This window comes from Leuresthes tenuis, unplaced genomic scaffold, assembly GCF_036924035.1.
Source record: "Leuresthes tenuis unplaced genomic scaffold, fLeuTen1.0.hap1 SCAF_14, whole genome shotgun sequence".
Taxonomy (NCBI): Eukaryota; Metazoa; Chordata; class Actinopteri; order Atheriniformes; family Atherinopsidae; genus Leuresthes; species Leuresthes tenuis.
The window spans coordinates 107,724-247,604 of record NW_027325368.1 but is presented as its reverse complement, the minus strand read 5'-3'; the positions used below and the strand labels follow the sequence as shown (position 1 = coordinate 247,604).

At 48.4% G+C, this 139,881-nt stretch overlaps 9 protein-coding genes and 1 pseudogene across 14 annotated transcripts in view; 5 read left to right on the top strand and 5 right to left on the bottom strand.

Moving 5' to 3' along the window:
- The window catches only part of LOC140269079 (protein disulfide-isomerase tmx3a-like), an 11,674-nt gene extending 10,498 nt beyond the window's left edge, over positions 1-1,176 (top strand). Inside the window, exons 12-16 of the mRNA XM_072364099.1 lie at positions 376-429; positions 513-569; positions 654-783; positions 853-921; positions 996-1,176. Coding sequence (XP_072220200.1) covers positions 376-429; positions 513-569; positions 654-783; positions 853-921; positions 996-1,175 — 490 coding nt within the window. The 3' untranslated portion in view covers position 1,176. The remainder of the gene's footprint in view (positions 1-375; positions 430-512; positions 570-653; positions 784-852; positions 922-995) is intronic.
- Positions 1,177-5,341: 4,165 nt separating this feature from the next.
- Positions 5,342-17,341, top strand: cdyl (chromodomain protein, Y-like). The gene is given in 8 exon segments (XM_072363064.1): positions 5,342-5,555; positions 7,247-7,888; positions 7,890-7,950; positions 12,481-12,734; positions 12,929-13,101; positions 13,173-13,383; positions 16,199-16,342; positions 16,436-17,341. Coding segments are annotated over 8 exon segments (1,668 nt in total). The 5' UTR covers positions 5,342-5,531; the 3' UTR covers positions 16,595-17,341.
- Positions 17,342-19,452: 2,111 nt separating this feature from the next.
- Positions 19,453-25,837, bottom strand: rpp40 (ribonuclease P/MRP 40 subunit). Its single transcript, XM_072363607.1, has 8 exons — positions 25,518-25,837; positions 24,906-25,050; positions 20,973-21,041; positions 20,772-20,867; positions 20,408-20,530; positions 20,156-20,321; positions 19,952-20,086; positions 19,453-19,874 (listed from the first exon to the last, which is right to left on the bottom strand). Exons 1-8 carry the CDS (start codon positions 25,632-25,634, stop codon positions 19,676-19,678), a joined length of 1,050 nt encoding a protein of 349 aa, XP_072219708.1. The 5' UTR covers positions 25,635-25,837; the 3' UTR covers positions 19,453-19,675.
- Positions 25,838-25,924: 87 nt separating this feature from the next.
- On the top strand, positions 25,925-33,042 carry riok1 (RIO kinase 1 (yeast)). Its single transcript, XM_072363606.1, has 17 exons — positions 25,925-26,114; positions 27,532-27,718; positions 27,828-27,918; positions 28,106-28,175; positions 29,478-29,520; positions 29,618-29,710; positions 30,399-30,511; positions 30,605-30,685; positions 30,759-30,845; positions 30,917-31,054; positions 31,129-31,232; positions 31,346-31,452; positions 31,538-31,603; positions 31,680-31,784; positions 31,862-31,915; positions 31,985-32,086; positions 32,730-33,042. The coding sequence occupies exons 1-17, from the start codon at positions 26,062-26,064 to the stop codon at positions 32,838-32,840; spliced, it is 1,605 nt and encodes a 534-aa protein (XP_072219707.1). The 5' UTR covers positions 25,925-26,061; the 3' UTR covers positions 32,841-33,042.
- A 2,830-nt stretch (positions 33,043-35,872) lies between these two features.
- Positions 35,873-42,865, top strand: LOC140269294 (inositol monophosphatase 1-like). Its single transcript, XM_072364329.1, has 8 exons — positions 35,873-36,777; positions 37,528-37,661; positions 38,703-38,807; positions 38,897-38,942; positions 39,019-39,127; positions 39,244-39,352; positions 42,430-42,581; positions 42,658-42,865. Exons 1-8 carry the CDS (start codon positions 36,718-36,720, stop codon positions 42,789-42,791), a joined length of 849 nt encoding a protein of 282 aa, XP_072220430.1. The 5' UTR covers positions 35,873-36,717; the 3' UTR covers positions 42,792-42,865.
- A 7,182-nt stretch (positions 42,866-50,047) lies between these two features.
- Positions 50,048-67,528, top strand: impa1 (inositol monophosphatase 1). 2 transcript variants are annotated; one of them, XM_072363305.1, is made up of 9 exons: positions 50,048-50,135; positions 54,313-54,391; positions 56,510-56,643; positions 61,838-61,942; positions 62,019-62,064; positions 62,319-62,427; positions 64,366-64,474; positions 67,113-67,264; positions 67,344-67,528. In XM_072363305.1, the coding sequence occupies exons 2-9, from the start codon at positions 54,329-54,331 to the stop codon at positions 67,469-67,471; spliced, it is 846 nt and encodes a 281-aa protein (XP_072219406.1). In that variant the 5' UTR covers positions 50,048-50,135; positions 54,313-54,328; the 3' UTR covers positions 67,472-67,528. The 2 variants fall into 2 exon arrangements, with proteins under 2 accessions (XP_072219406.1, XP_072219405.1); XM_072363304.1 differs by lacking the exon at positions 50,048-50,135 and having other exon boundaries at positions 54,288-54,391.
- A 306-nt stretch (positions 67,529-67,834) lies between these two features.
- Positions 67,835-100,340, bottom strand: LOC140268329 (E3 ubiquitin-protein ligase RNF31). Of its 4 annotated transcripts, none has more exons than XM_072363134.1 (20): positions 100,169-100,337; positions 96,918-97,008; positions 96,304-96,369; positions 95,528-95,694; positions 95,309-95,439; positions 84,539-84,622; positions 84,154-84,233; positions 81,718-81,816; positions 81,327-81,529; positions 80,768-80,950; positions 80,491-80,673; positions 78,394-78,492; positions 76,919-77,008; positions 76,687-76,789; positions 75,991-76,109; positions 75,583-75,696; positions 75,452-75,518; positions 75,287-75,380; positions 70,868-71,036; positions 67,835-70,140 (listed from the first exon to the last, which is right to left on the bottom strand). In XM_072363134.1, exons 1-20 carry the CDS (start codon positions 100,211-100,213, stop codon positions 70,081-70,083), a joined length of 2,247 nt encoding a protein of 748 aa, XP_072219235.1. In that variant the 5' UTR covers positions 100,214-100,337; the 3' UTR covers positions 67,835-70,080. The 4 variants fall into 4 exon arrangements, with proteins under 4 accessions (XP_072219235.1, XP_072219236.1, XP_072219237.1 ...); XM_072363135.1 differs by having other exon boundaries at positions 75,287-75,377; positions 100,169-100,336; XM_072363136.1 differs by lacking the exon at positions 84,539-84,622 and having other exon boundaries at positions 100,169-100,336.
- A 159-nt stretch (positions 100,341-100,499) lies between these two features.
- Positions 100,500-108,531, bottom strand: cunh7orf25 (chromosome unknown C7orf25 homolog). 2 transcript variants are annotated; one of them, XM_072363139.1, is made up of 2 exons: positions 108,001-108,092; positions 100,500-101,883 (listed from the first exon to the last, which is right to left on the bottom strand). In XM_072363139.1, exon 2 carries the CDS (start codon positions 101,865-101,867, stop codon positions 100,656-100,658), a length of 1,212 nt encoding a protein of 403 aa, XP_072219240.1. In that variant the 5' UTR covers positions 101,868-101,883; positions 108,001-108,092; the 3' UTR covers positions 100,500-100,655. The 2 variants fall into 2 exon arrangements, with proteins under 2 accessions (XP_072219240.1, XP_072219239.1); XM_072363138.1 differs by lacking the exon at positions 108,001-108,092 and adding an exon at positions 108,436-108,531 and having other exon boundaries at positions 100,502-101,883.
- A 2,483-nt stretch (positions 108,532-111,014) lies between these two features.
- Positions 111,015-135,380, bottom strand: dnajc1 (DnaJ (Hsp40) homolog, subfamily C, member 1). Its single transcript, XM_072363826.1, has 12 exons — positions 135,124-135,380; positions 131,524-131,625; positions 119,874-119,920; positions 119,640-119,805; positions 119,458-119,555; positions 119,288-119,381; positions 115,891-115,975; positions 115,608-115,771; positions 113,828-113,947; positions 113,634-113,682; positions 113,111-113,508; positions 111,015-111,381 (listed from the first exon to the last, which is right to left on the bottom strand). Exons 1-12 carry the CDS (start codon positions 135,271-135,273, stop codon positions 111,313-111,315), a joined length of 1,542 nt encoding a protein of 513 aa, XP_072219927.1. The 5' UTR covers positions 135,274-135,380; the 3' UTR covers positions 111,015-111,312.
- Positions 135,381-138,087: 2,707 nt separating this feature from the next.
- Positions 138,088-139,881, bottom strand: part of LOC140269077 (cadherin-7-like) — a 20,668-nt pseudogene continuing 18,874 nt past the window's right edge.

Below are 139,881 nucleotides of genomic sequence, written 5' to 3'. Positions count from 1 at the left end.
TATAACAGCTATATAAAAAGCTAACAATAAGCTAACAATAAGCTAACAAAAAGCTAACAATAAGCTAACAAAAAGCTAACAATAAGCCACATAGAAGGAACCCAGGAGTCCGACTCTGTCAGAGGGGACAGAGTAGAGATAGGGTGCAGGCATAGAAGGAAGAGCAGAAAGATAAAGAGATAGAGGGGGGAGGGAAGTACAAGGTAAGTGCTGGGATAGGAGATGCTCTCTGAAGAGCTGGGTTTTCAGGAGCTTCTTGAAGATAGACAGGGACGCCCCTGTTCTGGTAGCGCTCGGTAGGTCCTTCCACCATGAAGGAGGGGGGAGGTTTTTCTGTTTGTTCCTGACCTTCTTGTGATGTGTTTACTGTCACAGGTATAAGAGTCTGGTGGAGAAAGTTGCCACAGAGCACAAAGAGACCTACAGCAGGTCAGAGACTCATAAATAAAAAACTGAGAGCAACAGGAAGCGTGAAACTGAAAGCTGACATCTTTCCACCTGTTTGTGTTCAGGGACTTCTACTTCGGCTTCATGGAGGGAAGTGGATACATTAATGGCTTTATCATGGGGTGAGTTCATCTCAGGTCTCATAAAACTTTGTTGTCAGTGTTTGATTAGATGCCTGCGAGTACTGTTACTGTTGCTGTCATCAGTGAGGTCATGGTTCCCTCCTTTATCGTGGTTAATCTGTCCAATGATGGCTACTTCCTGCCGCCGGGTCCTGTGGAGACGGAGCGCCACCTGCTGGACTTTCTGGATGGGGTCCTGGGTGGCAGCGTGGAGGTGAGTTGGACCAGTTTTAGCTGAAGACAGGAATCAGGTTTCAGTCTCTGATTGTCTGTCTGATCTCAGGCTCAGGGAGGAAACGGCTTGGCTCAGCGATTCAGACGCTTAGTTTATCAAACCAAAATCACGCTGATGGTAAGTGACCTCATCAGCCCACCTCCTTCTTCCTGTCTGCATCCGGCTCACTGTCCTCTCTGCCTTCTGTCCAGCCGGTGTTCATAGAGGCGCCAGTGCTCGCCTGCTTCCTGGTCGGCTTCCCCATCTGCATCTGCGCCCTCTTCTGCTACCTCTGCTGCAAGGCCCGCCCCACGCTGGATGAAGACGAGGCTGCAGCGTTGGTGCCGCCAGTGCAACGCCACAAAAAACTGTCAGACAAGAAGTCAGATTGATGATGAGGCTTGAGAAAGAGCCACTGGTTGATCCAGAGCCGGTTCCTGTCCACATGCCTCAGAAAAATGCTCCGGTTTGACTCAGATGCTTTAAATCCACTGGGTTAGCTGTGTGGAGTGTGGTCTGTCAGCAGTTCTGTCCTCAAGTCCAGCAATAAAAATCTGTCCTGTCAGGTCTCCTTTTTTGGTTGTTTTATCTCCATGGCGACTCGCGCCCTTACCTCAGGCACGTTTCAGTGGGTGACTGATCCAAAGCAACAACCAGCACTAGAAGTAAATGACATTATTCAGGCTGCTGAACTAGAAGCCTCCTGATCAATATTGTCCTGACAAAAACATTTCTATGATCAAGCACTTTAAATCAAACATTTACTGCAGATGGTTCCAGAACAGAGCAGTTTTAGGGCAGTTTCACCTGAATGGGAGGAGCTTCATTCAACAAAGAGTGACAGTAGCTTCTCTGCAGCTGTTGATGGGAGTTGACAAAGAAAACAAATGATGTAGTATGACTCAAACTAATGTGAGACTTTGTTCAGATAAAGTGTGAACTAAGCAGCTTTCATGGCAGCTGGAAATAATGTGAGCTTACCAGACCAGAAAGCCAGAGCTCACATTTAGAAGAGACATACCAGCTAAAACTCAAACATGCAACATTTAGTCATGATTATGATTCAGCTAACAGTGGAAACTCTGAGATTACAGTTTTATTGCATCGAAAAGGTTATAAACCAGGAAATTCAAAATGAGCGTGTTGATCTGCAGCAGAGGCCCAGTTTGAGTCAAACTGCCAAACTTCCAGCTGTTGGAAGATCTATTCTAACCACTGAGCCACGGCCTAAATCTAATCTAAATGTTCCTCCAACCACAGCAGAGGAGGAGGAGTGGCAGCTATCTTCAGATCAGGGTTACTAATCAGTCCTAGACCCAAGATTAGTTTTAGCTCTTTTGAATCTCTGATTCTCAGTTTTTCCCAAAGTGGAAATCACAGAAACCTCTTGTGTTTGTTGTTGTGTATCGTCCACCTGGCCCTTATTCTGAGTTTCTGTCTGAATTCTCAGAGTTTTTATCCCAGTTAGTGCTGAGTACAGATAAAGTCATTGTAGTGGGTGACTTTAATATTCATGTAGATGTTGAAAATGACAGCCTAAATATTAACTTTAATTCTATATTAGACTCTATTGGATTTTCTCAAAGTGTTCACAGACCTACTCACTGCTTTAATCACACCCTTGACCTTGTGCTGACTTATTGAGAGTGAACAGTTAACAGTGTTCCCTCATAACTCTGTCTTGTCTGAACATTTTTTGCCACATTAAGCCAAATTCCAAAAGCTGACTGGAGAATTTAGAATATGGCCACATAATGTTTTAAAATGTTTTTCCACATTGTTATAAATGTAATTTACTCAACACACATTTAAAAAAATCAACAATTCGAGAAGAGTCTTATAGAGAATTGAATGCTGTGTTTTCGACAGCAACAAAAGAAATTGAATTAAAATAAAACCATATCAAAGCTTAAGCCATAGCTGTTGAAAAGGTCTGAGACACATTTACTGCTCCGTGGAACAAATGTTCACAAAATTCAGGAAATCTGCTTTGCACAGATGACTGCATTATCTATTTTCATTGCAAAGTTTATCATAATATACACTGAAAATGATCCCAGATGCTTAGGGAGTCAGCTCTGATATGCAACGCTAACCCAACTTTTAACTTTATGTGCCAGCTTTGAAAAGCTGTACACATGTAATATCTAATAATAGAGCTTAGAAGAGGGCATTGGAGTGTTTTTTTCTCCTGTGGACGCCACTGCTAGACTTAATTCTGTCATCCTTTTCTTCACTGCCATGTGCAACAACAGAGGACAGCTACCTAAACTTTACTCTTTACTACAACTTGACTCTCCTGTTGACAGCACTATAGTTTCAATGTATACAACACTAATTTAGAAGAGTCTCAATTAGTCTGGAAAGATAGTTTAATAATGTATAAGAAAGCACTTCGTAAAGCTAGAACTGCTTATTATTCATTATTGATGGAAGAGAATAAGAATAATCCCAGGTTTCTCTTCAGCACTGCTGCCAGGCTGACAAAGAGTCCGAGCTCTGTTGAGCCATGTATTCCTTTAACTCTCAGCAGTGATGATTTCATGAGATTCTTCATCAATAAAACTGTTTCTATCAGAGAGAAGATTGATGGAATCCTTCCCATTATTATCACTGATGTATCATCAAGTAGAGCAGCTTTAGAAGTATCTTTGAACCTGATTTGTATTTAGACAGCTTCTGCCCAGTTGATCTCTCTGAGCTAACAACAGCAATAGTCTCTTCTAAACCATCAACTTGTATTTCAGACCCAATCCCAACCAGACTGTTCAAGGAGGTTTTCCCCTTAATCAATACTTCCATATTGGATTTGATGTCTCAGGGTGATGCAGAGAAACTGCTCCATGCATCTGTTCCTTCAGGACTGAACTACTGTAATTCCTTATTATTGTTCTGTCCCACAGATTCTCTGAAAAGCCTCCAGCTGATCCAAAACCCTGCAGCCAGAGTTCTGATGAGATCTAACAGCAGAGATCATGTTTCTCCAGTTTTAGCTTCTCTTCATTGGCTCCCTGTTAGATTCAGAATAGAATTTAAGCTTCTTCTCCTCACATATAAAGCTCTTAATGACCGAGCTCCATCACATCTTAAAGATCTCACAGTTGGATATTTCCCCAACAGAGCACTTTGCTCTCAGGCTGCAGGTTTACTTGTTGTTCCCAGAGTTTCTAAAAGTAGAATGGGAGGCAGAGCCTTCAGTTATCAGGCCCCTAAAAGCAGAATGGGAGGCAGAGCCTTCAGTTATCAGGCCCCTAAAAGCAGAATGGGAGGCAGAGCCTTCAGTTATCAGGCCCCTAAAAGCAGAATGGGAGGCAGAGCCTTCAGTTATCAGGCCCCTAAAAGCAGAATGGGAGGCAGAGCCTTCAGTTATCAGGCCCCTAAAAGCAGAATGGGAGGCAGAGCCTTCAGTTATCAGGCCCCTAAAAGCAGAATGGGAGGCAGAGCCTTCAGTTATCAGGCCCCTAAAAGCAGAATGGGAGGCAGAGCCTTCAGTTATCAGGCCCCTAAAAGCAGAATGGGAGGCAGAGCCTTCAGTTATCAGGCCCCTAAAAGCAGAATGGGAGGCAGAGCCTTCAGTTATCAGGCCCCTAAAAGCAGAATGGGAGGCAGAGCCTTCAGTTATCAGGCCCCTAAAAGCAGAATGGGGGGCAGAGCCTTCAGTTATCAGGCCCCTAAAAGCAGAATGGGAGGCAGAGCCTTCAGTTATCAGGCCCCTAAAAGCAGAATGGGAGGCAGAGCCTTCAGTTATCAGGCCCCTAAAAGCAGAACGGGAGGCAGAGCCTTCAGTTATCAGGCCCCTAAAAGCAGAATGGGAGGCAGAGCCTTCAGTTATCAGGCCCCTAAAAGCAGAATGGGAGGCAGAGCCTTCAGTTATCAGGCCCCTCTCTGTGGAACCAGCTGCCAGTTTGGCTTCAGGAAGCAGACACCCTCTCTACCTTTAAGATCAGGCTGAAACTTTCCTTTCTGATAAAGCTTATAGTTAGGGATGGCTCAGGTGAGCCTGAAACATCCCATAGTTCTGCTGCTATAGGCCCAGCCTGCTGGGGGACCTTATCTGTCACACCTTTCCTCACTTTGCTCTCTTTTTCCCCCTGTTTAATTTCTCAAATGATTTTATGTACATGTGACATTATTGTGGTTATTTCCACAGTCCCTCAGGCTCAGGACGGGAGATTGGACTGAAGACAAGTTTCGGTGCAATCTGTTGGTTTCCTTAGATAGGATACTGTTTTTGAATTGGCTCCATATGAATGAATTGGATTATTTTGAAATTAATTAATTAATTGGATTTCATTGGATTATGATTACAATTAATTGAACTCAAATTGGATTGAATTGGACTATATTATTTAAGTTCCTTGAGATGACATTTGTTGTAATTTGGTGCTATATAAATAAAACTGAATTTAATTGAAAGGCAGGAAAGTGACTGCTTCTGTTCACTGAACACAACCCCAAAGAAATCCGATTACTGTGAATCGGTTTAGACTGGGTTGGTCAGGGCGGTCAGTCAGCTGCGGGCTCGGAGGCTTTTATTTTGGAGGTCATTAGTTAGTGCGGAAGTCGCCGTGAAGTCGCGGTGCTAACAGGTAACGGCTAACTGCTAACGCAGGGAAAACGGAGCTTCCTGTCTTTTAACGGACACACCGACTGCCTGCAAGTCACCGAGGACGGACTCACAAACTTTATCTCATGTTGCCGCTCAACTGAAGAAGTCTGTAGAAGCTGCACGTGCACGCGCACTGTTCATGGCTACAGAGGAGCTGTACGAGGTGATGCGAGTTAAAGCTAACGTGCTAACGGTGAAGTTGTGAGTCGGTGAAGTTTCAGAAGTTTGGTGAAGTGACGTAGAGCGGTTAGTTAGCAGCTGGTTGACTAGTTACTGTGAGTCAGAGCCAGTCAGCTGCAGGATTTTAACCAGGTAAAACTAAACTCAGTTAGCCTCCTTTTAGCTTCCTGTTAGCCTCAGGCTAACGGATCATAAAGTTTGATCAGGTTTAATCGATCAGACAGCTGATCAGCAGGAGCCAGACTCAGGTGTTTGTGCTGATGCTGATCAATAAAGAGGTGATGATCAGATCTCGGCCTTCTTCTCTCCAGCGCTGCTTCAGCTCATTGAGGTTTGCAGCATTGGTTTCTGCACAGCTCTCTTAAGGTCCCACCACAGCATCTCAGTCAGGCTGAGGTCTGGACTCTGACTGGACCATTGCAACACCTTGATTCTTCTCTTTTTCCCACATTCTGCTGTAGATCTGCTGCTGTGTTTGGGATCTTTGTCCTGTTGATGAGCCAGTTTCAGCCCAGCTTTAGCTGTGGGACAGATGGCCTCACATCTGACTCTAGAATACTTTGGTATCCAGAGGAGTTCATGGTGGACTCAATGACTGCAAGGTGCCCAGGTCCTGTGGCTGCAGAACCAGCCCAGATCATCAGCCCTCCACCACCGTGCTTGACAGCTGGTATGAGGTGTTTGTGCTGATATGCTGTGTTTGGTTTCCTCCAAACGTGCTGCTGTGCATTAGGACCAAACATCTCCACTTTGCTCTGGTCTGTCCAAAGGACATTGTTCCAGAAGTCTTGAGCTTTGTTCAGATGCAGCTTTGCAAACATAAGCTGTGCTGCCATGTTCTTTTTAGAGAGAAGAGGCTTTCTCCTGCAGCCCTTCCAAACAAGCCATCCTTGTTCAGCCTTTTTCTAACTGTGCTGTCATGACCTTTGACCTTTAACATGCTAACTGAGGCCTGTAGAGTCTGAGATGTATGACCTTTAACCTTTAACATGCTAACTGAGGCCTGTAGAGTCTGAGATGTAGCTCTGGGCTTCTTCACCTTGGGGTGAACTTGCTGCTTTTATAGAGCTGCTCACACTGACTGAGGATCAGTTAATCAGAGCATTGATCAGTGAATCAGAGCATTGATCAGTTAATCAGAGCATTGATCAGTTAATCAGAGCATTGATCAGTTAATCAGAGCATTGATCAGTTAATCAGAGCATTGATCAGTTAATCAGAGCATTGATCAGTGAATCAGAGCATTGATCAGTTAATCAGAGCATTGATCAGCTCTTTTATACTTTCGAATGTCAACGAGCTTCTCGGCCGTGTTCAGCCACTAAGACCAGAAAAGGAAACTGCCGGAAATGACGCTCTGAGCGGACCAATCACAGCCCTTACGGCCCGCGCCACGTGTCGTTAGTTTTTTGGAGGCGAGGCAAGGTGGTGCAAGTCACTGCTGCTGTGTTTTGTCTCAGTTTTTGTTCAGTAAATAATGGCGCAGTGTAATATGAGTTGATCTCAGGTGGGCTTTACTCAGCTTTAACACCTGGCTGCAGGAGGGCTTTGCAGCGTGATGTCATCAGATTTTATCACTGCATCAGAAAACGAGGTGTTGGCGGCCTGATATGAAGCGATGACACGTTGATGAGTGTGATGAAGGTGAAGAAGGTGTGACCTTGTGTCCCGCAGGTGGAGAGGATTGTGGACAGGAGGAAGAACAAGAAGGGGAAGGTGGAGTACCTGGTTAGGTGGAGAGGTTACAGCTCTGAGGGAGACACCTGGGAGCCTGAGAGTCACTTGTCCACCTGCATGACCTACGTGCACGACTTCAACCGCCAGCACGCTGAGCGGCAGAGAGACGGCACCTTACTGCGCTCCACCCGCAGTCTCCAGCACAGCCCCGCCCACAGGCCGCCCTGCAGGCTGTCGCCCAGCACCGCCACCCGCAGTGACATCAGCAGAGATTGTCTCCAGATGAGAGCTACGCTCAGCCCGGCTCACCTGCCCCGCCCGGCCCCTGCCAGCTCCCAGCAGCCCCAGCCCACCGACAGCTTCGGCGGTGGGCTGATGTCGGTGGCCCCGGCCAGCTCGGCCCGCCGTAGCGTGGACCTATCCAAGACCGGCATCAAGATCCTGGTTCCGAAGAGTCCGATGAACAGCCGGCCGGACTCGGAGGAGTCTGCAAGCGAGGCTGCTCACAGCCTGGAGGCTGGTGCTCAGGAAGCTCACCTGGTGCCGCCCGAAGTAGCCCTGCTACAGAAGCCGGCAGGAGTTCAGCTGGGTCCCGGAGAGGAGAGGGCCCGCATGGGGACCAGGCCACGGAGCCAGAACCCCCCACCCCCCGCCGAGGGCCCCCATCACACCTGTTGCCATGCGCTCCCTCAGCGGCTCAGGTGAGTCCTGCTCGTTTTGTCCAGTTCCAACCGGTTCAAAGTGACCGGCAGCCTGGTTGGTTCTGACAAAGGTTTTATTTTGGATTTTTATTTAATTCCTTTGTTAAGGCTGGAAGATTTTTTAAAAGCCTCTGCATTGAAATATGTGGTTGAATTGTGTTAAAGGAGAAGAAAAACTGATGACTAAAAGCTGAACATGACACCCGCTCCACTCCTCTCTTTGGCCTGTAAGCAAACTGCAGTTTATCTGATTCACATTCTGTGTTTTCCAGCATCTGCAGATGGACCAGTTTTTCAAAGATGTTCATAACTATAGAGATTAAAGTGACTGGTCTAAAATCATTCATTGTTTCTGGCCAGTTGGATTTAGGGACCAGGACAGCATCAGATACTGGGGACATCTGATGAGACTGGTATGAAGGACTGGACTCAGTTCTTTTACACAGGTCTTAAGTAGGACGGGTCCCTGTTGGGTAGAAACTGGCGTACGGAACGTTTCGGACGGGTCCCTGTTGGGTAGAAACTGGCGTACGGAACGTTTCGGACGGGTCCCTGTTGGGTAGAAACTGGCGTACGGAACGTTTCGGACGTGTCCCTGTTGGGTAGAAACTGGCGTACGGAACGTTTCGGACGGGTCCCTGTTGGGTAGAAACTGGCGTACGGAACGTTTCGGACGTGTCCCTGTTGGGTAGAAACTGGCGTACGGAACGTTTCGGACGGGTCCCTGTTGGGTAGAAACTGGCGTACGGAACGTTTCGGACGGGTCCCTGTTGGGTAGAAACTGGCGTACGGAACGTTTCGGACGTGTCCCTGTTGGGTAGAAACTGGCGTACGGAACGTTTCGGACGGGTCCCTGTTGGGTAGAAACTGGCGTACGGAACGTTTCGGACGGGTCCCTGTTGGGTAGAAACTGGCGTACGGAACGTTTCGGACGGGTCCCTGTTGGGTAGAAACTGGCGTACGGAACGTTTCGGACGTGTCCCTGTTGGGTAGAAACTGGCGTACGGAACGTTTCGGACGGGTCCCTGTTGGGTAGAAACTGGCGTACGGAACGTTTCGGACGGGTCCCTGTTGGGTAGAAACTGGCGTACGGAACGTTTCGGACGGGTCCCTGTTGGGTAGAATCTGGCGTACGGAACGTTTCGGACGGGTCCCTGTTGGGTAGAAACTGGCGTACGGAACGTTTCGGACAGGTCCCTGTTCGGTAGAAACTGGCGTACGGAACGTTTCGGACGTGTCCCTGTTGGGTAGAATCTGGCGTACGGAACGTTTCGGACGGGTCCCTGTTGGGTAGAAACTGGCGTACGGAACGTTTCGGACGGGTCCCTGTTGGGTAGAAACTGGCGTACGGAACGTTTCGGACGTGTCCCTGTTGGGTAGAAACTGGCGTACGGAACGTTTCGGACGGGTCCCTGTTGGGTAGAAACTGGCGTACGGAACGTTTCGGACGTGTCCCTGTTGGGTAGAAACTGGCGTACGGAACGTTTCGGACGGGTCCCTGTTGGGTAGAAACTGGCGTACGGAACGTTTCGGACGTGTCCCTGTTGGGTAGAAACTGGCGTACGGAACGTTTCGGACGGGTCCCTGTTGGGTAGAAACTGGCGTACGGAACGTTTCGGACGGGTCCCTGTTGGGTAGAAACTGGCGTACGGAACGTTTCGGACGTGTCCCTGTTGGGTAGAAACTGGCGTACGGAACGTTTCGGACGTGTCCCTGTTGGGTAGAAACTGGCGTACGGAACGTTTCGGACGTGTCCCTGTTGGGTAGAAACTGGCGTACGGAACGTTTCGGACGGGTCCCTGTTGGGTAGAAACTGGCGTACGGAACGTTTCGGACGTGTCCCTGTTGGGTAGAAACTGGCGTACGGAACGTTTCGGACGTGTCCCTGTTGGGTAGAAACTGGCGTACGGAACGTTTCGGACGGGTCCCTGTTGGGTAGAAACTGGCGTACGGAACGTTTCGGACGGGTCCCTGTTGGGTAGAAACTGGCGTACGGAACGTTTCGGACGTGTCCCTGTTGGGTTGAAACTGGCGTACGGAACGTTTCGGACGGGTCCCTGTTGGGTAGAAACTGGCGTACGGAACTCTTCGGACGGGTCCCTGTTGGGTAGAAACTGGCGTACGGAACGTTTCGGACGGGTCCCTGTTGGGTAGAAACTGGCGTACGGAACGTTTCGGACGGGTCCCTGTTGGGTAGAAACTGGCGTACGGAACGTTTCGGACGGGTCCCTGTTGGGTAGAAACTGGCGTACGGAACGTTTCGGACGGGTCCCTGTTGGGTAGAATCTGGCGTACGGAACGTTTCGGACGGGTCCCTGTTGGGTAGAAACTGGCGTACGGAACGTTTCGGACGGGTCCCTGTTGGGTTGAAACTGGCGTACGGAACGTTTCGGACGGGTCCCTGTTGGGTAGAAACTGGCGTACGGAACGTTTCGGACGGGTCCCTGTTGGGTAGAAACTGGCGTACGGAACGTTTCGGAAGGGTCCCTGTTGGGTAGAAACTGGCGTACGGAACGTTTCGGACGGGTCCCTGTTCGGTAGAAACTGGCGTACGGAACGTTTCGGACGGGTCCCTGTTGGGTAGAAACTGGCGTACGGAACGTTTCGGACGGGTCCCTGTTGGGTAGAAACTGGCGTACGGAACGTTTCGGACGGGTCCCTGTTGGGTAGAAACTGGCGTACGGAACGTTTCGGACGTGTCCCTGTTGGGTAGAAACTGGCGTACGGAACGTTTCGGACGTGTCCCTGTTGGGTAGAAACTGGCGTACGGAACGTTTCGGACGTGTCCCTGTTGGGTAGAAACTGGCGTACGGAACGTTTCGGACGTGTCCCTGTTGGGTTGAAACTGGCGTACGGAACGTTTCGGACGGGTCCCTGTTGGGTAGAAACTGGCGTACGGAACGTTTCGGACGGGTCCCTGTTGGGTAGAAACTGGCGTACGGAACGTTTCGGACGGGTCCCTGTTGGGTAGAATCTGGCGTACGGAACGTTTCGGACGGGTCCCTGTTGGGTAGAAACTGGCGTACGGAACGTTTCGGACGGGTCCCTGTTGGGTAGAAACTGGCGTACGGAACGTTTCGGACGTGTCCCTGTTGGGTAGAAACTGGCGTACGGAACGTTTCGGACGGGTCCCTGTTGGGTAGAAACTGGCGTACGGAACGTTTCGGACGTGTCCCTGTTGGGTAGAAACTGGCGTACGGAACGTTTCGGACGGGTCCCTGTTGGGTAGAAACTGGCGTACGGAACGTTTCGGACGTGTCCCTGTTGGGTAGAAACTGGCGTACGGAACGTTTCGGACGTGTCCCTGTTGGGTAGAAACTGGCGTACGGAACGTTTCGGACGGGTCCCTGTTCGGTAGAAACTGGCGTACGGAACGTTTCGGACGGGTCCCTGTTGGGTAGAAACTGGCGTACGGAACGTTTCGGACGGGTCCCTGTTGGGTAGAAACTGGCGTACGGAACGTTTCGGACGGGTCCCTGTTGGGTAGAAACTGGCGTACGGAACGTTTCGGACGTGTCCCTGTTGGGTAGAAACTGGCGTACGGAACGTTTCGGACGGGTCCCTGTTCGGTAGAAACTGGCGTACGGAACGTTTCGGACGGGTCCCTGTTGGGTAGAAACTGGCGTACGGAACGTTTCGGACGTGTCCCTGTTGGGTAGAAACTGGCGTACGGAACGTTTCGGACGGGTCCCTGTTGGGTAGAAACTGGCGTACGGAACGTTTCGGACGGGTCCCTGTTGGGTAGAAACTGGCGTACGGAACGTTTTGGACGGGTCCCTGTTGGGTAGAAACTGGCGTACGGAACGTTTCGGACGGGTCCCTGTTGGGTAGAAACTGGCGTACGGAACGTTTCGGACGTGTCCCTGTTGGGTAGAAACTGGCGTACGGAACGTTTCGGACGGGTCCCTGTTCGGTAGAAACTGGCGTACGGAACGTTTCGGACGGGTCCCTGTTGGGTAGAAACTGGCGTACGGAACGTTTCGGACGGGTCCCTGTTGGGTAGAAACTGGCGTACGGAACGTTTCGGACGGGTCCCTGTTGGGTAGAAACTGGCGTACGGAACGTTTCGGACGTGTCCCTGTTGGGTAGAATCTGGCGTACGGAACGTTTCGGACGGGTCCCTGTTGGGTAGAAACTGGCGTACGGAACGTTTCGGACGGGTCCCTGTTGGGTAGAAACTGGCGTACGGAACGTTTCGGACGTGTCCCTGTTGGGTAGAAACTGGCGTACGGAACGTTTCGGACGGGTCCCTGTTGGGTAGAAACTGGCGTACGGAACGTTTCGGACGGGTCCCTGTTGGGTAGAACTGGCGTACGGAACGTTTCGGACGGGTCCCTGTTGGGTAGAAACTGGCGTACGGAACGTTTCGGACGGGTCCCTGTTGGGTAGAAACTGGCGTACGGAACGTTTCGGACGGGTCCCTGTTGGGTAGAAACTGGCGTACGGAACGTTTCGGACGGGTCCCTGTTGGGTAGAAACTGGTGTACATTTCCGATGTGGTTGAGGTGGTTGTGGTCTGTGTCCCCTCAGGAAACTTGCTGCTGATGGAGGCCGTCGCAGCCAGTGGGATGTCAGGTGTGCAGAGCGCCGCTGCAGGAGCTGCGAGCGTTATGGGTAAGCGGCGTTTGGAGGAACGCTCTGCGTTTGATAAACGCCTCAGGTTCAGTGTCCGTCAGACGGAGAGCGCCTACCGTTACCGTGACATTGTGGTGAAGAAACAAGATGGCTTCACTCACATCCTGCTGTCCACCAAGAGTTCGGAGAACAACACGCTCAACCCCGAGGTGAGGCCACGCCCCAACATTAGACCACACCCACACAACTTGTTGTTGTTTTAGAGCGACAGTGCATCATTCTCCCCTTTGCATTATAACACTCTTACCTTTAGGTTCCTTACCCTCCTCTCACACAGCCAAGCTCCACCCCCTTTTACTATGACACACCTGAATACCCAGATGACTCTCCTCCTCTTTGTTAGGTGATGAAGGAGATCCAGAGCGCCATGGCAACAGCGGCATCAGATGACAGTAAGCTGGTGTTAATCGGTGCTGTCGGCAGCGTCTTCAGCTGCGGCCTCGACTTCCTGTATTTCATCAGGCGGCTGACGGACGACAGGAAGAAGGAGAGCATCAAAATGGCCGAAACCATCAGGTAACTGTGGCACTGTGGGATGTCCTTATTAGGTTGTTGACACTCTCTGACCTCTGTGTCCTCTTCCTCAGGACCTTTGTCAACACTTTCATCCAGTTCAGGAAGCCAATTGTGGCGGCGGTGAACGGGCCGGCGCTCGGCCTCGGTGCCGCCCTGCTGCCGCTCTGCGATGTGGTGTGGGCCAATGAGAAGGCCTGGTTCCAGACGCCGTACACTTCCTGCGGCCAGACGCCGGACGCCTGCTCGTCCTTCACCTTCCCCCGAATCATGGGCCTCGCCTCGGTCAGTGCATCCCCCCTTCACTCACCCCTCCCCCCTTCACTCACCCCTCCCCCCTTCACTCACCCCTCCCCCCTTCACTCACCCCCTCCCCCCTTCACTCACCTCCTCCCCCCTTCACTCACCCCCTCCCCCCCTTCACTCACCTCCTCCCCCCTTCACTCCCCCCTTCACTCACCTCCTCCCCCTTCACTCACCCCCTCCCCCCTTCACTCCCCCCTTCACTCACCTCCTCCCCCCTTCACTCACCCCCTCCCCCCTTCACTCCCCCCTTCACTCACCCCCTCCCCCCTTCACTCACCCCTCCCCCCTTCACTCACCCCTCCCCCCTTCACTCACCCCCTCCCCCCTTCACTCACCTCCTCCCCCCTTCACTCACCCCCTCCCCCCTTCACTCACCTCCTCCCCCCTTCACTCCCCCCTTCACTCACCTCCTCCCCCTTCACTCACCCCCTCCCCCCTTCACTCCCCCCTTCACTCACCTCCTCCCCCCTTCACTCACCCCCTCCCCCCTTCACTCCCCCCTTCACTCACCCCCTCCCCCCTTCACTCACCCCCTCCCCCCTTCACTCACCTCCTCCCCCCTTCACTCACCCCCTCCCCCCTTCACTCACCTCCTCCCCCCTTCACTCACCTCCTCCCCCCTTCACTCCCCCCTCCTCCCCTCTCCCCCCCTTCACTCCCCCCTCTCCCCCCCTTCACTCCCCCCTCTCCCCCCCTTCACTCCCCCCTCCTCCCCCCTTCACTCCCCCTCCTCCCCTCTCCTCCCCTTCACCTCCTCCCCCTTCACTCCCCCCTCCTCCCCTCTCCCCCCCTCACCTCCTCCCCCCTCCTCTCCTCCCCTTCACCTCCTCCCCCCTTCACTCACCCCTCCTCTCCTCCCCCTCCTCCCCTCCCCCTTCACTCCTCCCCTCTCCTCCCCCCTTCACTTCCCCCTTCACCTCCTCCCCCTTCACTCCCCCCTCCTCCCCTCTCCCCCTTCACTCCCCCCTCCTCCCCTCTCCCCCCCTTCACTCCCCCTCCTCCCCTCTCCTCCCCTTCACTCCCCTCTCCCCCCTTCACTCCCCTCTCCCCCCCTTCACCTCCTCCCCCTTCACTCCCCCCTCCTCCCCTCTCCCCCCCTTCACCTCCTCCCCCTTCACTCCCCCCTCCTCCCCTCTCCCCCCCTTCACTCCCCCTCCTCCCCTCTCCCCCCTCCTCTCCTCCCCCTCCTCCCCTCCCCCTTCACTCCCCCCTCCTCCCCTCTCCTCCCCTTCACCTCCTCCCCCCTTCACTTCCCCCCTCCTCCCCTCCCCCCCTTCACTCCCCTCTCCTCCCCCTTCACTCCCCCCCTTCACCTCCTCCCCCCTTCACTCCCCCCTCCTCCCCTCCCCCTTCACTCCCCCCTCCTCCCCCCTCCCCCCTTCACTCCTCCCCCCTTCACCTCCTCCCCCCTTCACTCCACCCTCCTCCCCTCCCCCCCTCCTCCCCTCCCCCTTCACTCCTCCCCTCCCCTCCCCTTCACCTCCTCCCCCCTCCTCCCCTCTCCCCCCTTCACTCCCCTCTCCTCCCCCTTCACTCCCCCCCTTCACCTCCTCCCCCCTTCACTCCCCTCTCCCCCCTCCTCCCCTCTCCCCCCTTCACTCCCCTCTCCTCCCCCTTCACTCCCCCCCTTCACCTCCTCCCCCCTTCACTCCCCTCTCCCCCCCTTCACCTCCTCCCCCCTTCACTCACCTCCTCCCCCTTCACTCCCCCCTCCTCCCCTCTCCCCCCCTTCACCTCCTCCCCCCTTCACTCCCCCTCCTCCCCTCTCCCCCCTTCACCTCCTCCCCCCTTCACTCCCCCTCCTCCCCTCTCCCCCCCTTCACCTCCTCCCCTCTCCCCCCCTTCCCCTCCTCCCCCCTTCACTCCCCCTCCTCCTCTCCTCCCCCCTTCACCTCCTCCCCCTTCACTCCCCCCTCCTCCCCTCTCCCCCCCTTCACCTCCTCCCCCCTTCACTCCCCCTCCTCCCCTCTCCCCCCCTTCACCTCCTCCCCCCTTCACTCCCCCTCCTCCCCTCTCCCCCCCTTCACCTCCTCCCCTCTCCCCCCCTTCACCTCCTCCCCCCTTCACTCCCCCTCCTCCCCTCTCCCCCCCTTCACCTCCTCCCCCTTCACTCCCCCTCCTCCCCTCTCCCCCCCTTCACCTCCTCCCCTCTCCCCCCCTTCCCCTCCCCTCCCCCTTCACTCACCCCTCCTCCCCTCCCCTCCCCTTCACCTCCTCCCCCCTTCACTCCCCTCCCCTTCACCTCCTCCCCCCTCCTCCCCTCCCCTTCACCTCCTCCCCCCTTCACTCCCCCCTCCTCCCCTCTCCCCCCCTTCACCTCCTCCCCCCTTCACTCACCCCTCCTCCCCTCCCCCTTCACTCCCCCCTCCTCCCCTCTCCCCCCCCCTTCACTCACCCCTCCTCCCCTCTCCCCCTCCCCCTCCTCCCCTCTCCCCCCTCCTCCCCTCTCCCCCCCTTCACTCCCCCCTCCTCCCCTCCCCTTCACCTCCTCCCCCCTTCACTCCCCCCTCCTCCCCTCCCCCTTCACTCCCCCTCCTCCCCTCTCCCCCCCTTCACCTCCTCCCCCTCCTCCCCTCTCCCCCCCTTCACCTCCTCCCCCCTTCACTCACCCCTCCTCCCCTCTCCCCCTCCCCCCTCCTCCCCTCTCCCCCCCTTCACTCCCCCCTCCTCCCCTCCCCTTCACCTCCTCCCCCCTTCACTCCCCCCTCCTCCCCTCCCCCTTCACTCCCCCCTCCTCCCCTCCCCCCCCCTTCACCTCCTCCCCCCTTCACTCACCCCTCCTCTCCTCCCATAGGCTAACGAGCTGCTGCTCAGCGGCAGGAAGTTGACGGCTCAGGAGGCATGTTCTAAAGGTTTGGTGTCTCAGGTTCTGTGGCCCGGAACCTTCTCACAGGAAGTGATGATGCGGATCAAAGAGCTGGTGTCGGTTGACCCGCTGGTCAGTGACACACACACACACACACACACTCATGCTGGCCAACACGCCATCTGGTTAAACATGGTTCTGTTTCGGGTTCTTCGTGTTCTGCAGGTTCTGCGGGAGTCCAAAGCCCTGATGAGAAACACCAGTCGTGGCGCTCTGGAACAGGCCAACGAGCGTGAGTGTGAAGCCCTGAAAAGAGTGTGGGGCTCGTCGCAGGGGACGGACTCCATCCTGCGGTACCTGCAGAGGAGAACCGAGCTCTACTAGAACCAGGACCAGGAGATAGAATGGTTTGCACTCAGTTTCCATCTTCATGTTCTCAGCAGAACACTGATTGTCCAGGAAGTAGACACATCCAGACTCAGTGAACTCGTTGGTTGTCATCTCTTCTTCTGTAGGAACGGGTCAGCTGACTCCTGAACAGACTCGTAGGTAACAGAGCTGGACAGGTAATGTCAGCTGAGGGGTTCCACAGGGTTCCATCCTGGGCCCTCAGCTGTACAGGCGGTACACTCGGAGAACAGGTGTGTGTCTCCTCACCTCAGACAGTGATGAGGTCACCTGCACAGAACTCCAATCCTGTCCTACCACAATGCGATGAGATAACACCTCGGGTTCTGTACTGAACCACAGAGACGGAACCATGAGCTCTGACAGAGAACAGCAGGAACACAGCATGCTGAGCAGGCGATGGCCCGGTATCAGTATCTTCGGGGACAGCTTGTTCTGGACTCTTCGGCTCCGGACTCTCCTGGGCTGATCCAAGAGAGTCCGGATCTGGACTCTACAGCGCGACACTAGGTTCATGCTGTGAATGATGTGCTTCCTGCAGCACCCCCCCCCCACAGGATGACCTGTAAGGATCATGAAGTGATGAATCTGGACTCTGGTTCTGCTTTCTGTGTGATAACGAGGGTCAGGTTCTACCTGGAAGCAGTGTGACTCACCTGCACTTTGTCTCCATCATGTTATTATTAAAAATCAATTAAAGTATTAATAAAACATTTAATTTGATTGAACCTCCTCTGTACTGGCTCTTTTAGGAGCTCCTCACTTTTTTTTCTCTGCTGCAATTTATCTGTTGTTAACCAGCTCTGTGATCCTCCTCCTTTACTGTTAGCGCTCTGTCTGCAGTCTCTGTCTGCCCGGATAGTCTTAAAGCTGAGCAGAGAGCTGTTAGAGTTGTTCCTGCAGCCAGGTCCAGGATTCCACCATCTGTTGTTAACCAGCTCTGTGATCCTCCTCCTTTACTGTTAGCGCTCTGTCTGCAGTCTCTGTCTGCCCGGATAGTCTTAAAGCTGAGCAGAGAGCTGTTAGAGCTGTTCCTGCAGCCAGGTCCAGGATTCCACCATCTGTTGTTAACCAGCTCTGTGATCCTCCTCCTTTACTGTTAGCGCTCTGTCTGCAGTCTCTGTCTGCCCGGATAGTCTTAAAGCTGAGCAGAGAGCTGTTAGAGTTGTTCCTGCAGCCAGGTCCAGGATTCCACCATCTGTTGTTAACCAGCTCTGTGATCCTCCTCCTTTACTGTTAGCGCTCTGTCTGCAGTCTCTGTCTGCCCGGATAGTCTTAAAGCTGAGCACAGAGCTGTTAGAGCTGTTCCTGCAGCCAGGTCCAGGATTCCACCATCTGTTGTTAACCAGCTCTGTGATCCTCCTCCTTTACTGTTAGCGCTCTGTCTGCAGTCTCTGTCTGCCCGGATAGTCTTAAAGCTGAGCAGAGAGCTGTTAGAGTTGTTCCTGCAGCCAGGTCCAGGATTCCACCATCTGTTGTTAACCAGCTCTGTGATCCTCCTCCTTTACTGTTAGCGCTCTGTCTGCAGTCTCTGTCTGCCCGGATAGTCTTAAAGCTGAGCAGAGAGCTGTTAGAGCTGTTCCTGCAGCCTTATATTCCTGCTGTCCTCATCAGGGCTCCGAGCTCGTCCGTTTTATCCACCAGAGATCGTATATCATGATCAAGGGAAGAAATGGTTTAAACTTCCTCCTTTTCCTGCTCTGTGTCCCTGACGTCTCCTCTTCAGCTCATCTTGATTTGGGGTCTTACTCCAGGCATTACTTGGGCTTTGGAAAGCTCAGTGATCTGCTCCACCAGGTTAACAAGTGACCGCAGCTCTGATGGATGGATCCTGCAGAGATGGGAGGATGAAGCCTCATGAAGTTTTGAGGCTTTCTTTCTTTTTTAACCAAAAATGACTTGATTCACCTGAGGAGGAACAGTCTGGTGGCAGAGTGGAATTACAGCAGCTGTTTCTTATTTTGATTGAACCACCAACACAAAATATCACTGTTTCAATGCTAAATGTGTGCAGTAAAACTCATTTGAAGCTACATGTTCATAAACAGCTTTTAAGTTAACCTTTAGCGAGTAGTTGGACTGACCTTGGGAGCCTCTGATTAATTAATGAATAGGAACAGCATAGAAACATTACATGAAACATACACAGAATTCCCACAGACAGCAGATTGTGGTATTCTCTGATAACCTTCTGTGTATGTGGTCAAATCCCGATCTTATTCCGCTGTGTCTGAGGTGTCCACAGACACCTCCCACCTCACAAAGACAGGACATTCTGTATGACATAGTTTTAAGCATTTCATACAAACATACATATGAATTCTGTGTTTTTGTGTGGCCCAATGAAACGAAGCATTGATGACATCACTGGTGACGTGGCAGTGCGTGATTGACAACTGCTCCGAGACGATGGTTGGAACCGCTGTGCTGCAGGAAGACTGACAGCTGTGAAGGGTCTTCTGCCCATCTCCAGTATCACGTGACCAAAGGCGTCCCTCGCAGCCGCTGTCAGATGGTGAATGTTTATCAATAAATCAGATAGTAGATGCTGTGATGACCTTTGACCCTCCATCTTGCGTGTTGTTGTTATGTCAGCTGTGTAAGCATTCATAATGCCGTCTATCCAGGTGAGTGTTCACACCTGTCCTGCTGCAGACTCCGGTCCAATGTTCCTTCTTACAAAATGCAGATGTTGGGTTTGAAGCATAAACTTGTTTTTAACTGAGCCAGGATCAGACTGGGGCCCAATGTTTTCTGTTACAGGTCAATGTGTCACATGACTGACTTCAGACCGTCTTTAGGAAGCGTGCATGTGACAGCTGGGATCAATAATGACTGATTAACACCTGGTGACAGGTGGACACAGAGACCATCAGACTGAAGAGAAAGAGCAGTAACTTTATTCAAACATTAACAAAAACTAATGATCTCTTTGTGGTTCTGAGGTTCCCTGAGCTCTGCTCGGTTCTGCCGGGTTTCTGGATCAGTCCCCATTTCAAATAAACCTGCAATAGTAACTGGAACTCAAAATGTTTTTAGCCAAACGAAGAACAGGTGTCAGGGAGGACAGGTGTCGTACGCTCCTGTGGCCAGGTGGAGGCGGTAGGTGTGGTCGTGGAACATCAGCAGACTGTAGAAGTTCTCCCCTCCTCTCAGGAAGCCGTGCTCGCCATCCCCCCAGGAAACAGGACTGTCGGTAAAACCGTGGACCGTCAGGGACACCCAGGATTCCAGGTGAGGCTGCTCCAGGTAACACCTGCAGTACAGGTGAGTCACATACTGCTCATCACCTTGAAATGATCAGTCATGTGACCTGTGAGTGGGGAAGCTGACCTGAGCGTCTGGATGAGGCGGTGGATGTCCTGTGGCAGCACCAGACCGCAGACGGACACGCTCAGAGCGTGACTGAGCGTCGTTTTGGGTTCAGGACAGACCAGCGAGGACAGGAAGCTGCTGGACGAGTTCTCACTGCAAACACGGGAGAAGGTGTGCAGTCACGCCATATCGCAACACATGATGTCAGTCAGGACTTCTCACCTGCTGATATCGGCATCCACGGCTCCGAGCCACTCCAAGAGGCTGTGAGGGTCACATGATTGAGGAGCAGGGCAGGATAGGTCGGTCAGACTGTGGCAGGTGATGTCAGGTCTGTGCTCTGCCCAATCATAACGAGACAGGAGGGTCTGCAGAGAAGCCCCGCCCCCTGCAGGACAGAAGATGACGCTTTAACACACTGATGAGGCTCATTTAGGTGATGACGTAACAAACTTGGATGACGATGTAACTCACCTGGATGGTGCGACAGCAGGAAGTCTGCTTGCAGCTTCAGGCGTGACCTCAGACCCGTTAGGAGCCGCAGGTAGCCTGGCTCACCAGGAGCCATTCTGCTGTCTGTCAGGTCCACGGATACCACTGCAGTACACACAGGTACGCACAGGTCACCTGAGCGCTCTGCTCTAAAGTACTAAGAGTCAGACTGCACACTTAGCAGGTATGTTGAGCCAGAGTTTTCTAACCCAGATCCAGATCTATCTGGACAGGACCAGCAAGGCTGATCCAGAAACTTCCGGACTAGACCGGCAGGTCAGATCCGAATCTACCTGGATTGGACAAATCCGTTACTTTAGAGAAAAAAACAGAAATAAAATCAGACCGAATCTGCTTTGGCTTCTGTGGTTGAATTTGGACGTTTTTCCTTCAAATCCCAACAACTCAAATGAGTCCTTGTCCAGAGACAGAGTCAGGTGACCTGCAGGTAGACACACAGAAAGGTTGTTTCTCTTGGACTCTGTAAACAAACACAGGGATCTTGACACATAAACAGGAAGTGATGTCACGTGTCGTGAACTTTTACCGTCTGGCATCAGAGCGACGCAGTTATCTTCATCGATACGAGTTCTGTATGAGAGACCGTAGACACTGCCTGGAACAAAGGATGGGACAGGTGTGTCAGGCGTGTGTACGGCGTGTGACAGGCGCGTGTCAGGCGCGTGTCAGGCGCGTGACAGGCGCGTGTCAGGCGCGTGTCAGGCGTGTGTCAGGCGTGTGACAGGCGTGTGTCAGGCGTGTGACAGGCGTGTGACAGGCGTGTGTCAGGCGTGTGACAGGCGTGTGTCAGGCGTGTGTACGGCGTGTGTCAGGCGTGTGTCAGGCGTGTGTCAGGCGTGTGACAGGCGTGTGTACAGGCGTGTGTCAGGCGTGTGTACAGGCGAGTGACAGGCGTGTGTCAGGCGTGTGTACAGGCGTGTGTACGGCGTGTGTCAGGCGTGTGTCAGGCGTGTGTACGGCGTGTGTACAGGCGTGTGTCAGGCGTGTGTACGGCGTGTGTACGGCGTGTGTCAGGCGTGTGTACAGGCGTGTGTACAGGCGTGTGACAGGCGTGTGACAGGCGTGTGACAGGCGTGTGTACAGGCGTGTGTACAGGCGTGTGTACGGCGTGTGTACAGGCGTGTGTACAGGCGTGTGTCAGGCGTGTGTACAGGCGTGTGTACAGGCGTGTGTCAGGCGTGTGTACAGGCGTGTGTCAGGCGTGTGACAGGCGTGTGTCAGGCGAGTGACAGGCGCGTACAGGCGTGTGACAGGCGTGTGTCAGGCGTGTGTACGGCGTGTGTACAGGCGTGTGTACAGGCGTGTGTACAGGCGTGTGTACAGGCGTGTGTACAGGCGTGTGTCAGGCGTGTGTCAGGCGTGTGTACAGGCGTGTGTACAGGCGTGTGTCCAGGCGTGTGTCAGGCGTGTGTACAGGCGTGTGTCAGGCGTGTGTACAGGCGTGTGACAGGCGTGTGTCAGGCGAGTGACAGGCGCGTACAGGCGTGTGTACAGGCGTGTGTACTGGCGTGTGTACAGGCGTGTGTACAGGCGTGTGTACAGGCGTGTGTACAGGCGTGTGACAGGCGTGTGTACAGGCGTGTGTACAGGCGTGTGTACAGGCGTGTGTACTGGCGTGTGTACAGGCGTGTGTACAGGCGTGTGTACTGGCGTGTGTACAGGCGTGTGTACAGGCGTGTGTACAGGCGTGTGTCAGGCGTGTGTACAGGCGTGTGTACAGGCGTGTGTCAGGCGTGTGTCAGGCGTGTGTACAGGCGTGTGTCAGGCGTGTGTACAGGCGTGTGACAGGCGTGTGTCAGGCGAGTGACAGGCGCGTACAGGCGTGTGTACAGGCGTGTGTACAGGCGTGTGTACTGGCGTGTGTACAGGCGTGTGTACAGGCGTGTGTACAGGCGTGTGTACGGCGTGTGTACAGGCGTGTGTCAGGCGTGTGTACGGCGTGTGTACGGCGTGTGTCAGGCGTGTGTACAGGCGTGTGTACAGGCGTGTGACAGGCGTGTGACAGGCGTGTGACAGGCGTGTGTACAGGCGTGTGTACAGGCGTGTGTACGGCGTGTGTACAGGCGTGTGTACAGGCGTGTGTCAGGCGTGTGTACAGGCGTGTGTACAGGCGTGTGTCAGGCGTGTGTACAGGCGTGTGTCAGGCGTGTGACAGGCGTGTGTCAGGCGAGTGACAGGCGCGTACAGGCGTGTGACAGGCGTGTGTCAGGCGTGTGTACGGCGTGTGTACAGGCGTGTGTACAGGCGTGTGTACAGGCGTGTGTACAGGCGTGTGTACAGGCGTGTGTCAGGCGTGTGTCAGGCGTGTGTACAGGCGTGTGTACAGGCGTGTGTCCAGGCGTGTGTCAGGCGTGTGTACAGGCGTGTGTCAGGCGTGTGTACAGGCGTGTGACAGGCGTGTGTCAGGCGAGTGACAGGCGCGTACAGGCGTGTGTACAGGCGTGTGTACTGGCGTGTGTACAGGCGTGTGTACAGGCGTGTGTACAGGCGTGTGTACAGGCGTGTGACAGGCGTGTGTACAGGCGTGTGTACAGGCGTGTGTACAGGCGTGTGTACTGGCGTGTGTACAGGCGTGTGTACAGGCGTGTGTACTGGCGTGTGTACAGGCGTGTGTACAGGCGTGTGTACAGGCGTGTGTCAGGCGTGTGTACAGGCGTGTGTACAGGCGTGTGTCAGGCGTGTGTCAGGCGTGTGTACAGGCGTGTGTCAGGCGTGTGTACAGGCGTGTGACAGGCGTGTGTCAGGCGAGTGACAGGCGCGTACAGGCGTGTGTACAGGCGTGTGTACAGGCGTGTGTACTGGCGTGTGTACAGGCGTGTGTACAGGCGTGTGTACAGGCGAGTGACAGGCGCGTACAGGCGTGTGTACAGGCGAGTGACAGGCGCGTACAGGCGTGTGTACAGGCGTGTGTACAGGCGTGTGTACTGGCGTGTGTACAGGCGTGTGTACAGGCGTGTGTACTGGCGTGTGTACAGGCGTGTGTACAGGCGTGTGTACAGGCGTGTGTCAGGCGTGTGTACAGGCGTGTGTACAGGCGTGTGTCAGGCGTGTGTCAGGCGTGTGTACAGGCGTGTGTCAGGCGTGTGTACAGGCGTGTGACAGGCGTGTGTCAGGCGAGTGACAGGCGCGTACAGGCGTGTGTACAGGCGTGTGTACTGGCGTGTGTACAGGCGTGTGTCAGGCGTGTGTACAGGCGTGTGTACAGGCGTGTGTACAGGCGTGTGTACAGGCGTGTGTACAGGCGTGTGTCAGGCGTGTGTCAGGCGTGTGTACAGGCGTGTGTCAGGCGTGTGTACGGCGTGTGTACAGGCGTGTGTACAGGCGTGTGTACAGGCGTGTGACAGGCGTGTGTACAGGCGTGTGTACAGGCGTGTGTACAGGCGTGTGTACAGGCGTGTGACAGGCGTGTGTACAGGCGTGTGTACAGGCGTGTGTCAGGCGTGTGTACGGCGTGTGTACAGGCGTGTGTACAGGCGTGTGTCAGGCGTGTGACAGGCGTGTGTACAGGCGTGTGTACAGGCGTGTGTACAGGCGTGTGACAGGCGTGTGTACAGGCGTGTGTACAGGCGTGTGTCAGGCGTGTGTACAGGCGTGTGACAGGCGTGTGTACAGGCGTGTGTACAGGCGTGTGACAGGCGTGTGTACAGGCGTGTGTACAGGCGTGTGTACAGGCGTGTGTACAGGCGTGTGTACAGGCGTGTGTACTGGCGTGTGTACAGGCGTGTGTACTGGCGTGTGTACAGGCGTGTGTACAGGCGTGTGTACAGGCGTGTGTACAGGCGTGTGACAGGCGTGTGTACAGGCGTGTGTACAGGCGTGTGTACAGGCGTGTGTCAGGCGTGTGTACAGGCGTGTGTACAGGCGTGTGTCAGGCGTGTGTACAGGCGTGTGTACAGGCGTGTGTACAGGCGTGTGACAGGCGTGTGTACAGGCGTGTGTACAGGCGTGTGTACAGGCGTGTGTCAGGCGTGTGTACGGCGTGTGTACAGGCGTGTGTACAGGCGTGTGTACAGGCGTGTGTCAGGCGTGTGACAGGCGTGTGTACAGGCGTGTGTACAGGCGTGTGTACAGGCGTGTGTACAGGCGTGTGTACAGGCGTGTGTACAGGCGTGTGTACAGGCGTGTGTACAGGCGTGTGTACAGGCGTGTGTACTGGCGTGTGTACAGGCGTGTGTACAGGCGTGTGTACTGGCGTGTGTACAGGCGTGTGTACAGGCGTGTGTACAGGCGTGTGTACAGGCGTGTGACAGGCGTGTGTACAGGCGTGTGTACAGGCGTGTGTACAGGCGTGTGTACAGGCGTGTGTACAGGCGTGTGTACAGGCGTGTGTACTGGCGTGTGTACAGGCGTGTGTACTGGCGTGTGTACAGGCGTGTGTACAGGCGTGTGACAGGCGTGTGACAGGCGTGTGTACAGGCGTGTGTACAGGCGTGTGACAGGCGTGTACAGGTGTGGTTACCCTGAAACACGGCACTCTGCAAGAAGTTTCTGTCCAGCAGCTCATAGATGGGCAGCTTCCTGATCAGGTAAAAACTGCTGAAACTGTTGAACACTGAGTCCAGATGGGAAGGGGCGGAGCTACATCCTGGCAGCAGCACAGATACCTGCACAGGTCAGAAGAGTCCACTCAGGTCAGACTGCAAGCTCTGCTTTCGGACTGGCTCTCCGACACCGACCCGGTTCACCTTCTGACTACAGGTTAATCTGACTGCTTCCTTCGTTCTTCAGAATGAACCGGTCCGAAACTGGACCCGCGAACACGTCACAGAAAATATAGAAACAGGTCTACCCCCCCAAACAGGAAGCAGATGGGTTTGGAAAATGACCGAAAGGAGCCTCCTCTGTTATAGCAGCAACACAGATGCCCTAAATGTTTCTGAGACTCGGACCGAGCAGAACCGGTACTGGGTTTAGATGACCAATCAGGTCCTCAAGGTCAACCAGGCTAGAGAGTTCCGTTCAAGTACAGAACCGAGTTTATTGATCAGCTGGTCGGACTCTACACGTGTTAGTTCGGAACTGAGGTCTGCTGCAGCTTCCAGTCACCGTCACACGTGCGCGCGCCCCTCACCTTGTAGTTGAAGCGCAGCTGCTCCACCTGAGCGCTGACCCGGTTGTTCTGGTGCTGGAAACTGGACTGCTCACAGACAAGCAGAGTCCTCGGGGTCTGGTTCAGGTCCACGGACATCCTCTCAGACTTGTACCAATCCGTCCGAGTCAGTGCGGCTGACAGGAAGCGCGCGGTGTAAACTTCCTGTGAGGGCTTTTCAGCTTTAAAGTTCGGGGAACAGACACCAAATAAGAACCAGAACAAGAGGAGTTAAAGACCGAACTTTAAATGGCCTCGTTCAGATTCTGGGGGTAACTTCAGCTCTTCCCTCAGAGCTCAGCTTGAACGATATCCGAGAATGAGCGCGCTCCCGCGGCAGGGGGCAGCTCTGAGCCGTGATGCGCTCAGAGCTCGTGGCGCTCCCTCACGCGCTGCCGTAGTGACGGGCTCAGAGCCGGAAGTGAGCCCAACACGCTGCTGTGTGCATAGGAGCAGCGAGGTCCTGGTTCCGGTGCCGCTCGAACCTGTTTGCTGGGCTTAACCCGCGCGTGCGGACTGTGACATCATGGCGGCAGTCGCTTGCGTCCCTGGGCAGTTTGATGACGCGGAGGAGCACAGGTGAGAACTGTTGTCCTTGTAACTTCGGACGAATACACCGAGAAGCGTGTCGATAACAAACACACCTGCCGTCAGGTAAATTCCTCTCAGATGGGCTGACGGCAAGACCTCAGGGACATTTTTGTTACCTGTTACGTCATTACGGTTACCTGGCGTCCCAGTGGTTGCTGAGAGTTGCGGTGTTCTGTCGTTTTCTGCTACTTGTTGAAAACTGCTACTTTGTGGTTTTGCGCATGCGCCGATTCTATTTCCAAGCGTGATTGTCACGCCCATAATTTTTTGCTGGTCAGTCCACGCTGTTAACGGTGAGTGAAATCCTCAGAAACCCGATGATTTCCTCTTTTGGCTTAGTTAAAAGGGACATACAGCACGTAGAAGCCTTTTGAGGGTAAGTCTGAAGTCAAGTCTTTGTGCGACTCGATCCCCATCTCTGCTCCAACCTGTGAAGAAGTGACTCCCCGTTGCCCGCAGCAACCACCGACCTTTGATCTGAAGGACCCACGGTAACGCTGAACTCTGGAAGGTGGTACCTGAGAGCACCTCCTCTGTTCAGATGTTTCTCCAGTTTGGATCCTCTCCTGAACCACAATGTGGACTTTTCTGTCCTCTCTGAGTCTGGACCTGAGGTTCTGGTTCTGCTGAGGAGCTGCTGCTCCTGTAAAAGGTCCATCATATCTGACACCACCCAGTCTGTCTTTGGTCCTTTGGGTGAAGCAGCCTCTGGCTGAGGGGCCACGGATGGACCCGTGTTGTTTGGATTTCCAAAGGTTTAAATGGCTTTCTTCATGGGTTTGTGAGTTCTGATGATCATCAGTCTCTGTTCTAGTTGCTGGTTTTAGTCGATGTGCAGGTTCTGGTCCGTTTGTGGAGGGTTCCGGTAAACCTCAGACATTGGTCCTCCTCAGTGTGCTCAGCTCAGTCCAAACAGGAAGCCAGTTTTCCTTCACCTGATGCCAGCGGCCGTGGAGACCGGCACGGGTTAGTTATGGGTAGGAAAGGTTCTGAATGGTGACGTGGACAGACTGGTTGGGTCCACTGACCCGTGAATGGATGCAGAAGTGTAGAGCCAGTGAGATTCTGACTGTTGGTTCAGCAGTGGGACAGAATGGACTGGGTCAGACCCAGAACAATGAGTCTGAAACAGCAGATTCAGAGTTGGTTCTGAAGTGGGAAGAGCAGGTGTTCTGGTCTCAACACCATCGCCATCTGTCACCAGAACCGAGCAGCGGGTCAGTGTAAACTCCTGCAGCACCGCACCAGCAGGAGGTTCTGTCAGGTTCTGTCAGAACCAAGTGGAATCTGTCTGGATCCTGCTGGGTCTTCCCTCAGTCGGTGCTGTAATTGGCTGTCACTCTGGGCCGAGTTCTGCAGCGCTCCTCCTGATTGGTTGCTTCTGGCTCTGTGTTTTGATTTGCAGCGACCAATCGGAGGTGTCAGTTCTGCAGAGTCACATGACTGCCGTCACCCTGCAGCCGACAGCAGAGCGGCAGACTGACAGCGAGGAGGAGGAGGAGGAGGAGGAGGAGGAGGAGGACGAGGAGTGGGCCTGGAGCTCAGCTGCAGAGCTCACCAAGAGATACAACCGGGCCGGTCTGAGTTGTCAGGTCAGAACCACTCCATCACCTGATCAAAACATTGATCAGCATGTTGTCTGTCAGTCTGATTTATTTTTTTGAATGATTCTGATTGGCTGTTGTTTGTTTGTGTTTTCAGGCCAACAGACAGAATCCTTCCTCTAAGACGCTGTCTTCTTCGATTCCGTCTGATAAAGTTCTGAGGAAATACGAACGCAAGATCAACCTGGGTAACACACACAGGCCCCGCCTCCATCAGCTGCACCTGGTACTGCAGGTGCAGCTGTAAGAGGTGTCCTCACTGCTGAGGAAGAAGTTGTTTCAGATGATGGATATTTATCCTGTACTGAGTCTGTTAGTGTGACAGTCTGATCAGTAACCGATCAGGCTGATCAATCAGCTTCTCTGTTGTTGCAGATAAACTGGACTACGCTGACTCTGTGATCAATAAGGTGACGGTGATGCAGAAGCAGAGAGACGCCGACACGTAAGCTGAAATCACCTGATGCTCTTGACATCACAGGTCATGTGACTCGCGCTGACTCACGCTGTGACTCACGCTGTGACTCGCGCTGTGACTCGCGCTCTGACTCGCGCTGTGACTCACGCTGTGACTCGCGCTGTGACTCACGCTGTGACGCACGCTCTGACGCACGCTGTGACGCACGCTGTGACGCACGCTGTGACGCACGCTGTGACGCACGCTGTGACGCGCGCTGTGACGCGCGCTGTGACGCGCGCTGTGACTCGCGCTGTGACTCGCGCTGTGACTCGCGCTCTGACTCACGCTGTGACGCACGCTGTGACTCGCGCTGACTCACGCTGTGACGCACGCTGTGACTCGCGCTGTGACTCGCGCTCTGACTCGCGCTGTGACGCACGCTGTGACTCGCGCTCTGACTCACGCTGTGACGCGCGCTGTGACTCGCGCTGTGACTCACGCTGTGACTCACGCTGTGACTCACGCTGACTCGCGCTGTGACTCACGCTGTGACTCACGCTGTGACTCACGCTCTGACTCGCGCTGTGACTCACGCTCTGACTCGCGCTGTGACTCGCGCTCTGACTCACGCTGTGACTCACGCTGACTCGCGCTGTGACTCGCGCTGTGACTCGCGCTGTGACTCGCGCTGTGACTCGCGCTGTGACTCGCGCTGTGACTCGCGCTGTGACTCGCGCTGTGACTCACGCTGTGACGCACGCTCTGACGCACGCTGTGACGCACGCTGTGACGCACGCTGTGACGCACGCTGTGACGCGCGCTGTGACGCGCGCTGTGACGCGCGCTGTGACTCGCGCTCTGACTCGCGCTCTGACTCACGCTGTGACGCACGCTCTGACGCACGCTGTGACGCACGCTCTGACGCACGCTGTGACGCACGCTGTGACGCACGCTGTGACGCACGCTCTGACGCACGCTCTGACGCACGCTGTGACGCACGCTGTGACGCACGCTGTGACGCACGCTGTGACGCACGCTGTGACGCACGCTGTGACGCACGCTGTGACTCACGCTCTGACTCGCGCTGTGACGCGCGCTGTGACTCACGCTCTGACTCACGCTGTGACGCGCGCTGTGACTCACGCTCTGACTCGCGCTGCGACTCGCGCTGCGACTCGCGCTGCGACTCGCGCTGCGACTCGCGCTCTGACTCACGCTCTGACTCGCGCTCTGACTCACGCGCTGACTCACGCTGTGACTCACGCTGTGACTCACGCTGTGACGCGCGCTTTGACTCACGCTGTGACTCACGCTGTGACTCACGCTGTGATTGGCTGTTCTCCACAGGTACAGGGTGAAGGACAAATCAGACCGAGCCACAGTTGAACAGGTGAGTTTGACATGAAGAGGCTTTTATGTTGAAAGGGCCTGAAAGGAAGTGAGGAAACAAAAGATCAATAAGTAGCTAATGGTTTGTTCTGGTGCAGGTTCTGGATCCACGGACCCGAATGATTCTGTTCAAGATGCTGAGCCGAGGAGTCATCTGTGAGATCAATGGCTGCATCAGCACCGGAAAGGAGGTCCGAACATCAGTATTTATCCACACTGACATATGACATCATCGTCAGCTGATCAATAACTGCTTACTGGCAGGGCTGAGCTGTGAATGATCAATACCCGATCAATCAGAGCTGTAAATGAATCTGGGAGAAGCAAACAGGATCGGTAAGACATGGATCAGAACCACATGACACTGGAAATAACCTGAAGTGAGAAAATGTGCTTCAGAGCGTCCAGAACCAGATGTGACCCAATGGATCAGAAACCGGTCCTTACAGCGTCCTTCGGGTGTTCATGAAGGCGAGGCAGCTGCGTCTCAGAACCAGGTTTTAATCAGCCACAGGCCCCTGTGGGTCAGAACCACCTCTAACCGCTGGTTCAGCACACAGCAGCCGGGTCGAGTTTGAACAAACTTGCAGATATTAGTGAGGGTCAGCAGGATAGACGCACGCCGTTTGGCCCGTTGTTGTTGGTAAGCACACAGAATGATGCGAGGATTGTGAACAGAACCAAACTGGACCTGTTTTTTGGTCCTGGTGGTGAAGATATTCGGGCTCCTGTGTAAAGGAACCAGCAGGAGGATTTTTACTGCTGTTCGATAGCCAACCACAGTCATGACTTCTGTTTAGAGAGGAAAAGAATCTATGCTCAGCAGAACCAGAACTGGACCTAAAGCTCAGTAACAAACATGGCATCCTCCTCTTCCAGGCTAACGTTTATCACGCCAGCACAGCAGCAGGAGACAGCAGAGCCATCAAGATCTACAAGACGTCCATCCTGCTGTTCAAAGACCGAGACAAGTACGTCAGCGGAGAGTTCAGGTGAGTGACCACAGAAGAAGAGCTCACTTCCTGCTGGCTTCAGAGGAACCCGAGCTCAGAGGCTCTAACCTTCAGAGTTCTGATGTGCTGCAGGTTCCGTCACGGTTACTGTAAAGGAAACCCCCGGAAGATGGTGAGAACGTGGGCTGAGAAAGAGATGAGGAACCTAATCAGGTCAGAACCTTACAACGCAGAACCTGCTCTGACGGGTAGAACCCAGTAGAACCCGGAGCTTTGTGTGTTTCAGGCTGCAGACAGCCGGAATCCCGAGTCCAGAACCACTGCTGCTCAGGAGTCACGTTCTGCTGATGAGCTTCATTGGAAAAGACAACATGTAAGAAACGTTGGGTTGTGGAACAGAGTGGCTGGTTACTGACAGACTAATGACCGCGTTCTGTGGGCCAGGCCGGCGCCTCTGCTGAAGAACGCCTCCCTGTCGGACTCGAAGGCCCGGGAGCTGTACCTGCAGGTGGTGCAGAACATGAGGAAGATGTTCCACGAGGCCCGGCTGGTGCACGCCGACCTCAGCGAGTTCAACATGCTGTAAGAACCTTTAGAAATGACCCGTCCTGTCAGGTGTTGATCTGTGGACCTCTGAGGTTCTGACCACTCTGCAGGTACCACGATGGAGACGCTTACATCATCGACGTGTCCCAGTCGGTGGAACACGATCACCCCCACGCTCTGGAGTTCCTCAGGAAGGACTGCAGCAACATCAACGGTGAGACGGCGCCGAGCCGCTGAGCTCGGGTCTGATCTGAGCCTGCGGGTCAAACTCATTCAATTACAGTTCTGAGGGGAGACTTCTGATCTGGTCTGGTTCTGGTTTCCCAGCGTTCTTCGTGAAGCACGGGGTCGCCATCATGACGGTCCGAGAGCTGTTTGACTTCATCACGGACCCGTCCATCACCGGCCAGAACATGGACCAGTACCTGCAGAAGGTGGGGGTGCAGCCTCAGAACCAGAGCTTTATTCACCATGCAAACAGGAAGTCAGCAGTGTGCCTGTCTCTCATTGGTCGAGCAGGCGATGGTGATTGCGGCCGAGCGCACGTCGGAGCAGCGATCGGATCAGGACCGGGTGGATGAGGAGGTGATGCTCCGGCAGCGATGACCTCATCTGTGAGTGAGCGCCTTTGACCTCTGACCTGTGGCTCCTCCCCCTGCAGGTGTTTAAGAAGGCGTACATCCCGCGCACGCTGACCGAGGTCAGCCACTACGAGCGAGACGTGGACCTCATGAGGACCGAGGAGGCGGCCGGGCAGCGGGACACCGTAAGAACCGCAGAACCCGATCAGAACGGAACTCAGTGATGATGGTGATGGTGACGAAGCTGCTTTGTGTCGTTCAGATTCTGTACCAGACGCTGACCGGGCTGAAGATGGACCTCTCCGGAGTCCAGACGGTACCGTCTCACTCTCTGTGTCTCTGAGGCGTTCGGCCCGACTGTGACGGCTCGCTCCTGTCTCCGCAGGTTCCGGCGCTTCTGGAGGAAGATGGTGGCTCTTCCTCGGAGGAGGAGGACGAGGAGGAGGAAGAGGAGCAGCAGGATGAAGAAACCTCCATGGACAAAAAGGTCAGCTGCGGGGTCACATGATCCTTTTAGATCCACCTAGGAGAAAATCTGGGAAATCCAGAAGGAACGTTTTCAGGTGAATTTTACCAACAGGAAAGAGAACATTTTCCAGGCCAGCTGTCGTCCATCTTCACTTACTCTGGTTCTGACGCTTTGATCCAAAGCCACTTCCAAGCAGGACTCAGCTGATCCACACAGAAGGAAACAGCTGAGACAGGGCGGCCCGGTTCTGGTCGCTCATTCCACCATCGTGGGTCCACGAAGAGTCCAGGTGGCCTTCAGCGTGGCGTCGGCACCATCCTTTAACAAAGGAAAACTGCTTCCTTCTGAACAAAATAAAAGTGTCGGATCTTCCTGAGAAATTTTAAAACATTTGATGTTTTTTGCCAAAAGTGCCTCCATGAGCAGATCATGTGACTTTTTAGGTGACATCATCACTGCAGGCTGGAATCTTCCTTTAGTGCTGTGCAGTCAGGTCTTCTCTCCACATTTCTTCAGTCAGACGAGTCTTTGTCACATTTCTTTTTACTCCTTCCATCATCAGTGAATAATTCTGTTGTCAAATGACTGATATACAAGTTTGTCCTGAAACATAAGCAGCTGTTCGGGTCCAGAACCAGACGGATTGTTTTTGTTGTTTCAGGAGAAGAAGAGGATAGTCAAAGAAGCTCAGAGAGAGAGGAGGAAGACGAAGGTACCGAAACACTTGAAGAAGAGGAAGGAGAAGGTGGCCAAGATGAAGAAGGGCAGATAACCTCCTCATGAAAACCAACCCGCTTTTAAACCAGCAGCCGACCAGCTGCACCAATCACAGCTCGCTGAAAACTTCATCAATATGCGACTAATTATCATCCAGAGCTCACATAGAAAGAAAAATCGGTGAATCTTTGTTTGTATTGTCACACTTTTCCTTTAATAAAGTACTCACCTGCAGGTAAAACATCCAAAACTGAAATGTTTCTACTATAAACAGGTGTTCAGTTCAGTTTTATTTATGAAGCGCCAAATCACAACAGATGACCTCTCAGGGCACTTCAATAATACACTCCAATTCATTGTAATCATAATCCAGTCAATTAGATTCAAAATGAATCCAATTCATACAAAAAAAACTATTTCTGAGCTGACGAAACCAGCAGGTTGCACCGAAACGTCTCTCTGATCCAATCCCCCGTCCTGAGCAACTGTGGGGAGAAAAAACTCCTTTTAACAGGAAGAAACCTCCATCAGAACCAGAACCAGGAAGAAACCTCCATCAGAACCAGAACCAGGAAGAAACCTCCATCAGAACCAGAACCAGGAAGAAACCTCCATCAGAACCAGAACCAGGAAGAAACCTCCATCAGAACCAGAACCAGGAAGGGTCCATCTGCTTTTAGGGGCCTGATAACTGAAGGCTCTGCCTCCCATTCTGCTTTTAGGGGCCTGATAACTGAAGGCTCTGCCTCCCATTCTGCTTTTAGGGGCCAGATAACTGAAGGCTCTGCCTCCCATTCTGCTTTTAGGGGCCTGATAACTGAAGGCTCTGCCTCCCATTCTGCTTTTAGGGGCCTGATAACTGAAGGCTCTGCCTCCCATTCTGCTTTTAGGGGCCTGATAACTGAAGGCTCTGCCTCCCATTCTGCTTTTAGGGGCCAGATAACTGAAGGCTCTGCCTCCCATTCTGCTTTTAGGGGCCTGATAACTGAAGGCTCTGCCTCCCATTCTGCTTTTAGGGGCCTGATAACTGAAGGCTCTGCCTCCCATTCTGCTTTTAGGGGCCTGATAACTGAAGGCTCTGCCTCCCATTCTGCTTTTAGAAACTCTGGGAACCACAAGGAAACCTGCAGCCTGAGAGCAAAGTGCTCTGTTGGGGAAATATCCAACTGTGAGATCTTTAAGATATGATGGAGCTCGGTCATTAAGAGCTTTATATGTGAGGAGAAGAAGCTTAAATTCTATTCTGAATTTAACAGGGAGCCAATGAAGAGAAGCTAAAACTGGAGAAACATGATCTCTGCTGTTAGATCTCATCAGAACTCTGGCTGCAGGGTTTTGGATCAGCTGGAGGCTTTTCAGAGAATCTGTGGGACAGAACAATAATAAGGAATTACAGTAGTTCAGTCCTGAAGGAACAGATGCATGGAGCAGTTTCTCTGCATCACCCTGAGACAGGATGTTCCTGATTTTAATGATATTACGAAGGTGAAAGAAGGCAGAAACCAGTTTTATATGAGAGTCAGAGGACAGATCCTGGTCAGAAATAACTCCAAGGTTCCTCACTGTAGGACTAGAAGACAAGGAAATACCATCTAGAGTAACTATATAACAGGACAGTTTCTCCCTGAAGCGCTCAGGTCCAAAGAGAACAACTTCAGTTTGTCTGAATTTAAAAGCAGAAAGTTCTGAGTCATCCAGGTCTTTATGTCTTTAAGACAGGCTTGTAGTCTGACCAACCTGTTGGTTTCATCTGGTTTCATTTTTTGAAGGCTTCATAGCTTCATTTACTGGCCTGTTGCCACATATTATGAAAAGCAGGTTTGGTGCATGACAAAACCTTATTTTAAGTAGGAATCCTTATATTGTCTCTTCCAAATGCAGCAATTCCATTAATCTTCTCTGATAGGAACAATTTTATTGATGAAGAATCTGATGAAATCATCCCTGCTGAGAGTTAAAGGAATACATGGCTCAACAGAGCTCGGACTCTTTGTCAGCCTGGCAACAGCGCTGAAAAGAAACCTGGGATTATTCTTATTCTCTTCTATCAATGATGAATAATAAGCAGTTCTAGGTGTGTGTTATCAGTGTGTGTGTGTGTGTGTGTGTTAGTGTGTGTGTTAGTGTGTGTTATCGGTGTGGTATTTGTGATGATGTCACTGTACGTGTCACCACTGTGTCCCTGTGATAGCTGTGATTGGGCAGGAATGTTCAGGGACCTGCAGCGGGACGTTTCCTGCCGTCGGCCCCTGAGCAGCGGATTAGGATCCACCTGCCGCTGCAGAACGGTTCTGGTTCCATAGTTCTTTGAACAGGTCTTAGGGAAGCAGTTCAGAACCGGAGCAGGAGGTGGGTTCAGTGTGCTCTGTTGAGCTTCCTCTGTTATCAGACCTGCTCAGAACTACACTACCCATGATCCTCAGCGCCTCGGATCGAAGGATCAGGTATGCCTGACCAGAAGTGATGCATGAAGCGGTCTTGAAGCTGCTGACGTTTAGAACTTCATTCATAACCATTTACCTCATCTGGATCCAAACCAGCAAAGATTTGGTGCTCAGGACTGGTTTAGGAGGAGCTGCTTCTGGCCCAGAACTGGAACCTTCCCAGTGGAAACCGTCATAGTGGGTGAAGGGAGTTGGGATGTGACCTTTAATCGTGTTCCGGTTCTGATCAAGTACCAGGTCAGCAGGGGTTCTGCTGTGAACAGAACCTGGAGGACCACCTGGTGTTTCCTCTCAGCAGATCCACAGCGTGCAGCTCGGACTGTTTCCTGCTGCTCAGACACTCGTGTGCATTGACTGGATCTATCACACTGATCAGAGGTCTGATTAACCATCATGCATCAGTACATCCACACACATGACCGCAGTTTGTGTTCAATGATGTTTACCTGATGTCGGTTTTAATTTGGCCTTTTTGCCTCGGTCTGAAGTGAGATCAGGAGACATTTCAGTGTGTTCTCCCGGAGTCTGAATCTGATGAATCACCTCTGCTGTGTGTGATGAAGGCCAGCAGGTCCATTTGTTTTGGTTCAGTTCTGATGTGGAACAATCTGTGCTCATGTTGTCCTGCTGATACACGCTGACGCACACAGTGTCCCTGAGGCTCTGCAGGATTATCTGAGGAACACTCACCTCTGACTCCGCCCACAGCCTTCTGACACCACTCTGTGGAGCCTTTATGTTAAACATTTAGCAGCTTTTTTTTCTTTCAGGCAGGGCTGGGGTCCTGCCTGCTGCCCCCTACCTGAGGCAGTACCTTTGAAGCAGGGGAGCTGAGCCCAGGTCACACGCTACACTATCCAGTTTCTGGAACCCAAAAACGTTTGTAAAAGTGGACGATGATGATGATAATGTGAGGGGGCGGAGCCTTCTGGTCCCAGCAGTGTTGTCATTGGTTGGTTATGTTATTAGCAAGAGCTGAGCTCTGATTGGCTGTTTGCTGCATAAAAGAGAGAAAAGTTCAGAAAGATTTTCAACCTCAGAGGCTCATTTCACAGGTATTAACTCTGCTGCTGGTTCTGCTGCTGGTTCTGCTGCTGGTTCTTCTGCTGGTTCTGCTGCTGGTTCTGCTGCTGGTTCTTCTGCTGGTTCTGCCCTGGGTTCTGCTCCAGGTTCTCTTGCTGGTTCTGCCCTGGGTTCTGCTCCAGGTTCTCTTGCTGGTTCTGCTGCTGGTTCTGCCCTGGGTTCTGCTCCAGGTTCTCTTGCTGGTTCTGCCATACCTTTTGTCTTCTGTCTTTTTTAAATTTTTCTTCTTTTTCTCATGTTTTTTTGTTCGTCTCTTTCTGGTTTTTCTTTTTCACTTTTTTCATTACTTTTTGTCTTTTTCTGAAGGGTTTCTCTCTTCTTCTTTTCCTTCGATTGTCTTCTCACTTTCTTCTTCTTGTGTTTCTGCCTTCTGACAGGAGCTGTCACTGTTGGATTCTTGTCAACATGGCCGACTGGACCGACTGTCTGAACTTTGGGATCCGTGTTGCTAAAGAGGCCAGTGAGGTAAGACGTGACCCGTTCCTCAGATTTTCAGATGCGTTATCTTCTATGATCATCAAAAATGTAGAAAAAGAGCTGAGGAAATGAAAATCAAACAGTTTAAAGAACGGTTCAGAACAGTTACTTTTCTTTCATTGGAAGCTGAGGAATGATTTCCTTCCTTCAGCCTCCTGTAGGCTTCTATTTGGAAAAGTACTTCCTGTCGGCCGTTTCAGTGAGTTTGGACAGTTCCACAGAACCTCTCCCTTAATGCTGCTGTTTGGTAAGATCTGAGATCTACGGGCCTCTGGGGGCCGCCATGAGGGAAGTTTTCTAAGAAAGCAGAACCTGAAACACTCGTTAAGTTGTGTTGAAAAGGTTCTGTAACTGAGCAGCAGAACACACAGATTGTTCTGAACACACAGATGTTTTTATAGCAGGTACCCACCTCAGACTGTGAATTGTGAACAGAACTCATTGAACAACACTTCTGATCAAGCAGTGTGAGTTTTCTCAGAAATGTAGAGTCTTACTTAGAGTAAAAGGTATACTTTGTGCTTTTTTCACGGCACCGTTCATACAGAGAAAGTGCTGATCGAGCCAATCAGCTGCAGGTAAAACTGGTGATGTCATTCAGGTTCAGTGGGCGGTCAGCTCTGATTAAAACGTTCAGGAATGTCACGAACCAAAGAAGGTGTACACACAAAAGCTGTTCAGGTGAGTTGTTGTGAAAGTGCTCAGCAGGATTAGCTGAAGCTTCTCACCTGTTCTCAGGTCGTCCTGTCTGCGCTGCAGCAGAAGAAAGAAGTAAATCTGAAAAGTTCTCCGGCTGACTTGGTGACAGAAACCGATCAGAGAGTCGAGAAGATCCTGATCTCTGCCATCAGGAAGCAGTTTCCTCAACACAGGTCCTCCTCCACTCACCTGCTCACACCTGCTCACACCTGACCTCACCTGCCCTCACCTGCCCTCACCTGACCTCACCTGACCTCACCTGACCTGACCTCACCTGTCCTCACCTCACCTGCCCTCACCTGACCTCACCTGACCTCACCTGTCCTCACCTGACCTCACCTGTCCTCACCTCACCTGCCCTCACCTGACCTGACCTCACCTGACCTCACCTGACCTCACCTGACCTGACCTCACCTGACCTCACCTGTCCTCACCTGACCTCACCTGACCTCACCTGACCTCACCTGACCTCACCTGACCTGTCCTCACCTGACCTCACCCTCTCCTTCAGGTAAAGGTGTGTTTGAAGATGAGGGACTTGGTATACAGTCAGGTGTCAGATGAGGAAGACATGAATTGGACCGGGGTTTTTATTCTGTAAACATGACTTTACAGCAGCGTACGCAGCCACCTGCTTACAGACTGAACAACGAGTAGCTCAGACATTAGAATCCGCTTTCATCCACTTCCTTCTTCCTGCCTATCAGTAAATCACTGAACACATATCGTCAGGTATCCTTTTCACTGTGGCCTCAAGCCCAAATATAGTGTTAAAGGAGTCGTTACCTGTCCCATTAAAAGACCCCCAGAACACCTGACCAAACCTTGCCCAGATCCTCTCACTCTTCGCTTTCATGTGGTGTCTCCATTGTGCAAATCTAAGAAATCATGATTTGTTAAACCATGTTGTTTTAATTCCTCAAAACTTTTTAAAGTCACCCCTTTATAAAAGTCAGAATATTTTACCAACCCTGAATCTTTCCATTTCTTAAAGTTACTGTCTGATTTATTTGGAACAAAGTCTAAGTCATAAGCAGCCCTCGATCAAGTTGAACTACATTTTTAAAGGGGTCTCAATCCGTGGATTAGCTTCCTTCAGCTGTTTGGCCAGAGTATTACATCCTATCACAGCCTGTGGAGGAATCTCACTTGATATTTGGCATTCTATCTCCTTCTATTGTGTCTGTCGTCTAACATGTGACCTCTGACCTCAGGTTCATTGGGGAGGAGTCTGTCGCCGCAGGTGAGCGTGTGCAGCTGACTGACTGTCCCACCTGGATAATCGACCCCATTGATGGGACCGTTAACTTTGTCCACAGGTGAGATGCTCCGCCCACACACTGATGTCACAGACAGCTGGTCTCACCTGCACAGCATGAATCACAGCTTGATGCCACTCTCCTTACAGGTTTCCGTTTGTGGCCATCTCTATCGCGTTCACTGTCAACAAACAGGTAAGCTCACCTGTCAGGTAACCTGTTACAGCGAGCTCAGGCAGGCAGTGGGCTGACATGTTGGTCTTATCGTCAGACGGAGTTTGGGATTGTTTACAGCTGTGTGGAGGACAAACTGTTCCACGCTCAGAGAGGAAGAGGAGCGTTCCTGAACAGAGAACCGCTGCACACCTCCGGACAGGAAGGTGACATCACACACATGACATCAGTCCTGTCCAGCTGCACATGTTTTATGGAGAGAAAGCTTTCATGTTGCCTGGGTGCTGAGGATTAGTCTGACTATTCTGTCTCTTCCAATCAGACATCAGCAGGTGTGTGGTGGTGACAGAGATCGGGGCGGAGCGTGATGACCTTGCTTTGTCCACTATGACCTCCAACATCTTCAGACTGCTAAAACTTCCTGTACATGGGTGAGAAAAGAGGACAGCATGATGTTTCCGGCTGCCAGTTCACTGTGATTGACCAGTTCACTGTGAACAAACAGTGAAGAAACAACAAATGAACGGTTCACTGTGAACAAACAGTGAAGAAACAACAAATGAACGGTTCACTGTGAACAAACAGTGAAGAAACAACAAATGAACAGTTCACTGTGAACAAACAGTGAAGAAACAACAAATGAACGGTTCACTGTGAACAAACAGTGAAGAAACAACAAATGAACGGTTCACTGTGAACAAACAGTGAAGAAACAACAAATGAACGGTTCACTGTGAACAAACAGTGAAGAAACAACAAATGAACGGTTCACTGTGAACAAACAGTGAAGAAACAACAAATGAACGGTTCACTGTGAACAAACAGTGAAGAAACAACAAATGAACGGTTCACTGTGAACAAACAGTGAAGAAACAACAAATGAACAGTTCACTGTGAACAAACAGTGAAGAAACAACAAATGAACAGTTCACTGTGAACAAACAGTGAAGAAACAACAAAGAAACAACAAATGAACGGTTCACTGTGAACAAACAGTGAAGAAACAACAAATGAACGGTTCACTGTGAACAAACAGTGAAGAAACAACAAATGAACGGTTCACTGTGAACAAACAGTGAAGAAACAACAAATGAACAGTTCACTGTGAACAAACAGTGAAGAAACAACAAAGAAACAACAAATGAACGGTTCACTGTGAACAAACAGTGAAGAAACAACAAATGAACGGTTCACTGTGAACAAACAGTGAAGAAACAACAAATGAACGGTTCACTGTGAACAAACAGTGAAGAAACAACAAATGAACGGTTCACTGTGAACAAACAGTGAAGAAACAACAAACGAACAGTTCACTGTGAACAAACAGTGAAGAAACAACAAATGAACAGTTCACTGTGAACAAACGGTGAAGAAACAACAAATGAACGGTTCACTGTGAACAAACGGTGAAGAAACAACAAATGAACGGTTCACTGTGAACAAACGGTGAAGAAACAACAAATGAACGGTTCACTGTGAACAAACAGTGAAGAAACAACAAATGAACAGTTCACTGTGAACAAACAGTGAAGAAACAACAAATGAACAGTTCACTGTGAACAAACAGTGAAGAAACAACAAATGAACAGTTCACTGTGAACAAACAGTGAAGAAACAACAAATGAACAGTTCACTGTGAACAAACGGTGAAGAAACAACAAATGAACGGTTCACTGTGAACAAACAGTGAAGAAACAACAAATGAACAGTTCACTGTGAACAAACGGTGAAGAAACAACAAATGAACGGTTCACTGTGAACAAACAGTGAAGAAACAACAAACGAACGGTTCACTGTGAACAAACAGTGAAGAAACAACAAATGAACAGTTCACTGTGAACAAACAGTGAAGAAACAACAAACGAACAGTTCACTGTGAACAAACGGTGAAGAAACAACAAATGAACAGTTCACTGTGAACAAACGGTGAAGAAACAACAAATGAACGGTTCACTGTGAACAAACAGTGAAGAAACAACAAATGAACAGTTCACTGTGAACAAACAGTGAAGAAACAACAAATGAACAGTTCACTGTGAACAAACAGTGAAGAAACAACAAATGAACAGTTCACTGTGAACAAACAGTGAAGAAACAACAAATGAACGGTTCACTGTGAACAAACAGTGAAGAAACAACAAATGAACAGTTCACTGTGAACAAACGGTGAAGAAACAACAAATGAACAGTTCACTGTGAACAAACAGTGAAGAAACAACAAACGAACAGTTCACTGTGAACAAACAGTGAAGAAACAACAAAGGAACGGTTCACTGTGAACAAACAGTGAAGAAACAACAAATGAACAGTTCACTGTGAACAAACAGTGAAGAAACAACAAATGAACAGTTCACTGTGAACAAACAGTGAAGAAACAACAAACGAACGGTTCACTGTGAACAAACAGTGGACAAACGGTGGACAAACGGTTCACTATCATTTACGCTTACAGCCTGGGTTCACAGCAGATGTCATCTCAGATCAAGTCAAGTCGAACAGACTAAATGCAGCACAGTCCAATCCAAAGTAACTTAATTCATCACAGTTGTTTTCATATAGTGACTAAAATACAGGTTCTAAAGATACTTCTAAAGCTGCTGAACTTGATGATACATCAGTGATAATAATGGGAAGGATTCCATTAATCTTCTCTCTAATAGAAACAATTTTATTGATAAAGAATCTCATGAAATCATCACTGCTGAGAGTTAAAGGAATACATGGCTCAACAGAGCTCGGACTCTTTGTCAGCCTGGCAACAGCGCTGAAAAGAAACCTGGGATTATTCTTATTCTCTTCTTTGTTTATGTTTATGCATTTAGCAGACGCTTTTATCCAAAGCGACTTTCAGGATAAGGGGGTCTTGCCTAAGGACCCCTACTGGAGACAGTACCTTTCATGCAGGGGATTTGAACCCAGATCTCCCACATGGAAGGTGGCAATCACACCATCGGACTATCCAGCAATACTTCTGTCCAACTATCCAACTCCACTTCTATCAATAACGAATAATAAGCAGTTCTAGCTTTACGAAGTGCTTTCTTATACGTTATTAAACTATCTTTCCAGACTAATTGAGACTCTTCTAAATTAGAGGAACGCCACTGTCTCTCCAGCTTTCTTCAGTCTGCTTTAAAGCAGCTGTGAATTATACCAAGGAGCCAACCTCTTCTGACTGATTACCTTCCTTTTCAGAGGGGCAACATTGTCCAGTGTTGTACGCATTGAAGCTATAGTGCTGTCAACAAGAGAGTCAAGTTCTACTGGAGTAAAGTTTAGGCAGCCGTCCTCTGTCATATCAGCTGTCATCAAGTGACCTTCAAACTTGTTGCACAGCTTCTCAGTTGTAAATATTTCCAAAAGTCTGCTTTATCCACAAAGTTACATTTTTGTTTGAGTTCTTCAAATGAGCCAAACAGGCTGTCTGCACACAGTTTGCATTAATCCAGGTGGTCCATACAGAAGCTCGAACCTGAGCGGCCTCACCTTTGCTGTGGTTGTGTTCCAGGGTGCGTGCTTTGGGCACGGCGGCAGTTGACATGTGTCAGGTGGCTACAGGTGGAGCCGACGCCTACTATCACATTGGAATGCACTGCTGGGACATCGCTGCCTCTGCCATCATTGTGCAGGAAGCTGGAGGGGTCGTCATGGATACGGACGGTCTGTTTATGATTTGTTAGCTCACATGTATTCCTCTGGGGGTGTGGCTTTCTCTCATTGGTCCATATGTCCACAGGCTCAGAGTTTGACATGATGTCCAGGAGAGTCATCGCTGCCAGCTCCTCTGCTGTGGCCAACCGCATCGCTCAGGTGATTCAGGCGTTTCCTTGTTGCCGTGATGACGAGGATCCCCACGAGCTGCGGCTGTGAACGGACAGATGACAGGAAGTTGGATGTTTGTGATGATTTGAAAGTACCAATAAAACCTTGAAGATGACATCATAAAGTTTGTGTTCCTCATTATTTTGTTGATAACCATCAAATATTTGGCCACAAACTTTTACCTCAGTTATTGATTACTGAGGGGATGAGTGTGGAGTCACAATGAGAACGATCCTGATCTGAAGCTCATTAAAGGCTGCGTTCACGCTGCAGGTCTTAATGCAAAATTCCAATTTACTGCTCAAATCCGATTTTTTGTTTGGCTTCACATTAGCTCTTTAAATGTGGCCTTTGGATTGCAGTGTGAACAGATCACGCTCCTGAAGTGACCCGCATGCGCAGTTGATCATTGATGACATCACGCTCATAGACAATGGTGTTTACAGAAGCGACCATAGCAACGGCAACCGGTGCTGCAGGACTGTACGGCTTAATGCTAAAAATCAAGTCTCACGCAATGAGAGTGAGACACGCGCATTTCAACAAGTTCTCACGCCACGCATGGTATTTCTCAATCTGAAAAAAAGTAAAATATGGGTGACATCACGAAGGAGGAAGAGGAGGACGAAGATCCAGATGTTACTGATGGCTTTATGCGGAGTAAAAACCGCAACATCCGCCCAGAGAAGTATTTGGATGCGCGTCGGAGCCCGGAGAGGTGGGACCAGGGTGTGGCTGGTTACACGGAGCAGGAACTCTTCCAGAACTTTAGGATGTGGAGGGATACCTTTCATCACATGTCAGCGCCTCTCCCCGAGACTTTCAGGAAGAGACGTGTTGTTCAGGAGAACCATCTGCTTGAGAAAGCGAGTGGGAGTGGGGCTGTCCTGGGCAGCAACGGGGCGGGTTACCGCACCTTGGCCAACCTGTTTGGCATCGCAAAGTCCTCCGTTTGCGATATTGTGCTTGAAAAGCTGTGCACCAGGTCCTCATGCCTGACTATATTAAACAACCCCAGGGAGACGATCTCCAGGAGGTCCACGTTTCTAATAGATTTTCCACTCAGCGACACACCCGCTGAGGACAAAACCCTGGTAATTGGCAGCTCTATAGTCAGAAACGTGGCATTAGAGACACCAGCGACCATAGTCAAATGCATTCCAGGGGCCAGAGCGGGCGACATAGAATCCTGTTTAAAACTGCTGGCTAAGGATAAACGTAAATACGGTAAAATAGTTATTCACGTCGGCGGTAATGACACCCAGTTACGTCAATCGGAGGTCACTAAAATTAATGTTGCATCGGTGTGTAATTTTGTGTAGTTTTCTCTGGACCCCTGCCAAATCTGACCAGTGATGACATGTTTAGCCGCATGTCCTCATTCAATCGCTGGTTGTCTAGATGGTGTCCAGCAAACAACGTGGGCTACAGAGATAATTGGCAATCTTTCTGGAGAAAACCTGGTCTGATGAGGAGAGACGGCATCCATCCCACTTTGGAAGGAGCGGCTCTCATTTCTAGAAATATGGACGAATTTATTAGTCATCCAAAAACATGACAACCCAGGGTTGAGACCAGGATGCAGAGTTGTAGTCTTACACACTTCTCTGCGGCTTCCCACCTGATGCTGCCCCCCCCTCAATCAAAAAACACAAAAGGAGCAAATCCTCTTGTGCAAAAAAAATTTAAAACTTTAACTGAACAAAAACATCAAACTATTAAATGTGGTTTGCTGAATATTAGATCTCTCCTTTGAAGTCTCTGTTAGTGAATGATTTGATTTGTGATCATCATATTGATATATTTAGTCTTACAGAAACCTGGCTGCAGCAGGAGGATCATGTTAATTCAATTCAATTCAATTCAGTTTTATTTATAAAGCGCCAGATTACAACAAAAGTCATCTCAAGGCACTTAAATAATAAAGTCCAATTCAAGCCAATTGGAATTCAATTCATTGTAATCATAATCCAATTCATTCATATGGAGCCAATTCAAAAATAATATCCGAGCTAAGGAAACCAACAGATTGCACCGGAACTTGTCTTCGATGCGGTTGGCCACAGCAGAGCAGCTGTGTGCAGACAGCCTGTTTGGCTCATTTGAAGAACTCAAACAAAAATGTAACTTTGTGGATAAAGCAGACTTTTGGAAATATTTACAACTGAGAAGCTGTGCAACAAGTTTGAAGGTCACTTGATGACAGCAGATATGACAGAGGACGGCTGCCTAAACTTTACTCCAGTAGAACTTGACTCTCTTGTTGACAGCACTATAGCTTCAATGCGTACAACACTGGACAATGTTGCCCCTCTGAAAAGGAAGGTAATCAGTCAGAAGAGGTTGGCTCCTTGGTATAATTCACAGCTGCTTTAAAGCAGACTGAAGAAAGCTGGAGAGACAGTGGCGTTCCTCTAATTTAGAAGAGTCTCAATTAGTCTGGAAAGATAGTTTAATAACGTATAAGAAAGCCCTTTGTAAAGCTAGAACTGCTCATTATTCATCATTGATAGAAGAGAATAAGAATAATCCCAGGTTTCTCTTTAATTGAACAGGAATAGTCAGAACTGATTAATCTGTACAACAAACATGGTGGATGTGGTTAGAGGCTGAACTCCACAGATGGTTTGGACTTTAGCTGTAAGAGGCGCCCTCACTGCTGAACTTCTCCTCTTATCGATGAAAGAAGAAGAATCTGTAGCTGTTCCATCAGAGACTTTTAGTTTAAGATAATGGAGGATATTTGTCCTGAAATAAAAGACTATAGGACATAATGATGTCATATTCTGAATAATATGGATGATAAGAAACAGAAATGACACATGATGGACTTATTATTATCACATCATTTATTTACAGATTAACGGATGTCAGAAACATGTTTATCTTCTTTCTGGATGAGTTTCAGACAGTTTGAACAAGCAGATAAAAGTCAAAGAACAACCCTGAAGGTCTTCTTATCTGCACTCAGCTGTTTTTTAGATTGTTGTTTTATCCTTTTAAACCAGGATAAATTATAATATCAAGCCTTCTGGAGAAGTGGTTTGGAATCACTCTGAATGAACTGTGACTGTTTTAAACTCAGTTCAGTTTATTTCTGGTCAGAACAAAAGAAATCTCAGGAAACAGGGTTAGGGTTAACAAGTCCAGTTAGAACCCCATCAACACCCAGTTCAGAACCAGGAAGAAACCTCCATCAGAACCAGAACCAGGAAGAAACCTCCATCAGAACCAGAACCAGGAAGAAACCTCCATCAGAACCAGGAAGAAACCTCCATCAGAACCAGGAAGAAACCTCCATCAGAACCAGAACCAGGAAGAAACCTCCATCAGAACCAGGAAGAAACCTCCACCAGAACCAGGAAGAAACCTCCATCAGAACCAGGAAGAAACCTCCATCAGAACCAGAACCAGGAAGAAACCTCCATCAGAACCAGAACCAGGAAGAAACCTCCATCAGAACCAGGAAGAAACCTCCATCAGAACCAGGAAGAAACCTCCATCAGAACCAGAACCAGGAAGAAACCTCCATCAGAACCAGGAAGAAACCTCCATCAGAACCAGAACCAGGAAGAAACCTCCATCAGAACCAGGAAGAAACCTCCATCAGAACCAGAACCAGGAAGAAACCTCCATCAGAACCAGGAAGAAACCTCCATCAGAACCAGAACCAGGAAGAAACCTCCATCAGAACCAGAACCAGGAAGAAACCTCCATCAGAACCAGAACCAGGAAGAAACCTCCACCAGAACCAGGAAGAAACCTCCATCAGAACCAGGAAGAAACCTCCATCAGAACCAGGAAGAAACCCCCATCAGAACCAGAACCAGGAAGAAACCTCCATCAGAACCAGGAAGAAACATCCATCAGAACCAGAACCAGGAAGAAACCTCCCTTCCCCTGAATTAATTTCATGGGTTCAGGGTGGATGTCACAGGACCTACAACTAGATAAAAAACATTCTTAAAATCTTCTTTTATGACTTGTCTGTGGGTTGAGACTGAACTGAAACTGAACTTTCGATAGTTTTTCTGGAGCAGGTGTAGTTTCACCCACACCTTCTTTCCTGAACCTCAGAGGACTAAAAATACTATCAGCAGCTGGAGGCGGAAACTGTGCTGCAGTAGCAAGAGTAGAAGAAGAAACCCGGAAGTGAGCGGAGCCGCCGCTGCGAATTATCTTAAGACTGCCGCAGGTGAGCTGTTTGTTGTAAAAATGTGTTGTGTTTAAAGCTTAGTGTTGGACCTCGGTGCTTAGGGTTCGGTTAAACTCTGTGTCGAAGCTTCCCTGCCGCCGAACCACCCGAGATCCGGGTCGAATCACCAGACTCCGTTCAGAAATCTGCTGATTTAAGACCGCACAGTGAATGACGGCACACGACCGGACATATTACTGCTCTGCCTAAAGCCTGATTTATAAATGACGCGTCGCTCACGGCGCGGATGGCGCGTGACGTCAAAATGACGTTTTCTGCCTGGCGCGCGCCATGAACAGGCGGCGCGGCGCGGAGGCGTGCACCAGTCAAAATTTGTAAGTTGATGGACGAATCAAATCGCGCGGATGGACGAATTCAAAAACCGGCTCAGCGAGGATGTGCGCGTGCACTGAAAAGGCATAAGCAAGTAAACCAGCAAACGGATCCTTTATTCTTATTATTGCATCCTGAAAGGAAACAATAAGTTTGTCCACTGAAGCTCACTATTTTCTACCAAACAAACAAAGAAAGGGCAACGCAACACACCGAGCTCTGCAGGGGCCTGATGAGGAGCCATTCATTTGAATCGGGTGTGTTGGAGGAGGGAAACATCACAAACATGCAGGGCAGTGGGTCCGGAGCTGAAAAACACTTAAAACATGTTTGAATTACTTCATCCAGCTTGGTCTCAGTAAGGGTCTGAGAAAGAAAAGAAGATTAAAGTTTGGACTAAAGTGAAGACATAATTAGAAAGGCCTGGACCTATGGAGTAAAGTCAGTATGAAAATTCAATTCAATTCAATTCAATTCAACTCAGTTTTATTTATAAAGCGCCAGATTACAACAAAAGTCATCTCAAGGCACTTAAATAATATAGTCCAATTCAAGCCAATTGGAATTCAATTCATTGTAATCATAATCCAATTCATTCATATGGAGCCAATTCAAAAATAATATCCGAGCTAAGGAAACCAACAGATTGGACCGGAACTTGTCTTCGATGCGGTTGGCCACAGCAGAGCAGCTGTGTGCAGACAGCCTGTTTGGCTCATTTGAAGAACTCAAACAAAAATGTAACTTTGTGGATAAAGCAGACTTTTGGAAATATTTACAACTGAGAAGCTGTGCAACAAGTTTGAAGGTCACTTGATGACAGCAGATATGACAGAGGACGGCTGCCTAAATTTTACTCCAGTAGAACTTGACTCTCTTGTTGACAGCACTATAGCTTCAATGCGTACAACACTGGACAATGTTGCCCCTCTGAAAAGGAAGGTAATCAGTCAGAAGAGGTTGGCTCCTTGGTATAATTCACAGCTGCTTTAAAGCAGACTGAAGAAAGCTGGAGAGACAGTGGCGTTCCTCTAATTTAGAAGAGTCTCAATTAGTCTGGAAAGATAGTTTAATAACGTATAAGAAAGCCCTTTGTAAAGCTAGAACTGCTTATTATTCATTATTGATAGAAGAGAATAAGAATAATCCCAGGTTTCTCTTTAATTGAACAGGAATAGTCAGAACTGATTAATCTGTACAACAAACATGGTGGATGTGGTTAGAGGCTGAACTCCACAGATGGTTTGGACTTTAGCTGTAAGAGGCGCCCTCACTGCTGAACTTCTCCTCTTATCGATGAAAGAAGAAGAATCTGTAGCTGTTCCATCAGAGACTTTTAGTTTAAGATAATGGAGGATATTTGTCCTGAAATAAAAGACTATAGGACATAATGATGTCATATTCTGAATAATATGGATGATAAGAAACAGAAATGACACATGATGGACTTATTATTATCACATCATTTATTTACAGATTAACGGATGTCAGAAACATGTTTATCTTCTTTCTGGATGAGTTTCAGACAGTTTGAACAAGCAGATAAAAGTCAAAGAACAACCCTGAAGGTCTTCTTATCTGCACTCAGCTGTTTTTTAGATTGTTGTTTTATCCTTTTAAACCAGGATAAATTATAATATCAAGCCTTCTGGAGAAGTGGTTTGGAATCACTCTGAATGAACTGTGACTGTTTTAAACTCAGTTCAGTTTATTTCTGGTCAGAACAAAAGAAATCTCAGGAAACAGGGTTAGGGTTAACAAGTCCAGTTAGAACCCCATCAACACCCAGTTCAGAACCAGGAAGAAACCTCCATCAGAACCAGAACCAGGAAGAAACCTCCATCAGAACCAGAACCAGGAAGAAACCTCCATCAGAACCAGGAAGAAACCTCCATCAGAACCAGGAAGAAACCTCCATCAGAACCAGAACCAGGAAGAAACCTCCATCAGAACCAGGAAGAAACCTCCATCAGAACCAGGAAGAAACCTCCATCAGAACCAGAACCAGGAAGAAACCTCCATCAGAACCAGGAAGAAACCTCCACCAGAACCAGGAAGAAACCTCCATCAGAACCAGGAAGAAACCTCCATCAGAACCAGAACCAGGAAGAAACCTCCATCAGAACCAGAACCAGGAAGAAACCTCCATCAGAACCAGGAAGAAACCTCCATCAGAACCAGGAAGAAACCTCCATCAGAACCAGAACCAGGAAGAAACCTCCATCAGAACCAGGAAGAAACCTCCATCAGAACCAGAACCAGGAAGAAACCTCCATCAGAACCAGAACCAGGAAGAAACCTCCATCAGAACCAGGAAGAAACCTCCATCAGAACCAGAACCAGGAAGAAACCTCCATCAGAACCAGAACCAGGAAGAAACCTCCATCAGAACCAGAACCAGGAAGAAACCTCCACCAGAACCAGGAAGAAACCTCCATCAGAACCAGGAAGAAACCTCCATCAGAACCAGGAAGAAACCCCCATCAGAACCAGAACCAGGAAGAAACCTCCATCAGAACCAGGAAGAAACATCCATCAGAACCAGAACCAGGAAGAAACCTCCCTTCCCCTGAATTAATTTCATGGGTTCAGGGTGGATGTCACAGGACCTACAACTAGATAAAAAACATTCTTAAAATCTTCTTTTATGACTTGTCTGTGGGTTGAGACTGAACTGAAACTGAACTTTCGATAGTTTTTCTGGAGCAGGTGTAGTTTCACCCACACCTTCTTTCCTGAACCTCAGAGGACTAAAAATACTATCAGCAGCTGGAGGCGGAAACTGTGCTGCAGTAGCAAGAGTAGAAGAAGAAACCCGGAAGTGAGCGGAGCCGCCGCTGCGAATTATCTTAAGACTGCCGCAGGTGAGCTGTTTGTTGTAAAAATGTGTTGTGTTTAAAGCTTAGTGTTGGACCTCGGTGCTTAGGGTTCGGTTAAACTCTGTGTCGAAGCTTCCCTGCCGCCGAACCACCCGAGATCCGGGTCGAATCACCAGACTCCGTTCAGAAATCTGCTGATTTAAGACCGCACAGTGAATGACGGCACACGACCGGACATATTACTGCTCTGCCTAAAGCCTGATTTATAAATGACGCGTCGCTCACGGCGCGGATGGCGCGTGACGTCAAAATGACGTTTTCTGCCTGGCGCGCGCCATGAACAGGCGGCGCGGCGCGGAGGCGTGCACCAGTCAAAATTTGTAAGTTGATGGACGAATCAAATCGCGCGGATGGACGAATTCAAAAACCGGCTCAGCGAGGATGTGCGCGTGCACTGAAAAGGCATAAGCAAGTAAACCAGCAAACGGATCCTTTATTCTTATTATTGCATCCTGAAAGGAAACAATAAGTTTGTCCACTGAAGCTCACTATTTTCTACCAAACAAACAAAGAAAGGGCAACACAACACACCGAGCTCTGCAGGGGCCTGATGAGGAGCCATTCATTTGAATCGGGTGTGTTGGAGGAGGGAAACATCACAAACATGCAGGGCAGTGGGTCCGGAGCTGAAAAACACTTAAAACATGTTTGAATTACTTCATCCAGCTTGGTCTCAGTAAGGGTCTGAGAAAGAAAAGAAGATTAAAGTTTGGACTAAAGTGAAGACATAATTAGAAAGGCCTGGACCTATGGAGTAAAGTCAGTATGAAAATTCAATTCAATTCAATTCAATTCAACTCAGTTTTATTTATAAAGCGCCAGATTACAACAAAAGTCATCTCAAGGCACTTAAATAATATAGTCCAATTCAAGCCAATTGGAATTCAATTCATTGTAATCATAATCCAATTAATTCATATAGAGCCAATTCAAAAAATTAATATCCGAGCTAAGGAAACCAACAGATTGGACCGAAACTTGTCTTCAGTCCAATCTCCCGTCCTGAGCCTGAGGGACTGTGGAAAGGAACGACTCCCTTTAACAGGAAGAAACCTCTGGCAGAACCAGAACCAGGAAGAAACCTCTGGCAGAACCAGAACCAGGAAGAAACCTCTGGCAGAACCAGAACCAGGAAGAAACCTCTGGCAGAACCAGACTCAGGAAGAAACCTCTGGCAGAACCAGGAAGAAACCTCTGGCAGAACCAGAACCAGGAAGAAACCTCTGGAAGAACCAGAACCAGGAAGGGTCCATCCGCCTCGACCAGCTGGGGTTTGAGAAGACAGAAAAGAGGGAAAAGAGGAGGAAAAACACCATAACACCGAATCTGTGGGACAGAACAATAATAAGGAATTACAGTAGTTCAGTCCTGAAGGAGCAGATGCATGGAGCAGTTTCTCTGCATCAGAACCAGATGTTCCTGATTTATTACGAAGGTGAAAGAAGGCAGAAACCTGTTTTATATGAGAGTCAGATTGTGGGCAGCTGCTGCTCCTCAGAGGTGACCTTTGAACCTTGAACGCTTACAGAGCAGTTGTAAACGGTTTTGGAAAGCTGTGAATGAAAACATGAAAATATGCTAATTCAGACATGATTCCTGCCTCTGCTTAACGGAAAGGGCTGAAACGAATTTCTCACTGCAGGCATTGTGCCGGCGCTGGTGTAAAACACGGAAACCAGTAACTTCTCGTACGTTCACATACGAACCCTTCCATGAGAATATGTTGCACAGATACACAGACGCTCACTAGAGGGGCGTGGCCTACAGGGCGGCCATCTTGGTCCTACAGTCCATCTGTGGAGGATCAGAAATCTCTCAGTTGTCAAGCTGTTTTCACGAGGTTTGTTTGTCAAACGAAAAGAACCCAGAAAATGTTCAGATCTTTATTGAAAGAACCTATATAGAATGTTCAAATTCGTATGTCCATTTTACCCGAGTAGCATTCAAGCCCGTCTTTCTGAGCTTTTTCTCCCTCAGATCCTGGAGCAGACGTGCACAGTTTCCTTCACCCTTCGCTCTCCTGGATCAGGCTTTTCCTCCAGCCAGAGCTTCAGTGAGTCTGGCCTCAGCACAGGGAGATGCAGGCTCAGAATGACTGAGGTCCCGGTGGAAAGATCTGGTGATGTTTAAAACTCACAGGTGCAGCTGGTCTTATTTCAGCCCTCCGGCCCACTGTTTGCACCCTGGATATGAGCCGAGCCGAGCCGAGCCGAGCCGAGCCGACACACCTCAGTCTGTTTGAATGTATTTCACTGAGTCTAAAATCAGTGGCAGAGAGCGAATGTGTTACAGGTTTTAATGGGACCGGGCCTTGATGCTCTCATGCAGATTCTCACAGCATTAGAATGAGCTTCAGCTGCAGGGAAATTCTGTCCACTGGAAGAAAACCAGCCTTTTTTAAATATCCAAGCAAGCTTCACGTGTGACGTTCTTAACAAATCAATACGTTTGGAAATTCAGCGAATAAGTCTACTTTAGGACTGAGGAGTTCATGCCTCTGCTGCCCTGTTCCAAGATGGCGGCGCTTTAGGCTGAAGCAGGAGGAGGCCTTGGGAGACCAGGAGGTCTGAGATCTTCGCTCAGACTGATGTTCCCATGACCTGAGTAGGAGAAAGAAGGTGGATCCATTTGGTCAATGCAGAGGTTCCCAAACCTTTTCTCACTCCTGTGTCATAAGAAAACATTTCAAGCCCCACCCACAGTCAGATCACGCCTTTTCTGCAGATTCAGCTCAGCTGCTGCGGCGCTGGCGCCTCAGTGTGTCCTACAGTGTGTCCGGGTTTCCCTGCCTACACCTGGGCTCCGTCTGCACAGGTTCCCACGCAGTCCTCAGATTTAAGACCTGCATCTTTCAAGCACGTGTCAGTGATTGTGAACACTCAGTTGGTCACATGTAGCAGAAAAGCTAATCTTTCAAACCATGAACGAATCTTACAGAGTTTATCAAAGAGTCTGGCTGTTGCTTCTTCTGTGGTGCAACACGCCTGTCATTTAGCAGACCTGCTGTCTTTTGACAGGACATAAATGTGACTGAGAAGCAGTCCTTAGTTCACTGGCTTCGTCTCTAAGTGGTGTTTTAACTTGTTTGGCTTCATACATTCATATCGTGCTGAAGGCCAAATATTCTTCATCATATTTTCTTCTTTGTTGGCACATTTGGTGGCGGGTTCTTGTCATTTGCTTTGCGTTTACCTGGTAGTTGTTTCACAAACTTGTCTATTGTTAGCAAGCAATGAAATAAGTAAATTTTATGGTGGGCGGTAAGACGATATTAAATCGTGAAGGATTGCAACGTGAAGACGATCCGTAACGACCTGTCAGACTGCAGAGATCGTCTCGGCCACATTCTATAAACTGCAGTTCTGTGCTGATGCCCCGGCTGTAGTGCGTCAACCCGACCAATCACAGCGCAGTGCGGGCAGCCTTCTCACCCGCCTCCTTGGTTGAGCTGTGGCTGAAAGCCAAACGGAGGAGTTGGTCGCTAAAAAAAATTCCACCTCCATTATGTGGAATTAGTTTGGATTTTACGTAATTTAGTTTCTGTGCAAACTGTAATCTGCAAAGTTTGCACAGAAACCTACGAACCTGTCCAATCATTTGAAGAGGAAGCGATGCAAACGGCGAGCTAAGACCAAAACAGACACTAACACAAAGACACTCCTATGACAGGTCAAGCAAGCGATAGAAAGCAGCTACCTTTTATCTTGCAAAGTGTCCCGTTAAAGACGGGAGAAAAGGTTCGAAGGCCTGCTTCAAGTCGTTGAGCCGCGGTACGAGTCACATGATATCTGGCCAGATCGCCCCCCGTCACACCGCCACCTCCCACTTTGGGAACCACTGGGTTAATGGATGATGGATGGAACTTCCTTTTGCTGGTTCTGTTACACCTGCTGAGAAATCTTTTGAGTTTTCTCAGGTTTCAGTCTGTGAGTCATGAAGGTTTGTGTGAAATGTTCACTAACGCCGTTCAGACATGAGGAGAAGTTTAACGTGGCTCCGTGGAGATCAAAGCGCTTCTCAGATGGTTCGTAGAACTGCTTCCAGCACCAGAATTGGAAGCACTACATGTATAACCAGCATTGACCACCAGGCGCCGCTCTGCTCACACAGCTCTAGGTCTGTGAGTCCAGGCTGACCTCTGACCTGTGCGTTTGTGTTTCAGAAGCTGCTCCTCCAACATGGCCGACACCTGGCAGAGCGCCATGGATCACGCGGTTGCTGTCGCACGAAGAGCTGGAGAGGTGAGAGCTATCCTTCCTGCTGATCCAATGTGTAAACAGAAAAAACAACGAGACAGTTCAAACCCTGCAGAATGAAGGGTGCTGGTGACGGATCTTATCGGGGATGATTTCACACCTGATCATGAAACAAATGTGCTGTTCGATGGTTGGAAGGAGGGCAATGCAGCGTAACAGAAGCCATGTGAGCCGCTTCACAGGGTTAGACCAGCCTGCATCTTTATTTCACCAATACTTTCAGAAGAATGAATGAACGTGTGCCATAGCTCTGTTAGCTCATAGCTGCTGTTAGCTCATAGCTCTGTTAGCTCATAGCTGCTGTTAGCTCATAGCTCTGTTAGCTCATAGCTCTGTTAGCTCATAGCTCTGTTAGCTCATAGCTGCTGTTAGCTCACAGCTCTGTTAGCTCATAGCTCTGTTAACTCATAGCTCTGTTAGCTCATAGCTCTGTTAACTCATAGCTCTGTTAGCTCATAGCTCTATTAGCTCATAGCTCTGTTAGCTCATAGCTGCTGTTAGCTCATAGCTCTGTTAGCTCATAGCTGCGGTTAGCTCATAGCTCTGTTAGCTCATAGCTGCTGTTAGCTCATAGCTCTGTTAGCTCATAGCTGCTGTTAGCTCATAGCTCTGTTAGCTCATAGCTGCTGTTAGCTCATAGCTCTGTTAGCTCATAGCTGCTGTTAGCTCATAGCTCTGTTAGCTCATAGCTCTGTTAGCTCATAGCTGCTGTTAGCTCACAGCTCTGTTAGCTCATAGCTCTGTTAACTCATAGCTCTGTTAGCTCATAGCTCTGTTAACTCATAGCTCTGTTAGCTCATAGCTCTATTAGCTCATAGCTCTGTTAGCTCATAGCTGCTGTTAGCTCATAGCTCTGTTAGCTCATAGCTGCGGTTAGCTCATAGCTCTGTTAGCTCATAGCTGCTGTTAGCTCATAGCTCTGTTAGCTCATAGCTGCTGTTAGCTCATAGCTCTGTTAGCTCATAGCTGCTGTTAGCTCATAGCTGCTGTTAGCTCATAGCTCTGTTAGCTCATAGCTGCTGTTAGCTCATAGCTCTGTTAGCTCATAGCTGCTGTTAGCTCATAGCTGCTGTTAGCTCATAGCTGCTGTTAGCTCATAGCTCTGTTAGCTCATAGCTGCTGTTAGCTCATAGCTCTGTTAGCTCATAGCTGCTGTTAGCTCATAGCTGCTGTTAGCTCATAGCTCTGTTACCTCATAGCTGCTGTTATGTGGCTACTTGCAGCTATAGGAGAGCTAACGGAGGGATTTCTACACAGGCACTCTACTGGGACCACTTCATCCACACGCACCCCTGCAGCACAGCTTATTCACTCCGTGCTCTGTGACAGTCGGCTAACTTCACACAGAGTTTGCTGCTGATAGTTTTGTGCAACATGGCAGGATATTTATCAGATTTTGACGACTTTGAGTAAGATGGACGTTCTTACCAGAGTGAATAAGCTGTGCTGCAGGGGGGCGTGTGGATGAAGTGGTCCCAGTAGAGTGCCTGTGTAGAAATCCCTCCGTTAGCTCTCCTGTAGCTGCAAGTAGCCACATAACAGCAGCTATGAGGTAACAGAGCTATGAGCTAACAGAGCTATGAGCTAACAGCAGCTCTGAGCTAACAGAGCTATAGCACACGTTCATTCATTCATTCTTCTTAAAGTATTGGTGAAATAAAGACAGATAATGCCTTATTTAGAGCCCCGTTCACTCCGTTATATGGATCTCCAGTTATCTAAATATCTTCTGAAGGACGCCGACTTTCACCAAGCTGTTCTCGGTGAGCAGATGAACGTATTTCATGCAGAAATAAGGTTTAAAAATACCGGAATTCCCCTTTAACTGTGATTGGTCATCTGATGCCAGTAGGGGTGGAGCCAAACCTGAATAACAGTGTTCAGAAAGGCTCTAAAAGTGTGTCTTCGTTCATTAAAATGAGGTTTGGAAAATGGCTGAAGAATAAGAAAATGTATGAAACTTTCTGCGATTGCGAGTTGGTGTGATGGCACAGGAGGGAGCTGATTGGCTGTCACAGCTTGTTTTATTCTGCCCGTTACATTCTGCTGCCACTTGGACACAAACAGCCCAGTTTCTGTGTATTGATGATGTTTATTGATCAGGTGGTGCGTTGGGCATTGAGTGACGACAGGAAGGTTATGACGAAGAGTTCTGCGGTCGATTTGGTAACACAAACTGACCAGAAGGTGGAGCAGCTCATCATCCAATCAGTGAAAGAGAAATTCCCGACACATAGGTATGAAGCGGAGCTTATTAACTTATTTAACCCCGACCGATGTTATTTAACTCCGACCTATGATGATGTTTAACCCCCGACCGATGATGTTTAACTCCAACCGACCGATGTTGTTTAATCCCGACCTATGATGTTATTTAACCCCCGACCGATGATGTTTAACCCCCGACTGATGTTATTTAACCCCCGACCGATGTTGTTTAACCCCCGACTGATGATGTTTAACCCCCGACCGATGTTGTTTAACTCCAACCGATGATGTTATTTAACCCCCGACCGATGTTGTTTAACCCCCGACCGATGTTGTTTAACCCCCGACCGATGATGTTTAACCCCCGACCGATGTTGTTTAACTCCAACCGATGATGTTATTTAACCCCCGACCGATGTTGTTTAACCCCCGACCGATGTTGTTTAACCCCCGACCGATGATGTTTAACCCCCGACCGATGTTGTTTAACTCCGACCGACGATGTTGTTTAACCCCCGACTGATGTTGTTTAACCCCCGACTGATGTTATTTAACTCCGACCTATGATGTTTAACCCCCGACCGACGATGTTGTTTAACCCCCGACTGATGTTATTTAACTCCGACCTATGATGTTTAACCCCCGACCGACGATGTTGTTTAACCCCCGACCGACGATGTTGTTTAATCCCGACCGATGATGTTGTTTAACCCCCGACCGACGATGTTGTTTAACCCCCGACTGATGTTGTTTAATCCCGACCGATGATGTTGTTTAACCCCCGACCGATGTTGTTTAACCCCCGACTGATGTTGTTTAACCCCCGACTGATGTTATTTAACTCCGACCTATGATGTTTAACCCCCGACCGACGATGTTGTTTAACCCCCGACTGATGTTATTTAACTCCGACCTATGATGTTTAACCCCCGACCGACGATGTTGTTTAACCCCCGACTGATGTTGTTTAATCCCGACCGATGATGTTGTTTAACCCCCGACCGACGATGTTGTTTAACCCCCGACCGATGTTATTTAACCCCCGACTGATGTTATTTAACTCCGACCTATGATGATGTTTAACCCCCGACCGATGTTATTTAACCCCCGACCGATGATGTTTAACCCCCGACCGATGATGTTTAACCCCCGACTGATGTTGTTTAACCCCCGACTGATGTTATTTAACCCCCGACCGATGTTGTTTAACCCCCGACCGATGTTATTTAACTCCGACCGATGATGTTTAACCCCCGACCGACGATGTTATTTAACCCCCGACTGATGTTATTTAACTCCGACCGATGATGTTTAACCCCCGACCGACGATGTTGTTTAACCCCCGACCGATGTTATTTAACCCCCGACTGATGTTATTTAACTCCGACCTATGATGATGTTTAACCCCCGACCGATGTTATTTAACCCCCGACCGATGATGTTTAACCCCCGACCGATGATGTTTAACCCCCGACTGATGTTATTTAACCCCCGACCGATGTTGTTTAACCCCCGACCGATGTTGTTTAACCCCCGACTGATGTTATTTAACCCCCGACCGATGTTGTTTAACCCCCGACCGATGTTATTTAACTCCGACTGATGTTGTTTAACCCCCGACTGATGTTATTTAACCCCCGACTGATGTTATTTAACTCCGACCTATGATGTTTAACCCCCGACCGACGATGTTGTTTAACCCCCGACCGACGATGTTATTTAACCCCCGACTGATGTTGTTTAATCCCGACCGATGATGTTGTTTAACCCCCGACCGATGATGTTGTTTAACCCCCGACTGATGTTATTTAACTCCGACTGATGTTATTTAACCCCCGACTGATGTTATTTAACTCCGACTGATGTTGTTTAACCCCCGACTGATGTTATTTAACTCCGACTGATGTTGTTTAACCCCCGACTGATGTTGTTTAACCCCCGACCGACGATGTTGTTTAACCCCCGACTGATGTTATTTAACTCCGACTGATGTTATTTAACCCCCGACTGATGTTATTTAACTCCGACTGATGTTGTTTAACCCCCGACTGATGTTATTTAACCCCCGACCGACGATGTTGTTTAACCCCCGACTGATGTTATTTAACTCCGACTGATGTTGTTTAACCCCCGACTGATGATGTTTAACCCCCGACCGACGATGTTATTTAACCCCCGACCGATGATGTTTAACCCCCGACCGATGATGTTTAACCCCCGACTGATGTTATTTAACCCCCGACCGATGTTGTTTAACCCCCGACCGATGTTGTTTAACCCCCGACTGATGTTATTTAACCCCCGACTGATGTTATTTAACCCCCGACCGATGTTATTTAACTCCGACCGATGATGTTTAACCCCCGACCGACGATGTTGTTTAACCCCCGACTGATGTTATTTAACCCCCGACCGACGATGTTGTTTAACCCCCGACTGATGTTATTTAACTCCGACTGATGTTGTTTAACCCCCGACTGATGTTATTTAACCCCCGACTGATGTTATTTAACCCCCGACCGACGATGTTGTTTAACCCCCGACTGATGTTATTTAACCCCCGACCGACGATGTTGTTTAACCCCCGACTGATGTTATTTAACTCCGACTGATGTTGTTTAACCCCCGACTGATGTTGTTTAACCCCCGACCGATGATGTTTAACCCCCGACCGACGATGTTGTTTAACCCCCGACCGACTGATGATGTTTAACCCCCGACTGATGTTGTTTAACCCCCGACTGATGTTATTTAACCCCCGACCGATGTTGTTTAACCCCCGACCGATGTTATTTAACTCCGACTGATGTTGTTTAACCCCCGACTGATGTTATTTAACCCCCGACCGATGTTGTTTAACCCCCGACCGATGTTGTTTAACCCCCGACCGATGATGTTGTTTAACCCCCGACTGATGTTATTTAACCCCCGACCGACGATGTTGTTTAACCCCCGACTGATGTTATTTAACTCCGACTGATGTTATTTAACTCCGACCGATGTTGTTTAACCCCCGACTGATGTTATTTAACTCCGACTGATGTTGTTTAACCCCCGACTGATGTTGTTTAACCCCCGACCGACGATGTTGTTTAACCCCCGACTGATGTTATTTAACCCCCGACCGATGTTGTTTAACCCCCGACCGATGTTATTTAACTCCGACCTATGATGTTTAACCCCCGACCGATGATGTTTAACCCCCGACCGACGATGTTGTTTAACCCCCGACTGATGTTATTTAACTCCGACTGATGTTATTTAACTCCGACTGATGTTGTTTAACCCCCGACCGACGATGTTATTTAACTCCGACCTATGATGTTTAACCCCCGACCGACGATGTTGTTTAACCCCCGACTGATGTTATTTAACTCCGACCGATGTTGTTTAACCCCCGACTGATGTTATTTAACTCCGACTGATGTTGTTTAACCCCCGACCGATGTTATTTAACTCCGACTGATGTTGTTTAACCCCCGACTGATGTTGTTTAACCCCCGACTGATGTTATTTAACTCCGACCGATGTTGTTTAACCCCCGACCGACGATGTTGTTTAACCCCCGACCGATGTTATTTAACTCCGACTGATGTTATTTAACTCCGACCGATGTTGTTTAACCCCCGACCGACGATGTTGTTTAACTCCGACTGATGTTGTTTAACCCCCGACTGATGTTATTTAACTCCGACTGATGTTGTTTAACCCCCGACCGACGATGTTGTTTAACCCCCGACCGATGTTATTTAACTCCGACTGATGTTGTTTAACCCCCGACTGATGTTGTTTAACCCCCGACTGATGTTATTTAACTCCGACCGATGTTGTTTAACCCCCGACCGACGATGTTGTTTAACCCCCGACCGATGTTATTTAACTCCGACTGATGTTATTTAACTCCGACCGATGTTGTTTAACCCCCGACCGACGATGTTATTTAACTCCGACCTATGATGTTTAACCCCCGACCGACGATGTTGTTTAACCCCCGACTGATGTTATTTAACTCCGACCTATGATGTTTAACCCCCGACCGACGATGTTGTTTAATCCCGACCGATGTTATTTAACTCCGACCGATGATGTTTAACCCCCGACTGATGTTATTTAACCCCCGACCGATGTTGTTTAACCCCCGACCGATGTTATTTAACTCCGACCTATGATGTTTAACCCCCGACCGATGTTATTTAACTCCGACTGATGTTGTTTAACCCCCGACCGACGATGTTGTTTAACCCCCGACCGATGATGTTGTTTAACCCCCGACCGATGTTATTTAACTCCGACTGATGTTGTTTAACCCCCGACCGACGATGTTGTTTAACCCCCGACCGATGATGTTGTTTAACCCCCGACCGATGTTGTTTAACCCCCGACTGATGTTATTTAACTCCGACCTATGATGTTATTTAACTCCGACTGATGTTGTTTAACCCCCGACCGACGATGTTGTTTAATCCCGACCTATGATGTTGTTTAACCCCCGACCGATGTTGTTTAACCCCCGACCGATGTTATTTAACTCCGACCGATGATGTTTAACCCCCGACTGATGTTATTTAACTCCGACCTATGATGTTTAACCCCCGACCGACGATGTTGTTTAATCCCGACCTATGATGTTGTTTAACCCCCGACCGATGTTGTTTAACCCCCGACCGATGTTATTTAACTCCGACCTATGATGTTTAACCCCCGACCGACGATGTTGTTTAATCCCGACCTATGATGTTGTTTAACCCCCGACCGATGTTGTTTAACCCCCGACCGATGTTATTTAACTCCGACCGATGATGTTTAACCCCCGACTGATGTTGTTTAACCCCCGACCGATGTTATTTAACTCCGACCGATGTTATTTAACCCCCGACCGATGTTGTTTAACCCCCGACTGATGTTATTTAACCCCCGACCGATGTTATTTAACTCCAACCGATGATGTTTAACCCCCGACCGATGTTGTTTAACTCCGACCTATGATGTTATTTAACTCCGACCTATGATGTTTAACCCCCGACCGACGATGTTGTTTAATCCCGACCTATGATGTTGTTTAACCCCCGACCGATGTTATTTAACTCCGACCGATGATGTTGTTTAACCCCCGACCGATGATGTTGTTTAACCCCCGACCGATGATGCTTAACTCCAACCGATGATGTTGTTTAACCCCCGACAACCCCGTTGTTTACTTATTTATTTATGTGTGTGTGTAAGCTTCATAGGTGAGGAGTCGGTGGCTGCAGGTGAGGCATGTGTCTTGACTGAAAGACCCACCTGGATCATTGATCCAATTGATGGAACCACCAACTTTGTTCACTCGTGAGTTTTAAACCCAAACGCTTCATCGTCGTCTTCATCAGCCACCCTTACGTCTGAAACTAGTTCTTTCTGACAGGTTTCCATTTGTCGCCGTCTCCATTGGATTCTCCGTCAACAAACAGGTAAGATCCCCCTTCACATGACTCACAGTGAGCCCCCTGGTGGCCACACATAGAACTTCAGTGTGCTGCGTGCACAAGACACAAACTAATTCACGAGTAAAGACCTGCATAGAACTGTATAACCCTGGAGCACCTGTGCTGTTATGTCATAAGGGAGCATAGGTGAAGCATCGGTAGCCAGCAGGGGCCTCAGAACCACAGGTTCTGCAGTGGTGGGGTGGATCTACCTGCTGATGTTGAGTCATCTCCCTCAGGTGGAGTTCGGGGTGGTCTACAGTTGTTTGGAGGACAAGATGTTCACAGCCAGGCGGGGGAAGGGAGCATTCTGCAACGGAGAGCCACTGCAGGTCTCTGAGCAGACAGGTATGTGATGATTCAGTCAGCAATTCGTAACCATCTGAGGATGATGATCAAAGAAAGCATGAGCTGATGCTGTTGATGGACCAGCTGGGGCTGAGAGGACAGGAAAGAGGGGACAACAAGCAGCGTAACACCAGGCCAGAGACACCTGCTGAGAGAGAGAAACACAAGTTAATGACAGCAATGATGTCATCTGTACATGGAGGGAGGAGAGGTGCATCATGGGAGCTCCCCCAGCAGGCTGGGCCTACAGCAGCAGAACTATGGGATGTTTCAGGCTCACCTGAGCCATCCCTAACTATAAGCTTTATCAGAAAGGAGAGTTTCAGCCTGATCTTAAAGGTAGAGAGGGTGTCTGCTTCCTGAAGCCAAACTGGCAGCTGGTTCCACAGAGAGGGGCCTGATAACTGAAGGCTCTGCCTCCCATTCTGCTTTTAGGGGCCTGATAACTGAAGGCTCTGCCTCCCATTCTGCTTTTAGGGGCCTGATAACTGAAGGCTCTGCCTCCCATTCTGCTTTTAGGGGCCTGATAACTGAAGGCTCTGCCTCCCATTCTGCTTTTAGGGGCCTGATAACTGAAGGCTCTGCCTCCCATTCTGCTTTTAGGGGCCTGATAACTGAAGGCTCTGCCTCCCATTCTGCTTTTAGGGGCCTGATAACTGAAGGCTCTGCCTCCCATTCTGCTTTTAGGGGCCTGATAACTGAAGGCTCTGCCTCCCATTCTGCTTTTAGGGGCCTGATAACTGAAGGCTCTGCCTCCCATTCTGCTTTTAGGGGCCTGATAACTGAAGGCTCTGCCTCCCATTCTGCTTTTAGGGGCCCGATAACTGAAGGCTCTGCCTCCCATTCTGCTTTTAGGGGCCTGATAACTGAAGGCTCTGCCTCCCATTCTGCTTTTAGGGGCCCGATAACTGAAGGCTCTGCCTCCCGTTCTGCTTTTAGGGGCCTGATAACTGAAGGCTCTGCCTCCCATTCTGCTTTTAGGGGCCTGATAACTGAAGGCTCTGCCTCCCATTCTGCTTTTAGGGGCCCGATAACTGAAGGCTCTGCCTCCCATTCTGCTTTTAGGGGCCTGATAACTGAAGGCTCTGCCTCCCATTCTGCTTTTAGGGGCCCGATAACTGAAGGCTCTGCCTCCCGTTCTGCTTTTAGGGGCCTGATAACTGAAGGCTCTGCCTCCCATTCTGCTTTTAGGGGCCTGATAACTGAAGGCTCTGCCTCCCATTCTGCTTTTAGGGGCCTGATAACTGAAGGCTCTGCCTCCCATTCTGCTTTTAGGGGCCTGATAACTGAAGGCTCTGCCTCCCATTCTGCTTTTAGGGGCCTGATAACTGAAGGCTCTGCCTCCCATTCTGCTTTTAGGGGCCTGATAACTGAAGGCTCTGCCTCCCATTCTGCTTTTAGGGGCCTGATAACTGAAGGCTCTGCCTCCCATTCTGCTTTTAGGGGCCTGATAACTGAAGGCTCTGCCTCCCATTCTGCTTTTAGGGGCCTGATAACTGAAGGCTCTGCCTCCCATTCTGCTTTTAGGAGCCTGATAACTGAAGGCTCTGCCTCCCATTCTGCTTTTAGGGGCCTGATAACTGAAGGCTCTGCCTCCCATTCTGCTTTTAGGGGCCTGATAACTGAAGGCTCTGCCTCCAATTCTGCTTTTAGGGGCCTGATAACTGAAGGCTCTGCCTCCCATTCTGCTTTTAGGGGCCTGATAACTGAAGGCTCTGCCTCCCATTCTGCTTTTAGAAACTCTGGGAACCACAAGGAAACCTGCAGCCTGATCTTAAAGGTAGAGAGGGTGTCTGCCTTTATTTCCTCATACGACTTTATGTACATTTGGCATTATTGCTGTCATTTACTTGTGTTTCTCTTTCTCAACAAGTATCCTTTGAATGGTGTCTTAAGATTTTGAGATGATGATGTTAATGATGTTGATATTGATGTCAGACATCCAGCAATCAATCATCGCCACAGAGTTCGGATCCAACAGAGACCCCGAAGCCGTGGAGAAGATTTTCATCAGCCTGAGAAACGTCCTGAGCCTGCCAGTACACGGGTAGTACCACAGAACCACAGAACCACAGAACCACAGAAACACAGAACCACAGAAACACAGAACCACAGAACAACAGAACCACAGAACCACAGAACCACAGAACCACAGTACCACAGAACCACAGAACCACAGAACAACAGAACCACAGTACCACAGAACCACAGTACCACAGAACCACAGAACCACAGTACCACAGAACCACAGAACCACAGAAACACAGAAACACAGAACCACAGAACAACAGAACCACAGTACCACAGAACCACAGAACCACAGTACCACAGAACCACAGAACCACAGAACAACAGAACAACAGTACCACAGTACCACAGAACCACAGAACCACAGAAACACAGAACCACAGAAACACAGAACCACAGTACCACAGAACCACAGAACCACAGTACCACAGAACCACAGTGCAACAGTACCACAGAACCACAGTACCACAGAACCACAGAACCACAGTACCACAGAACCACAGAACCACAGAACCACAGAACCACAGTACCACAGAACCACAGTACCACAGAACCACAGTACCACAGAACCACAGAACCACAGAACAACAGTACCACAGAACAACAGTACCACAGAACCACAGAACAACAGTACCACAGAACCACAGAACAACAGTACCACAGAACCACAGAAACACAGAACCACAGTACCACAGAACAACAGAACCACAGAACCACAGTGCCACAGAACAACAGTACCACAGAACCACAGAACAACAGTACCACAGAAACACAGAACCACAGAACCACAGAACAACAGTACCACAGAACCACAGAACAACAGTACCACAGAACCACAGAAACACAGAACCACAGAACCACAGAACAACAGTACCACAGAACAACAGTACCACAGAACCACAGAACAACAGTACCACAGAACCACAGAAACACAGAACCACAGAACCACAGAACAACAGTACCACAGTACCACAGAAACACAGTACCACAGAACCACAGAACCACAGAACAACAGTACCACAGAAACACAGAACCACAGAACAACAGTACCACAGAACAACAGAACCACAGAACAACAGTACCACAGAACCACAGAACCACAGAACAACAGTACCACAGAACCACAGTACCACAGAACAACAGAACCACAGAACAACAGTACCACAGAACCACAGAACAACAGTACCACAGTACCACAGAACCACAGTACCACAGAACAACAGAACCACAGAACCACAGTACCACAGAAACACAGTACCACAGAACCACAGAACAACAGTACCACAGAACCACAGTACCACAGAACAACAGAACCACAGAACCACAGTACCACAGAAACACAGTACCACAGAACCACAGAACAACAGTACCACAGAACAACAGAACCACAGAACCACAGAACAACAGTACCACAGAACCACAGAACAACAGTACCACAGAAACACAGAACAACAGTACCACAGAACAACAGTACCACAGAACCACAGAACAACAGTACCACAGAACCACAGAACCACAGAAACACAGTACCACAGAACCACAGTACCACAGAACCACAGAAACACAGAACCACAGAACAACAGTACCACAGAACCACAGTACCACAGAACCACAGAACAACAGAACCACAGAACCACAGTACCACAGAAACACAGTACCACAGTACCACAGAACAACAGAACCACAGAACAACAGTACCACAGAACCACAGAACAACAGTACCACAGAACCACAGTACCACAGAACAACAGTACCACAGAACCACAGAACAACAGTACCACAGAACCACAGTACCACAGAAACACAGTACCACAGAACAACAGAACCACAGAACAACAGTACCACAGAACCACAGTACCACAGAAACACAGTACCACAGAACAACAGTACCACAGAACCACAGAACAACAGTACCACAGAACCACAGTACCACAGAACAACAGTACCACAGAACCACAGAACAACAGTACCACAGAACCACAGAAACACAGTACCACAGAACAACAGAACCACAGAACAACAGTACCACAGAACCACAGTACCACAGAACAACAGTACCACAGAACCACAGAACAACAGTACCACAGAACCACAGTACCACAGAACAACAGTACCACAGAACCACAGAACAACAGTACCACAGAACCACAGAACCACAGTACCACAGAAACACAGTACCACAGAACAACAGAACCACAGAACAACAGTACCACAGAACCACAGTACCACAGAACAACAGTACCACAGAACCACAGAACAACAGTACCACAGAACCACAGTACCACAGAAACACAGTACCACAGAACAACAGTACCACAGAACCACAGAACAACAGTACCACAGAACCACAGTACCACAGAACAACAGTACCACAGAACCACAGAACAACAGTACCACAGAACCACAGTACCACAGAAACACAGTACCACAGAACAACAGAACCACAGAACAACAGTACCACAGAACCACAGTACCACAGAAACACAGTACCACAGAACAACAGAACCACAGAACAACAGTGCAACAGAACCACAGAACCACAGTACCACAGTACCACAGTACAACAGTACCACAGAACCACAGAACCACAGTGCAACAGTAATACAGCAGTATAGTGTTAGTACAGCAGTATTACTACATGTTTGATATTGTTCCAGGGTGCGAGGAGCCGGCACAGCAGCCATCAACATGTGTCTGGTGGCGTCAGGTTGCGTTGAGGCCTACTATGAGATTGGGATCCACGTGTGGGACGTGGCGGCCGGGTCACTGATAGTTTCTGAGGCTGGAGGAGTTCTGATGGACGTGGATGGTAAAAGATACCCAGCTTACCTGTAAAGTCATCGTTGGCCTGGCTCTGTACCTGATCTAAATGCTATGTCTGTCTTCAGGAAGCGAAGTGGATCTGATGTCCAGAAGAGTTATCGCTGCAAACAACAAGACGATCGCGCAAAGAATAGTCAAAGAGATCGCCTCCTTCAGTCCGCCCAGAGATGACGCACCTCCCCTGAAGCAGTGAAGACTTCCAAGACCACTGTTGTTGGATTTAATATATAAAGTTTTTCATTGAAACAAATGTCTGGCGTTTTCCTGGAATATTAGTAGTAGAAGAAGAGTACAGGTACGCACTTCTTTATTCTCAGACGACACCTGTCTGAGTGTGGCTTTGCCATCAATTGGAGAATAAAAACGTCTCAGCGGCTGGGTTCACTGGCACCTCCCACTCACCTTCATCCTCCTAGTGACCCTCAGAAATCCTTTTAAACGCGAGGGGCCGCGATTTGGCCCCACAAAAATTGTTGGACCCCTTAAGTATAGTAAGCATCTCGGTTTTGGACAAACACATCCACAGTTAATGCCATATCATGAAAAAAACCCAACATTTGTTTCTGTGAGCAACAACTTCTGTTTATTACATCATTTCACAGGCTTTACTTTGTAACAGCAGGAGTTTAAGTATGAAAACAGAATTTATTGTTAAAGGTATTCACAACGTTAAAGTGCAGAAAAATGTAACAGACAAATGAAAGTGACTCAGGACTTAAAAACACAAGGTCCTTTAAGCTGCTAACTGAAGCTAAAAACCGGGGCGCATACGTCAGACCGACGCCCCAAAAGTCCGAGCACCCATTAATCCGACCTGTCTAGGCCCATTGCTTCGACCAAAGTAATCCTTGTATTCCAACCAGGGCTGAATTCCGACTTTGGACCTAACAGTAAATAGGCTGAAGGTGTGCCCCCCTGAAAAAATCCGCTGACCAAAATGTCATGTAGAGATTTTTCTATTTCTTTTCAAACTTTAGTTTCTTTTGGATTTTTGTGCATATTATGGAGCCGTTTCGGTTTGTGGGCCTTTTTTTTTCCTGGATAAAATTTTCTAAAGTTGCAACATTTGGGGACGGAGTATGTGATTGAAAACCACCACAGTCTTCCCGTTCAAGGCATGTCCTTCGGATGCCGAGACTTTGTGTTTATTAATTAAGCTTTCAGTGACTGTATCACATCTGTGCAAAGGAACAGGAGCAGGACCCATGCACCTTGGACTAGACTGTGGCGCTGTCAAAATACAGGAGATTAAGTTCATATCTCAGTCTATATCCTGCTTCTGGGCCGGACTACTTGGTCTAATACACTGTCGTGATTACTGGGAGTCGGAACCCCGGGCACACTTAAGTCGGGGAAATGACTAATGGATGAAAAAATATAGAAATGTATGGTCGGAGAAATGGGAAGTCTGAGAAATGGAAAGTACAGACGCCCCCCAATAACCTAGTACCATCTGCTAGCAGCTGCTAACTGAAGCTAATAACCTGGTAGCAGCTGCTAACTGAAGCAAAAAGCCTGTACCATCTGCTAGCAGCTGCTAACTCAAGCTAAAACCCGGTAGGCTACCATATGTTAGGACCTGCTAACTGAAGCTAAAACCCGCTACCAACTGCTAGCAGCTGCTAACTGACTCTAAAACCTGGTACCATCTGCTAGCAGCTGCTAACTGATGCTAAAACACAGTACCATCTGCTAGCAGTTGCTAACTGATGCTAAAACTTGTCAGAAGCTGGTAACTGAAGCTAATACTTGCACACTGGCTGAGACCAATGGCTCTGGGACCCTGACAGAGGCTTGTTAGCATCATTAGCTGTGAGGGTGCTCCTTAAGTTGTTAAGTGAGCAGGCTCTGATTGGCTACTCGGCCCATCTTTGGTCCCTCTTTGCATAGACATTATAAAGACTAGACGCCGCATTGGCTGCTGGAGCACGAGAAATACGGCCGCCATCTTGGACCGGTCATCATACTCGTAGACAGCAGAGTATTTAAGATGCCAGAGCACTGTATTCCTGTGCAAAGTGGCGGATGATTGCGAACAGGGGTCGGGGGATTACTTTTCACAATTAAGAGTCAACATTATTATTGGTTGTATTTTGTTGATAGAATATTATTGTACTGTATTTATATCCGCCACCAAAACTGCAGCCAGCAAACATTAAGCTAGGCTATGTTTATAGCCAATGTTCACCCGGCTATTAGGCCACCTGAGACCGTATGAGTCACATTAACACAGGCTTAGATTACAACTGACACAAGAATGTTATTGTAGAAATAATGCAGATACTGCTGTCAAAGTATCATACATAACATATGACATACCAGAATATTCTATCACTGTTAAGTCTACTATCAATATTAAAATATGCCGAATCATGAGTCCGGTATCATGCCAACATGTATGATGTTTGCAGACAAAACCTGTGAAAATCAGTTTTGTATTCAGCGAGTTCTGATTGATGAAATGCGCTGACACTTCACTGCTCCGGCAGACAGATACACTGAGTGGAGCGGGTCACCGGTCCAACATGGCGGCCCCACGGCTCGACAGCGCCAAGAGGCAGCAAATGTCTCTTTGTTGCTCTGTTCCTTTTCTATGTTTGTTGTTTCCATGCCAACCACTGAGCCAATCATAAGTTGTCACTGAACTCACCCGCTGTGATGTCATAGCGGCTAATGGGTCAGACATCCTGCTTTAAAGTTAGTGGGTTACCATGTTGATATCGAACACTGGCATATCCATAGTCGGTGGAGACAGGCTCTAAGACGCTGAGAAGGGGGCGTGGCTCAGGCGGAGGTCAGAGGTCATCTTGGAGCTTGAGTAGAGTGCTGCTGCTTCCTGAGAGGAACACTATTGGTGAGCATCTGTGGAGACACAGACCCTGCACTGTGATTGGGTGAAGGCATAAATAACCTTTACCTTCTAGAATGTGCTGCAGCTTCGATCATAATGTTTTATTTCATATTCTTTTAGATTTATTTACAGGAAACTGGTCAAACACACTGTGGGATCAGGACCAGAAGAAGAGGACCGGAGAGTTTACCTGGACAGCAGACTGAACTTCTTAAATAACGTGTCTGCAGCAAGATGTTTCATATCTTCAATCAGTCTGTGGTGGTCACCATTGAAATTTAAAAAGTAAAGCAATACTGAGGCTTTCAAAGTATTTTCCTTAAAAGTGGAGCTAAATTCTTAAGGTCTTTGTCTTATAAAGCCAACTGAGCTTTATTCAAACATCACAGTAGCAGCAGAAACTGTGTGAACTACTGAGACACATCAGAGGTCATCTGAGGCTCATCTACTTTATCACCACAGTAACTCAGCTGTTGTTTTTGCTCTGATTCAGATGAACTGTTGTTAAAACAGCTCAGCCCATTCCCTGATTCTGGTCCTAATGATCTCCCAGCAAACTCAGAGCGACACATTTAAAGAGCTTCATTTATGCTGATCAGGAACTCACAGGAAGTCAGTCATTCAGAGTTTAATCTGTAAAACCTCTGAGTCACTAAAGATGCTGCAGTTACAGTGCAATAACATGGGGGCTGTGCTCAGTTTATCAAAGCGCCATCAGGACAGGATGACATCACCCACCAGGCGCAGGCGGTGTGCATACAGAGGCTCTGGTTCGTCGGGTTTCCTGGTCGGCACGGTGACACACCAACGCTGCAACTCCACCATCATCTCTGCCGGACTGAAAAGGACTGCTGGATCAGCACCGCAACGGTTGATCAACCCCACCAAATGCTCCTTATAATGCAACCTGTCAGGAAAAGTGGAGACACCTGAGACTAACAGCAATACACCTGGACAACTGGGTTAAACTGGAATTCATCATTTACACAGAAATAATCTGTTTGAAGAGTTTCAGTCAGGATTCAGAGTGCATCATAGCACAGAAACAGCACTGGTGAAAGTTCCCAATGATCTCCTGTTAGCCTCTGATAGCGGACTTGTTTCTTGTCCTGTTGGATCTCAGTGCTGCATTTGATACGATCGATCACAGCATTCTGTTACAGAGACTTGAACATGTTATTGGGATTAAAGGAACTGCATTAGGCTGGTTTGAATCATATTTATCTGATAGATTCCAGCTTGTTCTTGTCAATGAAGAATCATGGAGTTCCTCAGGGTTCTGTGCTTGGACCGATTCTTTTCTCTTTATACATGCTTCCATTAGGTAACATTATCAGACAGCATGGCATGAATTTCCATTGTTATGCTGATGATACTCAGCTGTACTTATCTATGAAACCAGATGAAACCAACAGGTTGGTCAGACTACAAGCCTGTCTTAAAGACATAAAGACCTGGATGACTCAGAACTTTCTGCTTTTAAATTCAGACAAAACTGAAGTTGTTCTCTTTGGACCTGAGCGCTTCAGGGAGAAATTGTCTAGTTATATAGTTACTCTAGATGGTATTTCCTTGGCTTCTAGTTCTACCTTGGAGTTATTTTTGACCAGGATCTGTCCTTTGACTCTCATATAAAGCTCTTAATGACCGAGCTCCATCATATCTTAAAGATCTCACAGTTGGATATTTCCCCAACAGAGCACTTTGCTCTCAGGCTGCAGGTTTCCTTGTGGTTCCCAGAGTCTCTAAAAGCAGAATGGGAGGCAGAGCCTTCAGTTATCAGGCCCCTAAAAGCAGAATGGGAGGCAGAGCCTTCAGTTATCAGGCCCCTAAAAGCAGAATGGGAGGCAGAGCCTTCAGTTATCAGGCCCCTCTCTGTGGAACCAGCTGCCAGTTTGGCTTCAGGAAGCAGACACCCTCTCTACCTTTAAGATCAGGCTGAAACTCTCCTTTCTGATGAAGCTGATAGTTAGGGATGGCTCAGGTGAGCCTGAAACATCCCATAGTTCTGCTGCTATAGGCCAACCATCAAGTTAATCAAGCTCAAACCACCATCATCAGCTGCATCACTGACAACGATGAGGCAGCCTACAAAGAGGAGGTTGAAGCACTAAAGTCATGGCACAAAGCCAACAACTTCCTGCTCAACGTCAGCAAGGCCGAAGAGCTGATCGTGGACTTTGGGAGGCTACCGAGAGAAGGACACCATTCACACCAAGGGAGCAGCAGTGGAGAGTTAGCTACTTCAGGTTCCTGGGGATCAACATCAGCGAGGACCTCAGCTGGTCACACTATATTTACATCATCATCAGGTCGGCGAGACAGCGTCTCTTCTTCCTGCGTCAAGAGCATTCGCACCCAAACCAGCAGGTTCAGAGACAGCTTCCACCCACAAGCCGTCAGGCTTGTGAACTGCTGATGTCACACCCCCCCTCCCAATTTTGCACACAACCAGAGCTGTATTGACTTTATTTTATTTTATCTTTATTCTATTCTAATGTTTTGCTTAGCTGTGCAGACTGAGCTGACACCAAGCAAAACACCGCCAGTAATGGATCGGACTGGACTCTAACTGGGATTGGACTGGACTCTAACTGGGATTGGACTGGACTCTAACTTGGATAATACTGGACTCTAACTGGGATTGGACTGGACTCTAACTGGGATTGGACTGGACTCTAACTGGGATTGGACTGGACTCTAACTTGGATAATACTGGACTCTAACTGGGATTGGACTGGACTCTAACTGGGATTGGACTGGACTCTAACTGGGATAATACTGGACTCTAACTGGGATTGAACTGGACTCTAACTGGGATTGGATTGGACTCTAACTGGGATAATACTGGACTCTAACTGGGATTGGACTGGACTCTAACTGGGATTGGACTGGACTCTAACTGGGATTGGACTGGACTCTAACTGGGATAATACTGGACTCTAACTGGGATTGGACTGGACTCTAACTGGGATTGAACTGGACTCTAACTGGGATTGGACTGGATTCTAACTGGGATAATACTGGACTCTAACTGGGATTGGACTGGACTCTAACTGGGATTGGACTGGACTCTAACTGGGATAATACTGGACTCTAACTGGGATTGGACTGGACTCTAACTGGGATTGGATTGTACTCTAACTGGGATAATACTGGACTCTAACTGGGATTGGACTGGACTCTAACTGGGATAACACTGGACTCTAACTGGGATAACACTGGACTCTAACTGGGATTGGACTGGACTCTAACTGGGATTGGACTGGACTCTAACTGGGATTGGACTGGACTCTAACTGGGATTGGACTGGACTCTAACTGGGATAACACTGGACTCTAACTGGGATTGGACTGGACTCTAACTGGGATAATACTGGACTCTAACTGGGATAACACTGGACTCTAACTGGGATTGGACTGGACTCTAACTGGGATAACACTGGACTCTAACTGGGATAACACTGGACTCTAACTGGGATAACACTGGACTCTAACTGGGATTGGACTGGACTCTAACTGGGATTGGACTAGACTCTAACTGGGATAATACTGGACTCTAACTGGGATAACACTGGACTCTAACTGGGATAATACTGGACTCTAACTGGGATAATACTGGACTCCAACTGGGATTGAACTGGACTCTAACTGGGATTGGACTGGACTCTAACTGGGATAACACTGGACTCTAACTGGGATAATACTGGACTCTAACTGGGATAACACTGGACTCTAACTGGGATTGGACTGGACTCTAACTGGGATAATACTGGACTCTAACTGGGATAATACTGGACTCTAACTGGGATAATACTGGACTCTAACTGGGATAATACTGGACTCCAACTGGGATTGAACTGGACTCTAACTGGGATTGGACTGGACTCTAACTGGGATAACACTGGACTCTAACTGGGATAACACTGGACTCTAACTGGGATAACACTGGACTCTAACTGGGATTGGACTGGACTCTAACTGGGATAACACTGGACTCTAACTGGGATTGGACTGGACTCTAACTGGGATAATACTGGACTCTAACTGGGATAATACTGGACTCTAACTGGGATAATACTGGACTCTAACTGGGATAATACTGGACTCCAACTGGGATTGAACTGGACTCTAACTGGGATTGGACTGGACTCTAACTGGGATAACACTGGACTCTAACTGGGATTGGACTGGACTCTAACTGGGATAATACTGGACTCTAACTGGGATAACACTGGACTCTAACTGGGATAATACTGGACTCTAACTGGGATAATACTGGGATAATACTGGACTCCAACTGGGATTGAACTGGACTCTAACTGGGATAATACTGGACTCTAACTGGGATAATACTGGGATAATACTGGACTCCAACTGGGATTGAACTGGACTCTAACTGGGATAATACTGGACTCTAACTGGGATAATACTGGACTCTAACTGGGATAATACTGGACTCTAACTGGGATAATACTGGACTCCAACTGGGATTGGACTGGACTCTTAACAGGGATCAGACTGAGATCAGACTGGGATTGAACTGGACTCTAACTGGGATTGGACTAGACTCTAACTGGGATTGAACTGGACTCTAACTGGGATTGGACTGGACTCTAACTGGGATAATACTGGACTCTAACTGGGATAATACTGGACTCTAACTGGGATAATACTGGACTCCAACTGGGATAATACTGGACTCTAACTGGGATAATACTGGACTCCAACTGGGATTGAACTGGACTCTAACTGGGATTGGACTAGACTCTAACTGGGATTGGACTGGACTCTAACTGGGATAATACTGGACTCCAACTGGGATTGAACTGGACTCTAACTGGGATTGGACTGGACTCTAACTGGGATAATACTGGACTCTAACTGGGATAACACTGGACTCTAACTGGGATAATACTGGACTCTAACTGGGATAATACTGGGATAATACTGGACTCCAATTGGGATTGAACTGGACTCTAACTGGGATTGGACTGGACTCTTAACAGGGATCAGACGGAGATCAGACTGGGATAACACTGGACTCTAACTGGGATAATACTGGACTCCAACTGGGATTGAACTGGACTCTAACTGGGATTGGACTGGACTCTTAACAGGGATCAGACTGAGATCAGACTGGGAGCATCGGTCTTACTGGCAGTATCCTCTGTATTCAGACAGTGCAGGGCGTCCACATGGCTCCTCCTCCTTGCTGCTGTCGTCTCTGAGCTCCAACACTGAACACTCTGCTGGAACATGGACACTGCTGTCAATTAAACTGGGAGACAGATTCCACCAGATGAGCAGAGAGAGGTCTCACCTGTCTGACTGGTATCAGGTGAGCTGGCATTGGCTGGTTCCAACCAGGAAGGAGACACTCTGTAATGCTGAAAGACACCACGACATAAGCACTGAGCATGTGGTGCATCCTAGCATGCAGGTGTTGCTTACCTGTAGCAGCAGGTGCAGACGCGTCACGCTCCAGTCTCTCAGGTGGTACAGGCAGTCTCTGGGGTGGTGAGCATGAAGACCTTTGCTTCCACACTCAGCAGAGAAGCTGCAGGCCTGAGGACATCACACAGAGCAGCAGTTGGAAAATTATCTGGTAAACTCACAGGTGAACATTCAAGCAACCAAACTGAAGCTGCAGCCCGTCAGGAGAGCCGGCGGTCTCTGAGGAGGCTCCTGAGAGGAACACAGTGGTCCATCAGGAAGCCCGTATGACTGAGTTTAAACATCTGCTCTAACACACCTGAGCAACACTGGCCCGTTCTACCAGGACAGAGGTTCTGACTGGGCTTCAGTGTGGATCCTCAATGAGAACATTTAAAACTAACAAAGACAAAGAGACAGACTTACAGGTCCCACAGCGAAGCGCTGACTGCAGCCACCACAGAACTGATGGCCACACTGACTGCAGGTGAGGTGGAGACAGCCTCCTTTAGACCAGCTGAAGACCAGCATGCATCGAGGGCACTCTGAAGACAAACGGACATCTTTAGCCTCAGGTTCTGATCCGCACAGGACAACACACAAACAGCAGAAACCGCCCTGAACAGGACCCTGACCAGGACAAGAGCCCAGACTAGGACCTTGATCAGGCCAGACCTCCATACAAGCTCTGAGTTCAGGTTCTGCAGAGAAACGGGGCTTTGGGTGACAGCATTTCAGGTGTATTTGTACCTGTTGTGGCCATTATAGTCGAATCATACATTCCCCAAGTCCTAAACGTTTTATGACCTGTTCTGAATGTGTAAATAAAGAATTAAATGAATGTAGGATTTATGTGTGTAATTTAGTTATTTATGTATTTCATTTGTAAATGTTAAAACGCTCTTCACTTCACGTAGGCTGGGGAGGCTGAACACGATTCTTTGACCACTTTTACTATGTAGAAAGTTCTTTTTTGTTTATTTCAAAGTCTATCTGGAATTATTGATTAGTTTTGGTCAATCTTTTTTGGAGAAAAAAAATGTTATTATGATATAAATATTTTGGGAACATAGAGTCGGATGTGTGTCTGACATGACCACCTGTTCATGGCCAATACAGTACCGATGCTGTTGTGGAGAAGAGGTGCACTGCGACAGTCCGGCTGGTTCTGCTGCTGCCAGACTCTGAACTGCTTACAGGAGAGTCCCTGATGCTGAGGGGACCACTGCAGGGAACACAGACTGAGGTCAGGTTCTGGTACAGGTTCTACAGAGAGGAGTCTGAGGCTCAGTGTCTCCATGAGGACACCTGGACGGACAAGTGAGGCTGACCTGTGTGTGTATGTATGTCTTACAGGTGATCTGCACTGGGAGCAGGTGCTCTTCCTACAGCTGGGACAGTCCATCCTCAACCGGTCGGCCTCATGGAGCATCCCGAACGAACACTGGAACACACAACGCAGCATTTATGTCGCAGTGGGTCACAGACCCGGACTCAAACTTAGTCCTCCACCCAACCCAGTCTGGTCCATCAGTCAGCAATTTATCACTTATCACTGTAACCTCTGCCAGAGGTTTCTTCCTGTTAAAAGGGAGTTTTTTCTGTCCACAGTCGCCTTCTGCATGCTCAGGATGGGAGATTGGACCGAAGAGAAGACTAGGAAATTGTTTTTGAATTGGCTCTGTATGAATGAATTGGATTGATTTTAAATTGAATTACCGTAAATTCCGAACTATAAGCCGCTACTTTTTTCCCAGGCTTTGAGCCCCGCGGCTTATAATACGGTGCTGCTAATATATGATTTTTTCTTTTTTTTTCATGCCGCCTTTTGACATTAGACCAGTAAAATGAACGAATAGTTCACAGTGGTCCAATGAAATTGTACGATAAATCGAACACACTTACACTGCTATATTATTGTAAATTGGTCATTTGTACTCACCCTCAACATGGAAAACAAACAAAGAGATGCATATGATGCAGCTTTAAAATTAAAGGCAATCAATCTGAGATGAGATTGTGAGAGCGACAACAAAGAGACTGAAGTGAGTGACGAAGTTCTGAGGCTTTTCAATTCGGATGCTGAAGAAGATGACTGATGTTTTTAGTGTGCAGGAGGAAGATGAAGAAGGCGATCAATGACTTTTCCTGGTAGGCTACTGTTTTTTTTTTTTTTTTTTACCAGCCGTGTTACAGGCACTGTTCGGGAAAAAAAGCATTTGCAGCATGTATTTGTTCATGTTACCATACGCAGTTAATTAAAAGTTTAAAAATCCTCACGTGTAACATCTTTCTGTGTAAATATCTCATATTACAATGTGAAAACCCGCGGCTTATAATCCGGTGTGGCCTATACATGTACAAAATGGATTTTCTTTTTAAGATTGCAGGGTACGGCTTATATTCAGGTGCGCTCTATAGTCCAGAATTTACGGTAACTGGATTTTGTTTGGATTATGAATACAATGAATTGAACTTCAATCGGCTTGAATTGGACTATATTATCGAAGTGCTTTGAGATGACATTTGTTGTAATTTGGCTCTTTACAAATAAAACTAAATTTAATGGAACAGGCCTAACACAACAACTGCTGAAAACAAGTTACACCTGACACAAGTGGACATAAGGGACTGGCTCTGAGAAGTCCTGGTCTGAAACGTCCTGGTCCTGATAAGAAAAGTCCTGATCCTCATCTGAGATGTTCCAGTCCTGGTCTGAGAAGTCCTGGTCCTGATCTGGGTCTGAAATGTCTTGGTCTGGGTCAGAGAAGTCCTGGTCTGAAATGTTCTGGTCCTGGTCTGAGGTGTCCTGGTTTCAGGGGGTCTTACATGAGCACACCAGCAGAAGCTGGGCATTTCCTGCAGGGCTCGGTCTCTGAGTTTTCTCTGGAAGAGTTCGTGGATCTGAGGAGGCAGGAAGTGACGGATCTGACAAAAACACAAAGAAGCGATGAGATGAGGGATGCCAACAAAAACCTTTCACCTGTGAGTGTCTCTCTCACCTGCATGTCTACGCCAAAATCGTTTCATATTGCGGGGTTGGTCCCCCGTTCACGCGCACGTTCATGTGTGAGCACACGGAACATTCATGCGTTTTTTTGGCGCTCATATGAAGATGATAGAAAATGTTTAATGTTTAACTAAAATATGTAGTCGCTAGGTGTTGTGTGATTACAGGCGTGCAGCAGTGCTCACGCGTGAACGTGCGCATGAACGGGGGACCATTATAAGTCAATGAGGACACTACATTACACGTCAGGCGCGGTTTGCTGCACATGCGTCAAAGCACATGTGAGTGACATGTTCAGTTGATTGTTGCGCATACAATTTGAAACAATTCTCGCGTCTCTCGCCTACGCGTCTCTCGCCTGCGCCGTCTCTCGCCTGCGCGTCTCTCGCCTGCGCGTCTCTCGCCTGCGCGTCTCTCGCCTACGCGTCTCTCTCCTGCGCCGTCTCTCCTGCGCCGTCTCTCTCCTGCGCCGTCTCTCCTGCGCCGTCTCTCGCCTGCGCGTCTCTCGCCTGCGCGTCTCTCGCCTGCGCGTCTCTCGCCTGCGCGTCTCTCGCCTGCTCCGTCTCTCGCCTGCGCGTCTCTCGCCTGCTCCGTCTCTCGCCTGCGCGTCTCTCGCCTGCGCGTCTCTCGCCTGCGCGTGTCTCGCCTGCTCCGTCTCTCGCCTGCGCGTCTTTCGCCTGCGCGTCTCTCGCCTGCGCGTCTCTCGCCTGCGCGTCTCTCTCCTGCGCGTCTCTCTCGCCTGCGCCGTCTCTCGCCTGCGCGTCTTTCGCCTGCGCGTCTCTCGCCTGCGCGTCTCTCGCCTGCGCGTCTCTCTCCTGCGCGTCTCTCTCGCCTGCGCCGTCTCTCGCCTGCGCGTCTCTCTCCTGCGCGTCTCTCGCCTGCGCGTCTCTCGCCTGCGCGTCTCTCTCCTGCGCGTCTCTCGCCTACGCGTCTCTCTCGCCTGCGCCGTCTCTCGCCTGCGCGTCTCTCGCCTGCGCGTCTCTCGCCTGCGCGTCTCTCTCCTGCGCCGTCTCTCGCCTGCGCGTCTCTCTCCTGCTCGTGTCTCTCCTGCGCGTCTCTCTCCTGCGCGTCTCTCGCCTGCGCCGTCTCTCGCCTGCGCCGTCTCTCGCCTGCTCCGTCTCTCGCCTGCGCGTCTCTCGCCTGCGCCGTCTCTCGCCTGCGCGTCTCTCGCCTGCTCGTCTCTCGCCTGCGCCGTCTCTCGCCTGCGCGTCTCTCGCCTGCGCGTCTCTCGCCTGCTCCGTCTCTCGCCTGCGCGTCTCTCGCCTGCGCGTCTCTCGCCTGCTCCGTCTCTCGCCTGCGCGTCTCTCGCCTGCTCCGTCTCTCGCCTGCGCGTCTCTCGCCTGCGCGTCTCTCGCCTGCGCGTGTCTCGCCTGCTCCGTCTCTCGCCTGCGCGTCTTTCGCCTGCGCGTCTCTCGCCTGCGCGTCTCTCGCCTGCGCGTCTCTCTCCTGCGCGTCTCTCTCGCCTGCGCCGTCTCTCGCCTGCGCGTCTCTCTCCTGCGCGTCTCTCGCCTGCGCGTCTCTCTCCTGCGCGTCTCTCGCCTACGCGTCTCTCTCGCCTGCGCCGTCTCTCGCCTGCGCGTCTCTCGCCTGCGCGTCTCTCGCCTGCTCGTCTCTCGCCTGCGTGTCTCTCGCCTGCTCGTCTCTCGCCTGCGCGTGTCTCGCCTGCGCGTCTCTCGCCTGCGTGTCTCTCTCCTGCGCGTCTCTCTCCTGCGCGTCTCTCTCCTGCGCGTCTCTCGCCTGCGCGTCTCTCGCCTGCTCGTCTCTCGCCTGCGCGTGTCTCGCCTGCGCGTGTCTCGCCTGCGCCGTGTCTCGCCTGCTCGTCTCTCGCCTGCGTGTCTCTCTCCTGCGCGTCTCTCGCCTGCGCGTCTCTCGCCTGCTCGTCTCTCGCCTGCGCGTCTCTCGCCTGCGTCTCTCACCTGTGTGTCCAGGAGGCTGAAGTAGTCCATGGACTCTTCCAGTCCTCCCTGACCTCTGACCTCTGGTCGGCCACACTGAGGGCAGACCAGCTGCTCGATGCCTCGCTCCTTGATGGCCACGGAGAAAAATGCCGTGAAACACGTACAACACAGGAAACAGGAGCAGTGGGTCATGGTGATGATCTGCAGGAATACAGGCACAGAAAAAGAACAAGCAGGAAGTACAGGCAGCGACCCATGTGTGCCCTGATCGGCTGGCTCTGGCGATACCTCTCACCTTGCTGAAAGACACCTGGTCATGACAGATGGGGCAGGTGTGAGTCAGGAACCTGAGGGCTGATGGAAAATCTCTGTTGAGCTGGACGGCCTCTATGACATCAGCTGGACTGAAGCTCCGCCCCTGCAGCATCATCAGAGCCAGGAAGACCCCTGCCTGGTCCGGTGGAAGCCGGGCTGCGAGCTGCGGAATGAACAGAAGTCTGAGTTCCCCTGAGGACAACCTGACCAGATAGTGTGGCGTCACGTTCTGGCTGCAACGCCATCTTGTTCTGTTAATAACTGAGCCGGAGCAGGGGTGAGTAATGAAGAGGTGGAGCGCCTTGAGGTACAGAGCTGTCAAGATTCAACCTGAGTTAAACCTCTGTGGTTCATGTTGGAGTTTCATTGGGTCAGAACTTTTTCAACTGGGTCTGAAGTCTCTGAACAGGCAGGTACTGCATTTACAACCTTCTCAGAAACTTTAGAGATCTCAAAATTTATGCTGAGCTTCTGAAACTCACCACGCTGCTTTCAGCAGGAGGTGGAATACATTTAAAACACATCTGGGTGCGTCTCACCTTGTTGAGCTCTGCTCCAGGTTCTGGTCCTGACTGAGGCCTCAGAGGATACATGTCCTGCCGGGGGCTATCACCCGTGAACGGTCCGCCTGGTTTTGACTGAACGCTCTGCACCGGGGAGTCACCCTGCTGGTCTCTGTTGAACCCTCCATCCAGCCTCAGAACCGCCATCATCCTACTGAGGGGGTCTGCAGGGGGGGCACCTATGGGGACCAGAACCATGTGGATCAGGTCTACTTCTCCAGTCCAAAAACAGACAGGACATCTGAACAGGCAGTGTAAAGCTCACCCTTTGCAGGTGAAAGTAATGAAACGTGCTGAACACAGCTGATGGGAGGAGTCTGCAGACTGAGCGTACTCCTGGGCTCAGCCGGTACCTGTCCTGTCTCACCTGAGGAGGAAGAAGAAGGAGAGCCGAAGTCGATCCCCAGCAGCTCCTCTGTGTACGACGTCCTCTGCCTCACCTCCCTGCGCTGCTCTAAATGGCTGGCTGGAATAGAGGGGGAGGGGCTTAGTCGTCCAGGTAAGTGGGCACATGAACCCGACAGACACTCGCACACACTCCAAGGACAGAACCAGGAGCCATAAAGCTGCAGCTCCACGACTGAACTGTGGCAGAAACGTGAACGCCCAGGTCTATAAGACCGAGTGCTCGTACGGTTCTGTTATAAACCTCCCTAACACCCCCTGATGTGTCATTTCCACATAAAGACGGCGTTTGTTCCACAGCTGAACACACCTGATGATGGGCGCAGCCGCTCAGACTGAGAATAAAGTGCGACCCTCCTCAGAGGAAATCTTCTGATTGATCTGTGATCAGAAACATGGAAACTGTGTGACTCTGATGCATCATGGGAGGTCTACTCCAGCAGCCCTCTACGTGCACGGCTGCAGTCATCCTCAGGGAGCTCTGTGGTCATTTAGGGTTATGCTGCTGTAAGAATGTGCATGAGTGTGTGAGCTGTGCACATTGGTCGTTTATGAAAACTTGCTTGTGTGGGTGTGTGTGGTTTAAAGCAGTTTGGTTTTTATAGAATTAATAAAAAAAATGGATTTCTTTTCATAATTTTCACCATTGGAGTCATTTTTATCTGCGTCACAGACATGAGAGAAACTTTCTGCGAGTCCGGTTCAGCATAGATGGTGTTTGAGAGTCCGGTCAGCTGAGGTAACCCAGAACAGAACAGTGCATGTGAACAGAGGCAGACTGAAGGCCTTCATTTGATGAAGACATTTCACATATCAGAGCTGGACTCGGTCTCAGGTCTAAAATATGGAGGCCTTTCTCAGAGCTGGACCACCAACATCACCCGTCTCCAAGACCTCACAGAGTCAGCCTGAAAGACATAACTAGCCCCATGTTTTTGTCCTCATTTCTCTTTACCTCACTTCTGTTCACAGCTCCTATCATCGACAGTATTCCCAAAAAGGCTGCAGCAAACCATTGTCTGGGTAGTCAATAGTCCATTGATTAATCAACTAATCAGATAAAAATACTTTTGCAATAATAACTATGTAAAAGAGAAAAGTGATAAACTTTACAAACCAGCTTTTAGGCACAGTTATTGGCACTGAGTGATATGACCAAAAAAGGTGTTTAAATAAAAATATTCCTCCTCCTGATACTGATAATAGGACCACAGAACAGCAGCTATTAGCTTTATAGCTAACATGTAGCTGTGTTAACATCTGTTAGCTTCTCTCCTGCTTTCATAAACTGTATTTTAATGCAGCTGAAATCCTAACAAAGCCTATTTTTTCCTGTTCTATTGTCTGTTATCAGACATCACAGTGACTCAGAATAACAGCAGTTAACACCTTAACCAGCAGCCTCAGATGTTACAGATACAACACGGTCTGATAAAATGAGCTGTTTTTATTCTGGTTGGACTTTGATGTGATTCAGAATATTAGTTTATATTAACAGCTTCCAGGCTGAAGCTGCTCTGATGGGCACATTAAGGACAATATGATGTGTGCTTGTGCTGGCAGGGTAGTTCTGGTGACATTTCAACAGAAATTAGCCACTATTTGAACAACACAATCAACACAAGGTTAGAGCCTCAGCTTCCTTCTGTTCTCTGCTTGCGTCCTTCTCAGCTAACAAGGCGACTAAATTCCATTAAAATACTAACGTTCCCTTGTGTTTGTTCCACAGTGGAACTCGATATGTGAACTGGCTGCTTTCTGCTGAGATGTTGTAGCATTGACGTTGTGCTATCGTGCTAAGCTAACTGGTTCTCAAGTCTCGCGCATTGAGCATGACAGTCACGCTTTTCGGTCTTTTGTCACGCACCCCGCCACACATTGTATTTTTCACGCTGAAAAATTTTTTAAAGATAAATTTCTCTGGTCCGTCACTATGGAAATGGCAGGAAACAAGCATGTCTCCCATGAGTCTGAGCAGAGCAGTTCTTGATAACACTAAAAACCTGCTGTACAGTATGTTCTCTTTTATTTTCAGACACTCAGTTACATTCATAGTTTGCTACAGCTGAACCAGTCCATCTAACTGGACCGATATTCTTGTCGCAGTATACCTGCACAGCAGCAGAGCCTTGTTATTAAAACCTTTCAGACATCCTGCTGCCTCTAACTTCCTCTGTGGCATATCATGGTACATGTAAGTACAGCTGACTTCACTGCACAGATCTTTTCAGTCTGACTGACATGTTAACATGTGTTTTAAATGTCCAGTTCTGGTCAGACTGACACAATAAGTCAGTTCTTTCTCTGTCATACTCACTTGGCCCATATAAAGAACAGATACAGTTATCATTATTACAGTTAGCATGCTAACAAGGTAGCATTTAGTTTAGTAGCTTACCTGTCTGACCACACCGGCGAGAGTCGGTGGAAGGCAGACGATGGTTCTGAGGGGTGGAGGGGACAGTGTGCTTCTGGCTGCTGCAGGAGAAAGTAATTAGCATCAGTCTGTGTTCATGGAGTTTGAAGGGTGACATCACGCTACAGCTGGTGGGGGTGGCCATGTTGTGAGGTCACTGCTGTTGTTGTGGCAACAACTTCAGAGCTGTTCATTAATGATGTACAGATTGTTGGAGTAAAGCAGACCCACTTCCTGTGTCAGAGAGCAAATGTCAGGTCAGCTGACACCTGCTGCAGATTTTTCATCTGGCTGAGAGTTAAATTATCTCAGGCTCCGTCTTGTAGACGTTAAATTCAGTGCCGACGGATGCCATAGTCATTTTTACCTGTAATAACTATGTAGTGGGCGTGTTTGTCTCGGGCATGATGGTGTTAGAAGGAGGTGTGCGCAGGTTTTTGTGTGTGGTTTTCTGAAATAAAGGTATAAAAATGTGTATTAGTTACTGTGTACAACTCTATACAGCCTACACAATATAATGGATTAACAACCTAGTCTAATCCAGCTAGCAATAACATTAAATGATCAGTAAATGGCACAAATAGAATTAACCTCAACATGTATAAGTTCACATATAGACTTACAACAGGTTACTACTAAACAGGAAATGGACTACAAAAACAGTGACGCTAACGTTCACGTGTAACTACCGCTATTTCAGTAAACCTTTGCATAAAACAAATGACACAATACACAAATTGGCTGAGCTACTGACTTACGTAGTATGTCGTGGACCGTGTGTTAACGTATTATAACACAAACTACATTCATGGGAAGCAAAGGGACTATTAAACATACATCACTCCTGTAAACACAATACTTACATGGCAAGAATGCACACAGTATTCATACACACAGGAATACCAATATGAGTCGCACCTCCAATACACCTGTTAATCTGCGCAACTCCGCACTGAACTAACAGCGACCGGAACTACAACTGAGGTGCATCATGGGTAAGTCTACAAAATACAGTTGAACTCGGGACTTTTATCAGAATCATGTATTTTGCCAAATGTACAATGTACACAGGAATTTGACCTGGTAACAGTGCCACAGAGCAATAAAATAACAAATTAGGAATAACAATAAAAAATATGTTAAGTACAATATGTACAATTTGAATGAATGGAATTTTCAGAATGAATTACAGTTAGTTGACCAGGAGTATGTACAGGATGGCAGGAATGAATGTTATAATTAAGTGATCTTGAAGTGTCTGTGGAAGTGGCTGGGTGGCTGACATGTCCTTATTTAAGAGGGTGGGGGAAAAAAATGTTCAAGTGCCTGGTGGTTTTGGTTCTGATGGACCTGAACCTGCAACCTGATGGGAATCTGCAAATCTGCCGGGATCTGCCATCATGCAGCACACACAGAACCTGTGTCTGTTCTGCACTCCTGTTCTAGGCCCGTAAGATGGCTTGCTGTTCGCACAATGCGCTCCAGTCTGTTCTTGGTGTGGGCAGAGGATGCAGGGTACCACATGGTGATGGAGGAGGTGAGGACACTCTCAATGGTGGCTCTGTAGAAGTGGGAGCGAACCTTTGGGGAGACATTCATCTAGCGTAGCAGTCTGAGGAAGAACATCCTCTGGTGCGCCCGCTTGATGACCTTGGAGGAGTGTGTCTTCCACTTAAGGTTGCTGGTGATGGTGGTGTCCAAGAGCTTCACAGAGCTCACCACCTGAACTGTGGAGCTGTTGATGAGAAGTGGGGGGTGGGAGGGTGGGTGTCTCCAGAAGTCCATGACCATCTCCACCGTCTTGTTGCTGTTGAGCTCCTTTTAACTGCTGCCCCTGTATTTGCATGCAAATACACTCATCCTAAAGTCCTTTCCGATTTGAATCAGTGTCACTTGAGTCCTAGGGAAATTCCGGGAGTTCCATCAGTTTGCTTACAGGGCGAATGCAAGTACTGTCTCTAACCTTGACCTCGACAGCTTGGACAATACCATCTGTCCCCGGGAAGACTTGTGCCCACAGGTCATAGACATCTAGGCAGATTAGAGTCCACAATCATGACAATTTGTCCCACTGTAACATTGTTAGTGGAATTCTTCCACTTCTGTTGCAGTTGTAGTCCTCGGAGGTAGTGACCGCTTCCAGAAGTGGTCACTGATGGCCTGACTGTGTCTCCATCTTCTGATTGTAAGAGCACCTTGGGGGCCATAAACCGCCTGACGTAGTGCCGAAACACGCCGCAACATCAAGAGAAGATTTGAAGTGATGGGATCTGGGTCAGCTGCATCAGCAGTTGTACAGTCGATCGGTTCATTATTCAAATGAATGGCTCCTTATCAGGCCACTGCAGAGCTTGATGACGAGCTGATCATTTCAATCAGGTGTGGTGGAGGAGGGAAACATTGAAAACATGCAGGGCAGTGAGTCCCGAGGACCACGGTTGAAGAACCCTGGTTTAGAGTTCAAAATGCCCTCAAACTCTATAAGGGCAGTAAGTAGAACTTCTTCTACAACTTGATCCTTAAGGACGACTTGCAGAGCTGACTTCACCGATCTAATTTCCCTTTCCCAGGCTCCCCCGAAATGAGGAGCGTGTGGTGGATTAAAGTAGAAATCGATTGTCTGCCTTTACGAGTTGCTGCTCGAGTTCAGGCTCCATGTTTTCAAAGGCAGTCTGGAGTTCTTTGTGACCACCCTTGAAATTAGTTTATCGGTTTGACCACAGTTCATACTAGGGCTGCACTTTTAAATTATTAAATTAAAATATATAAAATCATCTTAAGTGTTGGGCGTGTTTCGTCTCCACCGTGTTAGTGTTGGGCGTGTTTCGTCTCTATCCTGTTAGTGTTGGGCGTGTTCGTCTCCATCCTGTTAGTGTTGGGCGTGTTCGTCTCCATCTTGTTAGTGTTGGGCGTGTTTCGTCTCTATCCTGTTAGTGTTGGGCGTGTTCGTCTCTATCCTGTTAGTGTTGGGCGTGTTCGTCTCTATCCTGTTAGTGTTGGGCGTGTTCGTCTCCACCGTGTTAGTGTTGGGCGTGTTTCGTCTCTATCTTGTTAGTGTTGGGCGTGTTCGTCTCTATCCTGTTAGTGTTGGGCGTGTTTCGTCTCTATCTTGTTAGTGTTGGGCGTGTTCGTCTCTATCCTGTTAGTGTTGGGCGTGTTCGTCTCCATCCTGTTAGTGTTGGGCGTGTTTCGTCTCTATCCTGTTAGTGTTGGGCGTGTTCGTTTCCATCGTGTTAGTGTTGGGCGTGTTCGTCTCCACCGTGTTAGTGTTGGGCGTGTTTCGTCTCTATCTTGTTAGTGTTGGGCGTGTTCGTCTCTATCCTGTTAGTGTTGGGCGTGTTTCGTCTCTATCTTGTTAGTGTTGGGCGTGTTTCGTCTCCACCGTGTTAGTGTTGGGCGTGTTTCGTCTCTATCTTGTTAGTGTTGGGCGTGTTCGTCTCTATCCTGTTAGTGTTGGGCGTGTTCGTCTCCATCCTGTTAGTGTTGGGCGTGTTTCGTCTCTATCCTGTTAGTGTTGGGCGTGTTCGTTTCCATCGTGTTAGTGTTGGGCGTGTTCGTCTCCACCGTGTTAGTGTTGGGCGTGTTCGTTTCCACCGTGTTAGTGTTGGGCGTGTTTCGTCTCCACCGTGTTAGTGTTGGGCGTGTTTCGTCTCTATCCTGTTAGTGTTGGGCGTGTTTCGTCTCTATCCTGTTAGTGTTGGGCGTGTTTCGTCTCTATCCTGTTAGTGTTGGGCGTGTTTCGTCTCTATCCTGTTAGTGTTGGGCGTGTTTCGTCTCTATCCTGTTAGTGTTGGGCGTGTTCGTCTCTATCGTGTTAGTGTTGGGCGTGTTTCGTCTCTATCCTGTTAGTGTTGGGTGTGTTCGTTTCCATCGTGTTAGTGTTGGGCGTGTTTCGTCTCCACCGTGTTAGTGTTGGGCGTGTTTCGTCTCTATCCTGTTAGTGTTGGGCGTGTTTCTTCTCTATCCTGTTAGTGTTGGGCGTGTTCGTCTCTATCCTGTTAGTGTTGGGCGTGTTCGTCTCTATCCTGTTAGTGTTGGGCGTGTTTCGTCTCCATCCTGTTAGTGTTGGGCGTGTTTCGTCTCTATCTTGTTAGTGTTGGGCGTGTTTCTTCTCTATCCTGTTAGTGTTGGGCGTGTTCGTCTCTATCCTGTTAGTGTTGGGCGTGTTCGTCTCTATCCTGTTAGTGTTGGGCGTGTTTCTTCTCTATCCTGTTAGTGTTGGGCGTGTTTCGTCTCTATCTTGTTAGTGTTGGGCGTGTTCGTCTCCATCCTGTTAGTGTTGGGCGTGTTCGTCTCCATCTTGTTAGTATTGGGCGTGTTTCGTCTCTATCCTGTTAGTGTTGGGCGTGTTTCGTCTCTATCCTGTTAGTGTTTGGCGTGTTCTTCTCCATCGTGTTAGTGTTGGGCGTGTTTCGTTTCACGGTGGAGGGCGAACACGGTGTTGGGCGTGTTCGTCTCCATCTTGTTAGTATTGGGCGTGTTTCGTCTCTATCCTGTTAGTGTTGGGCGTGTTCGTCTCTATCCTGTTAGTGTTGGGCGTGTTTCTTCTCTATCCTGTTAGTGTTGGGCGTGTTCGTCTCTATCCTGTTAGTGTTGGGCGTGTTCGTCTCTATCCTGTTAGTGTTGGGCGTGTTTCTTCTCTATCCTGTTAGTGTTGGGCGTGTTTCGTCTCTATCTTGTTAGTGTTGGGCGTGTTCGTCTCCATCCTGTTAGTGTTGGGCGTGTTCGTCTCCATCTTGTTAGTATTGGGCGTGTTTCGTCTCTATCCTGTTAGTGTTGGGCGTGTTTCGTCTCTATCCTGTTAGTGTTTGGCGTGTTCTTCTCCATCGTGTTAGTGTTGGGCGTGTTCGTTTCACGGTGGAGGGCGAACACGGTGTTGGGCGTGTTCGTCTCCATCGTGTTAGTGCTGGGCGTGTTCGTCTCTATCCTGTTAGTGTTGGGCGTGTTCGTCTCCACCGTGTTAGTGTTGGGCGTGTTAGTCTCCATCGTGTTAGTGTTGGCCGTGTTCGTCTCTATCCTGTTAGTGTTGGCCGTGTTCGTCTCTATCCTGTTAGTGTTTGGCGTGTTCGTCTCCATCGTGTTAGTGTTGGGCGTGTTCGTCTCTATCCTGTTAGTGTTTGGCGTGTTCGTCTCCATCGTGTTAGTGTTGGGCGTGTTCGTCTCTATCCTGTTAGTGTTGGGCGTGTTAGTCTCTATCCTGTTAGTGTTGGGTGTGTTCGTCTCCACCGTGTTAGTGTTGGGCGTGTTCGTCTCCACCGTGTTAGTGTTGGGCGTGTTCGTCTCCATCCTGTTAGTGTTGGGCGTGTTTCGTCTCTATCCTGTTAGTGTTGGGCGTGTTCGTCTCCACCGTGTTAGTGTTGGGCGTGTTACGTCTCTATCCTGTTAGTGTTGGGCGTGTTTCGTCTCCATCCTGTTAGTGTTGGGCGTGTTAGTCTCTATCCTGTTAGTGCTGGGCGTGTTTCGTCTCCACTGTGTTAGTGTTGGGCGTGTTTCGTCTCTATCCTGTTAGTGTTGGGCGTGTTCGTCTCCACCGTGTTAGTGTTGGAGGTGTTAGTCTCTATCCTGTTAGTGTTGGGCGTGTTTCGTCTCCATCCTGTTAGTGTTGGGCGTGTTAGTCTCTATCCTGTTAGTGTTGGGCGTGTTTCGTTTCACGGTGGAGGGCGAACACGGTGTTGGGCGTGTTCGTCTCCATCTTGTTAGTATTGGGCGTGTTTCGTCTCTATCCTGTTAGTGTTGGGCGTGTTCGTCTCTATCCTGTTAGTGTTGGGCGTGTTTCTTCTCTATCCTGTTAGTGTTGGGCGTGTTCGTCTCTATCCTGTTAGTGTTGGGCGTGTTCGTCTCTATCCTGTTAGTGTTGGGCGTGTTTCTTCTCTATCCTGTTAGTGTTGGGCGTGTTTCGTCTCTATCTTGTTAGTGTTGGGCGTGTTCGTCTCCATCCTGTTAGTGTTGGGCGTGTTCGTCTCCATCTTGTTAGTATTGGGCGTGTTTCGTCTCTATCCTGTTAGTGTTGGGCGTGTTTCGTCTCTATCCTGTTAGTGTTTGGCGTGTTCTTCTCCATCGTGTTAGTGTTGGGCGTGTTCGTTTCACGGTGGAGGGCGAACACGGTGTTGGGCGTGTTCGTCTCCATCGTGTTAGTGCTGGGCGTGTTCGTCTCTATCCTGTTAGTGTTGGGCGTGTTCGTCTCCACCGTGTTAGTGTTGGGCGTGTTAGTCTCCATCGTGTTAGTGTTGGCCGTGTTCGTCTCTATCCTGTTAGTGTTGGCCGTGTTCGTCTCTATCCTGTTAGTGTTTGGCGTGTTCGTCTCCATCGTGTTAGTGTTGGGCGTGTTCGTCTCTATCCTGTTAGTGTTTGGCGTGTTCGTCTCCATCGTGTTAGTGTTGGGCGTGTTCGTCTCTATCCTGTTAGTGTTGGGCGTGTTAGTCTCTATCCTGTTAGTGTTGGGTGTGTTCGTCTCCACCGTGTTAGTGTTGGGCGTGTTCGTCTCCACCGTGTTAGTGTTGGGCGTGTTCGTCTCCATCCTGTTAGTGTTGGGCGTGTTTCGTCTCTATCCTGTTAGTGTTGGGCGTGTTCGTCTCCACCGTGTTAGTGTTGGGCGTGTTACGTCTCTATCCTGTTAGTGTTGGGCGTGTTTCGTCTCCATCCTGTTAGTGTTGGGCGTGTTAGTCTCTATCCTGTTAGTGCTGGGCGTGTTTCGTCTCCACTGTGTTAGTGTTGGGCGTGTTTCGTCTCTATCCTGTTAGTGTTGGGCGTGTTCGTCTCCACCGTGTTAGTGTTGGAGGTGTTAGTCTCTATCCTGTTAGTGTTGGGCGTGTTTCGTCTCCATCCTGTTAGTGTTGGGCGTGTTAGTCTCTATCCTGTTAGTGTTGGGCGTGTTTCGTCTCCACTGTGTTAGTGTTGGGCGTGTTAGTCTCTATCCTGTTAGTGTTGGGCGTGTTTCGTCTCTATCCTGTTAGTGTTGGGCGTGTTCGTCTCTATCCTGTTAGTGTTGGGCGTGTTCGTCTCTATCCTGTTAGTGTTGGGCGTGTTCGTCTCTATCCTGTTAGTGTTGGGCGTGTTCGTCTCTATCCTGTTAGTGTTGGGCGTGTTCGTCTCCATCCTGTTAGTGTTGGGCGTGTTCGTCTCCATCCTGTTAGTGTTGGGCGTGTTCGTCTCCACCGTGTTAGTGTTGGGCGTGTTCGTCTCCACCGTGTTAGTGTTGGGCGTGTTTCGTCTCCACCGTGTTAGTGTTGGGCGTGTTCGTTTCCATCGTGTTAGTGTTGGCCGTGTTCGTTTCCACCGTGTTAGTGTTGGGCGTGTTTCGTCTCCACCGTGTTAGTGTTGGGCGTGTTTCGTCTCTATCCTGTTAGTGTTGGGCGTGTTTCGTCTCTATCCTGTTAGTGTTGGGCGTGTTTCGTCTCTATCCTGTTAGTGTTGGGCGTGTTTCGTCTCTATCCTGTTAGTGTTGGGCGTGTTTCGTCTCTATCCTGTTAGTGTTGGGCGTGTTTCGTCTCTATCCTGTTAGTGTTGGGCGTGTTTCGTCTCTATCCTGTTAGTGTTGGGCGTGTTTCGTCTCTATCCTGTTAGTGTTGGGCGTGTTTCGTCTCTATCCTGTTAGTGTTGGGCGTGTTTCGTCTCTATCCTGTTAGTGTTGGGCGTGTTCGTCTCTATCGTGTTAGTGTTGGGCGTGTTCGTCTCTATCCTGTTAGTGTTGGGCGTGTTTCGTCTCTATCCTGTTAGTGTTGGGCGTGTTTCGTCTCTATCCTGTTAGTGTTGGGCGTGTTTCGTCTCTATCCTGTTAGCGTTGGGCGTGTTTCGTCTCTATCCTGTTAGCGTTGGGCGTGTTTCGTCTCTATCCTGTTAGTGTTGGGCGTGTTCGTCTCTATCCTGTTAGTGTTGGGTGTGTTCGTTTCCATCGTGTTAGTGTTGGGCGTGTTTCGTCTCCACCGTGTTAGTGTTGGGCGTGTTTTGTCTCCATCCTGTTAGTGTTGGGCGTGTTTCGTCTCTATCCTGTTAGTGTTGGGCGTGTTTCTTCTCTATCCTGTTAGTGTTGGGCGTGTTCGTCTCTATCCTGTTAGTGTTGGGCGTGTTCGTCTCTATCCTGTTAGTGTTGGGCGTGTTTCTTCTCTATCCTGTTAGTGTTGGGCGTGTTTCGTCTCTATCTTGTTAGTGTTGGGCGTGTTCGTCTCCATCCTGTTAGTGTTGGGCGTGTTCGTCTCTATCCTGTTAGTGTTGGGCGTGTTTCGTCTCTATCCTGTTAGTGTTTGGCGTGTTCTTCTCCATCGTGTTAGTGTTGGGCGTGTTCGTTTCACGGTGGAGGGCGAACACGGTGTTGGGCGTGTTCGTCTCCATCTTGTTAGTATTGGGCGTGTTTCGTCTCTATCCTGTTAGTGTTTGGCGTGTTCTTCTCCATCGTGTTAGTGTTGGGCGTGTTCGTTTCACGGTGGAGGGCGAACACGGTGTTGGGCGTGTTCGTCTCTATCCTGTTAGTGTTGGGCGTGTTCGTCTCTATCCTGTTAGTGTTGGGCGTGTTCGTCTCCACCGTGTTAGTGTTGGGCGTGTTAGTCTCCATCGTGTTAGTGTTGGGCGTGTTCGTTTCACGGTGGAGGGCGAACACGGTGTTGGGCGTGTTCGTCTCCATCGTGTTAGTGCTGGGCGTGTTCGTCTCTATCCTGTTAGTGTTGGGCGTGTTCGTCTCCACCGTGTTAGTGTTGGGCGTGTTAGTCTCCATCGTGTTAGTGTTGGCCGTGTTCGTCTCTATCCTGTTAGTGTTGGCCGTGTTCGTCTCTATCCTGTTAGTGTTTGGCGTGTTCGTCTCCATTGTGTTAGTGTTGGGCGTGTTCGTCTCTATCCTGTTAGTGTTGGCCGTGTTCGTCTCTATCCTGTTAGTGTTGGGCGTGTTAGTCTCCATCGTGTTAGTGTTGGCCGTGTTCGTCTCTATCCTGTTAGTGTTTGGCGTGTTCGTCTCCATTGTGTTAGTGTTGGGCGTGTTCGTCTCTATCCTGTTAGTGTTGGGCGTGTTTCGTCTCCACTGTGTTAGTGTTGGGCGTGTTAGTCTCTATCCTGTTAGTGTTGGGCGTGTTCGTCTCCACCGTGTTAGTGTTGGGCGTGTTTCGTCTCTATCCTGTTAGTGTTGGGCGTGTTCGTCTCCATCCTGTTAGTGTTGGGCGTGTTTCGTCTCTATCCTGTTAGTGTTGGGCGTGTTTCGTCTCCATCCTGTTAGTGTTGGGCGTGTTAGTCTCTATCCTGTTAGTGTTGGGCGTGTTTCGTCTCCATCCTGTTAGTGTTGGGCGTGTTAGTCTCTATCCTCTTAGTGCTGGGCGTGTTTCGTCTCCACTGTGTTAGTGTTGGGCGTGTTTCGTCTCTATCCTGTTAGTGTTGGGCGTGTTCGTCTCCACCGTGTTAGTGTTGGGCGTGTTAGTCTCTATCCTGTTAGTGTTGGGCGTGTTTCGTCTCCATCCTGTTAGTGTTGGGCGTGTTAGTCTCTATCCTGTTAGTGTTGGGCGTGTTTCGTCTCCACTGTGTTAGTGTTGGGCGTGTTTCGTCTCCATCCTGTTAGTGTTGGGCGTGTTAGTCTCTATCCTGTTAGTGTTGGGCGTGTTTCGTCTCCACTGTGTTAGTGTTGGGCGTGTTAGTCTCTATCCTGTTAGTGTTGGGCGTGTTTCGTCTCCACTGTGTTAGTGTTGGGCGTGTTCGTCTCTATCCTGTTAGTGTTGGGCGTGTTTCGTCTCTATCCTGTTAGTGTTGGGCGTGTTCGTCTCCACCGTGTTAGTGTTGGGCGTGTTAGTCTCTATCCTGTTAGTGTTGGGCGTGTTTCGTCTCCATCCTGTTAGTGTTGGGCGTGTTCGTCTCTATCCTGTTAGTGTTGGGCGTGTTTCGTCTCCACTGTGTTAGTGTTGGGCGTGTTCGTCTCTATCCTGTTAGTGTTGGGCGTGTTCGTCTCCATCCTGTTAGTGTTGGGCGTGTTCGTCTCCACCGTGTTAGTGTTGGGCGTGTTAGTCTCTATCCTGTTAGTGTTGGGCGTGTTCGTCTCTATCCTGTTAGTGTTGGGCGTGTTTCGTCTCCACCGTGTTAGTGTTGGGCGTGTTTCGTCTCCACCGTGTTAGTGTTGGGCGTGTTCGTCTCTATCCTATTAGTGCTGGGCGTGTTCGTCTCTATCCTGTTAGTGTTGGGCGTGTTCGTCTCCATCCTGTTAGTGTTGGGCGTGTTCGTCTCCACCGTGTTAGTGTTGGGCGTGTTAGTCTCTATCCTGTTAGTGTTGGGCGTGTTTCGTCTCCATCCTGTTAGTGTTGGGCGTGTTCGTCTCTATCCTGTTAGTGCTGGGCGTGTTTCGTCTCCACTGTGTTAGTGTTGGGCGTGTTCGTCTCCATCCTGTTAGTGTTGGGCGTGTTCGTCTCCACCGTGTTAGTGTTGGGCGTGTTCGTCTCTATCCTGTTAGTGTTGGGCGTGTTTCGTCTCCACTGTGTTAGTGTTGGGCGTGTTCGTCTCCATCCTGTTAGTGTTGGGCGTGTTAGTCTCCACCGTGTTAGTGTTGGGCGTGTTCGTCTCTATCCTGTTAGTGTTGGGCGTGTTCGTCTCCACCGTGTTAGTGTTGGGCGTGTTAGTCTCTATCCTGTTAGTGTTGGGCGTGTTTCGTCTCCATCCTGTTAGTGTTGGGCGTGTTCGTCTCTATCCTGTTAGTGCTGGGCGTGTTTCGTCTCCACTGTGTTAGTGTTGGGCGTGTTCGTCTCCATCCTGTTAGTGTTGGGCGTGTTAGTCTCTATCCTGTTAGTGTTGGGCGTGTTCGTCTCTATCCTGTTAGTGCTGGGCGTGTTTCGTCTCCACTGTGTTAGTGTTGGGCGTGTTCGTCTCCACCGTGTTAGTGTTGGGCGTGTTTCGTCTCCATCCTGTTAGTGTTGGGCGTGTTCGTTTCCATCGTGTTAGTGTTGGGCGTGTTCGTCTCCATCCTGTTAGTGTTGGGCGTGTTCGTCTCTATCCTGTTAGTGTTGGGCGTGTTCGTCTCCACCGTGTTAGTGTTGGGCGTGCTTTTCTCGGGAGTGTTGGTGTGGCCATTTTTGGGTTTTCATATCAGGTATCTTAACACTGGGCATGTTGATGAAGGCCAGCACAGTCTTTGTGTTGGTTTGTGGCATCAGCTGACAGAACAAAAACAGGGACTGACCTTCCAGCTGACTGCACCACCATCACAGCTGTAGGAGGAGGAGCTTGTCCTGAACATCTGGCATATAGGGGCGTGTCCTCCTGGAAGGCCTGTCTCATCTCCGACACTAGCTGTGAAAGGTTGGACAAGCCCTAACAGGAAGTGACAAACATGCTATCAACATGAACCTTATCAGGTCTAATGAGCCCAGCCTGTTTTAGTATACTCAATGCGTCTTACCTGAGTCCAGTTTCTGAGTCCGTCCAGATTGACGTTTCCAGAGGTGTCCACGCACGGACAAGATGGGTTTATCATCATGGAGACCGATGGACAAACGTAACAGCGAGGACGGGACGCTGGGTGGGTCTCATGAAGCCAGATGCACACTGGGATATTATACTCACTTCCTGTGGAGAAACGGTCCAAAAGAACCATCAGATTGGTCCAGATCAGAACCATTCACACCCAACTAATCTGGATCCGGTCAGCCTTTATCTCAAGCTTTGATTGTGGGCTGGGCGAATAATACATTTTATTGATTTTAGTATTTTAGAAAGGAAATCTGATTTTCTCATTAACTTCCACCACCCGCCGCTCCCCCTGGGCTCCCGTAGTTCAGGCTCCGCCCTCCCTCACTTCCCCCACACAGCAGGAGGCGGAAAAGGTAATCCCAGTCATAGCTGTATTTACAAATGGGAAAATTACACATTCTGTTTATTACTCAGACTCAGGACGTGGACAAAGGCACTGTCACAGATCTGGTTCCTTTAACGTCATTATTTCCCTGGATTGGTCAATTTTCAGTTTAAGGCCATTCAAATAAAATTGGTTTTAATAATTCCTGTCATTTGTAGACTGTTGCTTGAATGAAGGAAAACAGAAAATCACAAAAACTGAAAGCTGAGTTTGGTGGAAAAACATCCGATTTTTGTATTTATTTATTTATTTATTTTTTAAATCGCTGCACCCCGTGTTAATGTGAACAGGAAAAGAAACAAAATGGCTGACAGTCTGACCTTCATAGTGAACAGGAAGTGTCCCAGCCAGAAAAACCAACTTCTTCTTCTCCTTGTTTGGAAAACCTGTCAGAGACACAACCCTTCAGCTGGACTGATCACCAATCATGACCAACAGACTCATCTGAAGTGCTCATGTACTGTCAGTCATGTGACCACACAGCATGAACAATTAAGTTTTCATTTAAAAACATTTAAAGGTGTGTAATTTAAAAATGAAAGGAAGGAAAATGACAAATCTGACATATGGAATCATGAAGAAGAACAATGAGCATTAAGAAGGAATAAAGAAAAAAGTTAGGGTGCTGGCCCGACCCAAATCCGGTCATATTTTCATTAAGGACCGTGTAAAGTGAAAATAAATATGTGTTTTGAGTTTGTCAGACTAAATAACAAAGTGTTATTAACCACCCAGCCAAGCTTGTGGTGGCAGAAGGAACTTTGTTTCCTCCTGAGAGAGGTGACATGTTTTTATTTCTTGAAGTTTCAGATCTGATAGAATTTACTTTGATTTGACCCTTATTCATGATAAACAGAACCGTTCTGGCATTTTGGTTCATCTGTGCTGTGTTTCGATGTGAAACTGCAGTTCATTGGTAACAGTTTGTACTCACAGTAAAAGTCGACATAAAGACGAAGATCTGGAAACTGTGACCGAACCGCCTGAAGGTCCAGCAGGGTTTCTCCTGGATAACGGTACCGACACTGTGGAGGAGGAACAGGTATCAGACACATCCCTCTGTGGTGCTAGCATGATAGCATGTAACTAACTGAGCCACTTCTTCTTCTTTTCTAGAGGTAAACCAAAGTGCAGGTGCATATCGGAGTCTGTTTGGTACCTGGGGTTTAACGGCATCTACTGAGCCACACACGGTACGATCACCAGCCCTAAACCTCTGTAAACTAAACTGGATATATCACATTATTATGGGAACATCTTATCTATCTGATTCAAGGCTGACTTTAACAACCAAGTCTGATCCTGAGAACATTACCTCTCAAAGATTCCCCACCAGCGGATTTCTGTACGTCATAGTAATGTATTCCTGAAGCATCTGTGTCCCACTTCCTTTCCTGAATGAATCGGCCTCTCTCTACCAAAGGAAACGGTCAGTACTTCATTCCGTTCAACGCTCTCTTCGCAGTTCTGTCGGCCTTCTCAGAGGGTGACCTACGTTAAAGCAACTGTTGAACATTAAGGCTCCTACATATGCCTCCATCAGGTTTACATGCTCCCCACAGCCACCTGTAAAAGTCTGCATACATTTAGAGTAATTTCGCTTTATGAACCCACCTTGCCATCAGCTCCAATGGGAGGATCCCTGTAGCCCCAATTTGACACAGGTCCAGATTGCCTCCCCACTGAATTCATATTCCAAACAAACCTCTTTCCTTCACTCCCTACAATCCAGCAGCTCATGAGTTGCAGCCTGCCTTTCACCCACCCAGTGAGAGCTGTTCCAGCAGCTCATGAGTTGCAGCCTGCCTTTCACCCAGTGAGAGCTGTTCCAGCAGCTCATGAGTTGCAGCCTGCCTTTCACCCAGTGAGAGCTGTTCCAGCAGCTCATGAGTTGCAGCCTTTCACCCAGTGAGAGCTGTTCCAGCAGCTCATGAGTTGCAGCCTGCCTTTCACCCAGTGAGAGCTGTTCCAGCAGCTCATGAGTTGCAGCCTGCCTTTCACCCAGTGAGAGCTGTTCCAGCAGCTCATGAGTTGCAGCCTTTCACCCAGTGAGAGCTGTTCCAGCAGCTCATGAGTTGCAGCCTGCCTTTCACCCAGTGAGAGCTGTTCCAGCAGCTCATGAGTTGCAGCCTGCCTTTCACCCAGTGAGAGCTGTTCCAGCAGCTCATGGGTTGCAGCCTGCCTTTCACCCAGTGAGAGCTGTTCCAGCAGCTCATGAGTTGCAGCCTGCCTTTCACCCAGTGAGAGCTGTTCCAGCAGCTCATGAGTTGCAGCCTGCCTTTCACCCAGTGAGAGCTGTTCCAGCAGCTCATGAGTTGCAGCCTGCCTTTCACCCAGTGAGAGCTGTTCCAGCAGCTCATGAGTTGCAGCCTGCCTTTCACCCAGTGAGAGCTGTTCCAGCAGCTCATGTGTTGCAGCCTGCCTTTCACCCAGTGAGAGCTGTTCCAGCAGCTCATGAGTTGCAGCCTGCCTTTCACCCACCCAGTGAGAGCTGTTCCAGCAGCTCATGGGTTGCAGCCTGCCTTTCACCCAGTGAGAGCTGTTCCAGCAGCTCATGAGTTGCAGCCTGCCTTTCACCCAGTGAGAGCTGTTCCAGCAGCTCATGAGTTGCAGCCTTTCACCCACCCAGTGAGAGCTGTTCCAGCAGCTCATGGGTTGCAGCCTGCCTTTCACCCAGTGAGAGCTGTTCCAGCAGCTCATGAGTTGCAGCCTGCCTTTCACCCAGTGAGAGCTGTTCCAGCAGCTCATGAGTTGCAGCCTGCCTTTCACCCAGTGAGAGCTGTTCCAGCAGCTCATGAGTTGCAGCCTGCCTTTCACCCAGTGAGAGCTGTTCCAGCAGCTCATGAGTTGCAGCCTTTCACCCAGTGAGAGCTGTTCCAGCAGCTCATGAGTTGCAGCCTGCCTTTCACCCAGTGAGAGCTGTTCCAGCAGCTCATGAGTTGCAGCCTGCCTTTCACCCAGTGAGAGCTGTTCCAGCAGCTCATGAGTTGCAGCCTTTCACCCACCCAGTGAGAGCTGTTCCAGCAGCTCATGAGTTGCAGCCTGCCTTTCACCCAGTGAGAGCTGTTCCAGCAGCTCATGGGTTGCAGCCTGCCTTTCACCCAGTGAGAGCTGTTCCAGCAGCTCATGAGTTGCAGCCTGCCTTTCACCCAGTGAGAGCTGTTCCAGCAGCTCATGAGTTGCAGCCTGCCTTTCACCCAGTGAGAGCTGTTCCAGCAGCTCATGAGTTGCAGCCTTTCACCCAGTGAGAGCTGTTCCAGCAGCTCATGAGTTGCAGCCTGCCTTTCACCCAGTGAGAGCTGTTCCAGCAGCTCATGTGTTGCAGCCTGCCTTTCACCCAGTGAGAGCTGTTCCAGCAGCTCATGAGTTGCAGCCTGCCTTTCACCCAGTGAGAGCTGTTCCAGCAGCTCATGAGTTGCAGCCTGCCTTTCACCCAGTGAGAGCTGTTCCAGCAGCTCATGAGTTGCAGCCTGCCTTTCACCCACCCAGTGAGAGCTGTTCCAGCAGCTCATGTGTTGCAGCCTTTCACCCAGTGAGAGCTGTTCCAGCAGCTCCAACACTGCAGTCACATGACCACCTGTAGCAGCTCCCAATAACCCAACACCTCCTCCGACATCATCATCATGATCCGACTAATCCATCTAAACTTTCCTTCTACTGTCCAGTGTTGCTCACATTTCAACCATCTCACAGTGAGGCTGGCTTTAACTCAGAACCTGAACAGCCAGCTCTCATACAGAACATTTTCAGGCTCTTTCCTTTCTGTTGTTATCAGAAGTCCGTTCAGAGTACAGGAACATCATCTCTGAGGTGCAGAACAAGGTTCTGGGATCGGGGTCTGATCCTCCGTTCTCATAACTCATATCTCATCAGAAGCTTCTTTTTTCTCAGATTTTTGGGACTCTCTATCTTTGCTCTCACTTGCAGCTTCAGTTTTTTCTGGTCCGGACATCTTCCAGAACCACCTCCTCAGTCTGACCTTCCTTCTGTTACCTTCACCAGGCAGCTGTCGCTTCCTCCTCCACAACGTTTCGCTACCGACCTGTCAGCCCGCTTTCACAGAACCGAACCGAACCGGCGAATGCACCTGAGCTAAAGCCTCTGGATAGATCTAATGGAGACCGTTAGCATCTCTGTCTGCGGCGCCGATTCTTTCTGAATTAAAGTGTGAAGTTTAATTCTCACCTCCGTCAGAGTCCGCAGCTCCACCTCTGCTCCAACTCTCTGCATTTTCAAAAGGAGTTTAAACCCCTCACTGCCGGCGCCACATGCTAACAGGCTAACATGCTAACATGCTAACAGGCTAACATGCTAACAGCTCCGTTCGGTGCCATTCGTTCAAACCCGGAACTCCACTTCCGCCTTACGATTTCAAAGTAAAAACACAGACATTTAAGGCCGGAAATTACTATTATTTTCTGATATAAATTGAATGTATGTGTGGTGTGTTCAAACGGCTGGATTTATATCCATGTGATCAATAGCAGTTATTGTGAATGATTACTGAAAGGTGTTGCTTTCCCTGAAAAAAGACAGGTGAGCAGGAAGTGCCTGAGATTCTTTATTGATCTTTGATTTCAGATCATCCAACAGAAACAAAAAGCAGCAGTCAGCTGATCAACAATAACACAAACAGGACTCAACTTTACAAACTCCCATCAGCCCCTGCTCCTCAGATGGGCGTGGCCCTCCATTCTTTTCCCTGCGTCAGGGCTCTCGGTTGGTGGATGAACACGCTGTAATGAACGCCCTGATTGGCCGCCGCCCTGACAAAGCGGCTGTTTGCCGTCATGGTGACAGCTCTCAGGGAGTCTCCGGTGCCGAAGATCGTGAGCGAGCGCTGGTTGATCTTGGCACTGGGCGTGAGGCGCAGGGTGCGCTCTGACGGCTGGTCATCCACCAGCTGCAGGCGGGCGAGCAGCTTCTGAGCACGCTCCTTCTCACCCGGTCCGCCCAGCGTGTCCAGAATCACCTGGAAGTCGTGGACGGCGGCGTGGCAGGCGAACAGCTCCTTCCCCTCCATGAAGGCGTCGAGCTGCGGCAGCACCTGCTGTCGGCGCTCCTGGGCCGCCTGCTCTGTCAGAACCGGCTCTCGAAATGTGAAGTGGCAGCGACCGTGACTCAGCGATGACACGTAGGTGATGAGCGTGGTGATGTCCAGATTCACCCGCCGACACTCCTCCTCCTGAACCTGTGCCGGGAACGCTAGGCTGGCAACCACCGTGTCACAGTCCACCCGGGTCAGCTCGGATGCCTCCTCTTCAGCCGACTCCGCCCCCCCCCCGTCCGTTTCCTCCTTTTCCGGCACCACGGCGTTGACGGCCACGATGTCCCCCCGCACAGACACACCCATGTCTCTGAGGCGCTCAGCCATGGGGCAGGAGACGCCGTTGTAGAAGGCGAAGACGACATGGGGGAGCTTGTAGTGGAGGGGCTGCTGTTGACTGGCCTGCAGGAAATCCTCCGCCTGCCGGATGACGCTCTTGTCACCATACTGGCCCCGCCCCTGCCAGATGTTGTGCAGCGCCTCTGCCTTCCTGCCCACAGCCTTCACCCAAGTGTGTCCCCCGTTCGCGACCACGTCCACTACCAGCGTCTGGCGACGGCCCGAGGCGTCCTGGTAAGCGAAGACGTGCAGCAGGGCCACCACGTCCTCCAGACTCTGCGCCGAGTCCACGATGGCGGTGAGGTGGGTCAGGTTGGTGCTGTGCAGGTGGGACTCTTTCACCCGCAGGTCTCCAGCCTCCACTCTCTGCAGAAAGCGGAGCTCAGCCCGCAGTTTGCTGCAGAGCTTTTGGTGCCCCTCCACACCTGGACAGAGCTGCTCCGCCCGCTGCAGCAGCTCCTGGGCGGAGCTAATCCTTTGCTTCAGCATCACCTCCATGGCACCTGCATCACACCTGGAGACACAGGTCGTACGATGTTTTAATGCATCGTCAGATCATTTCAACATAAAAACCCACAGCTGTCACACCTCTTCTCATGAATCATGGACAGGATATGTTCCTCAGACTTTTAAGGCTGCTGTAATTAAACCTTTACTTAAAAAACCTACTCTTGATCCAGAAGTGTTGGCTAATTATCGACCTATATCCAATCTCCCTTTTTGTCTAAAGTTCAACTTTGTGATCATTTCCACAGAAATAATCTGAAGAGTTTCAGTCAGGATTCAGAGTGCATCATAGCACAGAAACAGCACTGGTGAAAGTTACCAATGATCTCCTGTTAGCCTCTGATAGCGGACTTGTTTCTTGTCCTGTTGGATCTCAGAGCTGCATTTGATCCGATCGATCACAGCATTCTGTTACAGACACTTGAACATGTTATTGGGATTAAAGGAACTGCATTAGGCTGGTTTAAGGCATATTTATATGATAGTGGCATTTTTCTGTTAAATAAGATGACAAAAAACCTAAATGCAAAAATAGGGTAGGTATAAATTCTTGTTTGGTTACAGAAAACTGAGCAGAGGGCAGAAAAAACAGCATCTGAGGTAGCTTGCACCGTGATAAATTAGCCTCTTTAATGAACTGGCGCAAGCTAGATTACAATTTACATGCATTTAGCAGTTAGCTGTATGAAAACATTTTGATTTAATCATTGCTGGTTAAACTTTAACACTACAGATAAAATACATGTACCTCATAATATCATTAAAACTTAGTCGACTTCATGTAGTCTTTGGGCTAAAATGTGTGGCTTCAATAGTCTGATCTGTGGGCTCGAAAGCGGAACTTTAGTAGCTCAGAATTCTTGAAATAATCTGTACAAGTGATGATTGAATGGTGTAGATACTCAACTGTATTTGCATGATTGTTTTAGCCAAGATTATGCTCATTTTTTCCAACTATATTTAGGTTTCCAGCGTTTAGTTTAGAAAATTTCCAGTTTCTTCCTGTTAATTCCCATGGAAAATTTCCAATTTTGAAAATTCCGATAATTTTGGATCAGTAACCAGAAGCAATGACCGGGAGGAACAACAGACAACAACAACATTGAGGAAAGACCAGTAGCAACAACCAATTATCAGACATTCAGACTGCAGAACCGAACAGTTTTCTAACAAACATCCAAGTTTGTGTTTTCTGGGATTTCACCAGGAGTCAGACTGTAAATATTTAAAGCTCCAGATCCATCGCTGTGATTGGCCTGCTGGTTTTGACTCCGCCTCTTTTACCTGAACCCGTACATATCAACTCAGATCACCCTGGTCCAAGAGTGTGTTTCAGAACCTTCCTGACTGAGTGAAATGACCTTGAAATATGTCAGTCGCAGCCATGATCAGAGCTGCCTGAATCCTCCAAATACCAAGGAAAGGAGCTCCGACGCTTCCTTAAGGATCTCCTTTAGGAAACACCGGACCGTCCTTCATGAGAGAAAGGAGCTCCGACGCTTCCTTAAGGATCTCCTTTAGGAAACACCGGACCGTCCTTCATGAGAGAAAGGAGCTCCGACGCTTCCTTAAGGATCTCCTTTAGGAAACACCGGACCGTCCTTCATGAGAGAAAGGAGCTCCGACGCTTCCTTAAGGATCTCCTTTAGGAAACACCGGACCGTCCTTCATGAGAGAAAGGAGCTCCGACGCTTCCTTAAGGATCTCCTTTAGGAAACACCGGACCGTCCTTCCTGAGAGAAAGGAGCTCCGACGCTTCCTTAAGGATCTCCTTTAGGAAACACCGGACCGTCCTTCCTGAGAGAAAGGAGCTCCGACGCTTCCTTAAGGATCTCCTTTAGGAAACACCGGACCGTCCTTCCTGAGAGAAAGGAGCTCCGACGCTTCCTTAAGGATCTCCTTTAGGAAACACCGGACCGTCCTTCATGAGAGAAAGGAGCTCCGACGCTTCCTTAAGGATCTCCTTTAGGAAACACCGGACCGTCCTCCAGGAGAGAAAGGAGCTCCGACGCTTCCTTAAGGATCTCCTTTAGGAAACACCGGACCGTCCTTCCTGAGAGAAAGGAGCTCCGACGCTTCCTTAAGGATCTCCTTTAGGAAACACCGGACCGTCCTTCAGGAGAGAAAGGAGCTCCGACGCTTCCTTAAGGATCTCCTTTAGGAAACACCGGACCGTCCTTCCTGAGAGAAAGGAGCTCCGACGCTTCCTTAAGGATCTCCTTTAGGAAACACCGGACCGTCCTTCAGGAGAGAAAGGAGCTCCGACGCTTCCTTAAGGATCTCCTTTAGGAAACACCGGACCGTCCTTCATGAGAGAAAGGAGCTCCGACGCTTCCTTAAGGATCTCCTTTAGGAAACACCGGACCGTCCTTCATGAGAGAAAGGAGCTCCGACGCTTCCTTAAGGATCTCCTTTAGGAAACACCGGACCGTCCTTCATGAGAGAAAGGAGCTCCGACGCTTCCTTAAGGATCTCCTTTAGGAAACACCGGACCGTCCTTCCTGAGAGAAAGGAGCTCCGACGCTTCCTTAAGGATCTCCTTTAGGAAACACCGGACCGTCCTTCCTGAGAGAAAGGAGCTCCGACGCTTCCTTAAGGATCTCCTTTAGGAAACACCGGACCGTCCTTCCTGAGAGAAAGGAGCTCCGACGCTTCCTTAAGGATCTCCTTTAGGAAACACCGGACCGTCCTTCATGAGAGAAAGGAGCTCCGACGCTTCCTTAAGGATCTCCTTTAGGAAACACCGGACCGTCCTCCAGGAGAGAAAGGAGCTCCGACGCTTCCTTAAGGATCTCCTTTAGGAAACACCGGACCGTCCTTCCTGAGAGAAAGGAGCTCCGACGCTTCCTTAAGGATCTCCTTTAGGAAACACCGGACCGTCCTTCCTGAGAGAAAGGAGCTCCGACGCTTCCTTAAGGATCTCCTTTAGGAAACACCGGACCGTCCTCCAGGAGAGAAAGGAGCTCCGACGCTTCCTTAAGGATCTCCTTTAGGAAACACCGGACCGTCCTTCATGAGAGAAAGGAGCTCCGACGCTTCCTTAAGGATCTCCTTTAGGAAACACCGGACCGTCCTTCCTGAGAGAAAGGAGCTCCGACGCTTCCTTAAGGATCTCCTTTAGGAAACACCGGACCGTCCTTCCTGAGAGAAAGGAGCTCCGACGCTTCCTTAAGGATCTCCTTTAGGAAACACCGGACCGTCCTTCCTGAGAGAAAGGAGCTCCGACGCTTCCTTAAGGATCTCCTTTAGGAAACACCGGACCGTCCTTCCTGAGAGAAAGGAGCTCAGACGCTTCCTTAAGGATCTCCTTTAGGAAACACCGGACCGTCCTTCCTGAGAGAAAGGAGCTCCGACGCTTCCTTAAGGATCTCCTTTAGGAAACACCGGACCGTCCTTCCTGAGAGAAAGGAGCTCCGACGCTTCCTTAAGGATCTCCTTTAGGAAACACCGGACCGTCCTTCCTGAGAGAAAGGAGCTCCGACGCTTCCTTAAGGATCTCCTTTAGGAAACACCGGACCGTCCTTCCTGAGAGAAAGGAGCTCCGACGCTTCCTTAAGGATCTCCTTTAGGAAACACCGGACCGTCCTTCAGGAGAGAAAGGAGCTCCGACGCTTCCTTAAGGATCTCCTTTAGGAAACACCGGACCGTCCTTCCTGAGAGAAAGGAGCTCCGACGCTTCCTTAAGGATCTCCTTTAGGAAACACCGGACCGTCCTTCAGGAGAGAAAGGAGCTCCGACGCTTCCTTAAGGATCTCCTTTAGGAAACACCGGACCGTCCTTCATGAGAGAAAGGAGCTCCGACGCTTCCTTAAGGATCTCCTTTAGGAAACACCGGACCGTCCTTCCTGAGAGAAAGGAGCTCCGACGCTTCCTTAAGGATCTCCTTTAGGAAACACCGGACCGTCCTTCAGGAGAGAAAGGAGCTCCGACGCTTCCTTAAGGATCTCCTTTAGGAAACACCGGACCGTCCTTCCTGAGAGAAAGGAGCTCCGACGCTTCCTTAAGGATCTCCTTTAGGAAACACCGGACCGTCCTTCCTGAGAGAAAGGAGCTCCGACGCTTCCTTAAGGATCTCCTTTAGGAAACACCGGACCGTCCTCCAGGAGAGAAAGGAGCTCCGACGCTTCCTTAAGGATCTCCTTTAGGAAACACCGGACCGTCCTTCCTGAGAGAAAGGAGCTCCGACGCTTCCTTAAGGATCTCCTTTAGGAAACACCGGACCGTCCTTCATGAGAGAAAGGAGCTCCGACGCTTCCTTAAGGATCTCCTTTAGGAAACACCGGACCGTCCTTCCTGAGAGAAAGGAGCTCCGACGCTTCCTTAAGGATCTCCTTTAGGAAACACCGGACCGTCCTTCCTGAGAGAAAGGAGCTCCGACGCTTCCTTAAGGATCTCCTTTAGGAAACACCGGACCGTCCTTCCTGAGAGAAAGGAGCTCCGACGCTTCCTTAAGGATCTCCTTTAGGAAACACCGGACCGTCCTTCCTGAGAGAAAGGAGCTCCGACGCTTCCTTAAGGATCTCCTTTAGGAAACACCGGACCGTCCTTCCTGAGAGAAAGGAGCTCCGACGCTTCCTTAAGGATCTCCTTTAGGAAACACCGGACCGTCCTTCCTGAGAGAAGGGAGCTCCGACGCTTCCTTAAGGATCTCCTTTAGGAAACACCGGACCGTCCTTCCTGAGAGAAAGGAGCTCCGACGCTTCCTTAAGGATCTCCTTTAGGAAACACCGGACCGTCCTTCATGAGAGAAAGGAGCTCCGACGCTTCCTTAAGGATCTCCTTTAGGAAACACCGGACCGTCCTTCCTGAGAGAAAGGAGCTCCGACGCTTCCTTAAGGATCTCCTTTAGGAAACACCGGACCGTCCTTCATGAGAGAAAGGAGCTCCGACGCTTCCTTAAGGATCTCCTTTAGGAAACACCGGACCGTCCTTCCTGAGAGAAAGGAGCTCCGACGCTTCCTTAAGGATCTCCTTTAGGAAACACCGGACCGTCCTTTAGGAGAGAAAGGAGCTCCGACGCTTCCTTAAGGATCTCCTTTAGGAAACACCGGACCGTCCTTCCTGAGAGAAAGGAGCTCCGACGCTTCCTTAAGGATCTCCTTTAGGAAACACCGGACCGTCCTTCCTGAGAGAAAGGAGCTCCGACGCTTCCTTAAGGATCTCCTTTAGGAAACACCGGACCGTCCTTCCTGAGAGAAAGGAGCTCCGACGCTTCCTTAACGATCTCCTTTAGGAAACACCGGACCGTCCTTCATGAGAGAAAGGAGCTCCGACGCTTCCTTAAGGATCTCCTTTAGGAAACACCGGACCGTCCTTCATGAGAGAAAGGAGCTCCGACGCTTCCTTAAGGATCTCCTTTAGGAAACACCGGACCGTCCTTTAGGAGAGAAAGGAGCTCCGACGCTTCCTTAAGGATCTCCTTTAGGAAACACCGGACCGTCCTTCCTGAGAGAAAGGAGCTCCGACGCTTCCTTAAGGATCTCCTTTAGGAAACACCGGACCGTCCTTCCTGAGAGAAAGGAGCTCCGACGCTTCCTTAAGGATCTCCTTTAGGAAACACCGGACCGTCCTTTAGGAGAGAAAGGAGCTCCGACGCTTCCTTAAGGATCTCCTTTAGGAAACACCGGACCGTCCTCCAGGAGAGAAAGGAGCTCCGACGCTTCCTTAAGGATCTCCTTTAGGAAACACCGGACCGTCCTTCCTGAGAGAAAGGAGCTCCGACGCTTCCTTAAGGATCTCCTTTAGGAAACACCGGACCGTCCTTCATGAGAGAAAGGAGCTCCAACGCTTCCTTAAGGATCTCCTTTAGGAAACACCGGACCGTCCTTCAGGAGAGAAAGGAGCTCCGACGCTTCCTTAAGGATCTCCTTTAGGAAACACCGGACCGTCCTCCAGGAGAAAAAGGAGCTCATTCTGTCCCATAATTCCTTGCTTTTATAGCGACGCTCCACCATTTTCATCCAGTCGTACTAACTGTGATTCATAAATATGAGGACAGGAGGATGTTTCACTTTTGCTAATATTTATTCATTTTTAAATGATAAACTGTGATGATGAAGTAATATGATCTCTAATAGACAAGTTAATTTCAATGAAAATGTATTTAACATGGATAATTTCAGACCTATGACAGCTCAGTGTCTGCTGCTTATCTTCTGAGTCCTCAGACCATCCTTCCTGGACCTCGTGATGTTTTCCATCAAGGTCAAGTAGAAGAACTTAGCTAAAGATGATAGGAGGTCCTTTCTGAGCATTAGACTGGACCCCTGGTCTACTTACAGATCTGACGACCGGAAGTGTTGAACTGGAAACTGGAAAATAGCTCATGGTCACGTGTGTTCCACTAAAATAAAAGAACCTCGGAACTTCTCTGGTGATGAATCACGTCGCTCCGCTTCTTCGTTCTTTTAATATTGAGGTTTTTTTTACATTTTCTGGTCTAACTGACAGAAACGTGAACTCTGGGCAGTTTAACAAACCTACCTGAACAGTGACGTCAGCCCTTTATAAAGTTATCAAACTGGTTGCTTTACAACGATCAAACGTTAACGTTACTTACGGTAGTGATGACGTATGAACCGCAGCTATTTCTAATGCTAACTGACAACTTCTCCTGCCACGGCTCCGCTCAGCTACAAGGAAACACTACGTCACTTCCGGGGGGATATCCAGAATAAAGGCGTGGCCCCCGTCTGGCTTCATGGTCCATGTCAAGGGGGAATCCTCCGATTAAAACAGAAGGTTTAAATATTGATAGATCGTTTCAAATAATTTTTCAGCAGGTGGCTGCAAAGAAAATTCACAATATGACAAATGGAGCTACTTACCAGCTTAGTCTTTTCCTGTTTGCACAAAAAAACATTAAAACCATTAATCCGATCATTTCATATTCATATGATCAAATGAAAGTAGGAAATAGTTGCAGTGATTTACTGAAACATGGTCAAACATAAATGTAAATACAGAACGTGAGGCAGAAACAGAGTTTGTACCATTCTAAGGAGCTTTAAAGTGAATATTTGGTCTGAGCTCCTTTATTCTCCAACACAGCCTCAACCCTCTTAGACAATCTTTCTGTCATTTCACCTTGTTAGCTGCAGAAATCCTATTTTCTGTCTGTCAAACTGTGTTTTCTTTGCTGTTTTTCATAGATGCAGCTAAAGAAATGGGAACAAATGATGTGTCTTTGTGACAGGCTGCTGGTAACAAAGAGCCTAAAGATCCAGTTTAAAATGGCTTCTTTGCTAAGTTGTCTGTTCTGTGTCGACACAACACTGGTTCATCCCTTGAGTTAGGAGCCTTTTTTCTGCCTGAATGGGTCAAAGGTCAGAGTTAAGTGGCTGAACTAAGAAAAAACACTGAAAATGCTCAGGAACAAGGACTGAAGATGAGGGAAAAAGCTAAAAAAGGATCTATTTTAGGCCCTTCATTATTCTCACTGTACATGTTGCCCCTTGGATCCATTCTCTGCAAACATAATGTGTCTTTTCATTGTTACGTGGATGATGTTCAGATTTATCTCCCCTTACAAATGAATTGTTGAAACTCTACAAACTCTACTTGCCTGTATAACGGATATCAAGACTTGGATGAGCCTCAGCTTCCTAAACCTAAATGACAGTAAGACAGAAATCACAGAGTTTGGGCGACATGGACTTTGGAGTGATTGTTCTGATGCTCTGCCCCCCTCCCTGGGTTTGAAAAACTGCTCTGTCATGAAGAGCCTTCGTGTCAGGCTCTGTAGTCAAAAGGGCCTTTTTTCAGCCACTTCTGGCCAGGGTCAAACAATACCTCTCTCCTAGTGACCTGGAGAAGGTGATTCATTCCTTTATTTTTTCGAGACTGGATTATTACAACTACACTCTCTGCAACGCCTACAGCTTGTGCAAAATGCTGCTGCTTGTCTTTTAACAGGTACAGAGAAACAGGAACATATAACACAAGTTTTGCCCTCTCTGCACTGGCTTCCTGTCTGGTTCAGAATTGATTTTAAGATCCTGATGTTTGTTGTTAAAGTTTTGAATGGTTTGGCCCCAGAGTATTTCGCTGAGCTCATCCATGTTCTCAGACCAATCAGAGCTCTGATGTCTGCTAACAAACTACCTAGATGTGCCTAAAAGCAGACTAAAAAACTAAAGGTGATCGAGCTTTTGCAGTGGTTGCCCCCAAGCTGTGGAATAGTTTACCGCTGCATATTCGGTTGTCAGAAACTCTGGAAATTTTTTAATCCTCACTTAAACCCCCTCTTCTCCCAGGCTTTCGGACTTGGGTGAGACGAAAGTTGGCTTTGTGTGTCGATTGTATATACCTCTTGCTGAAATTGACTTTATGAAATTTATCTTAGGATTTTATTGTTATTAATTTATTTAAAGTACTTTGGTCAACCTAGGTTGTTATAAGGTGCTCTACAAATAAACGTGACCTTGACCTTGAGAAAATGTCCAGTGTTCTGCTCAGTAGAAGTAGAAAGAAGAGTTGAACTTCAGACTCATTGGGTGTTTTTGGCTATTTTTTGGAAAATGTAATTGTATTGCAACAAGAAGAGGTTGGTAATCTTGTTAGAACACTAGAAGCCACACAAACGTCTTTAGGGTCAGTGTTAAAGAAGTCATCCTGCAGCACCATGCGGATGGAGTCGGTACTAAACTTGATCGGAAACATTCTGTTGAAGCAGCTGTAGACAAACCCAGTAAGAAGACAAATTGTTCTTAAGGATTTGAGCTGAAGAAGTTCAAAGGATAAATACATTTTTTCTTGTTTTTCTAACAGGAAATTATGTCACCACCTGCTTCACCGCCTGTTGATCTTCATACATAAACGTAGATATTTGAAAACTCAGTGAACTGCTGAAAGAAAGGCCTTAGACTGTTTAACAGATACCAGCATACAAACATGATGAGTTTTAATGTTTCTGAGACATTTCAGGGATTTCTTAGTCAGCCTCTTACATTTTTGTTTGTTTGGATTCAAAGTCAGAAGAATTCCAACATTAAGGTAGTGATTTGAAGGTGAAACAGGCAGAAGCTGAGCATAAACTGTTTTCAGTTTTCAAACGTTGGAACAGTTTAAGACACCAAACAAAAACAAGTTGATCGATATTGATCCTAAATAAATCAATAACACAAACGGAGGCAAGTGAAACATAAACAGTTGATTTTATTAAACAAAAGTTGTTGATGTTTTCATTCCTTTTGTAAACAAAAACATCACTGAATAAATACTGTTTATTGATCAGTGAACACACATTGATTGGCAACATGCTGAAATGACCTAAGGCACAAGAAGCTAAGAGGTCAGAGGTCATATGACCAGCACTCATAAAATATACCTGAGCAGGTGACATAAAACCACACGCTATGTATCAGTCCAGTCAGTAGGCAGATCACCTGATCATTCACCTGTCAGGAGGGGGTGGAGTCAGGAGCACAACCTTTCATCAGCTCTTTGCCTGTTTCCTCTTCTGTACCAGTTCGGCCAACATCTTGTAACGAATCATACACTCCTCCTGGATCAATACACACAGTAAGGTCAGATCATCGATCAGGAATCAATCCGTCATCAATAACACAAACAGGTCATCGATCAGGAATCAATCCGTCATCAATAACACAAACAGGTCATCGATCAGGAATCAATCCGTCATCAATAACACAAACAGGTCATCGATCAGGAATCAATCCGTCATCAATAACACACACAGGTCATCGATCAGGAATCAATCCGTCATCAATAACACACACAGGTCATCGATCAGGAATCAATCCGTCATCAATAACACAAACAGGTCATCGATCAGGAATCAATCCGTCATCAATAACACAAACAGGTCATCGATCAGGAATCAATCCGTCATCAATAACACAAACAGGTCATCGATCAGGAATCAATCCGTCATCAATAACACACACAGGTCATCGATCAGGAATCAATCCGTCATCAATAACACACACAGGTCATCGATCAGGAATCAATCCGTCATCAATAACACAAACAGGTCATCGATCAGGAATCAATCCGTCATCAATAACACAAACAGGTCATCGATCAGGAATCAATCCGTCATCAATAACACACACAGGTCATCGATCAGGAATCAATCCGTCATCAATAACACACACAGGTCATCGATCAGGAATCAATCCGTCATCAATAACACACACAGGTCATCGATCAGGAATCAATCCGTCATCAATAACACAAACAGGTCATCGATCAGGAATCAATCCGTCATCAATAACACAAACAGGTCATCGATCAGGAATCAATCCGTCATCAATAACACACACAGGTCATCGATCAGGAATCAATCCGTCATCAATAACACAAACAGGTCATCGATCAGGAATCAATCCGTCATCAATAACACAAACAGGTCATCGATCAGGAATCAATCCGTCATCAATAACACATACAGGTCATCGATCAGGAATCAATCCGTCATCAATAACACATACAGGTCATCGATCAGGAATCAATCCGTCATCAATAACACACACAGGTCATCGATCAGGAATCAATCCGTCATCAATAACACACACAGGTCATCGATCAGGAATCAATCCGTCATCAATAACACAAACAGGTCATCGATCAGGAATCAATCCGTCATCAATAACACAAACAGGTCATCGATCAGGAATCAATCCGTCATCAATAACACACACAGGTCATCGATCAGGAATCAATCCGTCATCAATAACACAAACAGGTCATCGATCAGGAATCAATCCGTCATCAATAACACAAACAGGTCATCGATCAGGAATCAATCCGTCATCAATAACACACACAGGTCATCGATCAGGAATCAATCCGTCATCAATAACACAAACAGGTCATCGATCAGGAATCAATCCGTCATCAATAACACAAACAGGTCATCGATCAGGAATCAATCCGTCATCAATAACACAAACAGGTCATCGATCAGGAATCAATCCGTCATCAATAACACATACAGGTCATCGATCAGGAATCAATCCGTCATCAATAACACACACAGGTCATCGATCAGGAATCAATCCGTCATCAATAACACACACAGGTCATCGATCAGGAATCAATCCGTCATCAATAACACACACAGGTCATCGATCAGGAATCAATCCGTCATCAATAACACACACAGGTCATCGATCATCAGCTAGTTTGACACAGTTTTGTTCTCAGGGTTCCTAAAAGTTCTGAGGGTCAGATCTGGACCAGCGGTTCTGGGGAGTCTCAGTCCGGCTCACCTTGGTCTTGCCTGGGACCACCTTGGCTATGCGGTCCCAGCGTTCTGCGGTTCCTCGCGGGAACTGTTGGAGGGCGAGTTCCAGCAGTTTCTGTTGGTTCTGAGTCCAGGTGGAGGGATTCACCTTTTCTCTGTTCTCCTGTGGCTCCGCCTCCTCGTCCACTGCAGTTGGGTCGAAGTCCTGCTGCCGACGCCCTCGGACCTTCATCTCCCCTCCATCTACTGCTGAACTCTTCTTGCTTCTCCTGCGGACGGCAGAGACTGGAGCCGCCTCTTCTTCCTCCTCCTCCTGTTCCTCGTCACAGGCCCCGCCCATCTTCTGGGACGTCACAATGTCATCAACAGGAAGTGAACTGAGAGGAAGCGGAGATCCTTTTAAGTCTGACAGTTTCACCAAACCTGAAATAGAAGACATAGAGCATCACCTGCACATCACAGCAGAACCTCAAAACCGGATTCTGACAGCAGAACCCTACTGATACCAACACCTAACAGTAGAACTATGGAACACAAAACCAGTTTACCTGAGGTATGGCTCACGCTGTCTTTCACCTGTTTGACTTTAGTTGTCACCTGTCAAAGAGAGGGCATTCAGTATGAGGTATTTAAGGTTCTGAGATGGAGGTCTGGTTCATAAGTCCAGATAATACAGTCCAGAACAAGCAGAAGGACCAGGAACAGTCCAGAAGGTCCACAGAACTATGTAAAACAAACTTACATCACTCACTGATCGTCCCAGTTCATGAGCAATCTTGTCCCATCGGCCTGGAGTTCCACCTGGGACTTTTACCATCAACCTGCTGAGGAGGCTCAACTCATCCTCGTTCCAGTCTGCAGCCTGAGAGCAGAAGGGAGATGGGCTTCGGACAGGGGAACATCTAAGAACACTGACATAAAGAACTACTTTACGTTAACTCTAATGTTAAGTATAAGCCCGGAACAGGTACCCCCACTAACCCTGACCCCCCAGGTATGGGGGAGCTCACTGACGAGGGGCTCATACCGAAGAAGCAACAGGATGCCACTTCCATGTGGGCCCAACATTCACAGGGAGAAAATTCAAGGTTGAGTGCCTTGTGAGCTGAACAGCAAAGTGGTTCTGGAACTGGTGTGGAACATCACCTCATAGGCAGGAAAGAGCCTGTGTCTAAGGTGGAGTGGTACCAACTAGATATAGTTGGGCTCACCTCCACACACAGCATGGGCTCTGAAACCAAACTCCTGGAGAGGGCCTGGACTCTCATACTCTGGAGTTGCCCATGGAGAGAGGCATTGGCAGGTGTGGGAATACTCACGAGCCTTTGGCTGTTCTTCAGGGGGACTCCAATGTTTATGTGGGCAATAATGCAGTGATCTGAAGGGACATAATTAGGAGGAACCGGCTCCCTGATCAGAACCCAGGCAGCGTTGTGTTTTTTCACTTCTGTGCTAGTCTTGGATTGTCTATTACAAACACCATGTTTGGACATAAGGTGGTTCATAAGTATCTGGTACCAGGCTACCTTAGGCCCAAGATGGATGATACTAACTTTGTAGTAGTGTCATCAGACCTGCGGATGTATGTCTTGGACGGGCAGAGCTGTCAACCGATAGCCACGTGGTGGCGAGTTATCTGGATTTGCTTTTCAGGGAAGGCCGCCGTACAGACCTGGTAAGCCCAAACGGGCAATGGGGATGAACTAGGAATGTGTGGTGGAGACCCATATCCATTAGCTCTTCAGCAACCACCTCTGGGAGAATTTTTCTCTTCTACTGGGGAGGTTGGGGACATGGAATCAGAATGTACCATGTTTAGGACCTCCATTGTGGATGCGGCTCCCAAAAGCTGTGGCCTGAAGGATGTCTGTGCCTGTCATAGCGGTAACCAGAGGACGAGCAGGTGGATGTCAGCAGTAAGGAAAGCCGCCAAGTTGAAGAAGGAGACCTTTCGTGCTTGGTTGTCCCGTGGGTCACCTGAAGCATCTGACAGGTAGAGAGTGGCTAGAAGGGGTGCAGAATTGTTGGTTTCTAAAACTGGAGAAGCTAAAACTCCGGCAAAGAAAGAATTTGGCGAGAAAGACTTTCGGCTGGCCTCAAGAATGTTCTAGCAAACCATTCGGTGACTCAGAAAAGGAAAGTAGGGTGTGTCCTAGGTTGTGCTTGACCTGGCGCGATAACTGCTGACCAGGACCAGGGATATCATCAGGTTACTGTTGTGGCTAAGAGTTGAGCCGGAAAGAGACGCTTTCAGTTTACTGGTCCATCTTTGTTCATGCTGAGGTGGTTCATCTGGTTAGAATGCCTCCTGGTCGCCTCTCTTTGGAGGTTTTTTGGGGTCCGTGGCAGACCCAGAACTCACTGTGAATACGTTGAGATACCCGAAGAGGAGCTGCAGAGCATCCCTGGGGATAGGGATGTCTAGGTTTCCCTAGACCTGTTGCCTCTGCGACTCAACCTCGGATAAGGTAATGGATGAATAGATGGATTTTACCTAGTGCTGCTGATCAATAACTTCAGACCTTTTTCTTGGCTTCTCTGCGGTTCTGTAGCCAGTCATCCATCTGGTCTTCGATCTCCTCAATGGAAGTGGACTGGTCGTAATTCTGGTAGTTCAGATTCTCTGAAGAAGCCTTGTATACAGGAAACTCCACTTTGGGCTTCTTGACCTTGGGTCTCTTTTCCCCTACACAGTTGGAAGCAGCAGAGCAGATCAAAGTGATCAATCAGTTATTGGAACAGACTGATTTACAATCAAACACAAGAAGAGAACTACGGCAGTCTAGAAGAAAAATAGAAGTTTACTTGTGGAAACTTCCTGTTCAGCTTCAGCCTCTTCCTTCTGATGCTGCTTCATCAGCTGGTAGTCCTCATAGTATTGCTTCACCTCCTGGAACACAAAGATCAGAGCTTGCAGTGACACTGAGACAAAAGTCAGAACTAGCCCAGGGTCCAAACTGAGGCCAGGGTAAGTGCTGATCAGAGACCAGGGTCAGGATCTAACAGAGACCAGAGTCAAGACTGATCAGAGACCAGAGTCAAGACTGATCAGAGACCAGGGTCAGGATCTAACAGAGACCAGAGTCAGGATCTAACAGAGACCAGAGTCAAGACTGATCAGAGACCAGAGTCAAGACTGATCAGAGACCAGGATCAGGATCTAACAGAGACCAGAGTCAGGATCTAACAGAGACCAGGGTCAGGATCTAACAGAGACCAGAGTCAAGACTGATCAGAGACCAGAGTCAAGACTGATCAGAGACCAGAGTCAAGACTGATCAGAGACCAGAGTCAGGATCTAACAGAGACCAGGGTCAAGACTGATCAGAGACCAGGGTCAGGATCTAACAGAGACCAGAGTCAAGACTGATCAGAGACCAGGGTCAAGACTGATCAGAGACCAGGGTCAAGACTGATCAGAGACCAGAGTCAAGACTGATCAGAGACCAGGGTCAGGATCTAACAGAGACCAGAGTCAAGACTGATCAGAGACCAGAGTCAAGACTGATCAGAGACCAGAGTCAGGATCTAACAGAGACCAGGGTCAAGACTGATCAGAGACCAGGATCAGGATCTAACAGAGACCAGAGTCAAGACTGATCAGAGACCAGAGTCAGGATCTAACAGAGACCAGAGTCAGGATCTAACAGAGACCAGAGTCAAGACTGATCAGAGACCAGGGTCAAGACTGATCAGAGACCAGGGTCAGGATCTAACAGAGACCAGAGTCAAGACTGATCAGAGACCAGAGTCAAGACTGATCAGAGACCAGGGTCAGGATCTAACAGAGACCAGAGTCAGGATCTAACAGAGACCAGAGTCAAGACTGATCAGAGACCAGGATCAAGACTGATCAGAGACCAGGGTCAGGATCTAACAGAGACCAGAGTCAAGACTGATCAGAGACCAGGGTCAAGACTGATCAGAGACCAGGGTCAAGACTGATCAGAGACCAGGGTCAGGATCTAACAGAGACCAGAGTCAAGACTGATCAGAGACCAGGGTCAAGACTGATCAGAGACCAGGGTCAAGACTGATCAGAGACCAGGGTCAGGATCTAACAGAGACCAGAGTCAAGACTGATCAGAGACCAGGGTCAAGACTGATCAGAGACCAGGGTCAAGACTGATCAGAGACCAGGGTCAGGATCTAACAGAGACCAGAGTCAGGATCTAACAGAGACCAGAGTCAAGACTGATCAGAGACCAGGATCAAGACTGATCAGAGACCAGGGTCAGGATCTAACAGAGACCAGAGTCAAGACTGATCAGAGACCAGGATCAAGACTGATCAGAGACCAGGATCAAGACTGATCAGAGACCAGAGTCAAGACTGATCAGAGACCAGAGTCAAGACTGATCAGAGACCAGGGTCAGGATCTAACAGAGACCAGAGTCAGGATCTAACAGAGACCAGAGTCAAGACTGATCAGAGACCAGGATCAAGACTGATCAGAGACCAGGGTCAGGATCTAACAGAGACCAGAGTCAAGACTGATCAGAGACCAGGGTCAAGACTGATCAGAGACCAGGGTCAAGACTGATCAGAGACCAGGGTCAAGACTGATCAGAGACCAGGATCAGGATCTAACAGAGACCAGAGTCAGGATCTAACAGAGACCAGAGTCAAGACTGATCAGAGACCAGGATCAAGACTGATCAGAGACCAGGGTCAGGATCTAACAGAGACCAGAGTCAAGACTGATCAGAGACCAGGGTCAAGACTGATCAGAGACCAGGGTCAAGACTGATCAGAGACCAGGGTCAGGATCTAACAGAGACCAGAGTCAGGATCTAACAGAGACCAGAGTCAAGACTGATCAGAGACCAGGATCAAGACTGATCAGAGACCAGGGTCAGGATCTAACAGAGACCAGAGTCAAGACTGATCAGAGACCAGGGTCAAGACTGATCAGAGACCAGGGTCAAGACTGATCAGAGACCAGGGTCAGGATCTAACAGAGACCAGAGTCAAGACTGATCAGAGACCAGGGTCAAGACTGATCAGAGACCAGGGTCAAGACTGATCAGAGACCAGGGTCAGGATCTAACAGAGACCAGGGTCAAGACTGATCAGAGACCAGGATCAGGATCTAACAGAGACCAGAGTCAGGATCTAACAGAGACCAGAGTCAAGACTGATCAGAGACCAGGATCAAGACTGATCAGAGACCAGGGTCAGGATCTAACAGAGACCAGAGTCAAGACTGATCAGAGACCAGGGTCAAGACTGATCAGAGACCAGGGTCAAGACTAATCAGAGACCAGGGTCAGGATCTAACAGAGACCAGAGTCAAGACTGATCAGAGACCAGGATCAGGATCTAACAGAGACCAGAGTCAAGACTGATCAGAGACCAGAGTCAGGATCTAACAGAGACCAGAGTCAGGATCTAACAGAGACCAGAGTCAAGACTGATCAGAGACCAGGGTCAAGACTGATCAGAGACCAGGGTCAGGATCTAACAGAGACCAGAGTCAAGACTGATCAGAGACCAGGATCAGGATCTAACAGAGACCAGAGTCAGGATCTAACAGAGACCAGAGTCAAGACTGATCAGAGACCAGAGTCAAGACTGATCAGAGACCAGGGTCAGGATCTAACAGAGACCAGAGTCAAGACTGATCAGAGACCAGGGTCAGGATCTAACAGAGACCAGAGTCAAGACTGATTAGAGACCAGAGTCAAGACTGATCAGAGACCAGGATCAGGATCTAACAGAGACCAGAGTCAAGACTGATCAGAGACCAGGGTCAGGATCTAACAGAGACCAGAGTCAAGACTGATCAGAGACCAGGGTCAGGATCTAACAGAGACCAGAGTCAAGACTGATTAGAGACCAGGGTCAAGACTGATCAGAGACCAGGGTCAGGATCTAACAGAGACCAGAGTCAAGACTGATCAGAGACCAGGGTCAAGACTGATCAGAGACCAGGGTCAAGACTGATCAGAGACCAGGGTCAGGATCTAACAGAGACCAGGGTCAAGACTGATCAGAGACCAGGGTCAGGATCTAACAGAGACCAGAGTCAAGACTGATCAGAGACCAGAGTCAAGACTGATCAGAGACCAGAGTCAAGACTGATCAGAGACCAGGGTCAAGACTGATCAGAGACCAGGGTCAAGACTGATCAGAGACCAGGATCAGGATCTAAGAGACCAGAATAAGGACTGAGATCAGGATGAGGGCTGCTGCTGCCTACCTGGACAGTCTGAGGCAGATTTTTGATGGACAGGTAAAGCCAGATGGTCAGCTTTAGAGGGAGGATGTCCTGCCAGTGAGGTCGCTCCTGATTTCTGAAACAACAAACAAACAGTAACAAACTTAAACAAACAAACAGGAAGTCCAGCAGTGACGATGTTTTATATGTACCTTTCTGTGCGTTCATGACCGATACACCTGATTTCCTCAGCAAGTCTGGAGCTCAGTTTCTTCTTCTTCTCTTTCTTCTTCTTACTCAGCAGCTCATCCTGGAAACAAGCAGTTCAGCTCACGTGACATGCCTTGATCTGATTGGCTATTGGAGCCCTCTCTGTTCTGTTTGGATGTCTCACCAGCTGTTTCTCCAGGTAGATGGACCAGATGACAGCATAGTGTCCCACGGTGAGAATGAGGAAGAGGAGGAAGCCCAGCTCAGTGTTGCTCATCTTCCTCACCCGTTGGTAGTAGAAGACCGGCTGTCGCCAATCAGGGAGTCCATTTACCAGGATGTCGTCATATCTACGAAGACACAGCTGTTGAGCCCTGCAGAGGGACTCTGAGCTCTGAAATAAACAGCTGACACTTACCTGCGCCGCCTCTCCTCGTCCTTTAACACCTCATAAATGGCGACCAGCTGCAAACAAACAAAATGTCTGAGTTTCTGTTGGACTACTTGTTTGGTTTCAGTGTAACAGAATGTTTCTTCCCCCAGGACACTTTTCCATCAGAGCATTTTACTTGTGTGAACAAAGTTTTAATTCAATTCAATTCAATTCAGTTTTATTTATAAAGCGCCAAATTACAACAAATGTCATCTCAAGGCATTTAAGTAATATAGTCCAATTCAAGCCAATTGGAATTCAATTCATTGTAATAATAATCCAATGAAATCCAATTAATTAATCTAAAAATAATCCAGTTCATTCATGTAGAGCCAATTCAAAAACAGTATCCTAGCTAAGGAAACCAACAGATTGGACCGAAACTTGTCTTCAGTCCAATCTCCCGTCCTGAGCCTGAGGGACTGTGGAAAGGAACGACTCCCTTTAACAGGAAGAAACCTCTGGCAGAACCAGAACCAGGAAGAAACCTCTGGCAGAACCAGAACCAGGAAGAAACCTCTGGCAGAACCAGAACCAGGAAGAAACCTCTGGCAGAACCAGAACCAGGAAGAAACCTCTGGCAGAACCAGAACCAGGAAGAAACCTCTGGCAGAACCAGAACCAGGAAGAAACCTCTGGCAGAACCAGAACCAAGAAGAAACCTCTGGCAGAACCAGACTCAGGAAGGGTGGCCATCCGCCTCGACCAGCTGGGGTTTGAGAAGACAGAAAAGAGGGAAAAGAGGAGGAAAAACACGATAACACCATTCAAAGGATACCTGTTGGAACAGGGAAACACAAGTTAATAACCACAATAATGTCACATGGACATAAAATCATTTGAGAAATTAAACAGGGGGAAAAAGAGAGCAAAGTGAGGAAAGGTGTGACAGATGAGCTCCCCCAGCAGTCTAAGCCTATAGCAGCAGAACTATGGGATGTTTCAGGCTCCCCTGAGCCATTCCTAACTATAAGCTTTATCAGAAAGGAGAGTTTCAGCCTAATCTTAAAGGTAGAGAGGGTGTCTGCTTCCTGAAGCCAAACTGGCAGCTGGTTCCACAGAGAGGGGCCTGATAACTGAAGGCTCTGCCTCCCATTCTGCTTTTAGGGGCCTGATAACTGAAGGCTCTGCCTCCCATCCTGCTTTTAGGGGCCTGATAACTGAAGGCTCTGCCTCCCATTCTGCTTTTAGGGGCCTGATAACTGAAGGCTCTGCCTCCCATTCTGCTTTTAGAAACTCTGGGAACCACAAGGAAACCTGCAGCCTGAGAGCAAAGTGCTCTGTTGGGGAAATATCCAACTGTGAGATCTTTAAGATGTGATGGAGCTCGGTCATTAAGAGCTTTATATGTGAGGAGAAGAAGCTTAAATTCTATTCTGAATTTAACAGGGAGCCAATGAAGAGAAGCTAAAACTGGAGAAACATGATCTCTGCTGTTAGATCTCATCAGAACTCTGGCTGCAGGGTTTTGGATCAGCTGGAGGCTTTCAGAGAATCTGTGGGACAGAACAATAATAAGGAATTACAGTAGTTCAGTCCTGAAGGAACAGATGCATGGAGCAGTTTCTCTGCATCACCCTGAGACAGGATGTTCCTGATTTTAATGATATTACGAAGGTGAAAGAAGGCAGAAACCTGTTTTATATGAGAGTCAGAGGATAGATCCTGGTCAGAAATAACTCCAAGGTTCCTCACTGTAGGACCAGAAGCCAAGGAAATACCATCTAGAGTAACTATATAACTAGACAGTTTCTCCCTGAAGCGCTCAGGTCCAAAGAGAACAACTTCAGTTTGTCTGAATTTAGAAGCAGAAAGTTCTGAGTCATCCAGGTCTTTATGTCTTTAAGACAGGCTTGTAGTCTGACCAACCTGTTGGTTTCATCTGGTTTCATAGATAAGTACAGCTGAGTATCATCAGCATAACAATGGAACTTTATGCCATGCTGTCTAATAATGTTACCTAATGGAAGCATGTATAAAGTAAAAAGAATCGGTCCAAGCACAGAACCCTGAGGAACTCCATGACTTACTCTGGTGTGTGAGGAAGATTCTTCATTTACAAGAACAAACTGGAATCTATCAGAAAAATATGACTTAAACCAGCCTAATACAGTTCCTTACTGTTGTTAGCTCAGAGAGATCGACTGGACAGAAGCCGCCTAAATACAAGGTCAGGTTCTAAAGACAGACAGACATACAGACAGATTTAAGTACAGCCACTTTAGAAGTATCTTTACTTGATGATACATAAGTGGGAAGGATTCCATAAATCTTCTCTTGAATTGCAGTCTGCTTTAAAGCAGCTGTGAATTATACCAAGGAGCCAACCTCTTCTGACTGATTACCTTCCTTTTCAGAGGGGCAACATTGTTCATCATCATTGATGCCTCATAATCCTCTGTGTTATTCACCCTTGTCTCACAGGTGTAAACGAAGCAGAGCAAACAATCCCAACCGTCAACACCAACGTCAGTATGGGTTTAAGTCCAAAGACACACGTCTAAATGTATGGATCAGTATGGATTTAAGTCCAAAGACACACGTCTAAATGTATGTATCAGTATGGATTTAAGTCCAAAGACACATGCTTTAATGTATATATCAGTATGGATTTAAGTCCAAAGACACACGTCTAAATGTATGTATCAGTATGGATTTAAGTACAAAGACACACGCTTTAATGTATATATCAGTATGGATTTAAGTCCAAAGACACACGCTTTAATGTATATATCAGTATGGATTTAAGTACAAAGACACACGTCTAAATGTATGTATCAGTATGGATTTAAGTCCAAAGACACACGTCTAAATGTATATATCAGTATGGATTTAAGTACAAAGACACTCGTCTAAATGTATATATCAGTATGGATTTAAGTACAAAGACACACGCTTTAATGTATATATCAGTATGGATTTAAGTACAAAGACACACGTCTAAATGTATGTATCAGTATGGATTTAAGTCCAAAGACACACGTCTAAATATATGTATCAGTATGGATTTAAGTCCAAAGACACACGTCTAAATGTATATATCAGTATGGATTTAAGTACAAAGACACACGCTTTAATGTATATATCAGTATGGATTTAAGTCCAGCTCCCTCCTGAGCTGTCACCTTATCGTGGTGGGGGAGTTTGCGTGCCCCAATGAGTCTGGGAGCTATGTTGCCCGGGGCTTTAAGCCCCTGGTAGGGTCACCCAAGGCAAACAGATCCTAGATGAGGGACCAGACAAAGAACAGCTCAAAAGACCCCTTATGATGAACAAAAAATTTGGACCTCGTGATCCCTGGCCCGGATGTGGGACACCGGGGCCTCCCCCCGGAGCCAGGCCCGGGGGTGGGGCCCGGCAGCGGGCGCCTGGTGGCCGGGTCTGTGCCCATGGGGCTCGGTCGGGCATAGCCCGAAATGATGACGTGGGTCCCCCTTCCGACGGGCTCACCACCCGTGGGAGGGGCCAAGGGGGTCGGGTGCGATGTGAGCTGGGTAGCGGCCGAAGGCAGAGGCCTTGGCGGTCTGATCCTCGGCTACTGAAGCTAGCTCTTGGGACGTGGAATGTCACCTCTCTGTTGGGGAAGGAGCCGGAGCTGGTGCGCGAGGCTGAGCGGTTCCGGCTAGATATAGTCGGACTCACCTCGACGCACGGCTTGGGCTCTGGAACCAGTCCTCTTGAGAGGGGTTGGACTCTCTTCCACTCTGGAGTTGCCCGTGGTGAGAGGCGCAGAGCAGGTGTGGGCATACTTATTGCCCCCCAGCTGTGTGCCAGTACATTGGGGTTTACCCCAGTGAACGAGAGGGTAGCCTCCCTCCGCCTTCGGGTGGGGGGACGAGTCCTGACTGTTGTTTGTGCCTATGCGCCAAACAGCAGTTCAGAGTACCCACCCTTTTTGGAGTCTCTGGGGGAGGCACTGGAGAATGCTCCTACCGGAGACTCCCTCGTTCTGCTGGGGGACTTCAATGCTCACGTGGGCAATGACAGTGAGACCTGGAGGGGTGTGATTGGGAGGAACGGCCCCCCCGATCTTAACCAGAGTGGTGTTATGTTGTTGGACTTCTGTGCTGGTCATGGACTGTCCATAACGAACACCATGTTCAGACATAAGGGTGTCCATATGTGCACTTGGCACCAGGACACCCTTGGCCGCAGTTCGATGATCGACTTTGTGGTTGTATCATCGGACTTGCGGCCGTATGTCCTGGACACTCGGGCGAAGAGAGGGGCGGAGCTGTCAACTGATCACCACCTGGTGGTGAGTTGGCTCCGCTGGTGGGGGAGGATGCCGATCAGACCTGGCAGGCCCAAACGTATTGTGAGGGTCTGCTGGGAGCGTTTGTCAGAATCCCCCGTCAGAAGGAGCTTTAACTCCCACCTCCGGCAGAGCTTCAACCATATCCCGGGGGAGGTGGGGGACATTGAGTCCGAATGGGCCATGTTCCGTGACTCCATTGCCGAGGCAGCTGATCGGAGTTGTGGCCGTAAGGTGGTCGGTGCCTGTCGTGGCGGCAACCCTCGAACCTGCTGGTGGACACCAGTGGTGAGGGAAGCCGTCAAGCTGAAGAAGGAGTCCTATCGGGCCTTTTTGGCCAGTGGGACCCTTGAAGCAGCTGATAGGTACCGGCAGGCCAGACGGGCTGCGGCTTCGGCGGTTGCTGAGGCAAAAACTCGGGCCTGGGAGGAGTTCGGTGAGACCATGGAGAACGATTTCCGGACGGCCTCGAAGAGATTCTGGTCCACCATCCGGCGTCTCAGGGGGGGGAAGCGGCTCACAGTCAACACTGTTTACAGTGGGGACGGGGCTTTGCTGACCTCAACTAGGGATGTTGTGAGTCGGTGGGGGGAGTACTTCGAGGAACTCCTCAATCCTACCAACACGTGCTCGGAAGAGGCAGAGTCGGAGAGCTCGGAGACGGGGCCTCCCATTTCTGGGGCTGAGGTTGCCGAGGTGGTCAAAAAGCTCCTCGGTGGCAAGGCCCCGGGGGTGGATGAGGTCCGTCCTGAGTTTCTCAAGGCTCTGGATGTTGTAGGGCTGTCTTGGCTGACACGCCTCTGCAGCATCGCGTGGACATCGGGGACAGTGCCTCTGGACTGGCAGATCGGGGTGGTGGTCCCCCTCTTTAAAAAGGGGGACCGGAGGGTGTGTTCCAACTATAGGGGTATCACACTCCTCAGCCTCCCTGGTAAGGTCTATTCGGGGGTATTGGAGAGGAGGATCCGTCGGATAATCGAGCCTCGGATTCAGGAGATGCAGTGTGGCTTTCGTCCTGGCCGTGGAACAGTGGACCAGCTCTATACCCTCGGCAGGATCCTGGAGGGTGCATGGGAGTTCGCCCAACCAGTCTACATGTGTTTTGTGGACTTGGAGAAAGCGTTCGACCGTGTCCCTCGTGGAGTCCTGTGGGGGGTGCTCCGGGAATATGGAGTGCCGGACCCCTTGATAGGGTCCGTTCGGTCTCTGTATGACCGGTGCCAGAGTTTGGGCCGCATTGCCGGCAGTAAGTCGGATACGTTTCCGGTGAGAGTTGGACTCCGTCAGGGCTGCCCTTTGTCACCGATTCTGTTCCTAACTTTTATGGACAGAATTTCTAGGCGCAGCCAGGGCGTTGAGGGTGTCCGATTTGGCGACCTCAGAATCGGGTCTCTGCTTTTTGCAGATGATGTGGTTCTGTTAGCGTCGTCAGGCCGTGACCTTCAGCTCTCACTGGAGCGATTCGCAGCCGAGTGTGAAGCGGCTGGGATGAGAATCAGCGCCTCCAAATCCAAGACTATGGTTCTCAGCCGGAAAAGGGTGGAATGCTCTCTCCGGGTCGGGAATGAGATCCTTCCCCAAGTGGAGGAGTTCAAGTATCTCGGGGTCTTGTTCACGAGTGAGGGACGAATGGAGCGGGAGATTGACGGGCGGATCGGTGCGGCGTCTGCAGTGTTGCGGGCTCTGCACCGACCCGTCGTTGTGAAGAGGGAGCTGAGCCAGAAGGCGAAGCTCTCTACTTACTGGTTAATCTACGTTCCCATCCTCACCTATGGTCACGAGTTGTGGGTAGTGACCGAAAGAACAAGATCGCGAATACAAGCGGCCGAAATGGGTTTCCTCCGCAGGGTGTCTGGGCTCTCCCTTAGAGATAGGGTGAGAAGCTCAGTCATCCGGGAGGGGCTCGGAGTAGAACCGCTGCTCCTCCGCATTGAGAGGAGTCAGATGAGGTGGCTCGGGCATCTGGTTAGGATGCCCCCTGGGCGCCTCCCTGGGGAGGTGTTCCGGGCACGTCCCACTGGGAGGAGACCCCGGGGAAGACCCAGGACACGCTGGAGAGACTATGTCTCTCGGCTGGCCTGGGAACGCCTCGGGGTCCCCCCGGAAGAGCTGGAAGAAGTGGCCGGGGACAGAGACGTCTGGGTTTCTCTGCTCAAGCTGCTGCCCCCGCGACCCGACCCCCGGATAAGCGGCAGATGATGGATGGATGGATGGATTTAAGTCCAAAGACACACGTCTAAATGTATGTATCAGTATGGATTTAAGTACAAAGACACATGCTTTAATGTATATATCAGTATGGATTTAAGTACAAAGACACACGTCTAAATGTATATATCAGTATGGATTTAAGTCCAAAGACACACGTCTAAATGTATATATCAGTATGGATTTAAGTACAAAGACACACGTCTAAATGTATGTATCAGTATGGATTTAAGTCCAAAGACACACGTCTAAATGTATGTATCAGTATGGATTTAAGTACAAAGACACACGTCTAAATGTATATATGAGTATGGATTTAAGTCCAAAGACACACGTCTAAATGTATATATCAGTATGGATTTAAGTCCAAAGACACACGTCTAAATGTATGTATCAGTATGGATTTAAGTCCAAAGACACACGTCTAAATGTATATATCAGTATGGATTTAAGTCCAAAGACACACGTCTAAATGTATGGATCAGTATGGATTTAAGTACAAAGACACACGTCTAAATGTATGGATCAGTATGGATTTAAGTACAAAGACACACGTCTAAATGTATGTATCAGTATGGATTTAAGTCCAAAGACACACGTCTAAATGTATGGATCAGTATGGATTTAAGTCCAAAGACACATGCTTTAATGTATATATCAGTATGGATTTAAGTCCAAAGACACATGCTTTAATGTATGTATCAGTATGGATTTAAGTCCAAAGACACACGTCTAAATGTATGGATCAGTATGGATTTAAGTCCAAAGACACACGTCTAAATGTATGTATCAGTATGGATTTAAGTACAAAGACACACGTCTAAATGTATGTATCAGTATGGATTTAAGTCCAAAGACACACGTCTAAATGTATGGATCAGTATGGATTTAAGTCCAAAGACACACGTCTAAATGTATGGATCAGTATGGATTTAAGTACAAAGACACACGTCTAAATGTATGTATCAGTACGGATTTAAGTACAAAGACACACGCTTTAATGTATATATCAGTATGGATTTAAGTACAAAGACACACGTCTAAATGTATGGATCAGTATGGATTTAAGTCCAAAGACACACGTCTAAATGTATGGATCAGTATGGATTTAAGTCCAAAGACACATGCTTTAATGTATATATCAGTATGGATTTAAGTCCAAAGACACATGCTTTAATGTATATATCAGTATGGATTTAAGTCCAAAGACACATGCTTTAATGTATATATCAGTATGGATTTAAGTCCAAAGACACACGTCTAAATGTATATATCAGTATGGATTTAAGTCCAAAGACACACGCTTTAATGTATATATCAGTATGGATTTAAGTACAAAGACACACGTCTAAATGTATGGATCAGTATGGATTTAAGTACAAAGACACACGTCTAAATGTATGTATCAGTATGGATTTAAGTACAAAGACACACGCTTTAATGTATATATCAGTATGGATTTAAGTCCAAAGACACACGTCTAAATGTATGTATCAGTATGGATTTAAGTACAAAGACACATGCTTTAATGTATATATCAGTATGGATTTAAGTACAAAGACACACGTCTAAATGTATATATCAGTATGGATTTAAGTACAAAGACACACGTCTAAATGTATATATCAGTATGGATTTAAGTACAAAGACACACGTCTAAATGTATGTATCAGTATGGATTTAAGTCCAAAGACACACGTCTAAATGTATGTATCAGTATGGATTTAAGTACAAAGACACACGTCTAAATGTATATATGAGTATGGATTTAAGTCCAAAGACACACGTCTAAATGTATATATCAGTATGGATTTAAGTCCAAAGACACACGTCTAAATGTATATATCAGTATGGATTTAAGTCCAAAGACACACGTCTAAATGTATATATCAGTATGGATTTAAGTCCAAAGACACACGTCTAAATGTATGGATCAGTATGGATTTAACTCCAAAGACACACGTCTAAATGTATGGATCAGTATGGATTTAAGTCCAAAGACACATGCTTTAATGTATATATCAGTATGGATTTAAGTCCAAAGACACATGCTTTAATGTATGTATCAGTATGGATTTAAGTCCAAAGACACACGTCTAAATGTATGTATCAGTATGGATTTAAGTACAAAGACGCACGTCTAAATGTATGTATCAGTATGGATTTAAGTCCAAAGACACACGTCTAAATGTATGGATCAGTATGGATTTAAGTCCAAAGACACACGTCTAAATGTATGTATCAGTATGGATTTAAGTACAAAGACACACGTCTAAATGTATGTATCAGTATGGATTTAAGTCCAAAGACACACGTCTAAATGTATGGATCAGTATGGATTTAAGTCCAAAGACACACGTCTAAATGTATGTATCAGTATGGATTTAAGTCCAAAGACACACGTCTAAATGTATGGATCAGTATGGATTTAAGTACAAAGACACACGTCTAAATGTATGGATCAGTATGGATTTAAGTCCAAAGACACACGTCTAAATGTATGTATCAGTATGGATTTAAGTCCAAAGACACACGTCTAAATGTATGGATCAGTATGGATTTAAGTACAAAGACACACGTCTAAATGTATGTATCAGTACGGATTTAAGTACAAAGACACACGCTTTAATGTATATATCAGTATGGATTTAAGTCCAAAGACACACGTCTAAATGTATGGATCAGTATGGATTTAAGTCCAAAGACACATGCTTTAATGTATATATCAGTATGGATTTAAGTCCAAAGACACATGCTTTAATGTATATATCAGTATGGATTTAAGTCCAAAGACACATGCTTTAATGTATATATCAGTATGGATTTAAGTCCAAAGACACATGCTTTAATGTATATATCAGTATGGATTTAAGTACAAAGACACACGTCTAAATGTATGGATCAGTATGGATTTAAGTCCAAAGACACACGTCTAAATGTATGGATCAGTATGGATTTAAGTCCAAAGACACATGCTTTAATGTATATATCAGTATGGATTTAAGTCCAAAGACACATGCTTTAATGTATATATCAGTATGGATTTAAGTCCAAAGACACATGCTTTAATGTATATATCAGTATGGATTTAAGTCCAAAGACACATGCTTTAATGTATATATCAGTATGGATTTAAGTCCAAAGACACACGTCTAAATGTATGTATCAGTATGGATTTAAGTCCAAAGACACATGCTTTAATGTATATATCAGTATGGATTTAAGTCCAAAGACACACGTCTAAATGTATGGATCAGTATGGATTTAAGTACAAAGACACACGTCTAAATGTATGGATCAGTATGGATTTAAGTACAAAGACACACGTCTAAATGTATGGATCAGTATGGATTTAAGTCCAAAGACACATGCTTTAATGTATATATCAGTATGGATTTAAGTCCAAAGACACACGTCTAAATGTATGGATCAGTACGGATTTAAGTCCAAAGACACACGTCTAAATGTATGGATCAGTATGGATTTAAGTCCAAAGACACACGCTTTAATGTATATATCAGTATGGATTTAAGTCCAAAGACACACGCTTTAATGTATATATCAGTATGGATTTAAGTACAAAGACACACGTCTAAATGTATATATCAGTATGGATTTAAGTCCAAAGACACACGCTTTAATGTATATATCAGTATGGATTTAAGTACAAAGACACACGTCTAAATGTATGGATCAGTATGGATTTAAGTCCAAAGACACACGCTTTAATGTATATATCAGTATGGATTTAAGTACAAAGACACACGTCTAAATGTATGGATCAGTATGGATTTAAGTCCAAAGACACACGCTTTAATGTATATATCAGTATGGATTTAAGTCCAAAGACACACGCTTTAATGTATATATCAGTATGGATTTAAGTACAAAGACACACGTCTAAATGTATGGATCAGTATGGATTTAAGTCCAAAGACACACGCTTTAATGTATATATCAGTATGGATTTAAGTACAAAGACACACGTCTAAATGTATATATCAGTATGGATTTAAGTCCAAAGACACACGTCTAAATGTATGGATCAGTATGGATTTAAGTCCAAAGACACACGCTTTAATGTATATATCAGTATGGATTTAAGTCCAAACACACATGCTGTAATGTATATATCAGTATGGATTTAAGTCCAAAGACACACGTCTAAATGTATGGATCAGTATGGATTTAAGTCCAAAGACACACGCTTTAATGTATATATCAGTATGGATTTAAGTCCAAAGACACACGCTTTAATGTATATATCAGTATGGATTTAAGTCCAAACACACATGCTGTAATGTATATATCAGTATGGATTTAAGTCCAAAGACACACGCTTTAATGTATGGATCAGTATGGATTTAAGTCCAAAGACACACGCTTTAATGTATATATCAGTATGGATTTAAGTACAAAGACACACGTCTAAATGTATGGATCAGTATGGATTTAAGTACAAAGACACACGTCTAAATGTATGTATCAGTATGGATTTAAGTCCAAAGACACACGTCTAAATGTATGGATCAGTATGGATTTAAGTCCAAAGACACACGCTTTAATGTATATATCAGTATGGATTTAAGTCCAAACACACATGCTGTAATGTATATATCAGTATGGATTTAAGTCCAAAGGCACACGTCTAAATGTATATATCAGTATGGATTTAAGTCCAAAGACACACGTCTAAATGTATGGATCAGTATGGATTTAAGTCCAAAGACACATGCTTTAATGTATGTATCAGTATGGATTTAAGTACAAAGACACACGTCTAAATGTATGGATCAGTATGGATTTAAGTCCAAAGACACACGCTTTAATGTATGTATCAGTATGGATTTAAGTCCAAAGACACACGCTTTAATGTATGTATCAGTATGGATTTAAGTACAAAGACACACGTCTAAATGTATGGATCAGTATGGATTTAAGTCCAAAGACACATGCTTTAATGTATATATCAGTATGGATTTAAGTCCAAAGACACATGCTTTAATGTATATATCACGTTGAACTAGTTTGAAGGAAAAACAGCGCTGAGATAAAAAAGCTCTTGGAAGAAGAAACATCCTTTATCTGACCAGTCGGGTTTAGATTGTAATTTCTGCAAGGATCATGTTGTTGTACTGTTGTGGTGTCATTGTTGTGTTTGATTTTTCCAACCTGTCTGAACTGAGTTTCAGCATTTTCATCTTTGTTCTTGTCAGGATGCAGAGAGAGGGACAGCCGGCGGTAAGCCTTCTTTATGTCTGCTGCTGATGCATCCTGGGAGGCAGACAGATGAGAGACAGGTCAGAGACAGACAGGTGACAGACAGACAGGTCAGAGACAGACAGGTCAGAGACAGACAGGTCAGAGAAGGACAGGTGACAGACAGACAGGTCAGAGACAGACAGGTCAGAGACAGACAGGTCAGAGAAGGACAGGTGACAGACAGACAGGTCAGAGAAGGACAGGTAAGAGACAGACAGGTGACAGACAGACAGGTCAGAGAAGGACAGGTCAGAGACAGACAGGTGAGAGGCAGACAAGTCAGAGAAAGACAGGTCAGACACAGACAGGTCAGAGACAGACAGACAGACATGTCAGAGACAGACACGTGACAGACACACAGGTCAGAGAGAGACAGGTCAGAGACAGACAGGTCAGAGACAGAGGTGACAGACAGAAAGGTCAGAGAGAGACAGACAGACAGGTCAGAGACAGACAGACAGGTCAGAGATAGACAGGTGACAGACAGACAGGTGACAGACAGACAGGTCAGAGACAGACAGTTCAGAGACAAACAGACAGGTGACAGACAGACAGGTCAGAGACAGACAGACAGTTCAGAGACAAACAGACAGACAGGTCAGAGACAGACAGTTCAGATACAAACAGGTAGGTGACAGACAGACAGGTCAGAGACAGACAGACAGTTCAGAGACAAACAGACAGGTGAGAGACAGACAGGTCAGAGAAGGAAAGGTGACAGACAGGTCAGAGACAGACAGACAGGTGACAGACAGACAGTTCAGAGACAAACAGACAGACAGACTGACAGGCCAGAGACAGACAGACAGTTCAGAGACAAACAGACAGGTGACAGACAGACAGTTTAGAGACAAACAGACAGGTGACAGACAGACAGTTCAGAGTCAAACAGACAGGTGACAGACAGACAGGTCAGAGACAGACAGTTCAGAGTCAAACAGACAGGTGACAGACAGACAGTTCAGAGACAAAAAGACAGACAGTTCAGAGACAAACAGACAGACATGTCAGAGACAGACAGGTGACAGATCAGAGACAAACAGACAGGTGAGAGACAGATAGACAGGTGAGAGACAGACAGTTCAGAGACAAACAGGTATGTGACAGACAGAATGACAGGTCAGAGACAGACAGGTCAGAGACAGACAGTTCAGAGACAAACAGACAGGTCAGAGACAAACAGACAGGTCAGAGACAGACAGACAGGTCAGACACAAACAGACAGGTGACAGACAGACAGGTCAGACACAAACAGACAGGTGACAGACAGACAGGTCAGAGACAAACAGACAGGTGACAGACACACAGGTCAGAGAGAGACAGGTCAGAGACAGACAGGTCAGAGACAGAGGTGACAGATAGAAAGGTCAGAGAGAGACAGACAGGTGACAGAGAGACAGGTCAGAGAAGGAAAGGTGACAGACAGGTCAGAGACAGACAGACAGGTGACAGACAGACAGGTCAGAGACAGACAGGTGACAGACAGACAGACAGTTCAGAGACAAACAGACAGGTCAGAGACAGACAGACAGGTCAGAGACAGACAGGTGACAGACAGACAGGTCAGAGACAGACAGGTGACAGACAGACAGGTCAGAGACAGACAGACAGTTCAGAGACAGACAGGTGACAGACAGACAGGTCAGAGACAGACAGTTCAGAGACAAACAGACAGGTCAGAGACAGACAGACAGTTCAGAGACAAACAGGTAGGTGACAGACAGACATGTCAGAGACAGACAGGTGACAGAGAAACAGATCAGAGACAAACAGACAGGTGAGAGACCGACAGACAGGTCAGAGACAGACAGAGAGTTCAGAGACAAATAGACAGGTGACAGACAGACAGGTCAGAGACAGACAGGTCAGAGACAAACAGACAGGTCAGTGACAAACAGACAGGTCAGAGACAAACAGACAGGTGACAGACAGACAGGTCAGAGACAGGCAGACAGGTCAGAGACAGACAGACAGGTCAGAGACAGACAGGTCAGAGACAGGCAGACAGGTCAGAGACAGGCAGACAGGTCAGAGACAGACAGACGACAGGTCAGAGACAGACAGACGACAGGTCAGAGACAGACAGGTCAGAGACAGACAGACAGGTGACAGACAGACAGGTCAGAGACAGACAGGTCAGAGACAGGCAGACAGGTCAGAGACAGACAGGTCAGAGACAGACAGTTCAGAGACAAACAGACAGGTCAGAGACAGACAGACAGGTCAGACACAAACAGACAGGTGACAGACAGACAGGTCAGAGACAGACAGACAGGTCAGAGACAAACAGACAGGTGACAGACACACAGGTCAGAGAGAGACAGGTCAGAGACAGACAGGTCAGAGACAGAGGTGACAGATAGAAAGGTCAGAGAGAGACAGACAGGTGACAGAGAGACAGGTCAGAGAAGGAAAGGTGACAGACAGGTCAGAGACAGACAGACAGGTCAGAGATAGACAGGTGACAGACAGACAGGTCAGAGACAGATACGTGACAGACAGACAGACAGTTCAGAGACAAACAGACAGGTCAGAGACAGACAGACAGGTCAGAGACAGACAGACAGGTCAGAGACAGACAGGTGACAGACAGACAGTTCAGAGACAGACAGGTGACAGACAGACAGGTCAGAGACAGACAGTTCAGAGACAAACAGACAGGTCAGAGACAGACAGACAGTTCAGAGACAAACAGGTAGGTGACAAACAGACATGTCAGAGACAGACAGGTGACAGAGAAACAGATCAGAGACAAACAGACAGGTGAGAGACCGACAGACAGGTCAGAGACAGACAGAGAGTTCAGAGACAAATAGACAGGTGACAGACAGACAGGTCAGAGACAGACAGATCAGAGACAAACAGACAGGTGACAGACAGACAGGTGAGAGACAGACAGGTCAGAGACAAACAGACAGGTGACAGACAGACAGGTCAGAGACAGACAGACAGGTCAGAGACAGGCAGACAGGTCAGAGACAGGCAGACAGGTCAGAGACAGACAGGTCAGAGACAGACAGACAGGTCAGAGACAGGCAGACAGGTCAGAGACAGACAGACGACAGGTCAGAGACAGACAGGTCAGAGACAGACAGGTCAGAGACAGACGACAGGTCAGAGACAGACAGGTCAGAGAAGGACAGGTGACAGACAGACAGGTCAGAGAAGGACAGGTGAGAGGCCGACAGGTCAGAGACAGACAGGTCAGAGAAGGACAAGTCAGAGACAGACAGGTGGCAGACAGGTGGAAGACAGACAGGTAAGAGACAGATATTGGGGAAATGAGGGTCATGTATTTGTATATTTCCTCCAAACACTGTGGCCTCTCGTGTTCTTCCTGTTTCGTGTCTTGCTGTGACCCATAAACCTGAACATTCTGCCGTCCATTAAACTCTCCGCAGTCTTCAATTGGAACTGGATCGGACTCACGATGATCCAGATCTACCGCTCCGTTTTCGGTTCCAACACCATCTCAGTATGTGTACGTGGCGTTAAGGTATGAGTACCAACCTGATCCAGGTTGAGGAACCGGTAGAAGGTCTGCGGGATCTCCTCCACCAGGTCCAGCAGCTCCAGATCCGCGTCCCAGGCGGCCAGAGGGGGGACCAGCAGCACCAGAGAGATCAGCAGGGACCCACAGAGACCCGCACAGACCCCCATCACCGAGAAACCACAACAAAATCCGGAGGAAACAAACACGACTGGGACAGGTCTGTGAGACAATTCCAAGAGAAGTGAGACCGGAAACACGTCCAAATCTGGCCTCTTCTTCTGTTTGTATTCACACGGCAGTCGTAGACCTCATTACCGCCCCTGGTGGTCGGCTGCTATTACTGCAGCAGTTTACAGCCTAACTAAAAACAATATTCATTCTTTTTTTACTCAAAAGTTTGCACTTTATATTTAGGCTTCTTTACATTCAGTTAAAACCACTCTTCTCTCCAGCGTTTCTTCAGTTAATTGAGGTTTGCAGCATTGGTTTATGCACAGCTCTCTTAAGGTCCCACCACAGACTCGAGAATACAGGCACAGTCCTCAGGTGTGGATGTTTGTGGTCAGGTGTGTTCTCTACCTCCATCTCCTCAAGGAGAAAATAGGAACGCTGCCCCACTTGATGCATCAGTCAGTGAATAACAGCACTATCAACAATGAAATGAAGAGAGAAAACTATTCATGAGAAAATCAGGTTAAAAAAAAAGAGCTGTTGGCCGAATTCACATTACAGCTGGGAAGCTCCCTGATTTAGTTTTCGAGTTCTAAAATGGCTATAGCTGTGTAAATGAAGCTGTGCATGTTTTTGCAGATGTGTGTGTTCAGTCTGATGGTCTCTGGTGATGCATGCACATCCTCAGGGTGCCAGGTCTGGGATGTCCTGTGCTCTTCTGATAAGGTGCTGCAGGTGCAGGCTGCTGAGCAGTTTTCCCTGAATAATATCAGAAAGTGTAGCCTCTGCTGCACCTTCCTTCAGGAATTTGAAGGTGTGCACCTCTCTATGCAGTCACCATCAATGAGTAAAGGGGATGTTCACTGCTCTGCTTCTTCCTGAACTCCAGGATCATTTCTTTGGGCTTTCTGTGTACTGAAAGGATGTTCACCAAACACAAAATAGTGTTCCCTGTCCTCAGTGGTGTCATCTTCTGACTTGGTGACATGTTGGAGGGTGTGGTGTCATGGGTGTACAGCCAGTACAGCTACAAGCTGAATGCGAGGTGTAGGAGAGGTGGGGGCCGAGTCGGCGGTAATGACATCCGGTTACACCAATCGGAGTCACTAAAAATAATGTTAAATTGCTATAATTTTGCCAAAACAATGTTAGGACTCCATAGTTTTCTCTTGACCACATGCCAAAGTAATTTCAGATCCACAGAAAGTGGATAGAAAGCACTTCTAAAACAGCTTTACAAACATAAATATGACAAACTAAACTCATTTATTTCAATACACTTATAGCTTGCAGAAGTTCACCTGATGTGCACAGATCAGGTCACGGATCACCTTGAGTGTGGAGTTTTCGAACTACAACTCAGCTCAGCAATGATCCATGAATACATGTTGTGTTTAAGTGCTGCTGGAGAACTCGGCCGTCATCTCCATCTATGGAAAATATGTTTTTCTGAGGAGACACGACAGCTCATCATCACTATGTTGCAACATTAAAGCCTATCTATATTTATTTTTATAGACTCTAAAAATGCTACTTTAGACACAGATGCAATCATGGGCTGCATAAAATATAAATATCAGAGCTTCACAACAGAAATCTGGAACATAAAAACTAAAGTATAAACCAAAACCCCCCAAAAAACAGCCTAAAAAGCTGTTTTTTAAAGTCCTCAGATCTCAGATTATCAAAGTCCAAACCAGGATCTTAAAATGAACTTTGACGTTAGTGGACAGATCATAAAACACAGATTTATTCCAATAACAGAAACACGAGCTTTGTAGAAACAGAATAAAATCACAGCGAAACTTGCTGGCAGAAGAAAACCAGCAGGCTGAGTGGAGCAGCTCAGAAGGGGCAGGTTCGGGAAAAACTCAGGCAGAAACACGATCTGGCACCAGGGGAAGGGCAAGTGAGGCTTACATAGTTAGACTTTGAGAGGTGGAGACAAAAGGAATCACATAGACGCAGGACAGGTGTGGACTCACAAAGGAGGAAGTAAAGTAACCTGAAAGAAAAAAAGGATGTGAGTGTACAACATAAAAGTTAGCAAAAATAACTGAAATGTGAAAACAAGACATAACTTAAACAGGAGCAGAGTTGTGGGCTGTGATGGTGCAGCTGAATTATTGATGGTGTGACAGTACTTGGTGGCCTTAGTTAGGAGTCTCAGGGCAGCGTTCTGAACAATCTGTAGACGTTCCAAGAAGTTTTCCATCACACGAGGCCAACCGTCAGCTCACTGATTCACTCTTTAACAAAGACATCTGATAAAAGACAGAAAAACAAAACAACTTTCCTGTCCTCTCAGCCCCAGCTGGGCCAGGCAGATGGACCCTTCCTGGTCCTGGTTCTGATGGAGGTTTCTTCCTGTTAAAGGGAGTTTTTCTCTCCACAGTCGCCTCGTGCAGCTCAGGACGGGGATTGGATCAAAGAGAAGTTTCAGTGCAGTCTGTTGGTTTCCTTAGCTGGGAAATTGATTTTTGAATTGGCTCTGATTGAATGAATTGGACTAATTTTGAATTTAATTGATTGGATCATGATTACAATGAATTAGACTCAAATTGGCTTGAATTGGACTGTATTAATGAAGTGCCTTGAGAAGACATTTGTTGTTATGTGGTGCTTTATAAATAAAGGTCTCCTGATGGTCAGCAGCAGTTTCTAATTGGATGACCATGCGGAGGATCATGGAGCAGGGTGGACGCTGCTCATGGCAGAGATGCATGCTGGGAAGCATGAACCATCTCGCCAGCGGCTGATCTGAGGACTCAGTTGTGATCCTGATCCAGTTCAGAGAGCTCAGGTTCTGGTCAAAGAGCACCAGCCCCTTCACAGGTGGTCTGAGGATTAGGAAATGCCCCTCCCTCACAGTGTCCATAGAGGTCGGCAAGCTTGTCAAACCTCGGCCCCCAACCCTGCTCAGAATCTGAAGTCCAGTGAGTCTAAAGAGCTGAGCGACTCAGCTGCTGACTTGCTGCCCTCGAAGGTGTAGGTCTGCAGGGAGTCGAAGGGGGGCACCGCAGGGTCCAGGTCCGCCTCCAGGAGGCGGTCCCTGATAAACTCCTGGAACAACCTGTTTTCATACGTCTTGGACTTCGGTGGTTCTATGGCCAGATCCATGGTCAGTTTGATCTGGTTCAGATGTCTCAGAGCAGACATGTCGAAAGCCTCGGTGTCCTCTTCTCCGCCTCCTTCATCGTCATAACGAACAGTGTTCTCTCGAATGTCTCGCTCTTCATCCATCATCACAGGCTCTTCTCTCCTGCATCTGATGACAGCAGTTACCATGACAACACCTGAGGAGACATTATTCACAATGTTAATAGAGTTCCGTTTGAAAATTAAATTTCTTTTATTCAATGCTGGAGGTGAGAAAAGATGAATCTGTAAAGACTGAATCTCATCTACTACGGACTGGTCATGTGGAAAAGAAGCTACACCCTCTTTCAGTTCTCAGGTTGTATGAATCAGAGCACCAAAACACTACCTGGTTCACAGCAGGTGTTAAAATTCTGTCAATCCAACCTCAACCGCAAGAATTAAGAGGGTAAGAAGCAGCCAGGTGCTGCTGATCAATGCTCTGATTAACTGATCAATGCTCTGATTAACTGATCAATGCTCTGATTAACTGATCAATGCTCTGATTAACTGATCAATGCTCTGATTAACTGATCAATGCTCTGATTAACTGATCAATGCTCTGATTCACTGATCAATGCTCTGATTAACTGATCAATGCTCTGATTAACTGATCAATGCTCTGATTAACTGATCAATGCTCTGATTAACTGATCAATGCTCTGATTAACTGATCAATGCTCTTTAACACGATGCCAAGGAGGAAAGACACCAGCAATGATCTCAGAGAAGCAGCTGCTGCTGCCCATCAGTCTGGGAAGGGTTATAAGGCCATTTCCAGACTATCTGGAGTCCATCATTCTACAGAGAGAAAGATTATTCACAAGTGGAAAACATTCAGGACAGCTGTCAATCTTCCCAGGAGTGGACGTCCCAGCAAGGTCACCCCAAGGTGAAGAAGCCCAGAGCTACATCTCAGACTCTACAGGCCTCAGTTAGCATGTTAAAGGTTAAAGGTCACCCCAAGGTGAAGAAGCCCAGAGCTACATCTCAGACTCTACAGGCCTCAGTTAGCATGTTAAAGGTTAAAGGTCACCCCAAGGTGAAGAAGCCCAGAGCTACATCTCAGACTCTACAGGCCACAGTTAGCATGCTAAAGGTTAAAGGTCACCCCAAGGTGAAAAAGCCCAGAGCTACATCTCAGACTCTACAGGCCTCAGTTAGCATGTTAAAGGTTAAAGGTCACCCCAAGGTGAAAAATCCCAGAGCTACATCTCAGACTCTACAGGCCTCAGTTAGCATGTTAAAGGTTAAAGGTCATGGCAGCACAGTTAGAAAAAGACTGAACAAGGATGGCTTGTTTGGAAGGGCTGCAGGAGAAAGCCTCTTCTCTCTAAAAAGAACATGGCAGCACAGCTTAGGTTTGCAAAGCTGCATCTGAACAAAGCTCAAGACTTCTGGAACAATGTCCTTTGGACAGACCAGAGCAAAGTGGAGATGTTTGGTCCTAATGCACAGCAGCAGGT

What these genes read in the sequence shown, in the direction of transcription:
- rpp40 (XM_072363607.1), bottom strand. Translation starts at nt 25,634, where the DNA reads ATGTCCGTGGACCTGAACCAGACCCCGAGGACTCTGCTTGTCTGTGAG. An exon ending in GCAGAGTGCCGTGTTTCAGG is followed by an intron (nt 21,042 to 24,905) that starts GTAACCACACCT and finishes CCTTTGTTCCAG; the next exon opens with GCAGTGTCTACGGTCTCTCA. An exon ending in CCTGCTGTCGCACCATCCAG is followed by an intron (nt 20,322 to 20,407) that starts GTGAGTTACATC and finishes TCTGTCCTGCAG; the next exon opens with GGGGCGGGGCTTCTCTGCAG.
- riok1 (XM_072363606.1), top strand. Translation starts at nt 26,062, where the DNA reads ATGGCGGCAGTCGCTTGCGTCCCTGGGCAGTTTGATGACGCGGAGGAG. An exon ending in GATGACGCGGAGGAGCACAG is followed by an intron (nt 26,115 to 27,531) that starts GTGAGAACTGTT and finishes TTTGATTTGCAG; the next exon opens with CGACCAATCGGAGGTGTCAG. An exon ending in ACCTCTCCGGAGTCCAGACG is followed by an intron (nt 31,916 to 31,984) that starts GTACCGTCTCAC and finishes CTGTCTCCGCAG; the next exon opens with GTTCCGGCGCTTCTGGAGGA.
- LOC140269294 (XM_072364329.1), top strand. Translation starts at nt 36,718, where the DNA reads ATGGCCGACTGGACCGACTGTCTGAACTTTGGGATCCGTGTTGCTAAA. An exon ending in TTGCTAAAGAGGCCAGTGAG is followed by an intron (nt 36,778 to 37,527) that starts GTAAGACGTGAC and finishes ACCTGTTCTCAG; the next exon opens with GTCGTCCTGTCTGCGCTGCA. An exon ending in ACCGTTAACTTTGTCCACAG is followed by an intron (nt 38,808 to 38,896) that starts GTGAGATGCTCC and finishes CTCTCCTTACAG; the next exon opens with GTTTCCGTTTGTGGCCATCT.
- impa1 (XM_072363305.1), top strand. Translation starts at nt 54,329, where the DNA reads ATGGCCGACACCTGGCAGAGCGCCATGGATCACGCGGTTGCTGTCGCA. An exon ending in GAGAAATTCCCGACACATAG is followed by an intron (nt 56,644 to 61,837) that starts GTATGAAGCGGA and finishes TGTGTGTGTAAG; the next exon opens with CTTCATAGGTGAGGAGTCGG. An exon ending in GATTCTCCGTCAACAAACAG is followed by an intron (nt 62,065 to 62,318) that starts GTAAGATCCCCC and finishes CATCTCCCTCAG; the next exon opens with GTGGAGTTCGGGGTGGTCTA.
- LOC140268329 (XM_072363134.1), bottom strand. Translation starts at nt 100,213, where the DNA reads ATGCAGAGAGTTGGAGCAGAGGTGGAGCTGCGGACTCTGACGGAG. An exon ending in TCCTTCTTCTTCCTCCTCAG is followed by an intron (nt 81,530 to 81,717) that starts GTGAGACAGGAC and finishes TGGTCCCCATAG; the next exon opens with GTGCCCCCCCTGCAGACCCC. An exon ending in CTGGAGCAGAGCTCAACAAG is followed by an intron (nt 80,951 to 81,326) that starts GTGAGACGCACC and finishes TTCATTCCGCAG; the next exon opens with CTCGCAGCCCGGCTTCCACC.
- cunh7orf25 (XM_072363138.1), bottom strand. Translation starts at nt 101,867, where the DNA reads ATGGAGGTGATGCTGAAGCAAAGGATTAGCTCCGCCCAGGAGCTGCTG.
- dnajc1 (XM_072363826.1), bottom strand. Translation starts at nt 135,273, where the DNA reads ATGGGGGTCTGTGCGGGTCTCTGTGGGTCCCTGCTGATCTCTCTGGTG. An exon ending in CTGAAACTCAGTTCAGACAG is followed by an intron (nt 119,921 to 131,523) that starts GTTGGAAAAATC and finishes GTTTGTTTGCAG; the next exon opens with CTGGTCGCCATTTATGAGGT. An exon ending in GACGAGGAGAGGCGGCGCAG is followed by an intron (nt 119,806 to 119,873) that starts GTAAGTGTCAGC and finishes GTGTCTTCGTAG; the next exon opens with ATATGACGACATCCTGGTAA.